We start from the raw sequence: 119,755 nt of genomic DNA on the forward strand, positions 1-119,755 counted from the left end.
TTTGACTCAATCTTATCCAATCTCAGGAGGTTAATCAAAAGGTAAAAGTCATGACAGCTGGCTGTTTGACCTAACCTTTGAAAACTACTCAAGTCTTTCAGGCCTACGCAAATCTAATACTAACATTAAAATCTAGAGGGATAATAGAAACAATAATTCTTTTCTCATTTTACTCATTTTGTCTGCAGATATCAAAGCAGTTGACGACTTTGCACAAACGTCAAGATGAAGCGGCTTGTAATGAAGAACTAATTCAGCAGGTACACATAGAGGAGCAGATACTGGACTCCATCCAGTTATGTACTGGGCCGTGCTGTCACGGTGCATATCAAAGTTCACTCTTTTAAACACCAGGTGTGGTTGAAGGAAGAAATCACTACCATGATTGATCAACACTGACTTCCCCACAGATCAAAATCAGACTAGACACCAGAAACAACTAAAGAGCGACTCCAACACAAATGGAAAATTGCTATGGTGTTACTGCACAACCCCCTGCTCACATAAGCCCCATAGAGGACTCTATAATTGGTAAAACAATCTCAACCTGGAGAATCTCCTCCTGTGAGGAAACAGGTGGTGTGAGACATTGGGGTCCTTCCCACCACGGCTTCCATCCAGGTACCAGTCTCTTCCTCTTCCCTGTCAGCAGGGCACCACACCACCAGCCCCCTGAGTGGCCACAGCACAGGCCCCTCATGCACCAGCTCCTGAGCCAGCTGGAACCAACTTTGGCCAGCCCAGGGCAGTTCCTGACCCCCTGGGCTGAGGCACGAGCCTACATGTGGGGGTCAGGATGAAGCCCCCTGAGGGGAACCCCATGAGGGGATGGCTGGGGCTATGGGGGCAGGCCAGGACACCAGCCTGCAGGGCCTGCAGTCAGGCAGGGCAGGGGCACTGGGCTGAAATGGGGCTGCTGGGCCCATGGGCAGGGCTTGTGGGTGGAGGCCTCAAGTGAAGCTGGTCGGGGCCGGTGAGATCTCTTTATGCACTCAGTACCCTCACATTATGCTCAGCACAGATTGTCTTGTTTTTTAGTTCAGGTTTTAAGTACCACAACTTAACTCCCTACTTACCACCAGCTTCTGTTACCCACATCTCTGGCACAGTCTCAGCTGGCTGACAGGCACAGGGGAGTGTCCTGAACAAGGCCAGGTGTCTCAGTGCTTTACCATGCAACTCCCAAAAGTGATTTACCATCATCTCACTAAAAGCACATTTGCATTTACAAAAGCCAGGGGAGGCTTGGCAGTGTCTCAGCTATTTGCCTTCCAGGGAGAAAGCCTCACCCTACAGTTTTTTCTTTCCTAGATGACTGACACAATGCCATTTAACCACCACAATGCCTTCAGGGTTGCTTATCTGACTGTGTAACCACAACCTCCATCACTGCTAGTGTTTTACTTTGGTGAAACTTTGGTGTTTTATAAATCAGGTGAGTGCTCTAGTCCCTGAAAAGGTAATTTCACTCACATTTTTCCTGCTCATTTCCTGTGAAAAATTCGATACCCCCTACGTCAGAAAGACAGGCTGGCTCACATTGAATGTGAGAGTCCAAGGTACAAGAGCTCACTCTGCAGAACAGGTGTCTGAGATAAAGGAAAGGATGGGTATATCCTTTTCACTCTGTGACCTCTGGCAAGTCCTGTCACCTCATGCTGTTCCACCCTGGGAAATGGGAAATGAAACCTGAGCCTGGGGAAAAATTTTCAGAAATAAGGGGCAAACCCATGTGGCTTCACTGAGTGAATGCAACTAGAGTAATTTATTGCACCTAGTACTTTGAGCACAGCAGTCTAGAAACCTGTTCCTAGCAGTCTGCATGCAAAGAGAGCCTAGAGCAATGCTTTACAGCCTGTGGTTGCTTAAAAGATTCTTCTAAGTATATTATTGTATTATTTTCTTCATTTTATTCCTCTTCTGGATTTACATGTTAACACAAGGCAATAGAAAAATTGTGGGATAAAATGAAAGCTATTTTCCGCAGTAAAATTTTAACTGACTAGTAAACTTAATTTTATTTAGGGTTTTTACATAAAGCTTTTCTCAGATTATCCTCTGCAGTACTCTTTGTATAGCAGGCCTAGAATAAAGAGAATTTGCCAGGACTTGAGGGTGTCACATGCTCCATCTCTAAAAGCTTATTCAAAACTACAGGGAAGGTTTCAGGTTTGCCTCTCTTGGAAGCCCTGTACTTACAGTATTAACAGTGTGAAGGGAAATGCCCCTGCTTCTGTTTCCCAGCTTTTCTCAGATGTTTCTCTATCACTGTTAATTCTCCCATTTTGACCCTAGTCTTAAGAAATTGTTTTCATAAACCTAAACTTGTGGAGTTAAGTGGACATTTTCGACTCAGATAGTGTTTTGCTTAAAAACAAAAAAGGGAGAGAAGCATACTACTTTGAAAACCTGGAAACATAACCTGATGGTGACCTGGAGGCTTGGAGCTCTTAGGGCAGTGGAGAAAAAGCAGAGACATGAGCTTTGTGATTATTAAGCCATCACAAGATTATTTCTGAAGCCTAACATGAGTTTTTGACATTTACAGTTTTAAGTCCTGCTCATGGCACAGATGCACTACGTACTATCCAGGTAAATCTTGTCTGGTTTGGCTGTCAAAGAAAGGTCTGTCTGCTCTGTATTGTGTTATTCCTGGTTAGAACACATTTACAGTCACTTCTGCATGCATTCCTGAATGCAGGTATGAAGAGTCGCTCAGTTCATGGTGGGTATATATTACTAATTATATTAAAAAGTCTTCATAATGAAGGTGGTCAAACGTGGGAATCAGAGAGGGCCCAGACAGGTCATGGTATTTCCATTGTGATTGGACAAGGCCCAGACCAATTTAATATAATTTTGAAGTTACTTAGCCTTTAAGTAGGGTAGGAACCAGGTGACTTTGAGTTCCCTTCCTCCTTTAATTATTGTATGATTCTGCAATTTGTATGTATGTCATGGGCCCATCAAGCTGGGAAATGTTGGCTGATATAATTCTAGATGAATCAAAACATTGCCATAGTTTTACTCGTACAATTACACACGTGGGCATACTACCCTGAAATGAGGTTAGAATATTCTGGTATTATTGATCTACTTTGGAAACTATAGTATTATTGTTCAATTTCCCTATGCACAAGAAAAGAAGGAAGAAGGAAGATGTGGCAGATATATCTGTTCTCAATGAGGCATCACTGCAGGGGTCTAATGAAAGTGTTTTCCTGTTCTGCATTGTTAAGTATGCAAAGGTTGCTTATTTCTGTAGAAGCTTCTATATTTCTGGGGTCATATACAATTTTAGTATAATGGCAATATATATTTTATCTTTCTGAATCATGTTAATAGCCACTCATCTCCTTACTCATCAGTGTAACACAAATCAGTGATGCTCAGCAAGAACTGGATGTCTAATAAATCACTGACTTGATTGGCAGTGGGTTTGGCATCCCTGTTTCCAAGAACTATTTGCTTCCTAGGTTTGGTGTTCATTTCCCAGGTCACATCCTCCACTCAGGCTCTTTAAGCAGTGAGAGGTTACATTGCCACCCCCTTCTACCTACTAAACTCTGAAATAACATATACAGAGGTTTTCCTCTTGGGTCCATATCCACTGCTGTGGGCACTCTTTCTCAATAGATTATATCATATTTAAAGGTTGAAAGATCATTTCTTAATTTATATCATAAAAGCAATTTATATACATGTGTTCCTTTTGATAACCAGTATTTCACTTTATAGCAGCATGGTAGTTAGTATTCTTCATCTTTTATCTATATGTGTTTGATTATCCATGATTTTAAGATTCAGTGGCAACCAGGGAAGTTTGGAGGTCTGAAATGTGTGGTTTGAATTTTGACCAGCAGAACCCAAACCAAAACATTTTTAGCTGGATCAGAATACAATTATGATTTTTAGAATGTCACACTTTGAGCAGAGTCAATCTGACAGAAAATGTTATCCAACTGTCTTTGTTTTTTGGAAAAGGAAATCAGAGTCATATACTAAAAAAAAAAAAAAAAAATCACCTCCTGTGGTCAGCTGTATTTCCTAAACTTTGTTCACACAAATTTTTATGTATATGCAAACACAACCAGATGTCATCTAGAATCCTAAATGCTTTGCCGATAAGGAACCTTGCTTAACTCCTGAGACATAAGCCTTGTTTTCCTGCCTAGCTCAAAACTCAAGCACACTTTTATAAATACAGTTCACTCCGAAGCAAACAGCAGAATGCTGATCACTCACTCTGAACCTGTCAATGACACAAGTGATCTCTATTTCAGTTTAGTTCATTTCACATGTAGAGCTTGTAGAACAAAGTACAAATAGCGATGCATTTCACAAGCTTCATACTTTGCTAGGGTCCAGAGTGGGTTTAGTTCATGATCTGGGGACAGAATGAGCAACAGGTTAACTTTCCTGTCTCTCTCCACTTGTAAAATCAGCAGGAGCCGCCAAACTGAGACTTCTTTTAGCTCAGCTCAGTCACCTCTCAGTGGGTTTTCCTGGAGCCTGGGCCGGGAGGTGTTTGTGATCTAGGTAATGGAGAGCACTACATAGCTCCAGTAGTCATGGGAAGTGTAGGATTTAGATCAGAAAAGGCCATATGAATAGATGTTGACAAGTTTCTTCATTTTTAAGTAATTTATAATTGTACATCTCTATTTATATAAAAAGGAAATTGTACTAGGAATTTTTGTGAAGAAACTGTTACTGATTTAATACCTTAATTGCAGAAACCATTGGATATCCAGAGGGTTCTCTTGCTGTAAGAAGTGACCATGCCTTAGGACTATACCTTGAGAGGAAGCAGCCTTATCCAGGAGGTAACAGATTGGAGAAGTCATCCTTCCTGAAATGTCCAGGAAGCGGTAAGAGGTTTGCAGGATTACTCAGGACAGCAGGAATTGGGTTGGAAGGCAAAGAACTGCACCAATGCATTTGGGATCTGTTGAAAAAATCAACCAAGCAAAACCAGCTATTTAAAATGGGGTTCAAGTAAGTGAAAGGCTTGCTAATGTTAGAAAGCTGAGGACAGGAGAGACAATGCAGGCTTCGTCAGCATCAAAGGAGTGCACAATGGTGAGCTGAAAATTCAAACAAACTTCAGTATTCATTAAACGAAGATTTCTGATTTTAGACACAGCTGCATCGTGATACCAATTATGTTATAGACAAGGAGCCAGGAGTCCCTTTTGTTTACACTAGAATGAACTAGTACCAGCATCACCAACTTTTACAGTAGAATATTGGATCTGTAACAGTGCAAGAGCAGAATCAGACCTTTGCAGTAGTCTAAATCCTTTATCTCAGTCAGTAGCTTGGTTTTACAAACCCATTGATGGAAATAAAAACCACCACTCTGTCTCTGAAAGAAACTACTTCACACACCACAGGTTTGTTCTGTATTGTAGATCCAAGCCAATAAATGTAAAATACATCAAGGTGCAGATATTAGATTGCTGAACTCTGGTGAGCCAGCAGCAGTTGATTAGATTATCACTGTATAAAAAAAACCCAACCCTGCATAAAGAAGGCAGTTAAAGAGATAAACATCAGCAGTTTCCTCCTGCCAGAGATCTGCTTCCAAAATAAATTTTCAAAAGTTGTCTTTTATATCTCATCTATTATTGTCAGACTTGGAAAAATTTCTGGGCTTTTATAAACTGATTTACTAATCTCATGATTGCAAGTGTAGCACCCCAAAATTAAGAAGAAAGTAGTTTTACCTATGATGGTCTTTTCTTTATTCAAATATCCATTGGGATGCCAGATTAGTCAGGAGGATTAGTTATGTTTACCTTGGTATGCTGGAAATGAAATACATTGTGATGTATTTCAACTCAAAGATAAGAAAGGAAGGATTTAATAGTTACAATTTCAGTAATACATTATCCATATAGAACACATTTGTAAGCATCTACTAAATTCATGAACATTACCTTGAAAATGCGCTTCTTTTAGGTCACAGTAGAAGAGTACTATCTGCATGCTGGAATTTTGTCCATAGGCAATGGACAACTGAAAATACTGACAGAAAAGCTGCTATCTTTCTCTTTCTGTTAGCTCTGCACTGTTCAAAACATAAGAAAGGGAATGAAATTTTAATCTGACACCTGCACTCTAATAAGAATGCTACATTTCATTTTCAAAATCATTACAGCTCTCAGGCCAGGAAAAAGACAGCTTGAATTTCAAATTAAAGCTTCAATTTGGAGAGCCAGCAGTTAGAAAAACAACCTCAGCTTGTGCTCAACAGAGCACAAGTACACTTTACTCATCAAAGAAACATCCATTTATTTTCTACCAACAGAGATTTTTTGTGTACTTCCTCCTCAGCCTATCAAAGCATGTTACTCAACAGAGCAAAGGTGGGATTAGCTGCACTCCTGTATAATCTAAATTTAGCTGGTTATGGATTTATGGGTGCTGATTGTTTGTTTCATAACTCCTTAGTGAAGGTTTACCAGAGCAGTGACTTGGGGGCAGCTCCAACAAGAGTCCAGCATAGATAGGTGTCTGAAGCAGTGCCTTCTCACACACAAAGTCAGTAAAGCAGAGTGGAGCCCAGAGGGCACTGGGAGTTCCAGAAACAGTGACGGAGGTATTGCATGCTGCAAAAGCTGACTCAGTCCTTTGTTGGGGCAGAGGAAGAACTTTATTATTATTTGAATAGAAAGAACAGAGGAATCCTTTTACTCACGCAAATTGTACCAATTTAACTGAAATTGATGTAAAAACCCAATGTGGTTAAATCTGTGCAAAGTCCAATGAGGTACATTTGTATTGTCTGAAAATCAGATAAAAATGTTTAGTTTTTATGTGCAAATTCACTGAACCTGATGTATTCCAAATTAAGAGAATCTGCACAGAATTCTGCCATTTAATCCAATTAAAATTTCTTCTAGATATAGCCTCAGACAGAATAGGCCCTGGGATATACATGTGCTGCAAGTGCATCTCAACAAGACATCAGCATTTCATATCAGCCAGTCACCTCTCTGCTTTGTACTAGGTAGCAGTGTAGTAGTCTCCTGTAGTGTCTCTATAAGGCTCAACTAGCCCCAAACCCATGGCTTAGGAGAAAGAGGTTTTGTATCATTTTCCCCATTCTTTAAGCTTGCCAACTCCATAGCTTTCTGCTGATTACACCACCACAGACTGAGCATTAGCCACACAGTGAAGTGCAATTGCTATTCATCAGAGAACACTTGGATTCAAGAAAATGGAATAACCAGATTTAGATACTTGAGGACAATTACATATGCTAGAATAACTGCACAGCAAAAGCTGCACTAGACAGCACTCACTAGAATGGATGAACCGCTGAGTTTGCTTCTTTTACTGTTTGATTTATCTTGCTTGGGATGATTTTTTTTGGTTGCGTCTTCATTGTGCTATCCCTTTGCAAGGATATCAGGCTGATTCTGTCTCCTGGAAAACATAACTTCATCCTGCAAAAATTAAGGGAGTCTCTTTAAGAGTTCTTTTCTGACCACTAGCCAGAAATGAAGTTGTATGCAGTATCATGTCTGTCCTTTCAAGGATGTTGCATGTCACACTGTTTAGCCCTACTACCAATAGCCCTACTATTGGTATCCTCTGCAGATTTTATGTGGAAAATCTGTTTGTGTCACCTAAAGGCAATTTGTTCCAATGAGTAGCCCCAGTGTGCCTTGTCAACAGGCAGCAGGTGAGGAGAATTTCTAATGCTGGCTGCAGATGGGGCGAAATCTGGTGTCTGGTTTCAAATAGAAACACAGGAGTACAGAGCACTAAGAAGCCAGTCATAGGGGTTAGCTCTCAGGGGTACATCACTTGCATCCTTGGTTTAAGGCAGAAGTAAAACATCACTTGTTTAGAAGATTGTCTGCTAATTCCCTTGGAAAGAATTTAACTTCACTGTATTAGAAATGAAGAACTCTTCTTCTTCTTCTTCCTCAGGTTGCAGTTCAGACCAGTATTTTATACAAATGCCAGCGTCATCCAGGCACCTTTCAGAGGTACAAAGCATGCAGATGGAGAAGAGAAGTAGTAGGCCTGCAAGGTGATCAGTTTGGCTGTCAGGAATGCAGGATACTGTCACATCCCACTGGAATCAAATGGTAAGTAATTTCCTTATCATCCTTTCCATATGTAAAAGAGGTTATGAATATTTGTCCCCCACTGAAAAGCCCTAATCAGTACTCCAGCTCACCTTTCACAGAGTACCTGAGCTGGCAGTAAACAGAGTGACAGTGACAGAAAAGGTCACACAGCATGGCTGGAGAGCATGCCTTGTTCTACTGACAGGAGTGTTCATGGTGCTGCAGTGCCTCATATTTGCTGTGGGTGAGGAGGGGTCAAAGACAGTGCATCATCTGGATGGATGGGTTTGCCAGAGGGTTGCTTTCTTTCCAAGATGGACTCAATCTCCTGTCTGAATCATACAGAGCAGCACCAGATTCATGAGGAATCCATAAACTGTCTGCAGAAGGAAAGCATGTGAGTACATGGGGGGCCCCTTGCTACCCATTGCAGTGCTAAGGACAGCTGTTGCCCAGATTACCACTTGCTGGACCAGCATCTCAGCAGACCTGCTGAAAATGCAGTGTGCTCAATGCCACTTTTATCTGCAGGTCACTTGTATTCTGCCCCTCACACTGAGCTCTCCTCAACTGAACTGGAAAAGTGTGGTCAATGGTTTTGTGAAGGGAATGAGTCTCTTTTGTATTTAAATCACAGAAATCCTCTTCCCTGTTTACTGATTAGCAAAAATACACACATTTTCATAGGAAAGGATTTTTGTTGGAGAGGGATGATTACCAGTCAAGTGAACATCCACCCTCTGGCTTTGGAGGTGCTTGTGTGGGGCATGAGCTTGTGGCAGAATGCAGCCCCAGGCCCATTGTCAACACATCAGTTAACATCTAACTTGAAATATGTTTGTGTTTCTGCTTAGCCTCCCTTGATCCTTCCTTATTTCTCTTGTTTCTGTAAGCAGCCTCCTCAGTTATTTGTTAATGGCAAGTGAAAATATTTTGTGCTGAGCAGGGGGAAAGGGAATTGAAGAAATTCCAGACCTAAATTATGAAGCCTGAATGACTTTAATCATTGGAATATAGTCAAAAAGGGAAAGTGGTTGTAAGAGGTCACTTTTCCAGAAAGCCTCAGTCCCAGAGACATCCTCCTTTTAGACAAAAAAAAGAGAGCCATGGTCTGGGTTTTCCAGGCAATGCAAGGAAACACTGTACACTTTCTGATACTTCTCTGATTCTCATCACTCATGAAATCCAGGTGAAGTAGGGAATTTGGCTTCCTTTGAACCATTTCTTTGTAGAACCCAGTGCAAGGAATGCTGCAAAAGAACAGAACAGCAAAGGCCCAAGTGGCAGTGGGTATGATCCACCTGCTTTTTCTGTGCCAGCAACCAACAGAGACTTCATTGCAGACCAGAAAATGATCCTTTTATTTTTAAGCAGGGCTAATATGGTAGCAATAATATTTCAGCAAGTTCCTGAATTGTGCCCATGACAACATGACTGTCATGAGTAAATTGAAATTTTGTTATCTAGTCTGCTGAATGCTAGTTTCAGAAAGGGAGAAAATTCAGTCAATATGAGAAATCTCACATACTAGCAGTGAAAGATGGGCAGGAGTTTTAAAATTAAGAAAGTTGTCTTGCTATCAGTGTCAGAAAAAATCCCTTTAAAATTGCAGACTTTTAAAATATACAACAGCAGTAACAAAAATTGCCAAAATCAAATAAATTTCTTCAGCAAACAACTAAGGGTGTTAAAGCAAGTGACACAGAATATGAGCTTGCGGTTCATACGTGCTTTTCTCGAGGTAGATAACCCAGGGAACATAACTGGTACATGGTTGGACAGATTTTCATAATCAGCTCCACCCTCTGGTCAATATATTCTTCTGTTTCACTGTAGGTTGTCCTCATTTCCTCCTTGCTGAGTACAGCTTGTGAATTACTATGCAAACTGTACCACACAGAAGACTTAACTCTGTCTTCTAGCATGGGGACCCTCTGGCACTTAAAATACACGTTAATTTTATTCTGTATTTCAGTGCTGAATACCACAGGGTAAGTAGCACAGTACTGGATGTAGCTTAATTTAGGAAGCTTGGTTGTTAATGATAAATATCCTTTCTTCACTTTTTAAATGTGGAATGTCATACAATTGAACCATGTCATTTTTTTAAAAGAAGAAATAATTGGATTTTGTTGTTGCCTAATTCTGCACTAGCTCCTGTCTGTGAGAGAAATCTGTAACACAGGGATTTCTAATGGCACATCTTTTAAATAACCTTTTCAAATAACCGCAGTAGTTATAAAACTCCTTTGACTCTGAATGTACCTACAGTAGCCTTTGCATTAGGACTTGCCTGATGTGTAACAGTTCAAAGATAGCACTGAATAGAGACCAAGTGGAAACTTGTCACAGCTTTCCCCTTCTCATGGAAGAAGAAATCCAGGAAGGAACAGTGAAGAAAACTTTCTTACTTTATCTGTCTTCACATTTCTCTTTCCTCGTTAGCCTTAGCTCAGTCTGTTTTCCAGTTGCTTGCTGTATTTCATTGATGAAATGATTGTGTGATATTTGCTTGTAATCTCCCAGGTTTCTCTGAAAGTCATTGCTTAGATTTTGAGGGGTAGTGGGGACATTCACTGTGATGCATTCGCTAAGGACAATATATATTCTCTATACTGTGTCAAGTACAACAAGGATAATTAAGGAGGGGGCACCACAGACACTGGAACTGAACCTGGCTCCTGAAACTGTGGACCACTGTCAGACTATGTCAAGAACTACTACTATAGACTTGCAGTCCTGGAAATCCGTTGCCTATGCAAAACACCCAAAGAGCGGAGCCATTTATGCTGTGATCTGTGGTGGGACTTTGGTCTTGTGTCAACTCATCTCTGCAGGACTTGGTAGCACCACAAGGACTATGCATTTATAACTGCTTTTGTTCTGCAGCATTTTCAGGGTAAATTAGAAGAGCTGGATGAGATAACAGCTTTGTGTCATGAGAGATTTTCAGGGGTTAAAGGAAATATATAGCTTTCCAAGAAATAAGAGTTACACATTACACTAGTTTACTGTCTTTTACACATTTTGTTTTGAAACAGTGGGGATGACAATGCCATGAGCAAGTTAATAGCAAGTCTTTGCTATTATTCTGGTATTGTCTGAGATGAGCTGCATCCATCCAGTCCTTCTGTAGCTCCCTGTACCTAGGAAAGCTGGTCTTCTTTCAGTTCAATGGGATACAGAGCAGAGGATCCTTCCACACTACATGAAGTGAACATATCCCACCTTTGACTCACTCTCAGAGCTTTATCATGAAGAAGTACAGATGGGAAGAGAAAGGGTCAGACATAGATGAAATCCTAGATCTATTCAGTTATTCAGTGAAAGACCCAAAGACATGTACTGAGGTCCCAACATTCTTTCTTACACAGTTTTTGAGTCAGTAATTCCCCAAGAGCTTCACTGTGTTGTTTTTCTTCACAGGATCAGGCAAAGGCCAACTGGTGGCTTGAGAACATGGGATCCTGAAACAGGTAACTGCATGTCATTAGTGCTGTTAACATCTAAGGCAGATTTTGAACATACTAGCTGCTCTTTCTTACTTTCATGTGTTGTATTTCAGCTTACCTCACCAGATGTGATTTTAACAACAACTCGAGACCATTTTGTGACTGGACACAACCTTGCAATGTCAACCAGGGAGTGTGGATACGAACCAAGCATGACACTCCGACTGATGGAACAGGTCCTGATGGAGACTATCCTGATGGAAGTAGGTGCTCTGTTGTGGCATTGTTGATTGCCTTTTGAAGACAGCTTGACGACCTTTATTTTTCTTTCTTTGAAAGAGAAAAGAGATTCATGAAGCCCTTTGAAATGTGTCAGTTTCATTTCATGATGGCACCTGTCTTTGATTTTTCACTATGTCAGTTACAAGTAAATTAAACTGGGTTGCCCCATCATGGGTTGGAAATCCTTATCAGTGCATGGAAGTAGAAGAAAGCTAATTATATCATGCAGTGATGTCCAACAGATCATTATTCAAGAGAGGTCTTGTGGCCAAATTACACTGATATCAGTTAAAGGCAATAAATGTAATGATCATTGTACTAGAACTAGATAATGTTCATGCTAGCAAAGTATTACAAAATCAAATTTGAAATTAATGAGTATCTTTAAAAACCTTGTTCTCAGCTACATGTGACTGAAAATCTGGGGTCTAACGTGGTCATATCATCAAACGAGTGCTTAGTATGGCTCCATCTCTGTTTGAACCGCTATCCTTGCATTAGCAGATCCATTTATGGGGGATCAGTCTGCAGTCATACTGCTTTCTGTAATTATCTCGAGACTGAAAGGTCAGCTACTGTCAGACTTAGTAAGCGGATTAGAATAGTATTAGTTAGGATTTTTGCTAAATAATTTTCTGCATTTTTAATATTTTGATAATAACATTTAAATTGGCCTCTTGAAAGAATAAATACTTTTAATTTGGATTCACACAAAAAGTAATGTTTTGCTTTTTGAATTGACACAGACCGTATAACTTTAAATGTGGCTTACATTTTCTTGCCAACTAAAACATATAATGAATGTTGTGTGGAGCTATACTTTACCATATAGAAATGGTCTTTCATTTCTTTTTGATGCCTTTCCATAGTCAGATGGGAGACACTTGACTTTAACTGCACTGAGAAAATGTAGCTTTGATCTTTGCCCATGGGAGGTGAAAACTTCAGCCCTAGTGAAGCAAAATATGATCTCATATTGAACCAATTCATACTAAAACATTTCAAATCCTAAAAGAAATACTGTGAGTTTCTGAATTTTGAAAAGTTTCCTTCCTTTTCATTATGTCAAACCTAAATATTTTGATGGAAATATCTACATTGCTTTCTATCCCTTCCATTTTGAGACAAAAACAAATGCTGACAAATCCCTTGTGCTAGCAATTTGCTCATCTTAAGACCAAAATCTTTAGGAAAAAATATATCCCTCAAGAGAAGGTGTATAGCAGATCACATTATTTTCCTTTGAGGAAAGAAGAAACTGAACATGGATCAGTGGGGTACTTTGTCTGGAGGTGCTGTCTCTTCAAAGAGGACTACCTCTTTATTTGTGATCCCAAAATAACTGTTTGTGTGTGATGGGATTTATTTGCTTTGCTCTCCAGCTCACATTCTAGTTTGGATAACTACATGGTGCTAACCATTGCAATGCAAACTCCAAATGCCCTCTACTTTGCTTCTTTGCACTGCTAATGATGCCCTTGATTTTTTCCAGAGTTGGGTTGTACTTCAGTTTTAAATGACACCTAACAGGTTACAAAGATTCAACCATATTTTAATTTTTTTCACTCTGCAGAAGGCTATTTCATCTATCAAGAAGCAAGTAATCTGATCCCATTCGACACTAACAGGCTTGAGAGCCCAGATACTGTAGTTTCTGAAAAAATATGCATAGACTTCTGGTACTATATGTTTGGATCAGAAGACATGAATGAGCTGAGAGTGCTTATCCAAGACAGCACAGGAGAGTCTGTGGTGTGGAGTCGGAAGGGAAATCAGAGTGCCTTGTGGAAATATGGTGCCATCACTCATACTTTTCCAGCACAGAGAAAGATAAAGGTAATATATTTTCAGAATAAATTTCTTTGTACAGTATCAGTATTTGTTCTCCCCTTGCAGGCTGCAAAAGCTTGTGCATGTAAGCTGGAAAAGATAACCAAGACGGGCTGACATAGCGCTTAGGGATATGGTGAAGTTCAGAACTGTCAATGTCAGGTTAATGGTTGGACTAGGTGATCTTCAAGGTATTTTCCAACCTAGATGATTCTGTGATTCTGTGATTTGCTTGGTTTATATTTTGTAAATATAATGGCCTCATGCTCTATGCCAATGAAGAGAAATAAAAAACAACACCCTTGAGTTTTACTGGTGCTGTTATTTAGGTGATAAAATATATTTAGTTTTCTCTTTTTTTCCTTCCTTCTCTCCTTCATTTTATCACAAAGTCAAGAACTATAAGTGCCTTAATTAAATGCAGGTTTGTTTGCTGTGAGCTAAGGTTTGAACTTTGGGATACTGCCTACATTGGACTCTTCTGTAGAATCCAGACAACTAATTTTCATAAATCATTTATCAGTCAACAAAATAGAGGCCAATGCTTCTTGAAGTCCTTACCTTATTACAGAAAATATATTTTAGACTTCTGAGGGAAACTAGGAAAACCGTTATAGACTCAGCTTACTCGATGCCTTTAGAGATAGACCAGAAAGAATATTTTGAACATATACTAAGGGAAATGGTCTCATATTTGCCTAAGCAACTCTGGTGCAGTCATTTGCTTTGTGTCCTGCCTAGGTAATTTTTGAGGCTGTCCGAGGACTGACAGAATATGGGGATACAGCATTGGACAATGTGAGAGTAAGGGATGGATCCTGTGGTAAGTCTGTATTTGCACCTTAATGTATGCTCCTTCCTCATCTCTGTTTAAGTTGTTGACCATTACTCAATTCCATATACAATATAGAAACTCTCATAAATTCAAACCACGAAAGAGAAATGGCAAAACTTTACAGCTCATTTTATTTGAATGTTGTCTCTTTTGTTGTAGTTTCTTCCTAAATCTTTCCTCATTACCTCAAATGTTCAGAATAAGTTATCCCCTTCTCTGCAAATGTGACCATTTTCACAAGGTCCAGCAAACTTTACCTTCACTTTAAGTCTCAAGTGCATCTTTAAACCTAGCCAAGGCTATGCACATTGGTCTTGGATTCCAGATTAAATGCATTTTACAGCGAATCTCAGTTCATATGAGCTCAGCAAATACACATCACTGCCATATGTCACAAAAAGAAATAACGGTGAGTCAATAAAGCTGAGTTGCACTACCAGCTCTGACTATGAATCAGCAATCTGAGCTTGATCCCTGACCCTGTAACAAATCAGTCAAGACTGGCATAAAGTGTGGATGACTAAGATCTGGAAGTGAATTACAGTTTAATCCCATCTTTACTGACAAGCATGCAATACTTACAAAGTGTGAATTGAACAAGAAACTTGCTCAAAACCCCATAGAAAGTGTCATTATGTCTTAACGGGCCTCATTCTCTGTGAAATGTTACTCGTATAACGACAATAAAATGTTTTCAATTTACACTAGCCAGGACAAAGATTTCCGTTTAGGTCCACACCCTCAGAACATATAATTTTCCTTAAAATTCTGTGAAAAAAACTTGGGGCCCATTTTTTGAAGGTTAGGGAAAGACAGTTCTTCATCTTCCCAGGCATATTAGCACATGATTCAGCCACTGGATGGTGCACTAATGTAACTCCCAAAAGATAAAAGAAAAGTGCTCCTCCCTCTGTTTAGCTGTATGGCTACTAATATGAGGAAAATTAAGTGAATTATTAGGTCTGGTAAAAGCCAAAGTCCTCCCAACCTTTTTGTTTCTACAAGAATGTTTGATTGAATAGATATTTTAATCAGTCACATGAAAACTAAATATATGTCCATTTGTCACAGGAAAAATTAGCTTCCATGGCAACCTTATCAAGCAGTTTTTAGGCTATGATGTTTGACATTTATACTGTCATTTGCAGAACTTCTTCACCTTAGATCTCAAAGGACAATAATCTTAGGAGGTTTTCTTCTATTTTGTGTCACATCTCTACAACAAAGTTAACTTAAAGCTCATTGGGAAGTATCCATTGTGGGAATACAGACATTTTCGCCAATGTTGAAAGAGCAAAAAGAACAATTCTCTGCTAGATATGCAAAATCTGCATTTACACTGGAGTAGGGAGCTGGATATGAAGAAATGGGCATATAAGAAACAGATGGACAAGAAACCAGTGCATCCAAAGGAGCTGATCCCATTTTGCAGATAGGTTATTACAAAATACCTTCAGTTTTGAAGTTAGTGCTTATTAAGTGAACAGGATCATTTTGTGCAGAGATTTATCAGTATACACTAGGCTTCAAGTTATGTGAAGTCTATTGGCTTTTTCTAAATTATAAGCATAAGTATCTTGCAAAACCCCCACATCCAGCTGATTTTGAATCACATGGTTAGCACAAAAGCAGTAGCACCATAGCATGTAGTTACTGCATCATTATTCAAAATTCTCTAACTTGTTCTTCTACAACTTGTTTTCTATATTACGACTTAATCCCTATAAATAAGGCTGCCAGCAGTGTCAGTAATACGGAAGACCAACTGCCTTACTTGTGGATTCGTTTGGATGATTATACACCTATAGTGCATCTATAAGTAGGTTGGAAAGCATTGTTCTCCATGAATCAATTCATCACTTAGTTACCTCCTTGTACACTGACTGCTGTTGCAACTCAGTGCACAACAGAGGGTTCACAACGGTGCAATACGAGAGTACCTGAATGAAGAGAATTGGTTTTTGTTCTGCAAAGGGTCAGGAGTGAATGTGTGAGTGCTCTGAAGGTTTTAGTCAGTCTGTTGGATCTGAATCTCTGGAAGTACATCATTCATTCACATGGCACCAGGTGAATGAACATGACATCAAGAGAATAGTCATCCTGGTGTTGCTAGATCACACGTACAAGTACACCAGGAGGACCACATCTTTTGGAAGATATCTTTATGATGGACAAAGAATATTTGTTAGCAAGCAGAAGCAGGCAGGAGGGAAGACTCCACAACATGACTGTTTGTTGTGTCTGTCAGTAGAAAGCTCTTACAGCTCTCACATTCCTAAGAAATAAATATCAAGAAGAAACAAAACTCTCTGATTAGAAACCACAAGTGCCCTGAGAATTATTTGTTTCTGCTATATGGCATCTGCTGGCAGGCTACTCACTCCCAGATCTGCCAACACTTGCAGACCGTATGCCCTTCATGCCTTAACATACACACCAGAGGGAGTCACATATCCAATTGTAAATACACTTCCAGCTCTAGAGAAGCATGTTGGCACAAACTCAGTCACTGTCACAAGCTAACAATCAGATGAGCTTTCCTAAGTACTAAAAAGACCCACACATCCTCATTTTTAAATATAGGCAGTTCCACTTGCTTCAGTGGAAAACTTCTAACCTTATGCTGGTGAAGAATAAGTGGAAAATCTGGTATGCTGGCGTGTAAGTAGCGTTCACCCTGTAATGTTATTGCATTGCCTTGTCTTTTCTACTAACAGAAGCTGTCTCTACCCCTGTACCACCAACACCTACACCAACAGAATCTACACCACCTCCAGTGACAGGTAATTTTAGCACATAACATATGCTAGTCAGTGGGTTGTAGAAGGGCACCTAAATTTTTTTACTACCAGTGCTATTTCCTCGCTTCAGTTAATTTCTTTGGGTATCTCTCTATGGCATTGCCTTATGCCATATAAATCTGCCTTTTCTGTTTCAGTTCTTCCATATGTAATCTATAAAATGGGGATGATTGTGTTTTCCCTCTGCACAATGAGGTGGCTTTTCTGGATGTATCCATATGGAAATGAGTACATATTCCCTTTTCCTGTCTCCAGAAGCAATTTGCAGTCTACATGGGGATCCTCACTATTACACGTTTGACAAGCAGCGTCATGACTTCATGGGCACCTGCACCTACACCCTCTCCAAGCTGTGCGAGAGCAACAGCTCGCTGCCCTACTTCAACGTGGAAGTGGCCAATGAGCACAGGGGAGGCAACACTCGTGTGTCTTATGTCCAATATGTGGACATTGATTTGTACGGCTACAGGATCAACCTGGGTAAAAACAGAGTTGTCAAGGTAAGATTGGAGCCCACTATCTATCCTCAGTAACCTATAGTGTGAATGAAGAAATTGGTGTACAATGACTACAAATTTCCAGCTTGCATACAGTATTATTCAGAGGGCAGTCAGATATTTAGGAGTAGGAGTAGTGTGGAGTTCTTAAACATTGGAATTACAGGATTGAAAACATAGGCTAAAATTTTGTGTTGTCTTGCTAAAAGGTGGGATTAGAGCTGACACTCCAGATGGGGATGGTGGGCTAGACTACCTTTCTAGCTTGCCCCCCATGCTCAAGCTTGATCTGCACCAGGGAATAAAAAGGCCTTGCATTAACTGAGTCCTGGTGGTTATTTCCCGATCCTTTATGGTAGTCTGTAAAGCTGCATGTTCATCCTTGATTTCTTGTTATTCCACATCACTGATAACTTCACTTAACACCTGGCATTTGCCATAAGGCAGAAACAGATGAGAAAGTCCTAGAGTGACATTCTGATGACTCTCCTCACACTGATTGTGTCAGTTGACCAGCTATTGTATTTTAAGGCTCCTTTATGACTTCTTTCAAATAAAGGACCAAGACAGCAGACATGTATGATTCAAACCCCCAATAAATGAATAGGTCACCTTAATTCATTACCACCCTTCTTATAAGAAAATAGTACAGCAATTTATGTGACAGGAGATAAAGGTTTAAATGTACACCAAGACCTTTCCCATCTGATCTTAGAAACATAGTGAACTCATATATCCACATTTGCCTAACAGCTTCTCTTTCATACCTTTCCCCTGTATTTACTGTTTTTATTATATATATGTTTCTAAGTAAAACAAACTTTCTTACATATGTAATAAGAACAAATGTTCAAAGTAGATACTAACTTAAGTAAATTTTAAATAAATTGAAAATTTTACTTGGACACTTACTTTCTATTGTCTGGCATTTCAAATGTGAAAATTAAAAGAGAAAGAAATAAAATGAAGATTTTTCAAGATTTGTCCTATCCTGAAAATTTTCTGAGAATTCATTCTAACTACATTTTTTTAATCTTATTTTATCCAAAATAAAAAATAGGTCTGTAAGCAGTTACTACTGAGAGACCATGCAAAGTCTTGGACTTTTGCCAGCTGGGTCTGATTCACTAAGCTCACTTTGACCACACTTGGAAGCTACGTAGCTATGTTACTGTGGCTTCAAGGCCCTGAATTACCTGCCCATATACAACATTCATATTAAGTAATACTTGACACAATGTGAGTTCTTACTGCTTACTGTGCAAGTCCTGTGCTCCATATAGGAATGTGATCTAAGAGGGTCACTATTAAAAATACTTCTTTTGAAGTGATTATAATGATTGTCTTTCTCTATGCCTGCAGGTTGATGGAGTCAGCCAAGTGCTCCCTCTGACCTTGGCACAGGGTGTCAATATTGCCTTCAGTGGGCAGTATGTTGTGGTTACTACTGACTTTGGGCTGAATGTTAAGTTTGATGGAAATCACAGAGCAGAAATCACTCTTCCCAGTACCTATATGTCTAAAGTCTGTGGAATATGTGGAAATTATAATGGGCACAAAGCAGATGACTTTCTTAACCCTGATGGAGAGATGGAAACAAACTCGGCCAGCCTTGGCAACAGTTGGCAGGTGTACAATGACTCCAGGTAGGACTCAACTGGGATGTTAGGCCTTAGCTGTTGGTTATGCAATGACCAGTATTTTAAGAAACTGCTGTATGTGGGCCAAAAATGTTAGGCACATGGGATAAAATATATTCATGTCAGTGTACTTACTTTATCTATCTATGTGGGTAAAGTTTCACAGCAAATTTAAGTGTGCTTAAAAAGAGAAAATTTGAATAAAACACTGCAGATACCCACTAAGATTGCAGTTATTGTTATAGTATATTAATGCTAATACTTGAAGACCTTGTTTGAACTCTTCTGAGATACTTTACTATTTCTCTTATAATTTCACAATATATTATTTAATTATTCTATAGGTTTAATTTCAAATGCTTTTACTTTTTGTTTGCCCTTCTTAAGTATCTTCCATGTAGAAAGCTTGACTTAAAAGAAAACCAATATATATTTGGGCTTGTTCCAGGCCTCCCAAAGTTTATAAGGCTGAAATCATATTAAAATCTGAAATTCTCTCCTAACTATTAGAAATGTAGAGCTTTAAAACATGTCATGCTTAATCTGGGGACAGTCTTGTAGTTTTGTTAGATGTAATTTGAAAACCATCTTAGGTGCATCCTAAGTTCATCGGCGAATTTTTCCACATCATATTTTTTTCCACACTAGGTGCTTGCCAGATGATGGCCATACTCCAAATTGCACTGCTGATGAAAAACATATGATCCAAAGCAATGAATACTGTGGTCTGATCACAGAACCCAATGGTCCATTCCAGAATTGCCACTCAGTAGTTGATCCACAAAGTTATTCTGAATCCTGCCAGTATGATCTCTGTGAACTTCATCTGAACAATGCAGCCCTCTGTCAAAACCTGCAGGCTTATGCGGACGTGTGCCAAGCTGCAGGAGTCCAGCTGACACCATGGAGAAATGCAACCTTCTGCCGTATGTATCAAAGATTACTGGAAATTACCACTTGTCAGGAAGATATAATTAGGACTCTCTGAAGACAGAGTATTGCAAGACACTGTTTTGAAATCATGTAACAATCTGAATCTTGACTATCAGACTAAAGATTTCAGCATTAAATACAGTCCCCAGTTTGATTCCTTTGGGAAGATTCTAGTGAAAATAGTTGAACTGCTTCAGATGAAAGGAGAAAATACTGTCTACTCCATCTTAAAATAGAATTGGAGGGTTCTCCTTTGAATTCTTCTAGTGTCCCTATATTTTTGTTCAGGTGTATTAAGTGTCTCAGGGACATGTGACTTAGAGGGGTTTTTACCTTCTGAAAAAGCTACACCTAAATTGAAGTGTCTTTTAGAAAAAGTATCTCATTTTGCACATGCTTAGTAGACATGTAAGAGTTTTACCCACCCTCCCTGCTGAGAGCCTGAGCTGCCTTCTCCTATGCGCCCAGCCTCTCTACCCTGCAGGGTGGCCAGGTACCCAGTTAACAGAAGGGAAGCTGTGTCTTCTCCTGCTGCAGCAACCTCAGCAAAAACACATTAACGTGATACCTTATGTGAACATAAAAGGGACATGAGCCAGAGCAGATGAAAGGCAGAACAGTAGATGGAGATAAGGAATCCAGGCAGTCTGGAACAGTGAGAAAGGAGCTTTGACTAGGAGCCGGACTAAGGAATAGGCTAAGTGGAAGACCCTGTATTTAGAGAAAGCAAGTAGGATCTAGAAAGGAAAATGAGAATTTGCTTAGAAGTCTATGGAAAAGAGGAAGGACAGGTTGAAACTGGCTAGGCAGAGAGCCAGGGACAAAGAAACACAGACTAGGTAGCTGGTCCAGGGGCTGGAGGTTATTGCTCTTGCAGGAATAATGAAATCAGAGCTGATGGGAGGAATAAACCTGAGATCGAACAGAGAAGAAACTCATAGTTTTGTAGCAGTGTAAAGGGAGTAGGATGAAGGAGGAGCACGTCTGACAAGCTGAGCAGAAGATCTGGGATAAAGGGAGAAGGAGAGTATTGGAAACATTATCAGTGGCACAAACTCCCATATGTATAAGAGAGGAGGGAGTGCCGGCCATTCATCCTTATGGATGTGGAGGAAAGCACAGTGTCCTGTACAGGCATAGTGAATCATGGTTTCAGATGGGGGAGAAGGCAGCACAGGTAGGCAGCCTGGAATAAAAAGCCAGGACTGAAGTAAGAAGCCTGTGTAATACAGATTGTAACCATGTTAATGGAAGTGGAGTAGGTAGTGAGGGTGGGGAAGAGACAGAAACACACAGAGGTACAAGACAAAAGGTGTCAAGTATTGAAGTAATAAACAGAAGTCTCTGCTGGAGATTACATGGGAATAATGACCTTTCTTCTGTGAATGTTAGTAAAGATTAAATAAAGAACATTTCTCAAGTATTCAGGCATATATTGTAGAAAAAAACCCCAAAACAGATTACCTTTAGAACAGGATTTAAACAGTTTGAAAGTCCTGAACAGATCTTTTCCCACCAGAAGCAATGCAAGGAACATGAAATAGTGATCCAGTGCCCTATGTGCCTTCTGTGCACGTAGGAGATGAGGAGACTAACGAAAGAGACTTGTCTGTAAACACTGGAATGACTGAAGCCTGATTTCTTTCTGACTTTTGTTTCACATTTGACTGCAGTCCCTAGCTGGAGCATTTTCTCTGCTGGGGACATTACTGAGGTTTTCTCTCATAGATCCTATGGTTTCTAAGCAGGAGTGAGCCCACTCTGTGGCTGTTCTTTCCACTGAAGGAGTTTGCAGGATCTCTCCTCTTTGCCTTGCACCTATTTAATTTAATGGACCTGACTATGTTTTTGTCCTCTACCAGTCTCACCAACATATTTCCAATAGGTTAGCTGGGTCAAATTTAGCAAGTAGGAGGATGAGCAGAGAAATGTACAATTTAATTGTGTGATCTCTGTCTCCTGTGGAAAGCAGGCTAAAAATACAGCGAGAAAATATGTAATTGAAAAGTGAACTGCATTATATAAACATAGAGAAGCTGAAAAAAGATTGTTCAGGAAACTTCAGTTCTGGCATCTTCTCACCTGAAAATGTCAGTGTTTAAAGCCCCTAATTAGCTTGGATATATACATGTAGTGTATGTAACAAGATATAAAAATAGAATAGAGCACTCCTACATCCTGATTATTTAACAAACATTAAAGACCTTGGTGAATTGAAAAAATATTAATTAAGAAGGTACAATATAATTAGAATTAAATATCAGGACTATGACCTAAATATGGCACATGTCTAGGACAACTAACTAACATGACACCATTATCCTCAGCCCAGTTCAAGAATTAAGCAATCATCTTCAGGAATAAGAGGTCTCCTAGGAAATTCTCTCCATGAGTGAAACCTTAAACAGCCCAAACCTCAAAAGGAATTAAAGGGTGGTAAGATAGCAAAGGCATTCAGCAAACTGCCTCAGAACTACAAGATGTCCCTAAATATTTCAAACCAAAACAGAATACAGTATTAAACAGAACCCAATACTTCAGTATTTAAAAAAGGTTAATAAATAGGTTTATCTTTTATTACACAGCACTAGCCTGCTCTGCCAACAGTCACTACGAGCCCTGTGCTGCAGCCTGCCCTGCCACCTGTGTTGATCCAATAGCACCCTACAACTGCAACCTGCCGTGCGTGGAGGGCTGTGTGTGCGACAGCGGGTACCTGCTCTACAACGACCGATGCGTGCCCAGCCAGCAGTGCGGGTGCTGGCACAACGGGCAGCACTACCCCGTGGGCTCAGAGTTCTGGACGGACAACACCTGCTCCTCAAAGTGCACGTGTCCCGCGCGGGGAAGCAAACTCCAGTGCTCCAATGCCTCATGCCCTGCAGGCCAGTACTGCGGGGTGCAGGATGGGAAACCTCAGTGCCTTGAACACTCCTACGGCACCTGCCACGTCCACGGCGACCCTCACTACAACACCTTTGACAAGGTGACGCACAACTTCATGGGCAACTGCACCTACACCCTGGCCAAAGTGTGCTCCAACAGCACCTCCCTGCCCTACTTCAATGTGGAGGCCAAGAACGAGCATCGTGGCAACACCAGAGTGTCCTATGTGCGCGAAGTCCTGGTTGAGGTGTACGGAAAGCGCATTGCCATTGTCAAGAAGGAGAAGAGCCAAGTGCTGGTAGGCACCGAGGGAGGCTGGCACGAGCGTGGTGCGGCTGCAGGGCAGGGCTGGGTTTTCCTGGCAGGGCCTGGCATGTACGGGACATGCCCGTTGTCCCAGGCCCACGTGGGTTCTCCTGAAGCCACGGGGTTGCTTTGTTTTCTTTTCTGGAGGGGTTGGGGAAGGAAGAGGCAAACGGTCAGTGTGGCCCATGTTGAACAGAGGCCTCTGCAGAGCTCAGAACAGAGACACGGCTCTGCAAGCCGCAGGGGCGTCTGGCTGTGAGGGCCTCATGGGCACCGGTTTGCTGTGCCTGGCCTGGCAGCTGCTTTCCCAGGGGCAGGGGAGGCCAGGGCCAAAGCCGGGGCCCATTGCGGTGTGTCTGCCCTAGGTGAACAATGTGCGCCAGACCTTGCCGGTGAGCGCAGCGGGAGGTGCCATCACGGTGAGCAGGAGCGGCCGCTACATCGTCCTGGAGACAGACTTCAACCTCCGCGTGTCCTACGACACTGACCACTCGGTGGAGGTGAAGGTGCCCACCACCTACTTCAACCTGACCTGTGGCATGTGCGGGAACTTCAACAACCGGAGAGAGGACGACTACATGATGCCCGACGGGCAGCAAGCCGCAGACTCCAATGCGCTGGGGGAGAGCTGGCAGGTCCCAGACAGTGACTCCTCTTGCGGTGTCCCCATCCCGTCCCCACCCTGCAGCGCGGAAGACGAGAAGCTCTACCGATCGGACCAGTTCTGTGGCATGCTGACTGCCAGGCCTGGCTCTTTTGAGCGGTGCCACGCCGTGATCAACCCCCAGAGCTACTTTGAGACCTGCTTCTATGACCTTTGCGCCCTGAATGGTGGCCAGGAGTTCCTGTGTGCCGCTCTGGAGGCCTACGCTGATGCATGCCAGGCAGCCGGCGTGACTCTTCTTCCCTGGAGGAATGCCACCTTCTGCCGTGAGTTTCTGTAGAGAACTGAATCTTTGAATAGCTCCCTTTTTATCTTAAGTGGCTGATTTCAGGCAATAAGTTACATAGCTTAGAGATCTGAAATTCTTCACGTAATTACTTCAAAATATTGAGAAATAAAATTCTGTAAATGTCACCTCATTATTGTTGTTTGCCAGGGAGCAGAGGAGAATTTTGTTCATTATCTCAAGAATCTGTGTCAAACCAGTAACAGTAGGTCCATGATAATGTGGAATTATCTCTGGGTTTTATATGATATTTTGCCGTTAATAGGTTTGTTCATTTCCAGACTACATCTAATGACTTTATCAATCGTTGTGCTTCTAGAAATGTATCGGTTAAGTACTAGATCTACTGTAGAGAGGTGTAGTTTTTACTTGGATTTGGAGATGCTTAACATTCAGGATATATGTGTTAAACATTCATGCTTTTTTCTTGTGGAATGTTTTCTCTTTTGCTTTCTGATATGAAAACAGGAAAGGAATTTCAGGCTTCAAAAAAACCCCTTACTGTCACTAGCTCAAAGTAATCACATTTTGGATCGTGCTTTCATGTGAGTTGTGATTGTCAATTCAGTGCTGTGTATTGTTTTTCAGCTGTTGCATGCCCTCCCAATAGTTATTACAATCCATGCACCAGTGCTTGTCCGGCAACCTGTCTCGACCCTCTTGCATCAAAGAACTGCAGCAGACCTTGTGTGGAAGGATGTGAATGCAACAATGGTTTTGTCATCAGCGGCGGACAATGTGTGTCCCTGAGCAACTGTGGCTGCCTTCAGAATGGCAAATATTATGAGGTTTGTTCTGGCATGTAGTCTGGGGCCTTATTTCACAGTTCATCATCACCATTAGCTCTTTTAATTTATTTTTATTTTATTGTCTCTAACAGAAAGGAGAATCTTTTTGGCAAACAGACTGTGCAGGCCAATGTATATGTGCTGAAAATGGAACTGTAGTTTGCAATTCAGACACATGTGAAGTAGGTGAAGTTTGCAAGGTGCAGAATGGACTCCTGGGATGTTATCCATTGAATCCCAGCACCTGCCACATTTTTGGGGATCCACATTACATAACCTTTGATGGAAGACTGTACCATTTCCAAGGAAACTGCAATTACACTGTCGTTGAGATATGCACAAATTCTTCTGAAAGGTTTTCAGTGACAACCAGAAATGAACATAGAGGAAATCCCAGCTGGACAGCCTTGAACTCAGTTGCTGTCACGCTGAAAAATCTTCATATTGTTTTGGAGAAAAATAAAGAGACCTATGTAAGTGTTCTACTTTAAGCATAAACAATCCATCGCATCTATTCACTTTACATTTCTGTCCAAAAGAACTGAATCAGGCTTTTCTGCTTCCAAGACTGCACATGCTAAGATTCACAGAAATGGTGGTGGGGTTTTTTTTCAAAAGAGTCAGAAATCAGCATAGCTTCCTTCTGTCCATTCAAATCTTTTCTAAATGAGGTTGTAGGAAAAAAACAGCTTCCTCCATAGCTTCATATATAATAGAAAGCTTTTGCTGAACTAAATCTCAGTTTAAATTTTATAGATCTGGTCTTTAAAATAGAAATAGCATTTTTGCTACACACTGTCAGACTCATACATACCAGAGCTCGCTTTAAACTAGCTATTCCAAGTATCGCTATGTGTGTAATTGTGACAGCACAGAGCTCAACTTGTGCTACAAAGCACTATTCAAAGTATGGGATAAGTATACAGCCCATTAGCATCTGCTAAACTCCAAAGTTCTCTGTCTACATTATTCATTAGAAGAAGGCTGACTTGGTGAAGAAAGCCTTGTTTCCCTATGAGATTTATTGCCTTACGTGGTTGTGTGGGTTTTGTTTTCTTTAGGTGAATGGTGTTCAGGTATACCATCCTGTGGATTTGAACCATGGAGCCAGAATAGCTACGAAAGGACATTATGTGGTCATTGATACCTCTCTAGGGTTCCAGGTTAAGTTTGATGGTGACCAGGAGCTTTTCATTCTGGTTGATGAAAGTCACAAAGGACAGCTGTGTGGTCTGTGTGGGACATTCAATGACAACCAACTGGATGATTTTCTAAAACCAGATAAAGTCCTAGAACAAGATCCAAATAAATTTGGTGACAGCTGGTTAGTGAAGGATGACAACAGGATGTAAGTATCTCATAATACTTTAGGAAACAGCAAAATGCCTGAAACATAAATCATCTAGTTATAGGATTAATGTACATTACTTACATTCCATAGTAGCCCTTCTTTGATATTACTTGTTTGCTAGCTTTTCCACCTTTGAATAACTCCATTTTTCAATAGAAAGAATTGAAATTTTAAAACCACCCCTCAGAGGTTTTCCACCTTAACTTTGTGGGTTTTATTTGAAATTTGTCCCCTTTTTTTCATATAACTTGATTTTTTTCCTTACTTCTCTATTCTAAAATATCTCCTTTATATTATCTTACTATAAGAAGTCTAAATATATCTCTCAGATTCTGCTCGTAAGATAATTCCACGATGATTAACATAGGCATGGAGCATTTATCTGAATATTAATGCTTTCACATACAAATTACTGCTCTTACTATATACAATAGTGAATTTAAATTATCTTGCTTGTGTTAAATAGCTTATTTGTTGTTTTCTTCTGAACTTCATTCTATGGATAGACAGTCTTAAATCAACAATTCACAATTGTATTCTTAATGGGGAATTATGAGTCAAATTGTAATATTTGTCTCCTTTGGGTTTGGCACACTAAAGATGTCTATACACAGTAAATCCACAGAATTTGGCATACGGTTCTATTACTGTTGAGGTATGCCTTGCAGAATAGAACAAAATATAAAGATGTCTTACATAACCACGCTGCTGTTTATTTTTGATGCAGGTGTAATCCAGTTACAGTTGTGTCACCCACTTGTGACACAGCAAAAGAAAAAGAATATGAAGAACTCTGCAAAATTATTTTGAAAAACAGTGGGCCTTTTCAGGTCTGCCATTGGCACATTCCACCACAGCCATACTTCGAGAGCTGTGTGTATGACCTGTGTGCCACAGAGGGGAATTCTGATCAGTTTTGCAAGATTTTAGAGGCATATGCTGCTGCCTGTGATCTTGCAGGTGTAAATCTGGGTGAATGGAGGAAAGACACCATCTGTGGTAAGTCATTAGTTCATTTAGCAAATACCCATCCAATTAAATCCTCATGCTACAAATACAAATTCAAATTACTAAGTTGAGCAGAATTTCAGAAAAGGGCGTTCAAGGAGACACAGGAATCTTTCAAGTGCTCTGCATCTCTGGAAACTGGGCTTCTAATGGGCTTCCAGTATTCACTTTAGAACATGGTGTCTGAACATTTTTGGCCTAAGACTGTTCAGAGTTGGGTCATGAAAGACAACATACACTGTCAGTTAAGGACTCAGCCAGGGACAATTGAGCACTTGTCTAACAAGTCACCACTTTGGCTTTAGTAAAATATTTTATCTTTTTGACAAATGTTAACATATCACTTACCAACCCATCTACATCTCCAGGTTTTCACCAAGCATGTGAAATAAATTCAGAAATATACAAAACAGGGCTTTAAAATTAATAAAGGACTATCCTGCAGCTTGAGGTCCACTTAGCCTTCCAGTCATAACACTATTAGGCCCTTATTATCTAGGTAGACTAGTTAACATAGAGGCAAGATGTTCTTTCTTCTAGAACTACCAGAAGTAATTACCAAAGGCAGAAGAAATGGCAGCCTAAGTATGAGGCTATGGCATGAAAAAACATTCCATAACCTCTTTCCAATTCTGAGACAATACTTCTCATCCAAGTTTAGAAACAGTAAAAAGAAATGTCAGAGCATTCTCATTACAATGTCTAGATTTCCATCTAAGCAGGACTTTGAGAACCAGCTGAATACTGCTATGCCAAATAGGACAGCTCTGAGCAATTTGCAATGACCAAGCATTATGATTGTGGCACAGTGTAAAAATATAGGATATTAGTGCATTATGCTGACAGCTGAGGAGGGGACTTGTAAATAACACACATTCTCAGGCACTTAACATTTCATATTTTATAGCCAGTTTTCCAGTACTGGTCACTTCTACTCATTCTATTATAACATCTTCAAATTTTCCATGAACATGTGTGCATGAGACCTAGAACAGCTCCGTCAGAATAGAGAGAAGATTCCAAACCTCATTGTGGAAACTGTTTTCCTTTCTGCACCATATACAGCCTCACCAACAGCCTGCAATATGTCCTGCACATTTGATGTCGACTTCTGTGAGTGGGAACAGGCAATCAGTGACAACTTTGACTGGATAAGGCACAAGGGACCAACACCCACACCAGATACTGGCCCTTCCCATGACCACACAACTGGAGGTAGGAACAGCAAAAAGTGTCTGTGCTTCTCTTGGAAGAGGGTAAGAAGACCTTTTTATCAGCAAATCCAGGCCACGTGTTTCCTAGGCTCAATCCAGAACCTTTGCAGCAGTCAAGAATCTGTTGTGGGGTGGATTAACAGTGCAGGACATTGATGAGCTGTGACCTATTAACATAAATGCCTGTAAAGAGGCTTCAGCAATCAGATATCCAGGATCACTGTGGTAGTCAGTCTTTCCTTTAGAAGGCTTTCCTTTCCCTAAGTAGGAGACGAGTATAATCTGCTGGAAATCTATTTGGGGACTAAAAGTTGAGCACAAGTGCTGGGTGAAGAAATGTTGTACTGTACACAATCTGTAAATTGATTTTGTCTTGTCCTGATGCATTAATGTGAAAAATTGACACTCTGCTGTTTCCAGGGGGCTATTATATCTACCTGCAAGGAAGTAAGCAAGAGCAAAGTGAGGTAGCCCACTTGGTCAGTCCAGTGTGCAGTTCAGAAGGACCACACTGCTTCCGCTTCTGGTATCACATGTATGGAGCTGCTGAAGCAATGGCCCTACGGGTGTATGTAGTTCACAAGGAAACATCAACACTGGAATGGAAAGATGCTGGAAACAAAGGGGACAGATGGAACTTGGGAGAGATCACGGTACACAGCACAGGAAACATGCAGGTAAGGGCAAAGGCTATCAATGCCAATGAGGTGAACCATGTTTTGCAAAGGCACTTCATATATGTAACCGGAGCTAATGGTGGCAACTGTCTCTTCCCTTAGATTGTCCTGGAGGGCATGATAGGTGAAGATTTCCGGAGCGACATAGCATTGGATGATCTGTCCATTGAAAAGGGATACTGCACAGGTATAAGGCTCAGCTTGGGGAAGAGCAGCTTGAGGAAAATTATGCTTCTTGTAGCAGTAAATGTAGTTTCTCTCTTGAAAAAGAGCGGGGCAAGGAGGATTGATTTACTTGTACCATTGACTCTTTTACAGGTGATGTGATTCCAACAACACCAGGCACGATCATCACCACACCTTCAAAAGAGGAAACTACATCAGCACCCATGGAAGGCTCCGGTGAGCAGAGTAGACCACACGTGGGGCCTCAGTTCTTTACGTAGGATAAACAGGGGAGCAGAGGCGGCAGGAGGTGCTTAACTGAATGTTTCCTCTGGTCTTTCCACTGTCAGGGACCTGTGTGGTGGAAGGAGACCCTCACTACCACACATTTGACAAGCAGCTACACCACTTCATGGGCACCTGCACCTACACCCTCTCCAAGCTGTGCGAGAGCAACAGCTCGCTGCCCTACTTCAACGTGGAAGCGGCCAATGAGCACAGGGGAGGCAACACTCGCGTGTCCTATGTCCGATACGTGGATGTCGATGTGGCTGGCCAGCGGATAAGGCTGGGAAAGGGTGGAGTGGTGACGGTAAGCGCAAGGGGGAGAGGCGGTGGGGCTGTGTGAGAGGAGAGAGCTGTGCCAAAGGGGTTGCTCCAACACATGTCTTGGCTTCTGTCCTTCCAGGTCAATGGAGTGGCAGAGATCCTGCCCTGCACCCCATCCGCGGGTGTGCAGGTCTCATCCAGCGGGTTCTACACGGTGGTGACGACAGACTTTGGCTTGAGAGTGAAGTTTGATGGGAACCATCGGGTGGAGGTGACGCTTCCCAGCACCTTTGGGCAGAAGGTTTGTGGCATGTGTGGGAACTACAATGGGATGGCAGCAGATGACTTCCTGAACCCGGAAGGGGTGCTGGAGCCAGACTCCACCAGCCTGGGCAACAGCTGGCAGGTGTCCAACGACAGCAGGTGTGTGTGGCCCCCCCAGCAGGACTGGGGACGTGGCGGGCAAGGGGAGGGGGAGGCACCAGGAGAAGCCCACAGGTGACCCAAGGGCCCTTCTCCCTGTCCTTCCACAGCTGCTCTGCCGGACCGCTCCCCACCCCAGCCTGCAATGAGACGGACAAGCAAGTCATTGCCAGCAGCCGCTTCTGCGGGCTCCTCACTGACACCAGCGGCCCGTTTCAGATGTGCCACGCTGTGCTGAGTCCCAGCGGTTACTTTGACACCTGCTTTTATGACCTGTGTGAGCTGGGACTGGACCGCGAGGCCCTGTGCAAGAGCTTGCAGTCCTACGCGGATGCCTGCCAGTCGCTTGGCGTCAAGATACCTGTGTGGAGGAACGCAACCTTCTGCCGTAAGTCCACACACGGTAGCACGAATCGTTACTCTCGGGAAAACACAGAATAGGAAAGAAAGAGCGAGGTGGGGAATAACAAATATTTTTGTTCTGTGCCGTGGAGATTTAGAGGGAGCTGTCAGCAGGAGAGGCACCAGTTTCTGTTTCATTGGGTCAGGTATGACTCAGAACACCCATGGAGCCAAGCAGACCACAGAGAAAATATAGACTCTTAATTTTCAAAGGGGAAAATACAGCACAGAGAAGTGTTATATTCTCCAGGTAATTAACGGCCATGTGTTCTGTCTCGGCAGCCATCACCTGTCCGGCCAACAGTCACTACGAGCCCTGTGCTGCAGCCTGCCCTGCCACCTGTGTTGACCCGATGGCTCCTGTTACCTGCAACCTGCCGTGCGTGGAGGGCTGTGTGTGCGACAGCGGGTACCTGCTCTACAACGACCGATGCGTGCCCAGCCAGCAGTGCGGGTGCTGGCACAACGGGCAGCACTACCCCGTGGGCTCAGAGTTCTGGACGGACAACACCTGCTCCTCAAAGTGCACGTGTCCCGCGCGGGGAAGCAAACTCCAGTGCTCCAATGCCTCATGCCCTGCAGGCCAGTACTGCGGGGTGCAGGATGGGAAACCTCAGTGCCTTGAACACTCCTACGGCATCTGCCACGTCCACGGCGACCCTCACTACAACACCTTTGACAAGGTGACGCACAACTTCATGGGCAACTGCACCTACACCCTGGCCAAAGTGTGCTCCAACAGCACCTCCCTGCTCTACTTCAATGTGGAGGCCAAGAATGAGCATCGTGGCAACACCAGAGTGTCCTATGTGCGCGAAGTCCTGGTTGAGGTGTACGGAGAGCGCATTGCCATTGTCAAGAAGGAGAAGAGCCAAGTGCTGGTAGGCACCGAGGGAGGCTGGCACGAGCGTGGTGCGGTTGCAGGGCAGGGCTGGGTTTTCCTGGCAGGGCCTGGCATGTACGGGACATGCCCGTTGTCCCAGGCCCACGTGAGTTCTCCTGAAGCCACGGGGTTGCTTTGTTTTCTTTTCTGGAGGGGTTGGGGGAGGAAGAGGCAAACGGTCAGTGTGGCCCATGTTGAACAGAGGTCCCTGCAGAGCTCAGAACAGAGACATGGCTCTGCAAGCCGCAGGGGCGTCTGGCTGTGAGGGCCTCATGGGCACCGGTTTGCTGTGCCTGGCCTGGCAGCTGCTTTCCCAGGGGCAGGGGAGCCCAGGGAGGCCAGGGCCAAGGCCGGGGCCCATTGCGGTGTGTCTGCCCTAGGTGAACAATGTGCGCCAGACCTTGCCGGTGAGCGCAGCGGGAGGTGCCATCACGGTGAGCAGGAGCGGCCGCTACATCGTCCTGGAGACAGACTTCAACCTCCGCGTGTCCTACGACACTGACCACTCGGTGGAGGTGAAGGTGCCCACCACCTACTTCAACCTGACCTGTGGCATGTGCGGGAACTTCAACAACCGGAGAGAGGACGACTACATGATGCCCGACGGGCAGCAAGCCGCAGACTCCAATGCGCTGGGGGAGAGCTGGCAGGTCCCAGACAGTGACTCCTCTTGCGGTGTCCCCATCCCGTCTCCACCCTGCAGCGCGGAAGACGAGAAGCTCTACCGATCGGACCAGTTCTGTGGCATGCTGACTGCCAGGCCTGGCTCTTTTGAGCGGTGCCACGCCGTGATCAACCCCCAGAGCTACTTTGAGACCTGCTTCTATGACCTTTGCGCCCTGAATGGTGGCCAGGAGTTCCTGTGTGCCGCTCTGGAGGCCTACGCTGATGCATGCCAGGCAGCCGGCGTGACTCTTCTTCCCTGGAGGAATGCCACCTTCTGCCGTGAGTACCTGCCTTGCAGTTGCCAGAAGGCAAAAGTGCCGCTCCCCGTGCGCAGAACCTCTGGCCAAAGCAAGTCTTTGGCCTCCCCTTCCCAGAAGGTTGTCCTGCCTTGAGGGCTTGCTAATTGTCCCCTTCCCATTGCAGCCCTTCAGTGCCCCGCCAACAGCTACTATGACCCTTGCATGACCGGCTGTCCTGCCACCTGTGTTGACCGACAAGCCCCGCAGAACTGCTCCAAGCCCTGCATGGAGGGTTGTGCGTGTACCTCTGGCTTCCTCCTCAGCGGAGACACCTGTGTGCCCGAGGCCCACTGTGGCTGCCTCTTCGAGGGCAACTACTACAGCGTGAGTGAAAACCCTGTGCTGGCTTGCGCCCCTCCCAGGGCACTCCCTTGCCTCTACTTTCCTGCCTGACACACTGGCGCTCCGTGTTTCTCTGCCTGCAGCAAGGCGAGTCCTCTGTGAACGAGAACTGCACTCGCCAGTGCCGGTGTGAAACCAATGGCCAGATGGTTTGCTCTGCGCTGTCCTGTGGTGAGGACGAGGTCTGCAAGATCCAGAACGGCCAGAGGGGCTGTTACCCAGCCGACACTGCTCTCTGCCACATCTACGGCGACCCGCATTACAGCACCTTCGATGGGAAGCTTCACCACTTCCAGGGCTCCTGCAACTACACGGTCGTGACGGGCTGTGACAACTCCTCCGTTGGGTTCAGTGTCACCACCCGCAACGAACATCGCGGCAGCCAGAGCTGGACGGCTCTGAACTCTGTGGCACTGTCAATGGAAGGCCTCCACATTGCACTGCGCAAGAACAAGGCGGTCTACGTAAGCCCCTCATTTTTACACCTGGGAACAGCAGATGCCCTCGGCACCATTACGGCCCCAAGAAGAGCTTGATATTCCCTGAGCCTGCTGGCGTGCTCACAGAAGAGCACAGCGAGGCTCTGAGCGGGGCAGATACGGCTGCTCGCGCAGCAACAGATTCTCAGCTTGTTTTCCTGAGCTTTCCGTGTGCCATATGCAGAGTCGCTGCTGTTCCCGTTGAGTTTCTCACAGGGCAGCGCTTCTCACGCCATCAGCGCCTCTGACTCACTGGGCCCTGGCACCATCACAGTGAAGAACAGTGAGCTCTCAGTGGAGGGCATCTCTTTATGCTTCTGTCTCCCTCTCTCGCCCTTATGCAGATCAACGGTGCTCTGGCCTCCCTGCCTGCTTCTCCTGCCCCCGGCGTGACCATTTCTCTGAGTGGCTCCTACGTGCGGGTTTCTACCAAGCTGGGCCTGCAGCTGCAGTTCAGTGGGGACCACGAGCTCCTAGTGAAGGTGTCTGAGAAGCACAAGGGCGAGCTGTGTGGGCTGTGTGGGACGTACACTGGGAGCCAGCAGGACGACTTCATGCGTCCCGATGGGGTTGTCGTGCCCAGCGTCAATGACTTTGGAGCCAGCTGGCTGGTGCTGGATGATGAGTGGCCGTGAGTTGTTGTTTCGTCACGTGGATGACGGACAAAAGAGAGCGCGGGAGAGGGGAGCTGTGAGGGGCACAGGGAGGGAGGGCTGGTAACGGCAGGCATGGGGCAAAGGACAGGAGGCAGGCAGTTGTGGGAATGCACGTGAGAGCACGCAGCGTCTCCACAGCAGCAGACGTATCGTCCTTGTGTCTCACCTCTCTGCTCCGCCCACCAGTGGGATGTCCTGTCTGCAACTTGGTGCCAGACATGTGGCCATTTCCCTTTCTCCTCAAGGCTGGCTTGCTTGTGGCAGTGTCCAAGCCCTTCCATGCGGTCAGGGTGCACGGTGCTCTCTCCCCATAGGCACTCTGCTCTGGGGTCCTCGGTGACCTCTTGTGCAGAGGCCCTGCCATACCACTCCACCCACTGCATCTCACTGTTCCTGGCCCCAGAGACAGTGGGCCGGATCCTTGGCACGATGCTTTTCCCAAGCTGTTGCGATCGCAGATGCTTCGGCCATTTGTTTGTGTCTGCCTGATGCCACAGAGGGGAGTGGTGATTGTGGGCCGTGTTGCCCACCCTTGCAAGTGACAGCCGTGGGTGCCTTGTCTTAGTGTGGGATCTGGACTCCAGTGACTGTGGAGTTGGTGGGGGAGAACGTCAGGAAACAGTGTGACTGGGCTCCACAGGCTGTTGTGAGCTCAGGACTGTCTGTCTGCTTTGTAGGTGTGACCCAGCTATCGGCCCACCTGTGTCCTGCTCCCCCTCCGAGGAGGAGGCAGCTAACAAGCAGTGTGCAATCCTCACGCAACTCGGTGGCCCGTTCCAGCCATGCCACGCAGTTCTGCCGCCCAAGACGTACTTTGAGAGCTGTGTCTATGACCAGTGTGCCACCGGTGGCAGCACGGAGCAGTTCTGCAATGACCTGGGGGCCTACGCCGCAGCCTGTGCTGAGGCAGGCGTTGCTCTGGGAGACTGGAGTGCTGGCACTGTCTGTGGTAAGTGTTCTGTTGATCTCCTTTGGGGCCCAGATTCAAGGAATGGGGCAGCAGTGGTGGAGGTTTCTCCATGTGTCGCCTACCAGTTCTGGTGGGCCAGCCCTTGGGGGAAGAGACTCTTTGTGGCAGGGATACCGTGGAATTCCTGTCCTGCGCTCCTTTTGCCGTGGTGTGGGGGTGTTTGGGAAGGGTGCAACTTCCCCATCCAGGAGCAAATCCCCGTTATGAAACACATCTTCTCCACCTCTGTTTCACTGTACATCCAGAAGGTCCTACAACCTCAGCCCCCTTGCCAGACACCTCAACACGGCCGCCGCATACAACAACATCAACCGCACCTGGGACAAGCACAGGTACTGTTGTCAGCCACCCATGTCTCTTCTTGGCTGTGCTAAGCACTCAGCTCATGCACTTGCACTCGGTTGGCCATCCTCACCTGGCCATGAGCATGCCAGGGATGTAGGCGTGCCCTGTGGGACACGCGGAAAAGGTGGCGCCACCCTCCCTCTAAAAACTCTGCTTTCCTTTCTGCACCCTAAACAGCTCCCCCGACCGACTGCAATTTCACCTGCACGTTCGACTATGACTTCTGTGAGTGGGTCCAGGCAGATTACAGCAGCATTGACTGGATAAGGAACAAGGGGCCAACACCCACGCAAAATACTGGCCCCTCCTCTGACCACACAACAGGAGGTAGGAACAGCAATCACTACAATCAGTACACAGTGGCTCTTCAGGCAGAGGGGTGTCCCTGGGGAGGTGGCGACCAACCTCCTCTAACAGCAAATGCAGGCCACATGTTTCCTGGCCTTGATCCAGAGCCGTTTGTGGCAGTCTCCTCCAGAGCCAGAGCCTTCCTTTGGGAAGCATTCCAGTCCTGGGAATCAGTCTGTGTTACCCGCAGGACAGGAAAGGACCTGCCATGCAAGGGGGAATGTAATGCACCGCTTGGTGACCCCGCTGTCTCAGGGGAACAGGAACGGGTCTCCCTTTTAGGAGATGCTGGCTTCTCCAGAAGCCAACGATGAGTGGGCCCCAAAGCCGAAGAGCCATGCGAAGACTGTGGCGATGCTTTGGAGGCGGTGCCCTTGCCCAGTCCAAGCCATACAGCTGCCACGGCTCAGAGAGCACGGTTCATAGGTGGACTGAGGGCTGGGGAGGGTTGTGGCTAGCAAAGGACCTGTGTTTGCTCTGCCCTCCTTTTGCCTGCCTTGAAGTGCAGCAGGGGGTGCTCCCAGGGCTGTACTTGGGTTGTCCCTGGCTGCTTTCTCTAGACTTGATATGCGTGTGACGGTGTGGCTCATGCTTTGTTTCAGATGGCTACTACATCTACCTGCAAGGGAGCAATGCCCTCCCCGGCTTTGTGGCTCATCTGGTCAGTCCGGTGTGCAGTTTGGAAGGACCGCACTGCTTCCGCTTCTGGTATCACATGTATGGAGCGGCTGAAACAATGGCCCTGCGGGTGTACGTGTCTAAGGACGAAGACCAAGTGCTGGTCTGGAGCAGCGTTGGGAACCACGGGGACAGATGGAACCTGGGAGAGATCACGTTGAACAGCACAGGAAACATGCAGGTAAGGGCACGGGCTCTCCCTGCCGTCTGAGATGAACCGTGCTTCCTAATGGCACCTCACACATGCGGCCGGAGCTAATGGTGGGCACCGTTCCTTCCCGTAGATTATCCTGGAGGGAGAATGGGGTGAAGATATCCAGAGCGACGTAGCATTGGATGACCTGTCCATTGAAATGGGATCCTGTGCAGGTACAAGGCTTGGCTTGGGGAAGGGCAGCTTGAGAGGTGTCACCGACTGAGGTGGCAGGCTGTGCTAGAGGCAGGAGCACAGGCTGCTTTTGCAGTGCCCTGTAGGTCACTGATGCAGCCTGTGCCCAAGCAGGCCTTCCTCAGGGAGACTGGGGCACTGGCACTGCCTGCAATCACTCTTTAGTTCTTGTATTACAAGGCCCACAGCCAAGACATCGAGCACAGGTAGTGAAGTGCCTAACTGGCTTTTGCCAGCCAGCTATGCTGGTGGCAGAGCCTTTGAGTGGCAGGGCTCATTCAGAGACGACACTGTGCAATCCCTGCCCGGGGCCTCTCTGGTCATGGTGTTGGGGTGTTTGGGAAGGGTGGGCCAGTGGCCTGCAGCAAAACTCCCATGTTGGTGCAGATCTCCTCTAGCTCTCTCTTGTGCTAGGTCCGTCGACACCAACACCCACAACCCCCTCGCCGGACACTACAACGCAGCCTCCACGCACGCCATCACCGCCAAGACCCACACCGAGCTCAGGTACTGCCATGTTCCATTCCCACCTTCTACTGCTTGTTGAAACTGCTCATTTCGCTTCCTTCAAGGCCCATGACCATGGGATGGAGTGTCTGTTGTGAAGGGGCTGCACGTCTCTTTGTATCTCCCAGCTATGCTGGTCGGAGAGCACTTGAGTGCTGGAGTTTTTGATGAAGAGTCACTGTGCAATCCCTGCCCGGGGCCTCTCTGGTCACAGTGTTGGGGTGTTTGGGAAGGGTGGGACAGTGGCCTGCAGCAAAACTGCCATGTTGGTGCAGATCTCCTCTAGCTCTCTCTTGTGCTAGGTCCATCGACACCAACACCCACAATCCCCTCGCCAGACACTACAACGCAGCCTCCACGCACGCCATCACCGCCAAGACCCACACCGAGCTCAGGTGTTGCCATGTTCCTTTCCCATCTTTACTGCTGTTGCAGGTGTTCAGTTAGATTTCTCTGGGGCTCATGGCCAAGGGATGGAGTGTCTGTAGGGAAGGAGCTGCATGTCTCTTCTTATCTCCCAGTAAGGCTGTTTGGAGAGCACTTGAGTGCTGGAGTTATTGTTGAGATGCGATCTCTGCCCGGGGCCTCTCTGGTCACAGTGTTTGGGTGTTTGGGAAGGGTGGGCCAGCGGCCTGCAAGAAAACTCCCATGTTGACACTGACCACTTCTACCTCTGTCTCTCTACAGGTCCACTTCCTTCTACACCCTTGACCCCATTGCCGGACACCACAACACAGCCACCACACACACCACCAACACAAACACCTGGGACAACCTCAGGTACTCCTATTGTTGGTAGCTTTTTGAGTCATCTTCAAAACCTGTAGTGGCTACATGGTGCATTTGCATTGGAGGTCTGTTACTTGCTTTGCATCTCTTTCCCGCTATGAGGAGGCTCACATTGAATAATAGTCCCTTTCTGAGGGTTTGGGTGGGGCACCTGTGCTTCTGGCATTTAGGAGTTTGAGGAGGTTTGCGCCGGAAACCTGGAAAAAATACTCCAGTCTGGACACAGATCTCCACTAACTCTGTCTCTTGGTAAAAGCAGCAGACCAGTCGTGGGGCTGATGTTCTTTGTGCAAGGTGGGCTGGGGAGCAGAGGCGGCAGGAGGTGCTTAACTGAATGTTTCCTCTGGTCTTTCCACTGTCAGGGACCTGTGTGGTGGAAGGAGACCCTCACTACCACACATTTGACAAGCAGCTACACCACTTCATGGGCACCTGCACCTACACCCTCTCCAAGCTGTGCGAGAGCAACAGCTCGCTGCCCTACTTCAGCGTGGAAGCGGCCAATGAGCACAGGGGAGGCAACACTCGCGTGTCCTATGTCCGATACGTGGATGTCGATGTGGCTGGCCAGCGGATAAGGCTGGGAAAGGGTGGAGTGGTGACGGTAAGCGCAAGGGGGAGAGGCGGTGGGGTTGTGTGAGAGGAGAGAGCTGTGCCAAAGGGGTTGCTCCAACACATGTCTTGGCTTCCGTCCTTCCAGGTCAATGGAGTGGCAGAGATCCTGCCCTGCACCCCATCTGCGGGTGTGCAGGTCTCATCCAGCGGGTTCTACACGGTGGTGACGACAGACTTTGGCTTGAGAGTGAAGTTTGATGGGAACCATCGGGTGGAGGTGACGCTTCCCAGCACCTTTGGGCAGAAGGTTTGTGGCATGTGTGGGAACTACAATGGGATGGCAGCAGATGACTTCCTGAACCCGGAAGGGGTGCTGGAGCCAGACTCCACCAGCCTGGGCAACAGCTGGCAGGTGTCCAACGACAGCAGGTGTGTGTGGCCCCCCCAGCAGGACTGGGGACGTGGCGGGCAAGGGGAGGGGGAGGCACCAGGAGAAGCCCACAGGTGACCCAAGGGCCCTTCTCCCTGTCCTTCCACAGCTGCTCTGCCGGACCGCTCCCCACCCCAGCCTGCAATGAGACGGACAAGCAAGTCATTGCCAGCAGCCGCTTCTGCGGGCTCCTCACTGACACCAGCGGCCCGTTTCAGATGTGCCACGCTGTGCTGAGTCCCAGCGGTTACTTTGACACCTGCTTTTATGACCTGTGTGAGCTGGGACTGGACCGCGAGGCCCTGTGCAAGAGCTTGCAGTCCTACGCGGATGCCTGCCAGTCGCTTGGCGTCAAGATACCTGTGTGGAGGAACGCAACCTTCTGCCGTAAGTCCACACACGGTACCACGAATCGTTACTCTCGGGAAAACACAGAATAGGAAAGAAAGAGCGAGGTGGGGAATAACAAATATTTTTGTTCTGTGCCGTGGAGATTTAGAGGGAGCTGTCAGCAGGAGAGGCACCAGTTTCTGTTTCATTGGGTCAGGTATGACTCAGAACACCCATGGAGCCAAGCAGACCACAGAGAAAATATAGACTCTTAATTTTCAAAGGGGAAAATACAGCACAGAGAAGTGTTATATTCTCCAGGTAATTAACGGCCATGTGTTCTGTCTCGGCAGCCATCACCTGTCCGGCCAACAGTCACTACGAGCCCTGTGCTGCAGCCTGCCCTGCCACCTGTGTTGACCCGATGGCTCCTGTTACCTGCAACCTGCCGTGCGTGGAGGGCTGTGTGTGCGACAGCGGGTACCTGCTCTACAACGACCGATGCGTGCCCAGCCAGCAGTGCGGGTGCTGGCACAACGGGCAGCACTACCCCGTGGGCTCAGAGTTCTGGACGGACAACACCTGCTCCTCAAAGTGCACGTGTCCCGCGCGGGGAAGCAAACTCCAGTGCTCCAATGCCTCATGCCCTGCAGGCCAGTACTGCGGGGTGCAGGATGGGAAACCTCAGTGCCTCGAACACTCCTACGGCATCTGCCACGTCCACGGCGACCCTCACTACAACACCTTTGACAAGGTGACGCACAACTTCATGGGCAACTGCACCTACACCCTGGCCAAAGTGTGCTCCAACAGCACCTCCCTGCCCTACTTCAATGTGGAGGCCAAGAACGAGCATCGTGGCAACACCAGAGTGTCCTATGTGCGCGAAGTCCTGGTTGAGGTGTACGGAGAGCGCATTGCCATTGTCAAGAAGGAGAAGAGCCAAGTGCTGGTAGGCACCGAGGGAGGCTGGCACGAGCGTGGTGCGGTTGCAGGGCAGGGCTGGGTTTTCCTGGCAGGGCCTGGCATGTACGGGACATGCCCGTTGTCCCAGGCCCACGTGGGTTCTCCTGAAGCCACGGGGTTGCTTTGTTTTCTTTTCTGGAGGGGTTGGGGGAGGAAGAGGCAAACGGTCAGTGTGGCCCATGTTGAACAGAGGCCCCTGCAGAGCTCAGAACAGAGACATGGCTCTGCAAGCCGCAGGGGCGTCTGGCTGTGAGGGCCTCATGGGCACCGGTTTGCTGTGCCTGGCCTGGCAGCTGCTTTCCCAGGGGCAGGGGAGCCCAGGGAGGCCAGGGCCAAGGCCGGGGCCCATTGCGGTGTGTCTGCCCTAGGTGAACAATGTGCGCCAGACCTTGCCGGTGAGCGCAGCGGGAGGTGCCATCACGGTGAGCAGGAGCGGCCGCTACATCGTCCTGGAGACAGACTTCAACCTCCGCGTGTCCTACGACACTGACCACTCGGTGGAGGTGAAGGTGCCCACCACCTACTTCAACCTGACCTGTGGCATGTGCGGGAACTTCAACAACCGGAGAGAGGACGACTACATGATGCCCGACGGGCAGCAAGCCGCAGACTCCAATGCGCTGGGGGAGAGCTGGCAGGTCCCAGACAGTGACTCCTCTTGCGGTGTCCCCATCCCGTCCCCACCCTGCAGCGCGGAAGACGAGAAGCTCTACCGATCGGACCAGTTCTGTGGCATGCTGACTGCCAGGCCTGGCTCTTTTGAGCGGTGCCACGCCGTGATCAACCCCCAGAGCTACTTTGAGACCTGCTTCTATGACCTTTGCGCCCTGAATGGTGGCCAGGAGTTCCTGTGTGCCGCTCTGGAGGCCTACGCTGATGCATGCCAGGCAGCTGGCGTGACTCTTCTTCCCTGGAGGAATGCCACCTTCTGCCGTGAGTACCTGCCTTGCAGTTGCCAGAAGGCAAAAGTGCCGCTCCCCGTGCGCAGAACCTCTGGCCAAAGCAAGTCTTTGGCCTTCCCCTTCCCAGAAGGTTGTCCTGCCTTGAGGGCTTGCTAATTGTCCCCTTCCCATTGCAGCCCTTCAGTGCCCCGCCAACAGCTACTATGACCCTTGCATGACCGGCTGTCCTGCCACCTGTGTTGACCGACAAGCCCCGCAGAACTGCTCCAAGCCCTGCATGGAGGGTTGTGCGTGTACCTCTGGCTTCCTTCTCAGCGGAGACACCTGTGTGCCCGAGGCCCACTGTGGCTGCCTCTTCGAGGGCAACTACTACAGCGTGAGTGAAAACCCTGTGCTGGCTTGCGCCCCTCCCAGGGCACTCCCTTGCCTCTACTTTCCTGCCTGACACACTGGCGCTCCGTGTTTCTCTGCCTGCAGCAAGGCGAGTCCTCTGTGAACGAGAACTGCACTCGCCAGTGCCGGTGTGAAACCAATGGCCAGATGGTTTGCTCTGCGCTGTCCTGTGGTGAGGACGAGGTCTGCAAGATCCAGAACGGCCAGAGGGGCTGTTACCCAGCCGACACTGCTCTCTGCCACATCTACGGCGACCCGCATTACAGCACCTTCGATGGGAAGCTTCACCACTTCCAGGGCTCCTGCAACTACACGGTCGTGACGGGCTGTGACAACTCCTCCGTTGGGTTCAGTGTCACCACCCGCAACGAACATCGCGGCAGCCAGAGCTGGACGGCTCTGAACTCTGTGGCACTGTCAATGGAAGGCCTCCACATTGCACTGCGCAAGAACAAGGCGGTCTACGTAAGCCCCTCATTTTTACACCTGGGAACAGCAGATGCCCTCGGCACCATTACGGCCCCAAGAAGAGCTTGATATTCCCTGAGCCTGCTGGCGTGCTCACAGAAGAGCACAGCGAGGCTCTGAGCGGGGCAGATACGGCTGCTCGCGCAGCAACAGATTCTCAGCTTGTTTTCCTGAGCTTTCCGTGTGCCATATGCAGAGTCGCTGCTGTTCCCGTTGAGTTTCTCACAGGGCAGCGCTTCTCACGCCATCAGCGCCTCTGACTCACTGGGCCCTGGCACCATCACAGTGAAGAACAGTGAGCTCTCAGTGGAGGGCATCTCTTTATGCTTCTGTCTCCCTCTCTCGCCCTTATGCAGATCAACGGTGCTCTGGCCTCCCTGCCTGCTTCTCCTGCCCCCGGCGTGACCATTTCTCTGAGTGGCTCCTACGTGCGGGTTTCTACCAAGCTGGGCCTGCAGCTGCAGTTCAGTGGGGACCACGAGCTCCTAGTGAAGGTGTCTGAGAAGCACAAGGGCGAGCTGTGTGGGCTGTGTGGGACGTACACTGGGAGCCAGCAGGACGACTTCATGCGTCCCGATGGGGTTGTCGTGCCCAGCGTCAATGACTTTGGAGCCAGCTGGCTGGTGCTGGATGATGAGTGGCCGTGAGTTGTTGTTTCGTCACGTGGATGACGGACAAAAGAGAGCGCGGGAGAGGGGAGCTGTGAGGGGCACAGGGAGGGAGGGCTGGTAACGGCAGGCATGGGGCAAAGGACAGGAGGCAGGCAGTTGTGGGAATGCACGTGAGAGCACGCAGCGTCTCCACAGCAGCAGACGTATCGTCCTTGTGTCTCACCTCTCTGCTCCGCCCACCAGTGGGATGTCCTGTCTGCAACTTGGTGCCAGACATGTGGCCATTTCCCTTTCTCCTCAAGGCTGGCTTGCTTGTGGCAGTGTCCAAGCCCTTCCATGCGGTCAGGGTGCACGGTGCTCTCTCCCCATAGGCACTCTGCTCTGGGGTCCTCGGTGACCTCTTGTGCAGAGGCCCTGCCATACCACTCCACCCACTGCATCTCACTGTTCCTGGCCCCAGAGACAGTGGGCCGGATCCTTGGCACGATGCTTTTCCCAAGCTGTTGCGATCGCAGATGCTTCGGCCATTTGTTTGTGTCTGCCTGATGCCACAGAGGGGAGTGGTGATTGTGGGCCGTGTTGCCCACCCTTGCAAGTGACAGCCGTGGGTGCCTTGTCTTAGTGTGGGATCTGGACTCCAGTGACTGTGGAGTTGGTGGGGGAGAACGTCAGGAAACAGTGTGACTGGGCTCCACAGGCTGTTGTGAGCTCAGGACTGTCTGTCTGCTTTGTAGGTGTGACCCAGCTATCGGCCCACCTGTGTCCTGCTCCCCCTCCGAGGAGGAGGCAGCTAACAAGCAGTGTGCAATCCTCACGCAACTCGGTGGCCCGTTCCAGCCATGCCACGCAGTTCTGCCGCCCAAGACGTACTTTGAGAGCTGTGTCTATGACCAGTGTGCCACCGGTGGCAGCACGGAGCAGTTCTGCAATGACCTGGGGGCCTACGCCGCAGCCTGTGCTGAGGCAGGCGTTGCTCTGGGAGACTGGAGTGCTGGCACTGTCTGTGGTAAGTGTTCTGTTGATCTCCTTTGGGGCCCAGATTCAAGGAATGGGGCAGCAGTGGTGGAGGTTTCTCCATGTGTCGCCTACCAGTTCTGGTGGGCCAGCCCTTGGGGGAAGAGACTCTTTGTGGCAGGGATACCGTGGAATTCCTGTCCTGCGCTCCTTTTGCCGTGGTGTGGGGGTGTTTGGGAAGGGTGCAACTTCCCCATCCAGGAGCAAATCCCCGTTATGAAACACATCTTCTCCACCTCTGTTTCACTGTACATCCAGAAGGTCCTACAACCTCAGCCCCCTTGCCAGACACCTCAACACGGCCGCCGCATACAACAACATCAACCGCACCTGGGACAAGCACAGGTACTGTTGTCAGCCACCCATGTCTTTTCTTGGCTGTGCTAAGCACTCAGCTCATGCACTTGCACTCGGTTGGCCATCCTCACCTGGCCATGAGCATGCCAGGGATGTAGGCGTGCCCTGTGGGACACGCGGAAAAGGTGGCGCCACCCTCCCTCTAAAAACTCTGCTTTCCTTTCTGCACCCTAAACAGCTCCCCCGACCGACTGCAATTTCACCTGCACGTTCGACTATGACTTCTGTGAGTGGGTCCAGGCAGATTACAGCAGCATTGACTGGATAAGGAACAAGGGGCCAACACCCACGCAAAATACTGGCCCCTCCTCTGACCACACAACAGGAGGTAGGAACAGCAATCACTACAATCAGTACACAGTGGCTCTTCAGGCAGAGGGGTGTCCCTGGGGAGGTGGCGACCAACCTCCTCTAACAGCAAATGCAGGCCACATGTTTCCTGGCCTTGATCCAGAGCCGTTTGTGGCAGTCTCCTCCAGAGCCAGAGCCTTCCTTTGGGAAGCATTCCAGTCCTGGGAATCAGTCTGTGTTACCCGCAGGACAGGAAAGGACCTGCCATGCAAGGGGGAATGTAATGCACCGCTTGGTGACCCCGCTGTCTCAGGGGAACAGGAACGGGTCTCCCTTTTAGGAGATGCTGGCTTCTCCAGAAGCCAACGATGAGTGGGCCCCAAAGCCGAAGAGCCATGCGAAGACTGTGGCGATGCTTTGGAGGCGGTGCCCTTGCCCAGTCCAAGCCATACAGCTGCCACGGCTCAGAGAGCACGGTTCATAGGTGGACTGAGGGCTGGGGAGGGTTGTGGCTAGCAAAGGACCTGTGTTTGCTCTGCCCTCCTTTTGCCTGCCTTGAAGTGCAGCAGGGGGTGCTCCCAGGGCTGTACTTGGGTTGTCCCTGGCTGCTTTCTCTAGACTTGATATGCGTGTGACGGTGTGGCTCATGCTTTGTTTCAGATGGCTACTACATCTACCTGCAAGGGAGCAATGCCCTCCCCGGCTTTGTGGCTCATCTGGTCAGTCCGGTGTGCAGTTTGGAAGGACCGCACTGCTTCCGCTTCTGGTATCACATGTATGGAGCGGCTGAAACAATGGCCCTGCGGGTGTACGTGTCTAAGGACGAAGACCAAGTGCTGGTCTGGAGCAGCGTTGGGAACCACGGGGACAGATGGAACCTGGGAGAGATCACGTTGAACAGCACAGGAAACGTGCAGGTAAGGGCACGGGCTCTCCCTGCCGTCTGAGATGAACCGTGCTTCCTAATGGCACCTCACACATGCGGCTGGAGCTAATGGTGGGCACCGTTCCTTCCCGTAGATTATCCTGGAGGGAGAATGGGGTGAAGATATCCAGAGCGACGTAGCATTGGATGACCTGTCCATTGAAATGGGATCCTGTGCAGGTACAAGGCTTGGCTTGGGGAAGGGCAGCTTGAGAGGTGTCACCGACTGAGGTGGCAGGCTGTGCTAGAGGCAGGAGCACAGGCTGCTTTTGCAGTGCCCTGTAGGTCACTGATGCAGCCTGTGCCCAAGCAGGCCTTCCTCAGGGAGACTGGGGCACTGGCACTGCCTGCAATCACTCTTTAGTTCTTGTATTACAAGGCCCACAGCCAAGACATCGAGCACAGGTAGTGAAGTGCCTAACTGGCTTTTGCCAGCCAGCTATGCTGGTGGCAGAGCCTTTGAGTGGCAGGGCTCATTCAGAGACGACACTGTGCAATCCCTGCCCGGGGCCTCTCTGGTCATGGTGTTGGGGTGTTTGGGAAGGGTGGGCCAGTGGCCTGCAGCAAAACTCCCATGTTGGTGCAGATCTCCTCTAGCTCTCTCTTGTGCTAGGTCCATCGACACCAACACCCACAATCCCCTCGCCGGACACTACAACGCAGCCTCCACGTACGCCATCACCGCCAAGACCCACACCGAGCTCAGGTACTGCCATGTTCCATTCCCACCTTCTACTGCTTGTTGAAACTGCTCATTTCGCTTCCTTCAAGGCCCATGACCATGGGATGGAGTGTCTGTTGTGAAGGGGCTGCACGTCTCTTTGTATCTCCCAGCTATGCTGGTCGGAGAGCACTTGAGTGCTGGAGTTTTTGATGAAGAGTCACTGTGCAATCCCTGCCCGGGGCCTCTCTGGTCACAGTGTTGGGGTGTTTGGGAAGGGTGGGACAGTGGCCTGCAGCAAAACTGCCATGTTGGTGCAGATCTCCTTTAGCTCTCTCTTGTGCTAGGTCCATCGACGCCAACACCCACAATCCCCTCGCCAGACACTACAACGCAGCCTCCACGCACGCCATCACCGCCAAGACCCACACCGAGCTCAGGTACTCTCATTTCTCATAGCCATCTTTTACTGCCTGTCATAACTGCTCAGTTGTCTTAATCTAGGTTCCACCACAAAGTGACAGAGTTCTTAAACTGCGGGGGGGTCGGAGTTTTTCCTTGCTCACCCAAACACAGTGGTGGGACAGCCCTTCAGTGCTGGGATTCTTTTTAAGTAGTGACTGTGTAAGTCCTGCCTTGGGTCTCTTTTGCCACAGTGTTGGGTTTTTTGTTAATAGTAGACCAGCTGCGTGATTGTTATCTGACATACCTATTATTGCCATATCCATAAATATTTAAATTACCTATTTCTATGGCAAGTTTTCACCTGTTACAGAGATATTATTATTTGCAGCATTTAGAAATTTAATTTAGCTTCCAAATTCTGTTTTTATTTTGTATATAGTCCAAGTATATTTTCCTGGAAAAGACTCAGTCATTGTGGGTACTGTTATTTTAATACTTACGAAATACACTAAAATGTCAGTTTAGGTAAGTTTTATCTGCTTCTTTCCTCCAATTTTAGCATTAAGATATTCTACATGTGTCAGCTTCTTAAGTACAAAAGAGGCTAACTCACCTAGTTTGAATGTCTTTTGCATTTTTTTAATCATTGTTATGTATGTAATTCCTGGAGTTTTAATCGTTTGTGTGTAAGCAGTAAAGGTTGACATGTAGACACACCATAAGGGTAGCTATTTTTGTAACATGCCATTGAAAAGCAGAGAAGAGGTAATGATCTCTTTTCATTATTTTTTGTTGTTGTTGATAAACACCATAAAGCACCTGCAGGCTCAACTCTGCTAAGATTTGATGGGAAGATTTTTTTGTTGAATATGGGAATTTCTTATTAACAGTCAAAATCTTCGCCAGCTCACACACACAAATGCACACACTGCGTACCTCCATTTGTACGTATTATCACTGGCTGATTAACTTTGATACTTTTTAAAAGCATATAAAGGACCTCTTGTGTTCACAGTGTTCAATAGGAGTTCCATAACTGATGTGAGTACAGAACCCCAGACAGCTGGTAGTTCATGAGTCTCTGACTAACCAACCCTGTACAGTTTTGGAGTAAATTCTTCCTACTTAGTCAGAAACAGCCTTTCAGACATGGACACTAAAAACTTACTGCTCCACTTTATATAATGATGTCTTAATAACAAAGCTTTTTAAAATAGATTTCTGATACACAGAAGTACAGATTCTTTATGGGTCTAAAGACAGGAAACTGAGTTGGGCTTTGGAACATTATTGACTTATATCTGAGCAGCAATTACAAAGTAAAACAAACAAAAAAGGTGAAAACAAGGCAACTGCAGAAGTCTGGTAGAGATTCAGAGGGAGTTATTCTATCTTTCTTTCCTCCCAGGCCGTGCTTCCTGCAGTGCCTCTGGGGACCCACATTATAACACTTTTGACCACAGAGTTCATCATTTCATGGGAAATTGCACTTACACCCTCTCCAAAGTGTGCAATGTCACTGAGAGGCTTCCATACTTTGATGTGTCCACAACAAATGAGCACAGAGGAGCCAACACCAAAGTCTCTTATGTGAAGTCAGTGCAAGTGGAAGTCTATGGCAACCAGATTTCTTTGCTGAAAAACAAGAAAGTGAATGTAAGAAAACACTTGTTTAAAAGACATATCTTTTTAAACTGACATGCAGATAATGAAATATTTTCTCTGTAGAGTTTATAGCAAGCATTCTTTTTTTATTAGATAAATGTACCTCTGTTAATGAGATGTCCAACAAATTTGCTCAGATGAAGTGGTTTTTAATTACTTCCAGTTCCCTTGTGCACAAGATCGTATCTTTCACTAATCTATTCTAGCTGCTGGTAGTTGTAGGAGTCCCAGCAGCCATACACTGACTTTTACAACTTGCTGTACAGGTGAATGGCAGCAGAATGAACCTACCTGTATTTATTGAAAAGAAGATCAGTATTCAAAGCAGTGGTGGATATGTTCTCTTGGAAACTGACTTTGGACTGTGGGTGAGATATGATGGAAATCACTATGCAGAAGTCTCTGTGCCCTCTAGTTACCGTGGTCTGCTCTGTGGTCTCTGTGGTAAGTCATAGCCTTAGTCACTTTTTAGTGAGTTGTGGAGGCTGGTGATTACTTAAACTTTTTTCCTTAGCATGTCAGACTTATTCTACACACAATTAGTCCTTGTCAAATGAACTAGAATTTACAGTAGTGAAGAAAACTTGCTGGAGTTTTTCAGTTTCTAAGAACTATTACTTACAAAATTCATGGTAACATACTATCCATTTGGAATGTTGTGAGGTGTATCTACAAATAACATTTTTAGACAAAAAAAACCCCTCACTTCAGTTCTATAGTTTAAATTTACAAAGAGTAAAGATTTGCACGCATCTACTCAAGAATTCTATAAATATATTTTTCTGTTACTTATATTCTGATGTATTTGTCTTTTGTTGAGTGTGAGGAATGACATACCATCTCATTTTGTGAATCACAAAATCTTGAGGCTGTTTCCACAGCACAGAGCAATCTTCAGAATAGCTTACTGTCAACATCCTCAGGCTTTCCTGCTGCTGTTTTCCTGTGTTGTTTTAGGAGGTATTTATAAAACCTGAATGATCATGTTTATATGATCAAAGGAAAAACAAAAAAAGGAATAGAAGGAAAAGAAAGAAAAGAGAAATTAAACTACTAAGGCTTATTTTTACCTACTTCTTATTCCAGCTAAGATAGGCAGTGTCTACATTAAAATAAAACAATGACAAGGATCCAATACGGATAATCCTGAGCTGACAGACTCGATGAATAAGAAAACTCATACTTTATTTTCAAAATTCAAATACCACAAAATATTAAGTGCTATATATGATACAAAACATAGAGGCCTTTTAGAGTCCTGTGAGAAAGATCAGACACCAAGGGCACATTCTACTGTGTTTTGTAAGAAATTCTATTCAAATAGGATAGCAAAATAAATGAGTCACAGGTGGCTTATGTAACTAATGAGAGTAGGAACTCTCTGGAATTAGTAGAAACCAGTAATTTTTCAACAGCAATGTTGCTAATGCCAGAACCTGAGCAAGTTCAGTTGGAACAACATTCTGAAATCCAGGTGATTATATGAAATGTACTTCAGGATGGAAATGGGACTGTAGAAATTACAAGAGTGGCTTGTCTTGTGAATTTCTAATTATTCTTTGATTTAGATCATCTGAAATTTCCTAGTTCAATTATCTCTCCATGGGTTTTTCACACTTTCAATTCAGGAAATCTGCCTAAGAATATAATGATGCCAATAACACCATTTGATTTTTAGTCCAACATCCTGCAGGTAGGATCCAAGGAAATAACCTGAGTTTTTTAGCTAAGCAATTCTTTCTTGTATGCAATATGACCTAGTTATATAAGAACTTACAGACTTCTTGCTTCAAGTCCGCAAGTCTCCAAACAGCAGGCCTTGTCAGTGGTCAAAGTCTAAAACAGAATTAAGATCTTCTTATTTCTTACTTACTTACAACACACTGATGTTGCATATATACTCTCTCTAGTTCATTGTAGTTTATTTTACAGCCTGAAACCTAGGTTTGTTCTACAGGTGTGAACTTCCTGTGTTCCATAAATCTCTTTTCACCCTCACAGGTAATTATAATGGTGATCCAAATGATGACAACATAAAGCCCAATGGTGACATTGCAAGTGGTTCCACTGATTTTGGACAAAGCTGGCTTGTGCCTGAGAATAATACCATGTATGTATATTATTTAATCACATGGAATTTGCTAATCAAACTCTATAAAATCAAACATCCATCCACTCCCTAGCTTCATCATCCAGTACCACTTTACATCTTCCAACCGCCCATTAGAAGTAGGGACCTGACCCTTTACATTAAACAGGGAATGAAAAGAGTACTGGTGTTCTTTAAGTCTTGTTTTCCAAAGCAGGAATTGTCTGCTGAGCATGAGGGGGGATGGAACTTCAGTCCAGTTCCCTGATTGGAAACAATAACTGGATTCCATAGCTCTTTTTTTCGGCTAAGAATAAGCCTTTGAATAGCCCAGAAGGCATCAAAAAGGGAGTCTATTCAGTGATAGGACTGACATCAGCTTTTCAAAGAAGCTGGATAAAGTCTTGTGATTGTAATAAAATGCACCCTGTTGTGCAGGGTTGTCATGTGTCAATCTTCCACTGAAAATTTGAGAGTAAGAGATGTGAAACACACATTTGATTTTGCTTGCTTTCCCCAGATGCTCCAGTGGGACAGAAGAGCAATGTGATCCTGTGCTGGAGAGTGAAGCAAAGAAGAACACAGCGTGTGGCATGATCACAGACCCAACAGGTAGTATGCTGGTGATTCTCTGTGAGCCTTGTGATAGAGCACATTATAATATGTGTTGCCTCCTCTATGTAGTCCATTGTTCTGAGCTCACCTCCAGTGTGAATGGCCAACATAAAACTCACAGATGCTTGGTCAAGATATGTCAACCATTAAGACAGTGCCAATGTTCCATGAAGCTTAGCTGAGAATGTGCACAGGGAGCCATAGTTGCTGTTTGCTTTATAGTGACTTGCACTTGTTAGAAGAAATAGTTTGGGGGTACTGTCATTGCATGTGCTACAGATACTTTATCTGAAATTCTGTACATGTTCTCTGCATTGGACAGCCCCTGCAGTTGTCTAGAATTAGTGGCTTGCCTAGCCAGCAACTCTTAATTTATGCAAGCTGTGTTGTATCTGTCACGCAAAAACAAGGAAGCCTGATCCAGAAGGCCAAGTCATATTGTGCATGCTCTTCTTCAAGTGTTGGTTTAACTTACTAAACAAAGTTAGCTTGGAGCACTCACAATACATTTGCTGTGACAGAAAATAGATGGTGGTGGTGATCTTATCATTCCCAATTTTTTTCTATCCTTCTATATAACTTACTTAATTTACACAGGAATCTTCAAGGATTGTCATACCAAAGTGCCTCCAGAGAATTTCTTTGAAAACTGTGTTTATGATGTGTGTTTCACCGGTGGACAGGCAACATCCTTATGCTATGGACTGCAGGCCTATGCTGAGTCATGTATCAATGCTGGGATATGCATAGAGTGGAGGAATGCTACTCTTTGCCGTAAGTGTTGTGACTTATAAATATCTATTCTGCATTTAAACTTCAAAAGTATGCACGTTCACCTCTACCATTTTCATGCATGTTACTTCATTTTATGCAATGTTTTGAGTATAGTCTATCTTCTGTCATGTCTTGAGCCTGCTTCAGTGTCAGTACCATTCCAGTATTTGTATAAAATACTAATTTTCAAGAACATTTGGATAGATGCAGGTCTAATCCTTCAAGTTTTAATAATTTACTATTAATTTCTTGGAAAAGTTCGATTACATTCAACTGTACCTTATGTGAGCTTCTTCATGGGGAAATAACTGTTTCTTTGCTCCACTGAAAATCTACCATGCTCAATGTTAGCAGAGCTGGTAGTCTTTCACACACAAATGTTTATTGATGGCTTTTGGTTAAAAAAATAGTTTAAGAAACCTTGAGAAACAGCTGTTTCTACAAAGTTTAAAAGTATTTGTACAGCAAAGAAATCAAGTATTCTCACTTAATTCTCTTCAAAATGACCTTATGGGAAATTTCATATAATGAACTCATATTTCTTAGAGTAAAGCTTTCCAGGGGTTCCACTGGTGCCAATTTTATGCAGCACTGGGCATTTTTCTGCTTGCCAGACATCTTCTAAAGGACTTTTTGCTGCAGATGGAGTGATGCACCTCACTCGTAAGGGAGAAGTAGCAATATGTTTATTGATAATAAAACAGTGATTTAAAAAAGTTTGATAGCAAATGTGACAGTGGTTTAACAAGATTCAATGACAACGGACCCTCCCAATGAGTCACGAGGTTCAGAATGGACCCCCTTGCTTTCTAAACTCCTCTCAGAGAGGACTCTAGCTGTGGCTGGATCCAGTCCTAGTTCCAGACTTGGTCAACGGTTTATGTCTAAAGGATTATTATGTGCACAATCAATCCTTTATACCACTCCATTAGGATTTCAAAGTTTAGCATGCTATTAATCACTTACCAAGAATCTGTTGCAGCAAGGACTCTCTCAACCTTGAGGAGTAACCTTGATAGGTGTCCCTATTCAGTGTGAGATCCTGGCGTGCAGCCTGCTGCCATGCAGGAGAGCTCAACAAACCCTGGGCTGTCCACTATTTATGGAGTAAAATAATTGACTTATAGTCATATTTACATACTGACTACAGAAGTCAGTTTCTTTCAAATTTGGCTTGAGTTGGACATTGACCAGCACCATGGTTAGGTGGGCGCATTGTTCAAATTAACACTTGGCTATTGTATTGTTATCTATCTGTCTCCTACATATGCACTTTGAGTCAGATGCAGCCATCACAACCAGAGATATCCATTACGACCGACCACCACTGGTGGTTATCACTTGAATATGGCTATGGGAAATACAGGTCAGCTTGTGGAGGGGACAGGCAGAGCACACTGCTACACCTTTATATCCACAAAGTACACACCCAGAGAGAAAAAAAGAAGCCCTCTAAAGGTCAACCATAACAAAATAAACCGTAATTCTTCTCTATGTTTTTTTTGTCTTTTATGCTAATTTTCATTATACCAGTTACCACTGTATTACCTTCTGCAGATTTGCACCTTTTTTTCTTTTTCTTTTGTTTCTTTGATCAACAATTAACTCTGCATTGAAACTAAACCATAAAAAAACCATTGAGAGATTCTGGGAGCTGCTCAGTTTGGAAAAACAATTACTATGACTTTAGAACGGCTTTAAAGCACCCAGTAAGTTAGCCCTGGGAAGACAGAGCACAGAGAATTCATATATAAAAAGAAGAAAGAGCAAGAAACAAGCTTCTAACCCTCCAAATCAGATTAAAGCTAGGGACATCCATCCTCCATAATCTGAGACCATAGCCCAGGACCTAAATATCTATGGCTTGATTATAGTGATAGGGAAGATTTAGAGACATTAAGCGGATTGACTCTCAGCTGCTCCCTCCATCAGTAATTCAAATAAAACCTCAGTTAGGAACCTGACAAAGGGCAGGTGTCCTGGCTAGATGACTGGAGATGTTGCCTGTAATTGCCTGACAGGACTAAGAGATCCTGTTTTAGGAACAGAAGTAAATAAGTCATATGTAGTGATTTATCAGAGAATCTAGCCAGAAAAAAATTTTAGGGTTTTTTTAGGTGACAGAAATGGACAAATGCTTCAGGATTTCTGTAAAATGTGATATCTTCCCTGGGGAGCATGCTTTGAGTGATAGAAGCCCAATTCTACCATGATCAGGAAGAGAGTGACAGTATAATATATTTTCCTCAAGGGGTTTCAGTGAAAGACAGAGTCTGATTTTTTAGTTCTATTTTTAAATATATGGCAGGTGTTCAAATAGTAACTACAGTAATGGGGCCATATCAGCTGGTATGTAAAGAGATTCTTCTATTCCCTTAATGGAGCAACTTTATGTCTTTAAACCTGCAGAAAAAGGTTTACTGAACCAAGTACAATTAGTCCTGTATGATTACATCAGACCTACTCTCAAAGTGAGCCTGAAATGTTTGACTTCCTTTGTGAGGTGAAGTTCAGGGTGGTCCACCTGTCTTAGCCATCTCTACCAAAAGTCTCCTATTTCACACAGCAAGAAAATCCTTTGTATGCAGGACTCTCCAGTGTCAGACTTCCTAATAACAAGTTTGAATATTGTCAGGAGCAAACAGTGAAAGCATCAGGAAAACTTTTGTCATGATTTTGCCCTTTTGAGTGATCTTAGTGGGTTTTTTTTTTTTCCTCCTAGCAATGTCCTGTCCAGGAGGCAGTATCTACAAGAGCTGTGGTACTAGGTGTCCATCTACCTGTTTGAACATCTCAGCAGTTGATTCCTGCAGTTCCTTACCAGTGGAAGGTTGCTTCTGTAAGGAAGGCTATGTTTTGAGTGGAGACAAATGTGTTCTAGAAAGCAGCTGTGGATGTGTTGATCAAAAAAAACAGTATCACCAGGCAAGTTACCTCAGACATTGAAAGAAAAAAAAAAGAAAGAACAGGAGATCTCATTCTTTATCACCATGAGAGAAAAAAAAATAATAACACTAACACAATTATTATTTACACCATTAATAATAACAAAATAGATTCACTTTGCCAGCCTTTTTGATCTGTGAGCTGTGTGGCTAGAATAGCCCAAATGATCATATATCATGCACGTTCAAATACTAAAAATTTGATTGTCCCTTACAGTATAACCTTCCAATTTATCTTACAGTATATACTTCTACACTCTTTTTTCTGCTCAGCTGAATGAAAGTTGGTTCACCAGTTATCCCTGCACTGAACGCTGCATCTGTAAGGCTAATAACACCATTGTATGCACATCCTGGGAGTGTGGAGTCCGGGAAGAATGCAGTATTCAGGATGGTGTGCTGGGCTGTCATTCCAATGGTAAGTCCTGCCTGAAAATGGTTCTCAATGCCAATCCCATAATTAGATCGTTCTTCTCCTTCTAGCTTTATTATAAATATCTTTTCATATGTGATGGCAAAGAAATTCCAACTGACTGCTGCCAGTGCTAAGAGGTTAAAATACACAATGATCTGTCTTGCAAGCACAGATCCCCTTCTGTTTTAGTGGATATCAGCAAAAACTGATGTTGCCCAAAAGGTCACTTCGGTTCTCTTTGTCTTGATAATACAAATTCAAGTCCCACATCACCAGTGCTGCAAGCTCTAAATTTGGGAATAATTGAGAACTGCATTTCTGAGAGTCTGGGTGATGGCAAGTGCAATAAGTATCTATGTATATAGATGCAAATTTATTTACTTTTATATTTACACCTATATTTATACATATACTCATTTATTTTTATATAGCTAAGTAGAGAAGCTCCATATTACTCTCAACTACCATAAATCATAGCTACAGCAGCATATAGAAATGTATAAAGATGTGCATTTGCTGCCAAGTTGCCAGTTTGTAAATAATTTGCAAATTAAATTTAGGAGACACTTTCTGCAAATTTATCATTTCCAAATAAAATGTCATTGGCATGAGGTGTCACAGAGATACCTCTGTGAAAGTTTGCCCACATAATAATGATCAGGATTAGGTTGCTGCACTATTGCAAACATGTTTGTTCGGCTAAGTCCATGATGAAACCCAGTCCAGAGTTCTCAGATAATTTTTTCACCTTCAGGCCAAGCAACATGTCAAGTGGCAGGAGATCCCCATTATTTCACTTTTGATGGAATGATGTACACCTTTGTGGGTACTTGCACCTACACATTGGTTGAGGTTGTCAACACCAACAGTGTCATTCCTATAACCATCCTTGGAAAGAATGAAGACAGAGGACTAAGAGGGGCCACATACCTGAAAGAAGTCTACATAGACGTGTATGGTGTACGAATCACCCTTCAGAAAAGCCAAAGAATCCTGGTAGGTGGTGGTGCTCTTTATTCTGGAAAGAAGTATCTTAAAATTAGCTCACTACAGTAGCTGTAGGGAAAAGGATCTTCATGTTTCCTAAGGAATATGTACACGTATGCTTAATACTTGTGGGCACCTCCATTAGCTGGATATCATGGGGAAATACCATTTCTCACTAGTTCTCAGGGCTTCTGGTTTGGGTTTACTGTTCCATTGGCCATATCTTGGAGGTGGAGCCCAGACCGCCCAGACTGGAGAACTGTTGCCTGACCTAAAGAATGGGTCTCCCCACTTCAATAGCTGTTGTCAACCCAATCACCTATAGCTACCTAAAAAGAGCAGAGGAAAAACCAAATCATACTGTATTGGTCCAGAATAGCAGAGGCATCCATGGCAGTACTGGAGGCAGGAAATCCACCCTACGGGTGGATAAGAGCTTGCTCGCTGTCAGGGACCTTTCCAGCTCCCTGTTAAAGGCACAGGCGATGAGTCCTGCCCAGCTGTCCTCAGCTAAAAGGCTGATTCCTGCAACCTATAGTTGGAATATGCAATGGTGGAAGTGTAAAGGAGCTAAAATTGTCATAAAGAAATCTTCAGCATTGCAAGGAATATAGGTTGTGAGCAGAAAAGCTTTCATGGAAGTATGTCCATACTGACAAATAACATGTCTCTCCAGTTGAACAATGAGAGAGTCTACACTCCAGTGGAGAACCGGTTGCAAGGCGTGTCCATTGGAAAAGTTGGCAGATTTATAGTAGTGGAAACTGACTTTGGTGTGATAGTGAAATATGATGGCAATCACCATCTGGAAATCACCCTCCCACAGTCTTATTTCTCAAAGGTAAGATTTAGTATGTAAACACCTGGCACTGTTTCAAAACCACTGCTTTGTGCATTTACTTTTAATTTCTTTTATTCCTGTGTTTTGCTGTTGCATCTTTCTTTGCAGCTGTATTGTAACACATGTAATTTTTTTCCTTTCTATTTTTTTTCTCTTCACAACAATTTCCTTGTGTTCCAAGGGGGTAGTTAAGGAAGATTACCTGGCTAGGGGAATACATCTAACTTATAGAATAAAACACCTTGAAGCCTTAGGAAGCCACAAATTTACTGTAGTTTCTATTTTATTTCTCCATGGGTGCAGTCAGACACTAGTGAGTATGTCTTAAATGTCTGGTACAAGATAGGTTGTTGGTGATTTGGTGATGATTTGGTTACATCATTTCATGGGCAATGAATAAGAAGTTATTGGGGAAGCTGATGTAGAACAGACTGCCCTTAGAATATGGTGCTTGTTCATTTGCAGGTACATGGCATGTGTGGTAATTTCAATGATAATCGTGAAGATGATCTGTCCTTGCGCAATGGTACACTCGTCAGTGTCACACAGTTTGGAAATAGCTGGAAAGTGGAGAAAGACAGTGATGAAGGGTAAATGTAACTTCTCTTCATACCTTCCATCTTCCTTCAGGAAACAGTCGTCTTCCAATTGTTTTGACTGTTTACTACTTTGTAGCATAAAAGTAGTGTATATGAGACTTTTCTTGAATTTGAAGCTCAAAAAGAAGCCATCACACAGGAAGTGACTGCACAGGCCAGAGGGAAACCATAGCCTTTCTATTGATCTACATACACACTTGAGGAATTAGGCTTTGGGGCAGTCCACGTGTGGACATAGCCTCTGTTTATTTTGCATTGAAAACACCTAAAGCAAGATGATGGTGCTGGGGAAGAGTGAGGGCCAGCTACTCCCTAAGGGACAGGGAGCCAGGGGTAATAACACAGCCAAGAGAACAGTGACCTCACCACCTAGGGCCCATCCCACACTACCTGAGTGAGACAAGCAGGGCAGGCCCAAGTGTGGAAGCCAGGGTCAGCCAGGAGTCCAGATCACCACACAAGCTTGCAGTGACGAGACAGGTCTGAGGTCAAGATGAGAAGTCAATCCTCTAGTCAGGGTCAAGTTCAGTGAGAGTAACGAGGGTCAGACACAGCATGGTGATTGCCAGGCAGGTCTACTTCTGCCTAATCTTTCACTCATAGACAAAATGAAGACTGTAGTCTTTAGCGTTATTTAATCTTTCACTCATAGACAAAACGAAGACTGTAGTGTTTAGCGTTATTTAATACCTTTCAGTAGAAACAAACTTTTCAGTTTCAGTCTCTATCATATATGCCTTTGGAACCAAAATGCAGCTGTGTTTCTGCTTTCATGCAGTTGTTTATCAGACTTAAGAGAAGATGATGTTCCTCCTTGCACTGCTGAGAATAAACCAGTCATTGAAAGCCAGTGCAATGTCTTAAAATCAGACAAATTCAAAGCATGTCATAATCTAGTCAAGCCTGAAGACTTCATACAGATCTGCATCTATGACATGTGCCAATATGACGGCATGAAGTCCGCTCTCTGCGACATAGTTCAAGTCTATGTGGACACCTGCAGGAATCATGGAGTCACCATTAAATGGAGGAATAGCACATTCTGTCGTAAGTGCATAAATAAGTGAAAAAAAATGAAAGTTGGATGGCTGAAAGCATGAAAACAAACTAGCAGTATTAGGTGAACAAGTTTTGTCAAAGAAAATTAAACTCAAATTCTCACAAAATGCAATTCTATTATGATGATTTTATGACTCCATTGTTGCACTGAACTGTGTTCAGGTTGAGCTAAACGCAGTGATAACATGGGACTATACAAGTTATGGATAGTAATGTAGAGTTAGAATGGCTTTAGTAGCCAAATGAGTGCCATGAGTTATTGCAATGAGACTAAAATGGAGAAATTATATAACCAGAAGACTAAAACAAAGTGAGATACTGTGTTAGGACACAGGGCTCAATGCCACTCACTGTGTTTTGAATGAAAACTGCAATTTGGCCAATTGCTTATTAAGGGCCACGTTCTCAAATTAATTTCCAGTGTATGTGCCTCACTCCACCCATTCAACAAAGCTACAAAAAAACTATATAAAAATGAGTAAAGATTACACAGTGGATTTCCTTTTGTTGTTTTTTTCACAATTTAGTATTACATTGTGGAATTAATTATCACATAATGTTGTGGAGGACAAAACAATTAACTGGTTAAAAAACAAGCCAAATAAACGTTGAATAGGCCCATCAGAAATTCCTAGTTGCCTCCTTGCCAGGAGTGAGGGAAAATACTGGACAAATGAACCCTTTGTCCTGCTACCCTGTTTCTTGAACTGTTCCATTATGAATCTCTAGTCATTGGCAGAAATAGGGTGTAGAGCTAGATAAATCTTCAATCTGACAATGTGTATCTGTTGTTCTTGCAGGTGTTTGTCTGTGGTTAAACTAGATATACATCTATTTTGCATCATTGGAGGGTTGAACATTCTAAGGAATTTGCCCTGAAGATTCTCATGGCTAGCAGTGCCCAAATAGGCATTTGCAGCTGAGTTGGAATACTGAATCTGAATGATCTAGCACCAGGTGCCACCAGTTCAGACATACCTGTAATAGAACTGAATCAGCAGCTCCAGAGAGGGCCCTCTGTTTTGGTTTTGTTCTTTATTTAAATAAAATATAAAAAATCAAAACTGATGATCAAAATCAGCTACTAAAAGGCAATTCTATACTACCATTTTATAGGCCAAGTGGTAGCTTTCAGACAGGCACGTGTGTTTGCAGTGCACTTTCTAAATGTATTTAATAACACTGCTTCTATTCTCTTCACCCACACAGCATTGCCCTGTACACCTCACAGCCATTACACGGACTGTGTCTCCATCTGCCCATCAACGTGCAATGACATTTTTGCATCTTCCCTTTGTGAGAAGACAGAAGAGTGCACAGAGGGCTGTGAGTGTGATGATAATTATGTGCTCAGTAATGGCAACTGTGTACCTCTGAGCAATTGTGGCTGCAGGGATGATGACAACAATTACTACAGTGTAAGTAGTTCGTCTGTGGAACAAATCCCCGGCTGCAAAACTTGTAGAAAGCTGGTTTCCTGCCCATCTGAATGAGAGAGAGAGAGAAACCTTCAGAGTCTACCTCTTAAATACCTTTCATCTGATTGATAAAAGCTACAGGCTCAGGTATTAGGAGATGCAGGAGCTTGGTGCTTTGCATCCGAGGTCAAAATTGAGGCATATTTGAAACCTGAACTTGACTCTTGATCAGAGTTATTCAGGCAATCCGTTCTAGTCCTGTTTTATGTTCAAATTCTCATGTCAAAGACAATAAGATAAATGGACTGGGATCCCCCCTCCCAGGCTCTTGGTGAGACTACACCTGTATTGAGTAGTTGTGGAATAGCCAGCTGGCGAGGTTGCACCTAGACAGCCCCCACACCCTCTGCTGGTGAACTGGTATTGCATTGCAAAGCTGAGCACCTTGATAACATATTATTAACACAACTTGTGTCCAGGCTGGAGAGACTTGGATAACTCCACACTGCACCAAAAGATGCCAGTGTCAGAAGAACGGTGTCATCAAATGTAAGAGCTATAGCTGTGATTCTAAAGAAACCTGTGTGATCAACAATGGAAAACACAAGTGCAATCCAACAGGTATGTGCAGGCAGGTCTTCATTTGGTGTTCCATGAGGGCTGGAGAAGGAGAAAGGATGTGGGTGTTCATTCTTTCTTCCATGGCACTTCCAGTGTTTTCCACAGGGAAAGAAAGCATCTCTGACAGTGCTATTGACAACATATTATTGAACACTAAAAGTTCTTAGAAGAGAAAGTTCCAGTGTAGAGGGAAGTGGAACATGAGTTTGAAAATTAACTTACATCCAGAAATTTGACAGTTCAGTCTGACTAGTTTAAAAGAAAAAGAAGAAAAAAATTTGCACTGTATCTACCAAAACCAAAACTCAGACATGTCTGTGAATCCTTTGGCAATGATCCTGTTTTTCCCATTGCATGTTGATTTAAGAACACAAAAAAAAAAAAAAAAAAGGTAAAACAAGACAGAGCAGCTCTGAACAGATATGTAATAGGCCAGTCAGAGAACTTTGGTGCTTTTGGTTCAGTAGTTGCTTTGGCTAAGAAAAATTAATCCCATATTCTCTAGGTAAATTGAATTGTTTAGGAGATATCTCATTGCCTAGTGACTCTACAATTTTGAAGAATAGTATGACATAGGTCCTACAAGAGTATAATGCAAATCCAGCCTCTCCCTACTCCATTTTGGCAAAATACCACAGCAGAGGCACCCGAGCAGTCTTAAGGAGAGCCTTGCTCCTGGAATAATGGTTTGCTCTGCATTCAATGGTCAAGGAGAATATCTAGATGATAGTGGCTGCATCTGTAGCTCTGGTGAACCCAATGGTCAGTTTAGGAACCTCAGAAGATGTCAGTGTGACAGTAGTGAGCCAGTCAAAATTAGACATTGCTTTTCATGTTCCAGTACTTTTGTAGCAACATATTGCTGAGGATTGTGAAACCAACATTTCAAAGACCCCCACTGCAAGCCATGCTGTGTGGCAGAGTCATTCCTTTGCAGAGGACCAGTGTGCACAACTTAGTCTCTCTAAAGCCTATAAACTGTAATGTTCTGCTTCAGATCAGTTGGCTCACACTGGTTCTCAGCAGAGGAATGAGTTTCTCTGGCCATCTCTCCATTTGAGTGCCCATTCACCAGGGTGATGCCTGAGCACCCATCTTTACTTTAAGAGACCTGCATGCTAGCAGCAACCATTTTTATTTTATTTTAAACTGATCCATGCATGGGATCTGGCACATGCACGTTCAGACTGGAGAATAATAAAGCTTTTTCCCTTTAGGTTTTGGGAAATGCCGGGTCATGGGCGACCCACACTACATCACCTTCGATGGTCTGGTGCACCACTTTCAAGGGAAATACACGTATATTCTGGCTCAGACCATCCCTGACCTACCTGATACTCTGACGCAGTTCAGCATTGAAGGCATGAACTATCCTCTCCGTCAAAGTCGACGCATTACTTACCTGAAAGAGATTCTCATCAATGTTTACAATCACACAGTGCGATTCAGGCAGAACAAGCAGCTTGTGGTAAGTCTCTCACTGACTGCAGAGCACAGAGAAAGGCCCTCCCTTGGAGCAAAACACCTTTGAGTAATAAATGTCTGTTTTGAAGAATTTAAGCATTAAAGCTAACTGTATTATTAAGGCAGTGCTATGGGGCAACCACAAATGTGATTTTCAGTTGTGTCGAGTCTTTCTTCTCTATCGCTATGAAGGATATAATTCTACTTCAGACAAATAAATAAATAAATAGAGATTTAGAAATAAAACACCAAATATCCCAAGACTTACAATAAAACCTTTGTGTGAGCCAACACAGGCAGAATGCAGGAACAATCACAAAACCACGGATGAAATACAAAGAGTAAATTTATTCCCGTTACCTCGTGACCTGGGGGATCACCACAGCAGCACCCAGGCAAAGGCACGCAAGCGGGGATGCAGGCACCGCAGAGCTTGGTCCTTGCTAGCTGGAGGGAGGAGAAGAAAGGAAAGATCTTGAACCTGTTACTTTCACCTATATATATCAGGGATTTTCACAGGCGTAGTTTTCCACTGTGCTTTGATCTTTGCCACAGCAGGGCAGAAATCTCAAGGATGTTCAACAGGATGACTCCGAGTCTCTCACAGGCCTGTGTTATCTAAATGCAGACATTCTATCCGTAAAGCACGCAAAGCTAAACAACAATTAGTGAGATATATGTGGTTTTTGACACCCCAACTGCAAGTCACTTGAGCGTGTTTACAATCGTCTTTGCCAATCTTCCATTGTATTCCCAAATCATACAAATTTTTATCAGTGGTAGGGAAAAGTGTGAATTATGCTAGGAAAACTTCATTTCCTTCCTATTGCATAAGAGTATACATAGCTCATATATACATTTTTAGCTCAATAGTAGAAATCTCTTAGAATTATACGAAAATACTGTGTCCAGATCACTTTCCTCAATAGATGATTTTGTTAACTTTAAAAAATTGAATACTGAGTTTTTTACCTGGTTAAATTATTTGATTTATTTATCATAAGACCAGAGAAGAGGAGTGTTCATTTGTAGCGTTGACCTGTACTGAAGCCAGATTTGAATTTGGCCTATGTATTATGAATTGTAACTTTTTCTTTCCTTGTTAGTTGGATGGTGTAAGGGTGAGACCCCCTGCTCATCCTCATGAAGGTATTCGTATATATCAGAGGACAACAAGAATTTACCTGGAGACAGATTTTGGCTTATATCTGAGCTTTGATGGCAATCAAAATGCAGGTAAGTGATACTAAGACAATGTGCGGGAATATTTATGCACTGTCTCAAAAAATGTTGTCATTCCAAAGGAGGTCTAAACCCAAGGCAAAATTAGAAACCTACACCCTTTGAGGCTATGGCCCTTTGTAACATGAACTTCCAGAAAATTACTCCTGATTTACAACAGAATATAGCCATGTTATTTCTGAGTGTATGGTGGAAGCACCAGGCCATTTATGCACATGACCATCATTCCAGACCCTAAAATTCCAACTGCAGAATGAAAAGATCTGTTTTATAGGAATTCTGTTTCTCAATAAGCAAGTGGATTGTAAAGTGAAGGGCAAAAAGTGGATGGTGCAGTCAATTAGTTGCAAAGCAGTAAGCAGTATGCACTAAGAGCACTCAGGTGGTGATGTCATGTTACATAATACTTTATTGGCTGCAAGAAATTACTTTTTACATGATCCATGTTGCAGAGCACAGAAACAGTCCCGTGAATACATGTATGAATATGTATGTTCAGGGCTGTGTTCATATCCTACGTATGAAGCCCATGTCACATTACCAGCTCTGATCTGAATCATGAAATGTGGTACACGGCACTGCTTTCAACCTCTTCCATACACTCAGAAGAAAAGATTTCTGTGTAATGGCTTTTCTCCCTCTGAACTTCCCTAGATATAAAGCTGGCCAACACTTACAGAAACAGAGTAGAAGGCTTGTGTGGTGACTTTGATGGGAGATACAGAAATGACTTCACAAATCCAGATGGTGTTTGGGTGAAGAATGTGAATGTATTTGGTGAAAGCTGGAAAGTTCCTCTGAAAAGAACAACCTCTCGTCTCAGGTACTTAATTTTCTACTTAATATCCACAGCAAGCACAGTCACTGGAAGTGAGTGAATTAAGCCATAGTTAATATCCAGGAATAACTACGCTGTCTTATTTCTGGTCTTTTTTCTTCCCTTCGTCTGTGTGTAGGGACTTTTCCTGCTCATCACTAAGGTGAACTATCAGTGCCCTTCTATCTAGCCAAAAGAGGCCTGAACTCTCACTGTATTACTCCAGTTCAGTATCCCTCTTTGGAGTCACAGCCATTACAACTGCTAGGGCACAGAGGTGAATAAGATCTTTGCCATGGTTCCTGGCAAAGATAAATACATCATGTTTTGCTGGATGGGCCTGAGGAAGGGCAAATCCTGGTTCAGTGTCATCCCTCCCTCTGGAACATGAAGGTAGCTTTGAAATCCATCAAGATAAACTCACAGTTCCTCCCAGAAGATGTTCTTGAAGATTCTAATTTCCTTACTTTCATGGCTATCTAGTGTTTTCTGCTATTACACAAAAAGTAAGGACATTCTTTTGAGTATGAATGAGCATCATATTCGTGGTCAGGCAAATTCTGTGCTAATTAGTCCATACAGAACATTGAAAGAGGTAGGGAAAGAAGTTTGTTTCTTTCTCAATTTGCTTTGAAAGACCTTTGGAGGTTGCTTAGCCACTAACACAGAATTTTTTCAGCAAGTAAATGAAATTGTATTAGCTGTCAGGATATAATCTGGCTAGAAAAACTTCTCTGCCAGAATAGTGGAAAGCAGTATGTAGGCTAGTGTTGAGCATAGAAGGGGCTCTGGAGACTATGCCTACAGGAGAGTTCTGGCACTTCAGACATGCAGCCAGTTGTTCAGTGAAAGTGAGCATATGTCCAAGAAATAGTGGTCTATTCCAGCTGCATCATTCTGACCAATGTTTAAGTTTTATTGAATAGATTGGATGAAGGAAGCATTGGACAAAGTCTGTGTCATGCAAAATTTTCGAAGAGATAATTACAGATATCCCTTTTAATTTAAATACCCATAAATCTGAGATGGTAGGAAGTGTTCTAGTACATCTTTGATTTGCTTTATCTATCTCCTTCTCATTCAGGATGAATTGTGAGAGAGAAATAAGCTTACACTTACACCACAAGGCAGAAGTACTCTTGGGGTGTTACTTAGAGAGTAGTACCATGAATGTTGGATATACAGAGAACTGATGGTTTCATAATGACTTCGTTTACAGACGAGATGTCAGCTCAAAAGATGAGTCTGAGGAGGAACCAGATCCAGGGCTCTTCCAGGGCTGCAATGAAAATGAGCTGGGGCAAGTAAGCAAAACTTCAAGATGTCAAATCCTGACTGACTCAAATGGTCCTTTCTTAAAGTGTCATTCTACAGTTTCACCAGATTTCTATTTCACGTAAGTGCCTACTGCAGACAGTTGTTGTTCCCATTTGCAAAATTATTTTGGTGATAGTTTCTGACAAGAACTTTGCATCTTCAGTCTCCAGGGTGTTAACAGGAATTGAGGACAGTAAATGTTTTGGAGAACTGGGCCCAGTGATTCCATTATTGATATATTTAAATTCCCTTATTTATTTTTAAATAATAGTGATGATCTGTCTTTCCATCTATTTAGAGTTTCACTTTTCTATTAGCTCTAGAAAGTAGCTTTCCTCTTTTCCTACACAGATGAAGCAGCAGTGTTAAGCATTATACCTGTATGCTGGGATTTCCAGCGTGCTTGCAGTTCTCATATATTCAGTGAGAATTTAGTACCTAGCTCTACTAGCTTCATAAAATCTAGCCTTCATGCTATAGCCACAGAGGCTGAAGCTGTCAGTGACACTTCTTGAATCTTTCATAGAGAAGTGCAAAAAACCAGATTAGTGAAGAGTAACTAACCCAGTATCTTCAAGAAAGTTGCCTCTGCTGTGTTTCAAGGCTTCTCTTGTCTCCTACATATACAATTCCTACACACCTAATTTTGAGCTGTACAAAACCTGTTGATTCATCCCCACATCATCATTCATCCATCATTCAGTCACAAAACTGCCAAGTAGCTCCCAGTTTTTTTAGTCATATAGTTGTACCTAATGTTTAAAGATACACAATGTCCACCTCAAAGTCCATCTTAGCTATGAGAAGTATGTGAAGGTATCTTAAGCCAAATAAACTGGACCACTGGCTTCGATGTATATAACCTGATTCTTAACATAAGCCTAATTTTCTCCTCACTCAAGAATTTGGTTGGGCAGCCTGTTCTACCTTCTTAGTGGTTGCCTGATTTTTCTGAGGTGCTGCATACCTGCAGAACCCACTCGTCTCAGATCTCAATGCCTCTGAAAATCAGGCCCTGAATATTCAGATGATGAGCAAACCTGAGAAGGTAGCAGTGGCAAACAAACACTGGGTAAAACAGAATTCTGTGTCAATATTCAAGGCATATGGACATGGGGAGGGCACCCATGTATTGAAAGAAGTCTGTAGTCCAGCTATAAGAATTAGCAACACTAAAAAGTACTCCATAAGCTAGATGCAGCCATGCTAGCCTAAAACAGAAGCAGATAGCAAAGAATAACTTACTGTGACAAACAGTCAGGTACCTGTTTATTGCTTGTTCATATATGAATACCTTGCATGGCAGCAGCAGCTGTACAACAAATGACCTGATCTTTCCAGTCATGTGGCTGTGGTTTTTTTATTCTGTTTTCCTGTCAGCCAGGCACAGGAAAATGGAACTAACTCAGAGTCAGACAGAAAAGCAGCTGAAAATAAACAATAACAAAGGTATGGGGAATGAATGCTTTCTCATGTTGCACGTAGGAGCTGCCTGTTTGATATGTGTGTGGAAGGAGATGAGGATGCTACCTTATGTCACAGTCTGGAGGAATACGTGCTGGCTTGTCAGCAGCAAGGAGTCAGTATGGAAGGCTGGAGGCAACAGACAGTTTGTGGTAAGCACAGGAAGAACCAGAAAGTATGGTTTCTGCCTGAAGGACTCTCAAAATCTGAGATTTGAGGCTTTTCCTGGATGCACCATGTATCAGAGCTTCTCAGAGAGTAAAAGCATGTTGATTCACGCTTCAATCACTGTTCACAGTTTAGCATGCACACTTGCTCTTCTGGCCTCTCTTCTGTGTCCTATGCTGACATTCGCATTGAGACCCCAGCTTAGAAAGCTACTTAGGAAAGTGGAGCTGTCAGCTCCCCTGTCATCAGAAGTTTTGTGAGAGAAGAAAATGTCCCCATTCCCAACTGGGCAAAAAAGTTAAAATTTTGGAGAATGTCACAAGCCACAGATCTGAAGCAAAATATTACATTTAAATTTCTTTTTAAATCTACAAAATATACTAATTCTCCTTTTTGCCTGTGAAATTTCAAGATAAAAAAGATTCAACTGAAAACTCCAAATCTTTCAGACTAAAATATGCTGAAATAGAACTTATAATAATCTTAAACCTTTTTCCTAATTTTTTTTTCCAAGTTGGGAGATTCATCGAATCATATGTCCCCTGCGACACCCACGATTGATGACTTTGCATTCCTGGTGAAACACCATTCCCAGAGTAGTGAAACAGTTCTGGTACTTGCAGGGATGGCTGCCCTGAATGTGTAAGACGTTATCTGAGATCAGTGAACACCAGGAATGAGAGCGCATCATACAAATAGCTTTGACAAGGGATTTCCTGACTTTGGAGCGCTTTACTTATAATTTCAGTATTATTATATATGTATGCACATCTCTGTGTATGTGTGTCCATCATATTGCCTCCTACAAAATGGTAACACCTTCTGGATCTCAAAGGGCATTTGTAAGTAAGGCACAGCAGGCCTGCTATAACTGGACTCTCCTTATTTTTACAGGTATATCGTGTCCTGCCAACAGCAACTACAGCTCATGCATGTCTGCATGCCCAGCGTCTTGCAATGACTTGACCAGCCCCTCTGAGTGTGAATCACCTTGTGTTGAAGGCTGTGAATGTCTCCCTGGCTATGTTCTTAGTGATTTTGACTGTGTGCCTTACAAACAATGTGGCTGCACATACCTCAACAAATATTATGAGGTACAGTCTCTCTGTGGGTCAGACAGCTCCCACAGCACCAAATATTTTCTTCTGCTAATTATTTTGACAATCTCCTCTTTCTCCTTAACATGTAATTTTGCATTAGAAACAAAAAGCAAATGTTTAATAAAATTCTCGTCTCTGGAGGAATGGAAGAGAGACCAGATCACCTGATCTGCCTCTGAAACTCTGCCTGCCAGAGTCCTCAAGGCAGGCACTTGGAGAAAGTATATGATTACACTCTGACCTCCATGTTAATTCTTCACCTTTATTACACTAAATAATAGCCTCATAGGCTGTAAGATTTACAACACAGTGGTTACAGAGAAATCCTCTCAGCCACTCTGGTCCCTCTCCTCTCAGTGAAGAGTGGTATAGGCAGGGTTGAGAGTCTATAGAGCTGGATATGATGACATGAAGAGAGTCCCAAGCAAGGCTGGATTCTGAGGAATACGGAGAATCCTCCATTGTCATTGCAGGATAGAAAAGCTTCATAATCTCATAGATTTCTGTTTTAACACTAGAGAATTGGTACAGAAAAGGCCTAAGCCAGTAAAGATTATTTTATAGGAGGAGGAAGACACTTACTATGAACAGGTGGCACTTGCCAGAAAAATGGCACGTAGCATTTCCACACTGCCTTGGAGGCATGATGTGATGCATCTGTCACTCTCTTATCTCCAGCAACATTTCGACACTGTTGGTTGCACATGTACCCCACCTGAGACTAGGATCTCATATCCCAAACTCTTCTTTGTCTTCTTTTTTAGGCCATCCTTGAGTTTCAAAGAGCTGGAATAGTGAGCTGTTTGCTTTCGTTTTTGTACAAACTACTAAAAAAACCCCAAAACTGCCCTGTTGCCATTCATCATGAAGGCATCAGAGAGAGTAGCATGGGCTACCAGTGCTCCATTCATGGGTTTTCTGGCTGATTTTATTTGATATTTTTTAACATTTAACTGCTGTCTTCCAGATTGGAGAAATATTCACCACTGATGACTGCTCTCAGAGATGCCAGTGCACAGAAAGCTCCACTGTCTCCTGCTCTAACATAGTGTGTGGATCTGATGAAATCTGTGGCATTTCAAACTACAGTCGTGGATGCTACAGAAGTGAGTCAACCATTATCACATTACCTTTGATGCTAAGAAGTCTTGATTTACTGCTTATAGGACATCGCTGGGTTGGGGGTAGTTGAAACAGAATGTGTACAGAAGGAAAGCATACCGATGTTTCTGATGTTTCATTGTAGAAACAGTGTTTCTTTCCTTTATTCCTGTTTCAAGTACAGGTAATGTGCCTTAAAACACAGGGCATGTCCAGCATTAGGAGTCGGTGTAATCTAAGCAAGAGCAGTTCTCTCAAGGTTGGATTATCTGAGAGTCTGAATTGTTTCTCCTTCCTTCTTGCTAGGTGGACCATGTATGCCGAATCCTTGTAAAAATGATGGAGTTTGCTCTGAAATTACCAACAGCACCTCTCTCCGCTTCTACTGTGAATGTTCAGAACTGTACACAGGACCAAGCTGCGAGGCTGAAAAGATAGGTAATAAAACTATTTTGGATTTCATTGTCTACAGTACACACACCACTTTCAAAAATGGGTGTCATTATGTAGAAGACTGAGCTCGCTCTTCATTTCCATGCTGTAAGTTAGTAACCCAGGGGTGAGAGGCTGTGATCATCCAAGCAGAAGGGTCAGATCCCGCAGTGGATGAGGTGCAGGACAGCAGGGCTCTGTAGACCATACAGGACCTGGGTCTGACACTACTCCAGAAAGCCACATTCATCAGAGAATGCAGTATAAACCAAGCAGACAGACAAGGGTTGAGAAAAAATTTCTGTTCACAGTATGGTTAGCTTTCACTGACACGGCTCTTATTTCTTCTTCAGCTGAAGACCCTCCCACACAGGATTCTGAGGACCATACAGTTGTCATTGTTGTTGGAGTTGTGGCAGGTGTAGTTGTTATCATCATTCTCATCTCCTCTACAGTATACCTGTACAGGTAAGGCTTTTCCCAGCTTTGCCACATTCAGCAGAGTTGAGACCACATACACTCCTTTTAGCACCTGTAAACCTCAAAACTCCCGTTAGTCACATACCTGCAGGACCAGAAAAGAACCACAGTGTTCAGAATCTCCTTTGAGGAATGTGAGGGAAAACTTAGCTTTTTCTACAGAAATGAACATACGCCATTTCCTTTACACAGGATATATGCTTCACTATCACAAAACTTGGGTTTCTCCAAAATTTGACTTCCATTCGTGCTCACACCATTATTTGACCTCTCACTACAGCTAAGAATAGAAATTAAAAATGGTTGTTCTTTTTTTTTTTTTTTTTTTCCATTGTACAGAAGGAAGAGAAAGAGGGATACGGCTGCAAAATCAAGGGATTCTTCTTTGAAACAGTCCAGGCATGTATCGAATGCCAGAGTATATGAGCAAGATTATGGCTGCATTGTGAACACTGCATTTGATCAAAATGAATCCCGAAATACATACCTATAGTTAGCAATATTTTTCCAATTCATTTGTATTACTTTCTGCTCTTGTATTTTAATAGTATTTCTAACACTTTGAGAAGAAATAATAGTAAATAAATAATTGCATTTGCTGAAAACCTTTGAAATTGTTCATCTAAAATATCTCTCAGATCTCATGTTGTAGACCTCAATTGAAATATGTCCTGACTCACACAAGAGACTGTGTTGTCTTCAGAGGCTCTTTGAAAAACACAAAGTCCAGACAGAATCTGCCTGCACGAGTGTGCTGCACACCATCACATAGAGACCTCTGACAGATGTACAAACCATAGACTGATGCAGTCAGAATTAATTATAGCATCCCAGGCAGGTCTTCATGAGATCATCCTATCCAAATCCTTCCACAGGGAGGGGATTAGCTGAGCTGGACACAGGTCTTACTCCTCTTCTGGCAAGCGTGTCCAACTGAGGAGAGAAATACATAAGACACTGAGCTCATCTGGTGACAGGTGTAGTAAAAAGGATGATGCCTATTGTCCCCCTTGGGAGTGCCGGACTGGAAGAAGTGATTGTCTGAAGGAGAGCTGCCTCCTTGCTGTCGGGGGAGTGGACAAGAAGTAGGGCTGTAATCAGCTCTCTGCGCCGGGGGCTAAGCAAGAGCATAACTTACCAAAAACTTTCTGAAGAATAAGATCCTGTCATAAACTCTCCTTGGGAGTCTTCACATACTCTGAAGCTGCCACACTCTTATTAATGTGGGTAGAGATCTGCATCGGCTCACTCCCAGACCATGCTAAGGACCCCCTACTGCAGATGACCAGAGGTGTTTGTGGCAAGGGCTGGCAAGGTTCAGTGTGTGAGACACTCACCCCATGACAAACCACTCACAAGGCTCGGGGACCAGGGCACTGCCTGGGCCTTGTCCAAGCCCTGAACGAATTTCCAGTGCCATAAGTGAAGCTTTGAGATGTAAGGAATACAACATTAAGGTTTCTCTGATGCTTTTCCAGTTCTTTGCAGGTTCATTTCTGATTATGGTGAGGAACAGTGTTGGGTGCCCGTTGTTTCTGCCATAATGCTGGTTATTATTTACTTACCCTTTCTCCTTTCACTTGCATCCGTGAACTCATGTGTGCTGTTACCCAGAAAAGTATTTGTAACCTCCATGAACAGTTAGGTAGATAAAAGGCATTTTATTCTGGTCCATTCAAGAACATGCCAGCTGTCCATACGTGCACAGCACAGCTATTTTGGAGAGGATGTGAATGGAAAGGGGCTTTCAGCCTTGTTACATAATGAAAATGAACCAGCGCGAGAGACCTACTCGTGCGCAAATGAACTGTCAACCTTATGCTGGAATTTCACTGTGATTATAAAAGCATCTTTCCTGCCTGTTCAGCGGCAGCTTCCTCTTTCGCTCTCGCACTTACTAACTGTGATACTGTGACCACTGAGCGGGGCTGACCGCGCTCGCCTCCCCTTGCAGTCAGTGGGAACACAAGCCAGTCCCTACCCTGCAGGATCCCAATCCCGGGCTCTCCCGAGCAACAGGGCCCAGCTGTGCCCAGGTGAAGCAGATTTCTGGGTTTCTAGGGATACGCTTTTTTTTTTTTTTCCCCCAATATGACAAGAATTGCCTTGGCTTTCCACTGCAAAGCTTTGCAAATACTTCAGACTTGAAACAGGGTGATACAGAAAGCAGGAGCAATTCAGTGCTCCACTGAATTAACTGTTTTATGTCAGTAGAAGCCAGAAGGATGACAAATCTTCCACTGCTCTGATATTTTAAATCAACCGGCTTGCTCGCCTGACTTCTGAAACACTGCACTTTAAATACACTGCTTAGTTCAACTCACCCAGAGGACGGATTTAGTGAACCCCTCTTTTTAGCATACTGTGCCGGCAACAGCCAAGGGGACAGCTCTACCTCACCCCTCGGCTCAGGGGACTTGCTGGGCATAATCATGAGACTCCTCTGTTGTCCCGAAGGGAATTCCTGGGCCACAACATGAAAAGCCATCCTAGAAATCTCTTTGCCCTAAAATGGCCAATAGGATTTACTCTGAGCTCTACCTCCTTTGCTCCTCTTCACCAGCAAAGAAATCAAACAGCAGCATCATCCCCTTCCCTTTCTCTCTCGGAAGGCTTCCCGGCGAGGGATGCTCACGGACCCCTCGGCCCGCAGGGCAGCTGCCCCCGCTCCGCACACCGGAGCCCACCCCGCGGCTGCCGGCGCCCCGGGAGGAGGCAGCCCCAACTTTTCCACCCGACGGGCGGCTCCGCCGCCGGAGCAGAGCGGCTGCTGGGGACCGAGCAAGTGCCGTTTGTCCCGAGTCCCCCCGGCTCCTCCCTATTTTCAGCCCCGGGAGGAGCCAAGAGCCGGCCCAGTTTCTGCCCCCCGCCCCTCCCCCGGGGCGGCAAAGCGGCGGCAGCAGAACGGGCGCTGGGGTGAGCGGGGCGCTGGGGGGTATGGGGAAGCTCTGGGGGTGCGAGCAGGCGTCTGCCAGCAGGATGTGGCCCCTCCGGAGTGCCGGGGGCTGTGCTGCAGGCGTGCCAGCGGCGGGCGTGGGTCTGCCGAGCTCCCGGGGGTGCCCCAGAGCCTGGGGATGGGCTCGGCATCCCGGGTGCCCCCCCGGGTTGCTGCGACCCTCCGCCAGAGCTGGCCGGGGATCGGCACAGGCAGAGCCCCGCAAGGAGCACGGCCGGGAGGGACCGGCGGGGCGTGGCGGTGGGGGGAGCCGCTCGGGCCTGCCCCGGGGAGGGGGCTCTGAGCGGCGGGGTGAGCCGGGGACGGGGACTGCGAGCTGGGTGCCAGCCCGTAACGGGTTCACCCTCCGCCGGCAGCGCCTGGCGGGAGGAGCGGCGATTGTGTCCTACCCTGTGCCAGCGCGGGGACCGGCTGCCGCTAGCCAGGGCCCTGCGGAGGGGGGGCCACCACAGCAGCAGCTGGGTGCCACTCGGCGGTACTCCACATGCCGTATGAGCGTGCCCGTGCCAAGCCCTGACGATCTCCCTGCCTGCAGCCCCCCAGCAGATACCTTGAGCACGTCCCGGACCTCCTGTCTCCACCGTGCCTTGCGCTGAGTCTGCCCAGCAAGAGGGGCATGTCCTGACCTCACGCTCTTGAGATGGCAGCTATCCAGAGCTTCAGTGCCACCCACCCCGGTGACCCCGAGCCCGGGGACCTGATCGAGATCTTCCGACCAGCTTACCAGCACTGGGCCCTCTACCTGGGGGACGGGTACATCATCAACGTGACACCCGTGGGTAAGGCTGGCACAGCCCAGCAGGGCACAGAGGGGGCTTTGGGGTGACCCGGGAGCCCTGTCTCCCTCCCTGGGCTGGTGGTGGACCCTGTGTGCGTAGATGGCCTTTCCGGGAGCCAGTCGGAGACCCCTCTGAGGTCTTGGAGCGGCCAGACAGGGCCTGCCTGGCTCACCGTTCCTGCCTTCCGCAGATGAAGGGCCTCCAGCCACCCTTGCCAGCGCCAAGTCAGTGTTCAGCAGAAAGGCCCGGGTGAGGATGCAGCTCCTGAAGGATGTAGTAGGCAATGATACCTACCACATCAACAATAAGTACGACAGCACCTACCCTCCCCTTCCGGTGGAGGAGATCATCCGGCGTGCCGAGTACCTCATTGACCAGGAGGTATCCTATGACCTGCTCGGCAACAACTGCGAGCACTTCGTGACGCTGCTCCGCTATGGCGAGGGGGTCTCCGACCAGGTAAGTAACACGGGCTAAGCCCCTGCATGCCTCGCAGCACACCTCCTTGCTGTTCTGTGTGAGCCCCCAGACCAGGGCACAGCCTGCAAACTGCATGGGCACAGCAAAGCCCCAGGTGTGGAGTCCGAACCATCACTGCCTCTGTCCTCACCAGAGACCCTGAGCTGGGAGGCTCTCTATGGTCTGTCTGTACTCTGATGGTGCCCTCATACCAAATGCCACAACCTAAGGCTAAAAGCCTGGGTGTTACCCCTTCTGCTTATGGGGCAGATGTCATTCATTTAATTGCCTTGATTATCCCTGCCTGTACTTCATTAGCATGCCTGGGGGTAAAAAAGAAAAGCTCATCATGTTTCCAGCCTGTGTTTTACTTCCCCTTTGCAGGCCAAGAGAGCAATAGGTGCCATTGGGTTTGTAACAGCAGCTGCTGGTGCCTTCTCCTTGCTGGGCTTGCTCCACAGCAGATCCAGGGAGAGACAGTACTGATGGGCCAGCGGGACGAGCTCGGAGCAGGGCAGGGAGCCCCCAGCCGGGAGGGACCCAGGGCCGTTTGTGGCCACAGCTGCCACTGAGACTTACTAACAACAGTGTTGCCCTTGCTGAGAGCAGCACTAGCCTGTTTGCCGCACCTGCTTTTATTTCATTACTTGTGATGATTTTTGTGGTAGTCTGGGAGCGCTTGCAAGCAAATTCTCCATCATCACCTCCCCAGTGCTCTGCTGAGGACTGGTGCTTTCTACACACATCCTGTTTTTATCAGCTTTTATCAGTTTTGCCCCCTGGAGCTGGGGCCATTGGCTCTTAAGTGACCAGAAGTTGAATTTAAGCAGTTTGTAGCCCCAGCACAAGATTGATCTTCCTCCAGCCAGCAGGAAGGCAAAGCTGGGGTCCCTGCAGTGCTGTGGGTGACGTACCTGAAGAATGAGCGGCGCTGCACCTATGCTCAGTCTCCAGATCCACAGAGCCCCACTATTTCCTTGTTACAAATCTGACGTGTGGTTTGTCTTGGAAGAAAACTGTTTCAGAAAAGTGTGGTTTATTACTCTTTACCAGGAGTATCTGGCTTATGTGTTTGGAACAATGTTATTTGCAGACCACATGTAAGAAATTAAATCCTGTGGTGCTTTTGCCACGGGCAACTGGCTGAGTTGTAAGAAGAGATGAGAGAAAAGAGCTGTCTGTAAGAGACTTGCTATTTTTGTCTGCTCTTAACATGTACATAACGGGATCAGAAGCTTTTTTTAAACATCAGTTGTTTCAATGTTTGAAATAACAAAGCCAAGACTTCTGGTCATATTTTGTAGTGCCCTCTGTTATTACATTTAAATAAAATTCTTCTTTTCTAATATTGGAAAACCTATTACAATAAAACTGAAACAAAGTCCTTTTTTGCTTCCTGTAAATGTAATCAAACGTTCTTTCGTGGCTAAAGTCATTAGGTTGTTGAACAACTTGAAGACAAAAGAGCAAGTACAGAGGGGCTCAGCTTCTTGTACCTGTCCAGCAGTGACATGCCAGAGCACGTTAAAACCCCTGCTTCTTGGCATGACCTAGTTCAAGGAAGAAGTCAAGGCTTAGCCCTGCTTTCTGCCACGTGACAAATGTGAGCCAGAGCCTGGCAATGGCAGAGCACGAACTCGGGGGGTCATGTGCGTGTGTGCAGCAGCTGTTCTGTCCTCTGCCTTTGCAAGCTTAAGTGGGGCATATCCTCACGAGCCTTCCCAGCCTGCTCGTACAGCAATCTGTAAGCTTTAACCTTTCCTGTACACAGAGCATTACATCTGCAAGAACTGGCAAGGGAGAGCTGGGTGAGGGCAGCATATGCACCCTCTCATATCTAATTCTTTGGGATGCAAGAAAACTGGAATTACTTAATCTGGGGAACTTTCTTGTAGTTCTTGGAAGCTGCAGCGTTTCACTGAACACAGTATTTTGCAATTGCACACGTGCTCCTCTGTGCAGTCAAGATCAAGTAAATGTCCCTTATTTTGGATTGTCTTCCCATCAAACCTGGTGGGTGAATTAACAGGATTTGGTGGAGCAGTGACAAAAACATGGAGTGAGAGTGTGATGTGGAGCAGCAAAAGCCACTGCTTTGCTGTATTCAGTATTTTTGAGCCTTTGTAGAAAATGTTGGCAAGGCCCAAGACCTGCTGTTGCCATGGGGTAGTCAAGGCTGTTATTTTACCAGAATGGACGGGTTTGTGCAGGGATTTCAAACATCTGAATCTGGTGCACATCAAAGAATGAAAACACGGGCTGTTCACTGCAGGCCAGGGAAGCTGCCAGCACTGCGCAACCCCACACCCAGGTGCAGGGTCTCACCTACTCGTTGCTGTGTTCATAGGTGGGGGTTAATATAAATCTCATCCGTGCTTTTTGCTTCAAAGTCTTTTGCATTTACGGGAGGCCAGCTGGGATCACTCTGCAGCATCCTCTGCCATTTTCGGTACTGGCTGTTTGACTGGTACCCAAACCAGGCTTTAATCAGCAGCCAGAGGTGTTTGTTCTGCAAGATAACATCCTGCGGAGTAACATGACACAGGGTCAGTGCTGTTGCCCCTCACTGGAAGGGAGGGCTGCTCAGGGACAAAAGCAATCCCTTGCTAGATGTGCAGCCCCCCTGAGCCCCGTGGTGCTGGGTGGCTGCGTGCACTCCCCTTCAGTAACATTGCTGCCAATGCCACCTTCCTCATCCATGGGCGGGCTCTGCTCAGTAATGTCAGGACAACACTGATCTCAGTCTGTTTAGCTGAAGGGGATAATCCAGGTGCAAGATTTTCTTCCTGGGGCTGTGGGACAACCAGGCACTGCTGCTCCTTGCAGGGGACAATACCCAGTGCTGGATAGAGCTAGCCTTGACCCACAAAACACTTCAGGGCTTAGTCATTACTGCAATACCCAACGGCGCAAGCCAGCGCGGTCTCTGGCCTGGTCAACTGTAGGACAAGAGGGAAGTGATCGTTTCAAAATCACAGGCAAGCGCCTGACCCGTGCTGCGGTCTGCTCCCCTGTGAGCCAGGCCAGAGGGGTCCTCCCAAGCAGTTGCACTGCAGCTCACTCTTGAGATGTGGTCTAAATCATCTCTGGGGCTGCATAAAATGGATTTGACTGACACACATTGAGTCTTAAGGAAAAAAAAAAAAAGGTCTGAAGGCTTATGCTTCTGCAGGAGGAGAGCCTAGCAAATGGGGGTAGAAAGACCCGACCAGACGCTGCTCCTGTTCACCCCAACGAACAGGTGGTAAATGAATGCACTCACCTCTGTAAAAAAAGATACACAAAAGGTGACCAAGAGCATCAGTAAGACGTAAACTCTCCAGATCACAGGAGTGCAAAGAAACTGTTGGAAAATACATGAACCGCAGTTAAGTTTAAATGCCTTGCTAAGATTTGCATCTGTCCCTAATGATTTGAGAAGCTGACTAACATTCCCCCAGTGGCAAGCATGGGGGAGGCAGTAGGAAGTGACAGTAATTCCTTGTCACAGATCTTGAAAGGTTTGAGGCCAGATTCCCCATGGCATGGAGCTGCCTAACTCATCTTGGCTACTTAAGCTACTGCTGAAACCTGCAGATCAGGTGCCTGGGGCAGGATCTGGTACCCAAATACTTCTGGGGAGCTGCAGCTAATGCACAATGTGCAGCTCCTCTCCCTCTGTGTGCCTGCCCTAACACCAGGCTTCCACCTGAATCCATCCTGTGCAGGGCAGCTGGGGACGAGCTGCAGGGCTTCGCCACTCCTGATGTGCAGCAGAGCCGGAGGCAGCTGCCTGCACTGTGCCCTGGCTGAGCGCCCGGCAGGGCTGAGGCAGCCTGGCCCCACGTGAGCTCATGGTGCTGCAGGCAGGGGCAGCGGCAATCCTGCCCACTCGCTTCTCTGGCCAACAAGCCTCCCCCAACATGCAAAACCACAATCCACCCTATTGTGCTTCTCTGTTAGGAAGAAAATCTCAGCAAGCTATAAACACTTTTTCTTCTCCTGGTTGCCACCCAGTCTTTAGAGAAGGACTACCTCATTAATCAAGCCCTTGTCAGAAGGATAGAGAAATTTGAAAGGACTGCCCAGTCAGCATCAGATCAGCAAATTCATTTCCAAGATGACTGTAGCTGTAGCTTCTGCTCTGTATGCTTAAGTAAAGGGCCAGCAAAATATGTGGCATGAAAAGGAAATGCACGTTTTGTTTGGGCTTACCTGCATGCCACTGTACACAGCATCAATGTCGGCGAAGAAGAGGAAGAGGCAGATCGCAAGCTGGAGGGCCAGGAGAACTGAAAATACATCTAGGGAAAGAAAGAGCATTTGTGGCCCTGGGAAGGAGGGGGATTGGTGACCAAGCTCTACAAATATGCTGAGAGGAGTCCCAAATGCTAATGCCATAAAACTGTCATCATGTAAAAAGCCTTTCTTTTTTTTTCCCACTAAAAGAAGAGCTGTGGAATTGAAACTAGAGGAGCTACTCCCTAGCAGCCCGTTGCAAAGCTCACCACCTACACTGCCTTTTTTTGCACAAGTGATTTGGCACATTCTGATTCTTATACAACCATGGAAAACTGCCTTGAAGGAGCACTGCTGTAAGCCACACCATCATCCCTTCCCCTGCGCTCGCTTCTCCACATGCTTCACTGTACACCTGGACCACAGGCAGCATAGGAGGCTGCTGGTTCTCATGGGCTGCCCTCCCAGCAAGGGCCAGATGCTTCTGCAACCAACAGGTTGCAAAGATGGGCTATACCTGTGCCTTCACAGGAAGAGTTTGTCTGGCTTTGCATCCACTTCCAAAGGAGCAAGAGGCCACACAGAGATCGCAAATGGCTCAGATGTCCGGAGGTGCCAGACTCCTGGCAGTTCCCAGGAGCTGAGCATCTTAAAACTACCTGGCAAGCTGGTTCAGCAGTTCCCAATGGCCTCCTGGCAACCTTCTCACTGCCAGGGAGGAGAAGAGACAGGGCTGAGTGGATGGCAAAAATAAGGGGATTGCCCTTTCCTTCCTTCTAGAGATTGTCCCAAACAGGGATAAAATAGAGAAGTGTATACAGATTTCTCAGCTGACAGAGTCCTATGTCCCCTCTCAGCCTGGCTGCTTCGTAGGGCATCTTCTTTCTGGTCTCACCTGTCTTCTGCAGGTGATCAATGTTCTGTGAAATGAGTTTGGGACCTGCTTTTTAACAAAATACCTAACAAAATCAACTCTCATCCATGAGCTGCAATTGTAAAGGAGGTATCAGTCAACTGATGGCTAGAAGGGCTAAATTATCTCTGCAAAACTCAGAAAAAGAAAGGTTATTGTGAGAGGATTTTAACAGTAATATAATCACAGGCTTTTCTCTCGCATCTGTAGGAATGGAAGTCAGGCAAGGTAAGACTGAATCGCAGAGGAACTCTTTTTGATGTGTGCGTTTTGAAATAAACACATCTGATTCTCATATGCTCTCTGTGGTCACAATAATACACGATTCTGCACTAAATCCAGCTCATCATCTTCTGCAAAGCACACATTTTCCAAAACAAGATGCAGTCTCCTTTCTCAGCTCTGCTCTCAAGGAAGGAGCTAACATAAGTAGTGCCCACTGAGTTTTTTTGTAGTGGAGAAGTAGGAGGTCACATACACCACCTATTATTTCACATGACAGTCACTGGTGTGGATACAGAAATATCCACAGCATCCCTCCCCTAGCAGCCTCTCCTGCCAGGTTTTATTTTGGGTCAGAAACAGGAGTCTGCAGAGTACATGTTACTCCAGTTTTACTCACAGTTAGTGTAGATGGGCTTCCGAAAGGGCTTGCCCTTGGAAAAGACAAAGGCCACAATGATGCAGTTGATAGAAGACAGTGGCCACAGTGTTGTGTCTTCATAACTGAGGACAGTGCTCTGGGCACCACTGCTGGTACCATTTTCCCCTGGGCTGGTGGGGGACACAGTCTGATTCCCCAGAGAGCAGTGTCTGTAAGATAACACCCAGCATTTTGTTCCTGCTCTGTCCAGCAACAGTGAGCTGTAAACAGCAATTCCCTCTTTTTCCAATCCAGCCTACTATAATAACCAGGTATCACCCACCAGAGTGAAAACCATACATTAAAAAAACCAGCCAAACCAAACCAAAAATATCAGCTTAATTTTCTGGAGTGTGCCAAAATGTCAGCTCTCAGGTGAGCAATGACATCGGTGTGTGAGGGACACGGCTATGAAGATGTGTGCCCCAGCTGCCTGCACAACGGCATGCTCGCCCTGTGATGCATCCGTGCAGCAGCAGGGAAGTGGCTGTGGCTGAGCTCTGGCACCTGGGAGCATCCCCACTGGAACACCACGCTGGGCCTCCTGCACTGCCAGTTCATTTCTGCATGATGGTATGCTGGTCATTAATAGATATTATATAATATACTTATACAATCCATGATATAATTCAGCTCTGGAATACTAAGAGAGATCTTTTACCTTTCATAAACACAGAAACGAGCCAGCCTCCCACCTTACAACCATTTTTTAAGCCAAGTTGGATTCCAAAAAACCCCACCCCAGGGCTGTTTTTTTCCTGGAGGAGATGTGTGGCTGAACCCTGGGAGACAGCAGCACAGTGGGGTGGAGGGAGGCCGGCGGGCCCCAACCCGCTGCCCCCAGCTGCCACCCGGCTGTGCCAGGGATGGGCACCTGCCGCAGCTCCGGGGCACGGGCACAGGCACTGACACTTCTCCCGTGTTTCCACCCTGCGCCCTTCAGAGAAGGCATTTCAAAAACATGCATGTGTTAGTCCTTGGGCTAGCCCTTTAGATTTCAGTGTGGCATCTGCAGCAACTTAATCTGTCTTGGCAACACTCTGCTGAGTACACACATGGTTGGGGGCGGAGGGCAGGGAATTGTCCCACTCAGGTCCTGCAGTGTGCCTGGCTGCAGGCCCTGGTAAGGGTGGAGTGTCCCCTGCACACAGCAGCAATGTGATGTGCAAGCTGGAGATCAGAGACAAAAAGAGGGACTTACCTCTGGCTGGCCAGCGCTACGTACCAGGGCTGCTGCTTCACCAGAAGAAAGCCACAGGTTTGCATGGCTATGGTAAAACACACGTTGAGGATGATGGAGAGCAGCAAGGGAGGAGAGATGAGCTGCCCAGGAGGGCGATAAGGTGCCAGCTTTGGATAGGCTTCAGTCAAACTCACTGGAGAGAAACCGGAGGAATTTCAGTCCATGGCAGCCCAGCCCATCAACATCCCTCTGCATTTGCTGGGCAAGCAGAGCCACACACAGACCCCTCCATCCGCTCATCATAGGTGAAAGCTGCAAAGCCTAGCCCTAATAAGCAGGCAAGAAATGGCTTTGATCTCCACTATTTTCCACTTGAACTTTCTCTGAATCCCCCCCTCAGGAAAACACACAGAGACGATGGGAAATATCATCCCATCCATGGGGACCTCCCCGGGAGTTTAAGAGCCGTACTGGGTCTCACGCTGGGAATACACGGGAGAGCCAGGAGCTGAAGTTACTCTGTCTGAACCCCACCAGCAGTCACCAGAGCAACTACTCCTCTTCCAGTCAAGTCTCACATCCAAGCCCTATCAGTGCAGAGTTTGGCAACTGTATTTGCAAAGGACTATGAGCCCAATCCCACGCTCTGGGCCCTAGAAATTGGTCTAGCATCAATGGTTATGTGATGTTCCTGACAGCAGAACTTGGTTCCTCATTTTAATTTTTACTGGGAAATTAAGTCAACTATTTACACTTAGGCTCTCAAACAGGCATAGCTGGCTTCCCCAAGCTGCTTACTTGTTAGGCAAACCAGAAGGGTAATGATGACATCTTGTATCAAATACTGGTAATTCCCAAAGATCTGCAGTTGCTGGAACAAAAACAAAGGCAGTGCCACCTGAGAACTGATGACAAATTTGATCATACAAACTGTAGCATCCATTTCATAGCTATTCAGAGCAACGTCATGCCAGCAACAGCAGCTTCATGGCCCTGATGCATGAGGACTAGCAAGCCCAGCTTGACAGCTGTCAGCCACGTCCCACTGAACCCCTTGTTAATTCATAGCACTTGTGGGTGACCAACATTTGAATGTGGCATCAAATGTTTTTCCACCCTGCTTCCAGCAGATAGCGATGCCCCTCGGACCACTTAGATCAGGTCACACACTGCCAGCACACAGTGATAGCACTGACAGCCACAGTTTTACTTTGTGCCAGGTTTGAAATGTCTTTGGGTAGTGGGGACATGGGCAAAGTCGGTGTGCCCCAACTAGTGGCTGGGGAAGCTGTCCCCTTATGGTGACCCACCAGCGGCCCCTGATTGCCACCAAGCCTCGGCTATGCCTTGCAGATTCACAGCAGCTCACTTTGCTTTCTGCCCTTCACCCTCCATGGGACTGAGCACAGAAATGGACATGAACTGAGGCAAGAGAGGTGGCCCAGAGTAAATCCATACATGAATTTCCTTCACTTTTTTTCTTTTCATGTATTAGAATTTTAGAGGATTCAACACATATTGGTGATACACAATGGTAATTCTTCCTTAACTACCTTCCTTCACCTGACTGAGACACTCACTTCTTTTTCAAGCCTTTTTTTCCAGCAGAGAGAGGCAGCTGCTCTCCCAAAGCCCCCATTTTACAGCAAGTCCTGCTCCTGGGCCTCCACCACTCAACTAGGCAGGACTCACCCCCTTCTAGTTCCCTTTCTTCTTTTGGAAGTGATGAAGTTTTATCACTGGGCTTTTTCCCCAATTCTGGGGTCCCTACAACCAATCTATCCCCTGCCAGTAATTACCCAGTTTTTCACATCTTTGTTATTCCTTGAAGCCTTGTCTGCTTTTTCTTCCCTGCCAAGTAATACCACTAAAGATAAAAACCGACAGTGAGCACAGTGTACTGCTAAATGATGGGCATGAAGCACTTACCCAAAACAGCAGAGCAGTACCAACAAACTGAATCAGGCCGTAAAGGGTCAGGTATTTAACCACAGCAAATGAAGCAACCAAAGCAGCTCGACCTTCCCTGCTCAAAACACAAAACAAAGCTAAAAACCCCACTTAGAGCTACAGTACTGTGGTTTTAGTGCTATAGATGTTTTCTGCTTTTAGGGTCTGTGTTTAGATCTCTAAGACTAGAAAACAGCTCAAATTCCATAGACAAATATTTTGGCCTTAACATACTGCAGAGCCACTTAACTACCTTTCATCTGCAGTGTTTTGTTTTATTCTGCAGCTATGGTTTTAATACCTGGACTAAGCTGCTGTTTCTTTTTCATTATTAATTTGCTCAGCAGTTCTGGGAATCAAGAACATTTCTACATGAACAGGTAACTGTCTTTGTATACATTTGGTTAAATGGCAATATTACTGGCTGCTCCATGACTGTGTGAAGTATGTGGATATATATTTTTTAAAGTAATGGCAAACAAATCTATTCTGTGATCACTGTTATACTTGCCCTTTCATATGACTCTACTGCTGTACCTGTTCCAAAAATATCAGCCACCACAGGCAGTGCTCTCCTAAAACCACAAAAAACCTCTCAGCACTGGAATTTGAGGATCTAAACCAATTCAAAACCCTTTCTGCTGTAATTTATATAGTTACCAAGGAATTAAGTTTAGTTCATCAGCATCTTTGGGAGTAGTGCACTCCCACGCACGACCCCTCAGAACACGCAGCAGCACCCCCAACTCCACCAAGGCAGCACCCAGGAAACTTACCTGATCAACTCCGGCACACACTGGATGTTAGGGATTTGGGAGGTGAAAGGCGAGGCCACGGATGCCTCCTGCTCTGACAGTGATATCCCTGCATGGGCCATTTTCAAAGCCTGAAATCCATGGGAGTCAGAAGATGGAGAGAGATCCATCCACCCACCCACCCCTCCCACCCTGCACAGTATGTTTACTGGTGCTTTACAAGTTTTGCTTCAAGTGTCCTTTGTAATTGATCTTCCTCTATTCTGTGGCCTAGCTGATCTCATTTTCCAGATATCTTCCCTTCCCTGGAGCTTAAATATTTCTTTTGTTCATTTAATCCCATTATACCTATTTATAATCCTTTGAACTACCTCGTATGCTGTTTCCCACACTGGAGTCTGTGCGTACCTCTCCTGTTAAACAGTCTCCTAAACTATTTAAATTACCATTTTATCCTCTTTCTATTCCTTTCAGTCTCCTGTTCATATTTCTTGTATTGTTCCCTTATGAGCTCTCTGGACTCGCCACCTCTGGTTTAGTGCTCAGGTGTAGGCTATGGACAACTTTGACAAAGCATGTTAAAGCATTATTATAAAATTATATTATTATAACATATTTATTATAATAACATTATATTGTTATGATATTGTATATAATGTATCTGATATATTATAATATATAATATATTATAATAATATAATAGGTAATATAATAATTATTTTCATGGCTAAGACCCTCAAATCTTCAATTGTATAAGAAACATATAAGAAAAAGTCTCTTGCCCCTACTTCTGGCGGGGGGGAAAAACCAAACACAATACAGTAATCCTCTGTTACTGTGTATGTTAATATAAAAAAATGCATGTAGATAGTATTTTACAGTGACACGCTGATGGAGTGGACCCACTGGCTAACTTGGGAAATGCTGGTGACAAGTGGTGTTGGACAGACTCTCGTCACAGCACAAGAATGGGAGATGAGCTCCTACGTACCCCGCAGTCGTTGGCGCCATCACCACACATACCCACATAGTAACTGATGGAGAAAAAAGAAGGAAAACCCATAAGCCTTTCACGTAGCTCCTGTGCAGCAGCTCCTGTGGCTGTAGCTTGGCTTTTACCGGCATTTTCTCCTTCACTGTCTTTGTAGACCCAAAGACACAGGAATTGCTGAAATAATACAGCAGCTCCCAAACCACCACACATGAGGTCCCTCTGAGAGGGCAGGGAACTTCATCCGCAGAAGAAGCACCTCATAATCAATAATTAACTTCTTTTTCAGAAAGGTGTCATGTTTTGTTTATGCTTAGCAAGCAATATCCATAGTTAGTGTGAGTCCTGCTTGGGGGAGGAAACATTCCTTTGGGGGACCTGAAGGAGAATCTTTGGGGACAAATTCCCATCTGCATCAGGTTGTTTTTGGCTTTGCTAAAGCTGCAGCCAGGACAGCGCCAGCAGCCACGGCGGAGATGCTGAGGGTGGGCACTATTAGGATACATGGGGGTCTGCCTCTTTATTTTTATCTCAGCCTCATTTAATGCTGCCTTCTGTACTGCACTGGTGAGGAGCAGTGGGTAAGTCTGGGCGAGAGGTGCAAAGGGATCCCTGTAGGGAAACTGGGAGGAAGGTGTCCACAGAGGATGCGAACAGGGGTCGCATGTGGAAGAAGGGAGGGTTGGGAAGATGGGCCTGGAGCAGTGCTAGCTGGGACAATTACACTTTAAAGAAAACTTGTTATTGGTCTGGTTCAAGAAGAAAACAAAAGAGAACCTTACTCAAGTTTCTGTAACTCTTCAACGAGGCTGGACTTCTGGCCAGGAGACATCCTAGCAAAGACAGTTGCGTTCACCAGTATCTGCAAGAAAGAGCAACAGACTGCCTTGGGCAGGCATTTGTGCCTCCATCGTTCCACCAAGGCAGGATCAGGCCTCCCTGATGGGTGCCTGACACATTCATAAAACCCTCTAATCCCATCTCCCAAACCCTACCATGGTTTTGCTACCCTTAGGGTTCAGGTTTCCTCTAACACCTGTATTCTGCCTTGCCTGTTCTGTAGGAGATGCTGGGACACCAGCAATGACCGCATGCTCTGCAGCATCCTTTAGAGCAGCGAGGCGTTATAAGTGTTTCCCAAGTGCAGAACAGATGGTTGATGACAGCAGCAATAACACTGCTCAGCCTGAGGTTTCTCCTACCTGAAAATCTGGCCAGAGAGTATAAAATCTGAAAATCTGTCCCAGCACCAATTATTTTATGGACTGGGTAACAGCAGTTGAAGATTTCTGCTTCTAGATGTGGGTATTTCATGTTCCTGATGCCCCTGCTGAGCAGAGGCCTTTGCCAGCTACGGTAGTAGCACATGGGAATGGGGTTGACGTTTTTAATTAAACTGAAATTGAGAAGGTGACCATGGAGTAACTCCACTGCACAGGTGCTCGTAGCACCACAGCCACCCTTGTCATGTGAGGTCTTAGAAAATGCTGAAAGCAAGTTGTTAGAGTTAAACCTGAGGCATGGTGGGAGGCTGCCCGGAGCTGTCAAAATGTGAAGTGACAACATTACAGCTACTGACAAAAAAACCACCTTTCTCCAGCTGGAACACTACTGCCACTTAATAAAACAGGGAGGGCAAGTAAGTGCTTTGTTTCCTCTGAACTTACTTTTGGCAGCAAGTTGTAGAAGTACTTTGTAATAACCTGGTAGGACTTTCCATTCATTGCAAAATGGTAGTTGCAGGTTTCTCCTTCCAAGGTGATCTTTTCCTCGGTGTTAGCACATACCTCCAAGAAATAAGACAGCATTTATTCTCAGACTGAAGTCATAACATGCCATTTCACTTCCATCTCATCAGCCTCCCACCAAGCAACCAGTGACACAGCCTTCTGCAGCATCGTTTTGTGAAACTTTGCACCTGGCACTACTTGATTTTCTAGCTGTGTTTCCACACATAACTAAACCCTGTTAGCCACTGGCTGCTAGTTTAGATACTGAAGTTTGGCCCAGAAAATAGTCACAGAGACAAGTATGTATAATTACATTAATTCTGCACACTTCAAGCGTGATTGGAGTGGCTACTGCATCTACAAAGCCTTGCCAGTTATTTGTGTAGTTATTTCACATGTTGTCCTGAGAAAAGAACCACTGGATTAATTATTTCTCCCTAACAGGTGCATGGTCCATACCACACCTCCATATACCCTGGGGTAGATACAAACTAGGCCACGGGTTTCCTCTGTTCCTCAGAGCTACTTCCAAATCCCCAGCAAGGAGCCAGTTATTAGACATTAAATGCTTTGTTAATTCCCACTAACACGCGAAAGCAACCATCCCTGGCTGTGCTTACACAGGGAGCAGCTGTGTTTGCTTTGCAGTCTTCTGCCAATCGCCAGGCAATGGAAGCTGGAGCGGAGCCCTCCGGTTCCTTTGCTTCAATGAGGATGACTTTGCTGCCTGTGTGAATCATACCTGCATTCCTGGCCACCGTTACAGCTGTCTGCAAGTTGTCCCCTGCAAGGACAGTGGAGAGACAGGCACCTCACATCTGCCATAGGACGGTGGCAGCCCAGGTAGACCATGAATGTGCAATGGAGGATGCTGGAGGAGTGAATCTTTCTTCTGTGTGCCCCATGACAGACAGCACGGCTACAGATGAGGAGCCCGGGGGATGTACCTGTGACCATGACGCTCCTGATGCGGGCGGCAGCCAGCTCTCGTAGCACAGGCTTCGTCTCCTGCTTCAGGCGGTTCTCCATCACCAGGAGGCCCAGGAACACCAGCCCAGACTCTGCCTCCTCTCTTGGAGCAAGGACAGAAACAAACACTCTGTTTTCCCAGGGATGGCACAGAGACCCTCCCTGTGGTTAATATTCAACAGGAAAGCCATGCTCGGTGGGAAACATGCGTGCTCCGCAGGGAAACACAACTCCTACGCGTTCAAGACAAGCAGTGCTCACCAAGTGCCAACATTTCTGCGGGTTCAGCCAAGCTGCTGATCCGCTACACTGCTGTCCCTAGGAAGGAGCAATGCAGAAGGGATGTGCAAGCAGAAAGAGGGACAGGGATTTGCAGGAGCTGGCTGGCTGAAACCCACAGATTATGACACACACAATTTCTGTTGCAGTTCCAATCCATTGCCATATAGAAGCACAATAACAAGCCTTCATTACCCTTTGATAACGGATTCTGAAATTCGGCTCAGTAAGCCTTGCAAGAGCAGTAGTAAAGCAGGCAATTAACAGCGTAATCAGCACCTGCTGAGAGGAAGGTGTTAGATGGTACAGCTTCCCAATAGGCTTCCTTTTGTTGGAGAGGAGGGGAAAGTTTGGGTCAAGGCAGGTCGGTTTGGGGCAGGTTGTAACAAGCAGATAGGAAAGTAACCCCACAGCGATACCAGCAGCTCACCAGCACACGTTACCTCTCTAGGTTGCTCACATCTACATCCTTTCCGAGGTTTAGCACTTTATGGGCCAGGGCAATGACTCTGAAGCCTTGGCTTGTGTATGTCTTAAGCTCCTTTAAGAAATTAACTGGGACTGTTTACAAGAAAAAAGTTTCATGGTTAGAATATTCCATCCTTGCTGATTGCTTTTCTAGGGTTACATGCCTGTCCTTTAAACCACTTTATAGCCTTAGTTACAGCACTGTGGCCTCCCCTAGAAGTCAGTTGGTTTGTACCAAGGCTGTGTAACTGACTGTTCAAATAAGTGATCTATGTGTCTGTTTTATACTTTCTAAATGCATGTTAAGGTGCAGGCAGAGAAGGTGAATTACTGGGCAGAGGTCAAATGACTGACTTCATAATTCTGTCCTAAGCTCTACTGCGTACAAGCTGAGTGACTGAGGAAATTGTTTTTATGTTTATACCTTAATGTCAGAATTCTCCCAAATTCTAAGTTTTCAATTCTCTGATCGCTACCATGACTCTAAAAGCAGAATTCCTTTTAAATTTGCAGTATTTTGTACTCACTTTGTTCTGTAATCACAGCTTTACGGGGTGCTACCTCATTATTCATTAAGCTGTAATCAATATAGAAACAATCAAGACAGGATAAGAGGAACTATTTAGAAACCTGAGAAATTGGAACATAATTTTAAAGACATTTTTCTTAATGATGTTGACTTGTTTGGAGGTTTGTGTTGTTAGATCTTAGGTGGTTCTAAACTAAATCTTTCCATTGTCCCTCAAAACCACTTTCACCTTTTTTCAGGTCTGTTCCATCTGAAATAACAAACCACAGACCATTGGTACTGTGTTTGCTTGTCATCCTTTTAAAGTATTCAAGTGAATGTGACCTGAGTTTCAAGTTTGCAGACAAATCTGAGTACAAGCCTATAATATTGTTCACATACAAAGAAGAAAAGCCTATGTGTCCTCGCAGAGAGGTGACAGAAGTCTTGGCTCAAGTGTTATTACCAATTATCCTTAATAACAGTAATTTGCATGTCCACAGCAAATTCTCCATTGCTGAGATTTAAGGCCTTTGCAAGCTGGGTCAGTAACTCAACACCGAATTTACAGGGTAATAAATTAGGAGGAAATTTAAGAACTTGTACAGCACAACACACTTGCTGTGACAAATGCAATTACCATGATCCTACATCTGCTCTGAGTATTTTGTTGTATCAACATTATTTATGCACTATACCTTCAGCTGATGCACATCAGCTAAGGGGTGTAGAGAGGCTGAACCTCAGGCTGTGCATCTCACTAGCTGTTGGGCTGTTTAACTTATAAACAATGAAAACTTGTTTCTCTATTAACTAATGACATTTAACAAGCCCAAGGCTTGTTTGTGGGAAGAGTTATACACATGCAGTTGCAGTGTGGCCAGTGGAAATCCTTTTAGGATTAAGTCCAAATAAACACCGTAAAGTTGCCCTTTCCCAATTCTATACCAGTATCTTGTCTGCAAAAGCTAGACACTATTTCTGGTGCTCCTTTCATGTACAGGTCATATTGTTCCTCTCCGATCTTCTGTGAAACAACGGACATCCTTTGCAGCCCAGATGAAAATGGGAACTGATGTAGGATTGCTATTCCTTCCACAGGAGCCTGGAAGAGGTCAGGAAAGTGAGATATTATCCAAGTCATTGATTACACAAAGCAAATCCATTCTGAACTTTAGCTCATTTGAGTATTGTTGCTAAGGTGATTTATTATTAATAGGAGACTGTTTCACTTTTGCTGCCCTCTGGCTATGGGATCAGATCACTGATTACAAGTTTAGGAACCATGGTCTCAACAACTCTGTCTTCTAAGCGTACTTTCCAGGAACCTCAGTGCTTTATATTTAACTCGTTTTCCAGATTTTGTCCCAGCCTTTCTCCTAATAAGCACATATTAAGGTCATATTCCTGCATCTACAGTCCTGGTAACTGAAATTTGATGAGTTACAGTGACATTACCATGGGAACAGAGCAATCCTAGAAACAAGACTGATTTCCTTGTTGCCACAGCACTGTCTTCCTGGTATTGCTAGCAGAAATCATACTCCTTCCACTGGGAAGAAGCTGGCTGTGTTGACATTTGGACTGGAAACATACAAATTTTCAACTGTCAAAACTTGGAGCTTCCCAAGAGTACTTTTAAGAGGAAGAGTGAAGTAAACAAGACCGTGCTTTGGGGTGAGGCTGACAAATCTGCTAGTGGGGTTGCACGACCATTGGCAGCAGGACTAATGGACCCACCTCCGTGCTTCTCGATGTAATGCCTTGTCCTTACTCACATTGCCTCCTCCTGCAGGTGAACTCATGCTTTAGATGTTTATTCTGTTTACATGGTTTCTCTGCATTAGTTTTCACTTAAACTGATTGTGTGGTTTCATTTTGCCAGCAGCTTTAGGGGGCGAGGACTCAAGAGAAGTCTGTACCTTTTATTAATGCAAAGAGTAGAGTTGGAAATGAGGGGCTTTTAGGCCCATGAAGTGTTTTAGATGCCACTTCAAGAGCAGCATCTCCACTTTAATAAGAACTTGCTTTTCTGGTCCTATGTTTCCAGGGGATCTGTTTTGAGGGAAGATGCAACAGAGTACCAAGAGCAGTTGAAAGGCATTTTGCAATCGCTAGCCCAGGTAAATGAATAGTGCTTGTGCTAGGAGTTTGCCCTCGCTGTAAGTTGAAAACACAAAATATTCATTCTCAGAAAGAACTGGACTTACACTGCTGGCCTTCAGCCCTGGTCTAACGACGCAGATGTTGAGAGCACCAGCCCCATCCTGAGCTGTGCTGGAGTCTTCTATCTCCTGTACAAGGAAAAGCATTATTTCTGATACTTCTTTTTTTTTTTTGGCTTCACACTTGTCTGTTAAAGCAGGGGCAGCAGCACATGGGAACATGTTTCCCCCTTACTGTTGGCACCCAGTTCCAGAAGTGTTTTTTAATGGTCTTCCTATCCATTGTCAGTGACAGCCTCCCTGCAGCCTTGTCCTTCGCAAAAGCCTACATGGCCCTGTGTCTTTTGACTTGATGAGAGTAAAAACCTGTGTCATATTTTGTGGTTTCTCTAAACTCAAGTTCCACATAAATTTAATGCCATATCAATGATAAAGGGAAAGAGAAATAATTATCCTTATCTAGCTGGTTTTATCTTCCAGTCTCTTGATTTTAAAAGACTCACTGATATTCTGTGCAGAAACAGGGTGGTAATTTTCAGTGTAGGATGCTTTTAGCCCTTCAGGTCTGTTACTTTATGTGCTGCCAAGGCTCATTCACCCTCATATTCCCCTTCTGCTGTCATGTGGCTCTGCTGCTGCCTGTGCTTCCACAGGAGTGAGCACCAGCCTGATGCCTTCCTGCAGTGCTGCTGAAAGAGCTGCCATCTGTTTTACTTCTTGATTAATCTCTCTTGAGCAAAAGGTTGAAGAAGAAAAGATGACGAGGCAATTAACTGCAGAGACCCAGAACCCCCCCAGGCTAGGACATGGCAGGAAGAAGAGCAGCCCCTTTCCTTCTCATGCCTCCTCCCATCCTGCTCCCACCCAAGCAACTCTCCATCCCCACAGATAAGCCCTGACGTTCAACCTCTCGCCTCCTTCCCAGGTCCCTCTGATACTTGCTGTTCACTCAGCTGGAGGCTCCAGCCTTGGTTTCTCCATAAGGATGTTCCTTTGCTAATCAGAGATAACAGCCTTTAGCATAAGGGCATAAAAACCTGCCTGTGCATTTCCTTGGCTGCCTTGTGGTCTGTGCACCACGTGGCCAATGGTGTGGTCTGATCCCCTGTTTCCAGCAAGCAGCAACCAGGTTCCCCCCTGCTTCCTTACACTCCAGTGTTTCCAAACCAAATTAAGAGAGCAAATGCAGGCAGCCCCAAGGAAAATTATTCCCAGACTATCAAAAAGCAGCCACAGTGCTGCAAATCTGTCATGCAGTTAGAAACAACAGAGGAAATTCCAGTTGTTATGACCAGGATTGAAAAGGAGTTTCCCCTACAGGCATGTATTTGAGTTTGACTTGTGAGTAAACCCCCATGGACTGGGTTGGGGGTGTCCTGCTTTGGATGTGTGTAGAGGACGTGAGTCACATTACCCAGTGTGTGCCCTCAAACATTTTCAAGTCCAGTGGATCTCCTTGAATCTTCTTGTCCAAAACAACCAGTGAATGACAGCTTGCCATGGCTCCACACACCGGTCCCCAGGGCAGAGGAGTGCTGGATGGGAACTTATGGATTTTCTGAAACCTGATTAAAAGCAGAGGATTAGTGGGACTGCTTACAAGAGGGATGCAGAGACACAAGTCCTCAGCTGGTGCATACAGGTGCTGCTCTGCCACACTGAGTGGAGCTGAGCCCAATAACATCAAACAACACGCCATCCTACCCATCCTTCTGATAACAGGTCAGATGTGTTCAAGAGGCCAAAAAGTACCCAGTAATTAATTGACACAAGTTCAATTTGATGCAAAGTGACTGAGATGGTAAAACACTCAGAGACCCTGGCACAGGCATCAGGAGTCCTGCTTAACAATTGCTGTTTGGTATTAGACAAAGCAGAGGAGACACTATCGGAGAGGAAACAACTTGCAGCAGGGATCTCAAAGAAGTTTGGCAAAGTACCCTAGGAGAAGATCTGTGAAGCTGCAGTATGGAAAAGGAGTGCATCTGCTTGGGCTGGTGCTCTGCACCCACCAGGGTGGACAAGCACAGGCAGTCTGCACTCCACACCCCTGGGAGAGCCACAAGGAGCTCTACCTTCACTTCCGGCTGTAGATTTTATATCTGCATAGCCAGACACCAGATACTTGTCCCTCACACCTTGGTTTTAAAAATGGGTATGCTGGTTCACTCCTATTGAGTTATAGCAAGGCATGCTGTCAAAGAGTCATGTCCCAACCTCTTTCTGTGGGAAGCCTTGAGGTTTATTCCCTCCTTGGCCCCGCAGTACAGACCGAACATGTGCAAAGCTGGTCTGGGTGAAGGCTCTATAATTTAATCATGGAAGATGTTTCTCAGAGTCCTCTCTTCTTGCACACACATTTTTCCCCCAGAAACTGTCTGGCTGACAAGCTGTGTTTGCCCGACCAGAACACAGCCCATTACCATTTAGGCTGGCATGTTAAGGAGAAATTTAAATAGATTTTATTTACCTTTGATCACAATTAGCATCCCCTGTTACTAACACAGGCACAGTGAAATGCATCTGGAAATGAGCAGCGTGACAGCTCGCAGCTCTATTAAAAGGAACAATGAATCCGGGACCTGTTGTCCCTCTGGGCCATCCAAGTCTGTTCTGTTTCCAGCAAATTATACCTTGTTCTCAGCCTGGTCATAATTGGCTTATTAATTAATTAATACTTGAGAGACACCGTGAAACTGCTAAACACTACATAAACCCAACTAACATTTATCTTATTAAATGTACAATAGGATATTTTGCAAGTTGAATGAAATTCCTTTACTGTCATTGCCTCACAGTATTCAGCTTAGCTGACAGCTAGTCTTGTAACACGTTTTAAAATGTGTACATTTAAGAAAGAGTAATTATGTAAATAGGCTAATGAGATCAATGCAGACAGCAATAGCTCCTCCTTGTGTTTTGGCAAGCCACCAGCACTGGTTCCCAGCTGGGTGCAGATTGGACATGTCTGCAAAGCCAGCCTTATGTTTTGATACTTTGCAGAGGGGTTTTTTTATGACATGCATTTATTCTGATCTATGGATCCAGTTTTGTTCTGCTGCTCGTGTGAGCAGACACTACCCGCAAGGCTACCTTGATGGAAATCATTCGGGCACTACCATGAGCTGTCTGCCTTTGGTGGGCTCCAAGCCTGTCCAACATGCACCTATTCAGTGTGGCCTGCCCAGTGCATTGAAGCAGGGCCAAGAAGAGACTGTCCTGTGTACCTGTGGTTTGGTCCCACTGGAAGAGCATTTTATTGTTTGACACTTATTAATCTCTTCTCATTAATTTGGATCCTTTGAGGAAGTATTGAGAATGTGATTTTTCTGCTCTCATAATGAATTCATCCTTTCATTCATTATGGCATGATTATCTCCATGGTGTTGAAGTATCTGATATATTAACAACTACTAATGAAACCTGGGAGTTGATATGGGGTGTGTGATTTGTCCTAGCCACTGCAAAAGATTAATATTTTTAGTTTGGCATAACACGCACTGCAGAGCTGAAGTCTGTTATTGTGGTACAGTAATATGAATTAAGTAGTATAATTCTGAATATATTCAAGTTTAATGTTTACATAGTGGTTATTTCTTCAGGATTTCAATGGTGTTTGGGCTCGGAATTGAGATGGAGCCTGACATGCGTTTGAGAGAATCCTTAAGGACACTTGAGCTTTGCAGGTTTGATCTGTGGTCTCATGGATTTTTTTCACAGCATTTACATAAGGTAGGTGAGATTTGACAGTCACCAAAGTCAGCAACACTTAATTTCAACAGAAGGAGCATTATCCTAACATTTAAATGATGAAAGGTTTATTGACTAGATTAAGAATATTTATTGAACTGTGCTGAGAATGACATAATTGAAAAGCTCCGTGCATATTCTCCAAATCCCCTCAGGGTAATTAAAAGCACTCATGCTGCTGCTGACTTCTGTTTGCCTTGAATTAGCAGCAACCTTTACAGGTATGCCTGCCAGTGCAGTGCCCAGATGCCCTTCTCAGAGGGAAGGAGATGAGCAGGGACATCCATTGCACTCTACCTCCCCAGATGTACCTGAACATCTCTTGCTGCATGCTATTTGCTGTCTCTCCGTACCCTATGCAACTGCCTCCCTCCTAACTAGACTTTTGGGCAGTACCTTCACACTGGAGATTAGTTCTTGCTAAATTAAATCCTTCCTTACCGGCTTCCCTCAGAAGGGATGATGCCCCACAGGTCCAGTCCATCTTCTGTCAGCGTGCCTGTCTAAATGTAAATAAATATCTAGTTAGCCTGCTATTGCCCATCCCTTCCTCCTGCACATCCCCAGAAGCCCTTCCCTGGCTCCTGGGCAGGGTAAGGAAAACCTCCTGCCCGAAGTGTGACCCTGCTGCACGGCCACCTGTAGAGAATGTTTCCCTCGGGTTAGATCAGGGTAGATGAGGTCAAAAAACCATATCCCATGCTCCTAGCAGCCCCCAGCATATTTCAGTGCCCCAGGAAGTGCCTTACTTTGTCAAAGCAAACAAGGTTGATCTGCCCGCAGATATTAATCCTCTGTGGGCTGATGCAGAAAATCTTCTTTTTCTTCAGCCTCCTTTGGGCATAAACAGTGCCTGTTGTCAAGGCAGCGGGGATAGCAGGAGGCACAGCCGCGGTGAGGAGGAGGAGGGCCATAGTCACCACGTCGGCCACTGGCTTCTGCAAACAGCAAGAGCAACAGGGGCAATGGGGTGGAACAGCCTCCCTGCCCTGCTACCGCTGCTTTTGGGGGGTCTGGCCCTCCTTCCCAGGAGCAATTCACTCCAAGTTCTGCCCATGGGGATGATAGACTTATTCTGCTTCATTCTGTCCATCTCCTCCTTATCCTCCCCCATTTCTGGCATCTGAAAACCTAATTACAGAAGTGAACAATATTCCAAGGATCTTGAGTGACCGAGGGCTCAGAGCTGTCACCTCCAGCATGGAGGCATCCCTTGTACTTACCCCATGGGACACAAACACACACACAGTGTAGATGAGTCCGAACACACCGATGGCAGAGAGGCCTACGATGAACTTGAAGGCATCTCTGTAGAGTTTGAAGTTCACTGGCTTTGGGTAGAGGATGGATCTCACCAGGTCACCTTTAGCTGTGTTGAACCCTGCGTGAAGACAAGTGCCATACATTGTGTACGTGACATACCGCAGCGGTGCTGTTTGAAAACAGGTAACATTGCACAAGCCTTAGCCATGAGGTGGCAACAAGCACTTCTCAGGGACAGCAGACCTGTGCTGGACTCGAACTGCAAAGAGAAACCAGCTCTCCTGCCAGGCTCTGAGGCTGCCACTTTCACTCTGCTGGTTAGCAAACGATAAAAGAAATACCAGTTTGCAGCACGATGGCTCTTGCTGGCCCTCTGCCTGTCGCCTTCGTCTGTATGACTTCTGTCCCACAGAACAGGACATGTCTCCGATAATCTTCCATGCTGTGGGTTTTCCAGGGCATCAGACTCTCCACGAGGGGCAAGGCGGTTTTAGTAACTGGAACACTTTCACCTAAGAACAACAGTGTGCAGCTTCACTTAAAGGGGATTTAAAAGTCTGTCAGATTCTGCATATTAGAAAGCAACAGTGCCCTTTAAGTGCTCAAACTTGCCTGAGTAATTAGCTTGCTTATGTACTTACATATGTGGATTTATGGTGACAGCCCTTATAGTTTTAGTATCAGAGTACATCAGATGGTTTCTCTGAGCATATTTTATCAAGCAGCTTGGGTCATATTTTGCCCCTGAACTAAGTTCATGCCTTATAGTTGCTTGATGTTTAGTTATAACACTTACCCTTGTGCTCATACGTTCTCTGCTTGAACAGAACTGCTGCAAGATCAGAATCCAAAAACTCAAAAATATATATTCAGTGTATTTGAGTATTTTCACTTTGTACTCCTGACAGTATATTAGTCCTACTTGTTTTTAATGTGGATAAGAAATGCATATTACACAATGTCAGTATTCAAAAGCCCAGGACAACTGTGAATTATTCAAGCCACAGTTTTTCCACCTCCTGCTGCAAACTGTTATGATAAACAATTTGCTGTCAGAACAGCTAGACATCTCCTTGACAGAGAACCTGCACAAGGCCTTAGCATCTCAACTCCAAGGCTGCACCTGTGAGCATCCCTTCATTCACAATGCAACTTCCATCAATCAGGACAGCATCACATGGGAGGGAGAGCTTCTTTCCATCTAAAAGAAACATGTCTCCAGGGACTAAGTAACAAGACTCCAGCTCTTTGCAACCTGTAGAACAATACAAAAATTAAGTTTACTTCTGCACAAGTTCTGGGCAATTAAAAAAAGTCACACACAACATCACTAAACTTCTACACTGCATGATTTAAGGCCAGTGCCTCAGAAATAACACTGGCTGAAAGGCAACAGCACAAAGATCAGCCCTTGTCTAAACATCTCTCTCCAAGTGGGTGTCTTCAGTCTCATTTGCTTAGCGTCCATAAAATACTCTGACCAAGAAAACCTATCCAAGGCCTCTACATCTCTCATCAGCCCAGCAACTGCCAATCTCAACATCTTTGGGAGGCAAAAATAGCTATAACCCCTATTTTATAGGCAAGGAACTGAGATGCAGGAAAGAAAGTGCATACTTCAGTGGGAGCCATGTATCTACACTCCTTGAAAATCGCTTACAAGCTACTTGACAAGATTGTGAAAGTAGCCTATAGCAGAGCAGGGAAGCAGGTCTCGGAAGGCCAAAGTTGTTATCTAGTTGCTTGTTTGTGAAATTAAATTTTCCAAGCTGTTCTCAACTCTTAACACAAATTACTAGGTTCACCTGTATCATTACAGATGCCACAGATACAGATGATAATGATACATATGCATCATTACCGCACTGCATAGGCTGCCCTGCCCACCTCACCTCCCTCTGCCCCATCTTCCCTGCAGCTCGCCCTTCACGTTTCAGCAGTAGAAATCAACAGGAGCTGTGCAATTCCAGCTATATTTCAACACACTGGTTAATTATACAAGCTGGTGAGGAAAATGAGACGCAGATGACTCACCTTCGCTCTTCGTACAGACTGTAACCTGGACTTTGTTGTGCTCCTCAACGAGGTCGTGCAGCTTGGTAGACTGCTGTTGATGGGAAAGCAATTGCAGTGTTGAAACCCCAATACTCAAGTGAAGCAGTAGGTTACAATGCAGTGATCATGCTAACATCACAGAAACTGAACTCTGCTGAGTTATCCGGGGGAGGTTTCACATCCCTTGCTAGAAGTCAGGATGAGAGTTCATTGAGTTAACCTAGAACAAGCTGCCGTGGGAACATGGACCTAATTTTCTGTTTGCTTCCCATTCATGCTGCTGTATGTCCCTCAACCTTCAAGGGGCTATTCCTGCTTCATGCCAGATAGCTGCAACATTGCTATCTGCAATCCCTTAGTAGGGGGTTTCTTTGTGCTCAACAGTTTTATCCTTGCTAGGAGGCTATCAACAGGACAACCAAGTTGTAAAAGGTATCATTACAAAACTACCATTGCAAGAAGAAAAACAGAAATTCTAATTTAGCTGGGTGTCTGTGCTTTGCCAGTTTTTGCAATCTAATTCAGACAATTATATATCCTGAGATAATGATGAAGTCAACTGTCATTGCAAGGCCATTAGAGAGAATGCCTTATCTTGATTTAAAAGTTGCAATTGCAAAAAAAAATAATCCCTGAGTGTGGATTTCTTCATTAGCATTGTTCATGTGAAGATGTCAAGCCAGTTTGAAGAATATCCAGAGGCCCCAAACATTGTAATTCTTCCTGCCAAAATTGTCAGTCACACAATAAAACCAGCTTTGCCAAAGAAAGCTGAATGGACCATACCTGTTCTTTGTGCTCTGCAATACCAGACGGACACCAACAGTTTAGGTATAAAGGTGTGCTCAAAGAGATGCGAGCACTTGTTCAACATGGGAGTGCTAGTCATCCTACAGATATTAGTCAGAGATACAAAACAGTGATGTGCAGCCAACACACCTGTGCTGGCAAAAGCCCCAGCTATTCACAAAGCCCTCGCTGAGATCAGTGTGAGGCAGCAATAAAGGCATACCCTTGGCAGGGCAGAGGGTGCGCAGGACTGCCTCATCAGCACAGCACACCGGTGAGCACATACCGCACAAAGTCCCGTGAGTCCAGGGGCTTGGGACCTATGTCTGGAACATGCTGTGTGCCTCTACCAGCCCAAGGAAAAGCAGAGTTGATTCAAACAAAAGCCAGCTCCTGGAAGGGCAAATTATTGCCTCCTCCTGGGCAGCACTTCACAGAGAAGTCTGTATACCGCCTTATCAAGGAACATGTCAAAGGGCTGAATCTTGCCCTTCCCCAGTAATTCCATGCAGGAGGAATTATTTTAGCAGTGAATTTGGAGGCAATGTGTGAGCCGTGCCTGGCTCTGAAGCAGCACATGAGCCTAACAGACAGGTCAGTGCACCCCAGAGCTGCTGTCCCTTCAGCCCTGCCACCACCTTTAATCACATCACGCTGTCTGCAGGAACTGTAATTCTCAATGCTGTCCTCTAACCCTTATATTTTTCCTGAAGACTAACAAAAAGTTCACCACTATTCTGGAAACCCCAGTTAATTTTGGTTTTAAATCTTAACAATACAGAGAAATGTGATACCTAATATCCAGACCTGAGAGACTAGAATGTTGCCTGCCAGACTCCTGTTCCTATCTCTCTTTCCTGTCTGTACTTTCATTCACATAGTTTCTCTTTTTTCCCCCTATTATATCCTTTCTCCATGTGATTTTTGACTTCCATGCATATTCCATGAACCTCCTGAAGTGGGTTCAGAAATCAAGGAAATGTTTTCCAATTTCCCAGAAAAGCATTCTGCAATTCCAGCAGGAAGCACCAGGAACCTCTTCTGGCTGCAGGAGGATATTCAATGGCAGGCAAACACTGAGTAAGGCGCAGCTCAATCTATTTGCCTTTGCCATAGAGACTGAAGGTTTCAGGTTTATCACAGGTGAGTGCGTTAGGTCAAAAAGTGAACGAGCTGAGACTATCACAAAATTCTTCCAAGCATCTGTATCCATGACAGAAGTGTTGAACAAATTTGAGAAATAAAGAGTCATGTTTCTTTTTGCTTTTAAGACCCATTATTTAGCAAACCCTAAGAGGAGTAAATCCTCCTGAAATTACAGTAAGAACCAGACTCACAGATATAGTCCACCTTCATAAAGTCTTACAAACCCCAGGTATCAGACTTCAATCTTCTTTAATTCTTGGGAAGATCAAGACCCTCAGGTATGACCTTTTTAACTCTTCTATAGCAATAAATCTATAGTAATACAGCAGAATACACAGCAATAAAAAAATAACCACAAAGAGCATATAAATAGCCACTTGTGCCTGTGATAGATGAAATTGCTAGCAGAGTGTAGGATGGGGAGCTGGCAGGCAGACTCACCTGTCTGAGGTCGTACACGGTTAAGCCAACAGAAATGATCGACAGGATTATGATGGCCACTGAATATTCAATGTAGCCTTGGCTCAGCCACAGAGTGAGGGTGAAGGCTTGGAACACATAGAAGGGGTTTAAAATCTGCAAATGTAAATGTAACGCATGTCAGGGGACAGACATAACACATGTCAGGAGAGATCAAGTGTGGAAAGAGGTGAGCACATTTCATTACAGTGTCCAGGAGTCTTAAACACTGATTTAAAGGGCTGTTTTTCCATCCCAAGGCAGCATTCTTTCATGGCTTTTTAGAGTGTTAATATCATCCAGATCTGAACTTACCAGCTTACACATGGTTTGTGATGTTTGTAATTAAAAGCTGTTGCTAACCAGTTACTGTGCAGCAGTGACTATGCTGACAACTTAAAGTCAGACTTAAGGGACTTTAAGTTGGTTGGTTTCCCACCATAGCCATCTAACAAAGGTGACCTTAACATTTCTGATTCTAAGTAACTGCTACATAGGACACACTACCCAAGTGTGGGGAAAAAAAAAAGACTGAATTACCCTAAAAATCTTTAAGACTTAAGAAAGTCACTATGAACATGATATTTATTTGGAAAAAAAAAATGGTAAACTAATGGTCTGTGGGGCCATCAGTAATCAGTCTTATACTACAGCTGAAATGAAGACTTGATTTCCTTGTACTTCCACACTTCTAGCTACTCTTCATTGTGTCAGCCTTCCAATACCAGTCATCACTTTAATGTGTTGTCCTAAAACAGGCCACAAGCCCCACTGAAGTCTGAGAATATACTTTTGGTTATTGTGGTATCTAACTAACAACAGAATTAATGACATTTTTCAGAGATTTGCCCACCACTTGGCTTGTCTGAAGGACTCTGTCGACTTTTCTGTAGAACTGGTATAACCAAAATAGCCACTGAAAGAGCTTTCTCTATAAAGACTGGAACTGAAATGAATTATTCATCTGACAAATTGGGTCCCTCGATGAAAATTTAATCCTTTCTTCGACATTCACTAGGACAAAGAGACAGACACTAAATCAGGGTGCCAGCCTTTGGACATTGAAGCTGTATCTGGACTGAAATGCCACAAGCTGATGAGGACCAGTCTGCCTTCAGGCATCACCATTAATATTTCAAACATGAAGCTTCAGCCTTGGATGGAAGTGCAAAGTTCAAATTAAATAAACTTTTTAGAGTGCTACACTGGAGTTTTCTTCAAAACCATCTCCAGAGGGCACTGAAAGGTTGGTAACATCAAATCCAACCAATTTCAGGAGCCCCGGAGCTTTTCATGTATTTTCTAGGGTTTCAAACAAACTCCACTTAAAGTTCAGACACAGGCTAGCTTCGAGACCCAGCATTCATAGCTCTTTTCCATTTTAAAGATGTTCATGTAGCATCCTTAATTCACTAAAGTGAACACAGATGACATGACAGTATCCTGTATGAGAAGCCTCTGCTTGCAAGTTGGCAAAAATATATGTCCAGTATTTCTATATGCAATCTCAGCAAGTAACCGTCCATACATGTCTCTCCTCTTATTTACAAGATGTGTTTGTTTTGTTCCCTGTAGAGGAAGAACAGTCTTGCAGTGTGTCCTTATTTATGCAGGAAAAAAATTGTCTTGTGCCTGTGTCGTAGGAGAAAAGCAAGCTACTAGGTGAACAAGGCAATTATAAAATAGGAATTTTGCAAATATTTTCCTCCATTCTAAAGCACACTCCCAATTTACACTGCTGTTGAGGCCACAAGCAAGCTTGTACAATGTTTTGTATTACTTCTGAACTACTAACATAAGGCTATTGAAGAGGAACAAATGTGACTTAGTTGCACCAATAAAATTTTCACTGCAGATCATTATCAAGAGCCTACATGAAAAGACAGAGTTACTGATGTGGCTGTGGTCAGTCCTAGCAGTTGCAGAAAGCATGAGCACTCCAGGTGCATGTCAGTGCTCAGTCATGAGGCAAGATGTCCCAGAGCATGGGAGATGTTCAGTCAGGCATAGGGGACTACAGCAGAGGAGGAGGACATCAGTCCTCCACATTCCTGCTCCCCAAGAAGGGATACAGTCATCATAAGGGAAATATTTAACTGTTATAAGTATTCAGCACCAAGCATCCTCTTGGCTTCATATTCTTCCCTGTAACCTTCTGCCAGGAATGTGTGCTAATAGCCATAAAGCAGGTTCACCAACTTTCCTCCATGGCTTATGCCTATGAAGCATCAATCACCCCATCCCTGTGTGCCCAGGTAAAGTCTTCAAAACACTTCAAACCGGTCCCACCAAGTACTAGTCTGACTTACTGACCTCTTTAAAAAGTAACTTCCAGATAGGACGAATTTCAACTTCGATGGCATTAGGCCCACACACCAGCTGCCTGTAGGAAGGTAGAGAAGATTTCCCCATGTTACAGCTTAATCACATAGGGTAAGACTTCATGTAGAAAACTGTGCACCCAAATAACATTAGCACTTATCTAAAAATGTTCTGGGGGCACCATGTGGCTGAACTGGACAAATAAACCTGTCAGGAAGATATTGTATCTGAGAGGACTTTACACAGAGGGAGAATTTTACTGTTTCCTGGCTGAAAACTTGTCAATTTGCTGCTAAAATCTGTGATGAGCTTTCCAGAGGACTTTTAAGGACAAAAGAGCAAAGGAAGCCAGTCATGGATTGCTGTGCCCTGAACCCCAAGTGGAACTGGTGGCATTTTCCCCAGACTTAGCCTGGCAAGATAATGAGCTCAATAGAGTGTAAGGGATAATGATTTTGCACCTTTCCAAATGTCACCCATGCAGTTTGCACTGCCTTACTACTAAGATGAGTAGCAGGAAGCTCACATGAATTCGAAAGGAAGGACTAATAGGTCACACTGTCACAATTAGCTCATACGTCTACTTATACGTAGACCATACCTGATCTTCTGTTCTTCCCTTGTCAGGCCAGCTCCAAACTTGTGGTGTATGCTGTGACATGTGTTGCTGTCTTCTAATGATCTAGGATAACAGGAGAAAGTTCACACAAGGGAGTCCTCTACCACCCTACCAAAGGGGTCTGTAACAGGCTGTTGACACTCACCCAACTTTCTTGAATTCTTTTACAGAAAAGTCCCAAATATAACGGATTTTCTGCACCTGGATACATCTTATCTGCAAGACCAAACAGGAGAAACTCCTTTTGCCATTCAAGGGAAAAATCATCTCACTGTTACAGAAATGCTTCCCCATGTTTTAGGAGAAAACTTGAGCTTATGTAAACAGGATTTGCAGGAAGATGCTGACAAAGCATCCTTGGGAGCCTCTGGATGCCTTGATTCCTATGTTCACCCACCTCCTTCCTGCCATCTTTCATTTTATAGATGACTTACCTTTAACTGTGGCTTCATTACGGCTCTGTTTATGACAGAGTCTTTATCAGCTACTAGAGGACCATCTGAATTACTACCAAAAGGTAGTGCCAATGTAGACAAATCAATCCAGGTCACCTTCTTCCGGGTGTATCTCTGAAATTCATCCTAGAGAAATAGAGCACAGTTCAGTGGCAAGCCCGAAATGTTGCCTGTGATATAATGTTTCCTGATTCTGGGAAGTATATATGAGATTCCCAGAGAACTACAGTACTATGGCATTATTGCAATCACAGCAAATGTAAGACCATAGTAACATGGATGCTGGTATTAGTGTTTTAGTACCAATCAGTAATGCATTTCAAAGTCAGTCTCATAGTCATCTCCCTTTGCTTTGGTTCATGATGCAGAGCAACTTGAGAAAAGATGAAACTAAACCAGAAGATGTGCTTCAATAGCTACTGGATAGATATTCAGTCTGTGGAATCAGACTAGAGCTACTTGGAAGTAAAAGCTTTCTGAAATACTCCTGGTGTGGACATTGAGTCCTCAACACAAGCTACTTTGCTCTACAAAACTCCTATAGTGCTGTGTTACTTGCTATACATCCATTGCCAAAAGCAACTCAGCTTTATTGCTATAATGCATTTGTCAGACTGAATTGTCCTTTAATCAGTCTAATGTAACTAGTTACAATGAGCAATAGATTATTCATGTATTGGTTTGAGTGAATTTATTTTAGGAATATCATTGCAACGTTGAGCATTAAGTGTCTTAAGCACTTGCTCTGCTAGAATTGCATTGAGTTTTAATTTACAGTCATGGAATCTTAGAATATAACTAGTGCCTGAAATTGAGCTCTCTAAAACCCATCTCCTCAGCACTCTCCAATAACTTTAAAGCAGAAAGGCTACTAACAGCCACAACTTCTGAAGATGATCCCTCTGCTGAAGCCAGCTGGCTGCCCATGCACATAAAGGGAGGGAAGAGGCAGAGCTGTTTCATGGAACATGTTGGCAGAGAGCAGCTGCTGGGACCTGTGGATGGGCAGCAGCAATGCCTGAAGTCTGCTTGGTGCCCAGCCTTCAGGCAGAGTAGCTGTGCTCTCGTTAGTGTAAAAACAGTCTTTTCTGCAGTATTTCAAACTCTGCAAATAAAAACTCTTGCTCTTCTGAAGCTTGACTCATCCCACTTGCTCCACTTCCAAACATGGAAAGTGTTATTACCCCGCTACCACATCATGCAGACAAAGACAGACAGGCTGCCCTATCTCTGAAAACAATGCGTTCTGCAAATAACAAAGAGCTAAGAGGGTTCACCTACTGTCGTTCTGAGCAGAACAATGTCTGCTTCTTCCAAGCTGCAGCGGATGCAGTTTGCCCACACATCCCACTCTGGCCTCCAGTAAAACAGCAGCAGCAGAGCCCCACAGGACAAGATGTATCCAGCAGTGCAAAAGACCCTCCGCCAGCCTTGGGTTTTGTAACCAAATATCTCCTGTAGAGCAAAGAGAAAGCATTCTTTGTTAACAAGTTTGACCTTGGCATTTGTTCATCAGGAAGCCCAAGCTTATTGAAAAGAAAGGCTGGTGACTGAAGCCCTCCCTCATAGGTGCTCAAGGTCATTTTTAGAAATGAGAGTTTGCTGATTGATACAACATAGTTAAGAATACAGCAGAGCTGCTGTAAGGAGGATGCTGCTGGGCTGCTGCTGGCAGAGGAACGTTCTCACATCAGCTCTCCCAGGATTAATGAAGAATTAACTCCAGTCTGGAGCTTCTTCCATCAAGACTGCAGCTGACCCATCATGGTAACACTTCTCTACCTGCAGTGCTAGCACCAAACAGCCCTGCCTGCCACCGAGGAGGATGTCTCCATGCAAACTTAGTGCTGACCGCTGAAATATACCTTGCAGCAGGGGCACAGAATCTGTCTCAGGGAAAGAAAACTGCCAAGCCTTGAGCAACTCCTCTGGGGTACCAGGTACCGTACCTACTGGTGTGTTATCTTCCACCATGCACACCTTATCTTGAAAACAAACATGGAAGGGCTTTTTTGCTCTGTACACTCTCTTCCTCCAACTTATTCCTCAGGTCATCTGTCATCTTCCCCACTTGCCCTTTCATTTTGATAGCCCAATAGTCATCTATTCAGTGATGCTCCATTGTCTGTGAAGGAGATTGCTAAATCCATAGCTTTCGTTTTTCCCCTTAAGAAGAACTTTGGATTTTTGTACCCTTTGGTTTGCTTTAAACCTGCCCATGAGGCTAAAAATAACTTTAATGACTGTGGCATAACTAGATCCTTCTCTTCACAGCAGCTGCTTTCCCAGCCCTCTCAGCACCCTGCAGGGCATGAGGGAAGGGGGGAGATGCTCCATCCACAGCTGGTAGCTCACAGCACCCAGAGACGCCAGTCCTTTGGACACATCACCCACATCCAGCCTGGCCACAGCTCTCACGACAGTAGGTGGTAGGTGCTACCCTGGCCCTACAGCCCACATCCACCCCCTCAGCAGCTGTGTGTCTGTCCCTTTCTGCTTCCCCACAGGCACCAAGACAGGAACCCAGGCAGCCCCCACAACGGGGCTCACTTTGTGCCACCCATGCTGTGGTAGAAGGACGGCTGGTGATTTGCAGGATAGAGCTTGCAACAAAGCAGAGCTCCTTCAAGAGGGCTTGTACAAACAATTGTACTGGTCCAACTTCAAATATAATTTTCAAGTGATTTAGAGGCAGTGGAATAAGCACCTATTGAGGTTTAAGAGAGGAGTTAACTTGATTTATCTGAACTCTGATCATAATCAACATAAACTAAGCTGAAACCAATGCAGCTCAACTGAAATAAAGATAATCATGCAGCCCTTATACCAGGTTAACAAAATCCATTCCAAACCAGCTCTCTAGCCTTTAGATGTGTAGCCCTGCTGTATACAAAATATTATTCCTTCAGAGGCCACATAAGTTTAAATCAATAACTACAATGGTGTTTTCAGGGTGGGAGGACAAACCACAGTGTCCACAACTAAGGAAATTCAAGGCAATTTTCATCTGCTTTCCTCTTCATAGCAGGATTTTTATAAATACACTCTAAATGCCAGCCTGCAAAACAAGGAGCCTTTACAGGGGCGGCAGGAATGACAAATGTGTGTGGGACCACAACTCATCCATCGCCCACAAGGGACTGGAGAGGATCAGTCTGCAGCCAAAGGTGGGGGGAAGGCTGATGAAGAGCTGTGGTGTTAGGGCTGGACAAGTGCAAGGCTGGGAGTCACCCAGTGAGAGCATTTGGGGATTTCTAGCATGAGTCGAACATGGGCTGCTGCCAGCAAGTGGGGCTCTACCGCACAGCTATATGCTAAGCACTGCAACTGAGGAACCCAAAAATGCATTAGACATGTGCTGTGGTTTAAACCCAGCTGGCAGCCAAACACCACACAGGCACTTGCTCACCCTCCACTGCACAGGGAATAGGGAGAGAATTGGAGGGGTAAGTTAAGGAGACTCATAGGTTGATATAAAAACAATTTAATATTTGAAATAAAACACAAATAACAGTAATAACAGAATATACAAACTAGTGATGCACAATGTGATTGCTCACCACCCACCAACTGATGCCCAGCCCGTTCCTGGCTAGCAATGCCACAGGACAGAAAATCCCAAAACCGCAGTCCCGGAAGCAAGAGCATGAGCTTCCTGGCCCACCCACATCCATATACTGAGCACGATGTTGTATGATATGGAATATTCCATTGGCCAATTCGGGTCCATCGCTCTGGCTGTGCTCCCTCCCAGATTCTTGTGTACCTGCACACTAGCAGGACATTGGAAGTTGAAAAGTCCTTGATTTCTTAGCAACAACTAAAAACATCAGTATATTATCAACATTCTTCTCATACCAAATCCCATGCTGAATCAAAAAGACTAGTGCACAGCCTGTTCTCGGAGGATACACACTGGGCATTCACACAGGACTTAGGAGGAAGTACTGAAGGCCAGAGCTGAGGGAACCAATGTTCATGGCTGATGTACCCCACTGAGCCTGCCTGCAATAAGAAGAGTTATCCAAGAAGTTCAGTACCTGGAAGCAAGGCTGCTCCAGCAAACAGGGCCACAGGAATATAAGTTATGAAAAACATCTCTCAGCCTGACGCAGACAGCCTTGCACAAGGCAGTCTGTGTCAACAGCATCCGGGGCAGAGCCAGGGCCCTTCTCTGCCAGCAAGGTTACAGCCTCAGGCTGGATGGAGCAAGGGAGATGTCTCCTGGAAGTGGGTGTAGCTCATCTGAGGTGCACAGACTCCCAGCTAAAAGGCTGCTTGCGGCAACAGCATCACTCCACCCATCCACCCAGGCCCTCCATCCTCAACAGGGACTTGGCATCCCCACTGCTTCTTACGCAAGCAGAGGCAGGCATTGAGGGCCACATCCACACACCACCTAGTGATCCACTGAACACTGTCTGTAGCAATCAGCAGGACATAGGTGATCCCTAGCTGACTCCTTACCTGCCTCCCACAGCAAATTGTTCATTTTGTGCTGGACCCAGGCTGCTACAACTGGTCTGAGCTCCCTGGTCTGAAACAAGCTCAGATGAGTCAAATCACAGCAGGAATTTAGTGAAGGCAACCAGGAAAGCTGAAGCCCAACTGCTATTAGTAGCCCTGCAAGCAATCCTGATACAGAGGTGCAAGGTGTGCTCTGCAGGGCAGGATCTCTCCCACCTGTGCATGCCCTGAGCACCTGCATTCCCATGACAGAGGCACTTTCTCTGTCCCCAGGGCTGGGCAGAGTGACACTGGAGATGCTGGGAAGCACCTGCCAGCAGCCTCTGCTTGCAGAGGACAGAAAGTCCTGTCCTGGGGGAGTGTGCTGCTGTGCTTCCAGTGCATGCAGCACATATATATCTCTAGCAAATGCAGGAGTGACAGGACTGTATTTTACACCTGTGCAGAGGCATCTACTTCTGTGCCCACTCTGTGCATGGGAAATATCTGGATCCCAGTTGTTCCCTGCACAGCAAGCTAGTGGAGAAAGTCTTACTCCCACCCTCACCAGATTCTGTGTAATCACTCCATGTTAACAGATAAAGAAAGAGTTTCCAACTCACTGTGTTTGCAAAGCACTCACTTAGTGCAGCCCTTCCAGGCTGCTGTGCATAATCAATAATCAATCACAATCAAAGACAGAAGGATGCAATTAACATTAATAAAAACCCCTTGTAAGGACAGAGCAGCTCCATAAAAGCTGCCATAAAAGACTGAGAAACAAGGGATTCCTACCATGAGAGCTGCAGTAGATTTTGGTCATCTGCCCAATCTTCCTAGATCTGGTGAGCAGCAAAGACCCTTACTTTTCAGGAGAAGTGATTTAATTGCTACTTCAAGCAATTGTCCAAGATAAAACTCATTTGTAAGCCCCTTTTCTATGTCTTGCTTTCTGATACATGATGACCCAGTAAGGGAAAGTGTACCCACTATTAGAGATCCTCACAATTAGGATGGAAAAGACAATGAAACAGACAGTGGGGAAAGGGACACTGCTCCCTGGCCAGATGACTTCTGGAGGTCTCTTCCATGTTTTGTGCTTCTGGACTGAAGTCATATGTTTCTCACTTAGCCCTTACTTTGCAAAACTCAATCTCAAAGTCACCAAGGGCTGTTGAAGAGACAGCACCTGGATGGGGAGTGAAGGTGAAGAAGCAGCGGAGGCATATCCAAAATGGGCATGCGGGAAAAGAGGTGCACAAGGAAACCAAAACCCAGCGCTGTCCCCCACTCCTTACCAGCTCATTTTCTTCATCCTTGTTGAGGAGCACACAATGATCCTTCCAAAGCTTTTTTTCCATCTGACCACGTTGTTTTCTGTCCTGGATGTCCTTGGTGGTGGGGTCAAGCAATGTTGAACGCAGTTACTGACTTGAACTCAGGCCAGTGTTAAAGTCACTCTCACCATGGTCCTGTCTGCTGCCTTTGAAAGTCTCACAGTGCACACGCTTCTTATTAGGCTCCCAGGAGAGGGAGGAAAATCCACCCTCACGTGTAAAGCCCTTAAATGCCTGGCTTATGTAAGACGCGTGTTTTTCCGCCTCCTGGCTTTGCTGCATTCGCCGGGGTGGGACTGGCTGGGGCAGAGCTCTGGTGGCCAAGGGAGGGAGGGAACCTGCGACCCTGTGCCGGGGAGATGGCTCGGCGCAGCGCTCAGAGGGACATCGAGGCACATGGCAAGGAGAAGGGTTGGAAGCCCCACACAGAGTTGACTCCCGAACAGCCACCCTAGCACTGGGAACCACCTCCAGCATGTCAGAGAGAAGCATCTGCTCTGGTGAGATCACAGTGTCTGGGCCTGAGCTTGGTTTCAGCTCAGTGGAGGTGCATGCTGGAGCAGTGGTTTTCAGGTGTGGATTCAGTCTGAACTTCCCCACTAGCTCTGGGCATTGCCTCAAACAGGAGCTTTGGTTCAAATTCTGCCTGAGTTACAAGGAAAGAGCAACGGGGCTGGATGACTCCTCTGGAGAAGCCCAGCTGGGCGGCACAGGACCCTTGAACAGCTTGCAGCGTGAACCCCTGTGAGGCAGGGAGAGAAGGGGGGCTCCAACCAGTCCCCCTGGCAGGGACAGCAGCAGCAGACAGGCTTGGGACCCCCACTGTGCATCTTCCAGTCTCTCGTGTCCCAGCTCTCAGAGCTGTCAGAGACATTTTTCAGGCATTAACCTGAAATTGCTCTGTCTCACCCCATTCTCCTTCTGTCACAAAGTCTGAAAACAACCATTTATCCAGGCAGGGAAAATGTGCTGCATTATTTTCCTGGAATAAAGTACATGTTTGTGTGAATAGAGACAATGGCTCAGAGTTTGCTCAGACCCTTTTTGGTTTAGCCACAAGGAAGTAATTCTCTATTGCTGAGACCAGGGTATTTAAACTCCATAAAGAGACACTGTCTTTGCATACAGTGTATTTCCCCAGTGATGGCAAATCGGGAATTCTTCTAAATTCTCCTTCCCCTGGGTGGGAGAGAGAATGATGCACAGGGACTGCAGTGCAGCATATCTGAAGTCCTCTAAGTCTTCCTCAATCTGAAGCTCCACCCTGGAAAGAGCTCTAACAGCTGAGAGAAGCACCTTTCACTAGGCAGACTGCTAAGGAAATAAAAGCATTTATCCATGTTTCTTCTCTTTGAAACAGAGCAAGGAGAGGCCAGGCTGTCTGGCCCTAGGATGACCAAAGAGCATTTTCCACTTTGCTGTGCCCTGAATCTACCTGGGGCTGGCTCTGCATAGTCCAACCAGATCCATCTTTGAGGGGTTCTGCCAGCTGCAGTTGTGTCCATGAAACAGCAAAGATGGACCAAACATTGAAGAATCCTGAAAAATCAAGGTACTGGTGGAAAAATACGTATTTTTCTTTTTTCATAGGCATTATCATTTTGAACTAAAGCATGAATTGAATCAGATTTCAGAATAAGTAAACAGTCGCCCTTTGTCCTTCCTTATCCTCTGAGAGGGCATTGGTAAGCTTGTCCACCACACTGTTCTGCACATCAGCCACTGTCATGTAAGTACCTGGACATGATACACTTGCAATCCACAACCTGGTTTTCAGAAGCAGTGCCCATTTCTACAGGTCTTGTACCTGGCCCTTACACAAAGTCCAGCTGTGTCCTTTATGGACATTCCTGTGGCAAAAGGTTTGTACGCAGAGATAAAGTGCAACTCGCTGTAAGGAGGTGATTGCCTACTACCAACGCCTCCTGTAACTCTCCAGAAGGAAACTCAAGAGAGGTATCATTAGCTGGGTGGTGTTACTAGTTCTCTCTATTTTGATCATCCAGGCTGCGTTTCATTTACAACAATATGACCTCCAGTCTCTGGAGTGGAGTCTCAGCAGTTTGCCTGTGTGGGGCAGCAGGATGCCCACCACTGCCGCCGCAGCCCACGCGTGCAGACAGCTCCCCAAGCCGTGTGGGACACCTCCAACTCCAGCCCACCAAGCTGTGGAGCCAGCACCTGAAAAGGCAAAAAAGAACTCAGGGAATTACAGGCCAGTCAACCCAACTTGAATACACAGACAGATGTGAGAGAAAATTCTTAAGCAGTCAGTTTGTAAGTACCTAGGGGATAATAAAGCGATAAGGAGCAACTAACATGGATCTGTCACAGAAAGATCCTATCAAACCAATCTCATTTCCTCCCTGACAGGGAGATGCTCCAGGGAACAAGAGAGAAGCAGGTAATGTGGCACATTCAGCCTTTTGACAGAGCTCCCTGTGAGATATGAAGATACTGAGAAATAGGATTCTTTTATGATGGGCTGAAGGTGTCAATGGTTCACTGTCCATCCCAGGGGACCCAAAATATTCATGTTTTTGTTAGCAGCTTGGATAGCAGGATGGGGCGAACAACTGAAAGGTGTTTATAACACTGAGCTCATGGAAGTGCCTGCTTTAGAAGAAAAAAACAATGTAACATAGTTTTGGGATGCTGGCCAAATAGTCTGAAATGACCATATGAAGTTCAGTAAAATGCTGCACTTAGTAGCTAGAGGAAACAAGTACAAAATGGGGAAGTAGAGGGCAAGCAGGTGTATGACAGAGAAGGAGACATAGCTAACTGCAGGTTGGGTTTCCTCTTGCCAAAAATGTGACTGTCATTCTAAGCCACAGTAGCAGGAGGCTGGTGAGATCTGTAAGATGGGAGAAAATTATTCCACTCGACTCACTGTTAGCAAGTCCTCAGCTGGAGTTCAGCCTCTAGGAAGGTGTGACCTAAATAGCAAGAGATGAGAAGTTTGGAAAACATGACCCTTGAGGAAAAGTTGAGTAACTGAGTTTGTTTAAACTAGAAAAGAGAAGGCTAAAGGGAAACATAATAACTCTTGTAATACATAAAAGAAGATGGTCAACTATTTTTTATCTCCTATTCTTATTAGAGACAAGGAGAAATCAGACTAATTTCTTGTTAGAATAAGCACTTAGATTTTCAGAGTTAGTTTAGATATTCAGGAAGATTTTCTATCTTAAAGGATAGTAAAATACTCAAACAGGCTACCTAGGGCAGGGGGAAATCTTGTACAATTGAAGATTTTAAGGAAAAGCAGGACATAATTTGCCAAAATGATATAAGGATTGGTAGATCTTGCCTCAGAGCAGGGAGATAGATAAAATAACCATGTCATGTCCCCACCAGCCTCACACTCCTGTGATTTCTGCAGGAATCCCTGTTCAAGCTCAATAAAGCACAGCCCAGACCTTAATTGCAGTGGGGCAATGGTTGTCTGTGAATTCAGATTCAGGTAACCTTATTTAGTAGGACCATGACATTTATTTCTGGGACCAACCAGTCTGCAATGAGACACCCACACAGCAGCGTTCATCAGGACTTACATTTCTCCAGTCTCACCTGTATTTTTTCTTGTGTACTTTCTTCTGGTTTTGTATTTCTCCTGATGTTCCCATCATTCTGCCCTGCTCTTTCTCCTTCCCTGTGCTCTGATCAGGTTTATTCCCAGCACTAGTAAACATCTGATACCAAGTTATTAAAAAACCTTACCTGTATTGAACAGCTGAGCAAAGCTATTGAAAAGCAAAGCCATGCTTGATTTCAAACCCTTTGTCCCAGTGTCCAACTGCTATCAGTTACTACCTGGATCTCTCATCCTGAGTGCCCTTGCTCTACCTTCTGTGCCCCAGCCATCTCACAGGTTGGGTTACCTGAGTGCAGTCCTACCAGATACCTGAGACTGAAGTTTTTTAGAGCTTGTAAACAGATCAGAGACTTAATGACTGCATTCTTCAGCTCATCGGCAGGCAGGGGAGCCAAGAAGGTAAGTTTACTTAGAAGTCATCCGGGTTTGCCCAGATCCCTTGAGAAGCGTGGATGAGACCTGTTGTTGGTAAGCACAGTGAACTTTCCAGTAGCAGCCAGAATGACTCAGACACTTGCTGGGTCCTGTGCATGGCTCCGATATCAGAGGTGGTGTAGCTGTACCACCACAACACCCCCTCTGCACTAATCCAGCATCCTGGAGAGGACAGTGGGTCAGTCCACACAGGACACTGCTCTTACAGGGCCAGATGCCTCCAGCAGTGGGCTAACTCATCCCCAGCAAACTCAGGGGAAGTGTGCTGCTCTGTGCAGTGGAGAAGCGGGCTGCTCTGTGCAGCTTCAGCTGTGCACACACAGGGAAGAGAGAGCTGGGGAATTGCTCTAAAACATGCCACCCACCAGCAAAGCAAACAAAACATTAGGACCTTCACGCAGATGGGTTGAAAGTTGACAGGGGTGATGGCATGGTGCTTTGTCTTGAGGAAAATGGATGGATAAAGGCATCTCGGAATCACTGTTGGCTCCTGGTCCCTTCCCTCAAGTCTGTTCACCCAGCACAAGCACCTGCTGCTCTGAGCGTCCTGGCTTACCAGGACAGACTGTTTTGGCACTCTCCACAAGAGAACAATCAAGAGAAACTTGAATCACAGCCTGCCTGAAATCCTTCCTCTTCTCCTTTCCATAGCACTGCCAAGGGCAGTGATGGGGGGACTTGCTTCCCAGGAAGATCCTGCTGTCCCCATTGTCGGGCCGGCAGGTAGTGCTGCAGAGCTCAGCCCAGGTGAAGCCCTCAGCATCAGCATGCACCTGCAGGGCTCTGTATTATCGAGGGGAACACAGAAGGACACATCCAAGACAGCTTCACTGAGGAGTTCTTGAAGAAGATCTGGGAATTTTGTGTGTGATTACTGCAGCTGGAGCCAAAACACATGCTGTCTTGGCTGTGTATTTCTATCAGTTATCTTATCTATGTACCTTACCTGGCTGCCTCACTGACTTAGGCGGAGAAGAGGCTGCAGTGTAGTGTGGGGAAGGCAACTTGGGCCTATTGGATCTCTGCCTTGGCTTTTGCAGGCACTGAAGATGCATTGCAGAGGCAGGTATTTCAGAGAGCAAGAGAAGGGCAGCGAGGGTGAGAGCCCTGGGGAGCTTGTTCAGAGCTCTGCCTTTGCCACCGTTTCCCTGAGACGCCAAGCAAGGCCCCTGATTTTGCACAGGGGGTTATGCCAAGAGGCATTTGCAGCCTTCCCAACTGACGAGTCAAACCAGAAGGCTGTGTCCGGAGCTTTGCTGGAAACCCTTCCGTAGGGCAATCCAAACCTCTTCAGTTCAACTCCAGCTTTTCATAGCTGCTGGAGACACATGGCTCCAGTCCCTCTTCAACTGCTTAGTCAGGAACGGGGGATCTTGGCAGATTCTGAGCAGGACAAATCTGGAGGGCAAAGAGCTCTCTGCCCAGAGCCACAGCAGGAAGAGGCACGGAGACAGGAGAGGGACACGCTGGGGCTGCCTGTCTTTTTCATCCTCTCCCTTTTCACAATCTGAACTCCCCTCCTTTATTGCTGCACCACAAGTCCCACCTTACTGCTCTTCAGGTCCTTTTACTTCTTTGTGCACTTAATAAAGCTCTGTGTTTGCCCAAGTATCAGGTGTCTATTCAGCAGTGAGGAAATGTGAAGCTGTAGCTATGCCAAGATGTTCTTTTGAAGTATAAGGAAGCTAGCAGGTAATCTACAGAGAGCAGTAAAATAGCACCCTCTGTCCCCAAAGAAGCAAAAAGAGATTTATAATTAAATTTATACTTATTTCAGCAAGTAAGTCAGGCTGTATTCAGTGTAATGTATACAGTTAATCAGACACAACATGGTCCATACAAATGAGAAATCTCCTCTCCCTAGAAGTTTAAAAGGCAGCTACAACAAGCATTTAATATCACTGGTATGTAACAACACAACATGTTCTCCAGTGTTCACAGCCCACACCACAGACCACGTGCTGGTAATCTGTCACTTGTTCCAGCTGCCCTCCAGGGCATATGGGTGCATATGTGTTCCACTGATCGAGGATGCCAATTAAACTCGGACACCAGAGTGAAAAGAGTAGGCTGATTTTACTGTTAATAATCAAAGGATATAACTAAGTACTACAGAAAATAAGCACTAGGAAAAATACAGAGTAGTACACTTACTTATTACTACATACAGTTAAGCAAAGCAATGCACCTAATCATTACTACACGATGGGGAGAATAGTGATTAAGATACATCACCACTTGCATACGTTACCAACATCCAGATCCACAGTCCCTGGGGAGCCCTGGTTGCAGCGGGGATTTGGAGAGCCTTTCCCTGCAAGTGGGAAGTCCTACGCGGTGCCTCCATCCGTAGGTGAGGCATCCAAAGCTGCAGCAAGCAGGTCCAGCCTTATATACCAAAAATCAGCAAGCCAGAACAATTTGCACCTTTGTTTTGAGTGGAAACATCTGGTTTCATCCTCCTGTTGGATTCCACCCAATGCCTGGTCAGGGCTCGGAGGGGGGAGAACCACGGGAGTTTCTAACAAGGCCAAACACTTGGGTTCTCAGGCTTGAACAAGGCTGAGCAAGGGAAGTTGGATACATGTTCTCACAGCATTTCATCCTCACTACTGACTACATTTTGTCTAAGCTACATCTTTCACTAGTGAGCATACATATTTCATTAATGATCAGATACTAATAATTAACGCTAATGGTAATAGAGATTTTACTAATTAACAGATACTAATAATAGATAACGTTTAGTTGTGAGGTTCATCTAGAGGTCAATGTTGTTTCGGGCCTATTATTCAGGTCCTAGCACTACAATATGTGACATCCCTCATTTCTGTTCTGTTCCTGTAGGTGTTCTCCATTTCTCCTGAGGAACCTGCCAGTGTCCAGGGCTCTTTCCCTGTGGCACAACTTCCAGGCAGAGGAAGACAACCACCAGTCCACGGCATGTGCTATAGCAATACCCCCAAACTTTGGAGACAGTACCGTGGTGCCTTCAGCCCTCCAGAGGTACACTCTGTCACCAGGACATGGCCACCAAGCCTTGCATGGGTAGTTCCACATGTCCTCATGTTCTTCCCTGAATTGTGTGCTTGCCTGACCTCAAAACAACCCAGTCACTGGGGCAGAAAGACTGGTCCAGTTGATGAATGCCTGTCTTGCTTAGAGCCTTGGACTCAAGCCATAGACAGGCACGTCCACATTCCTGTTCTACAATCTATATTGAAAGGATGGGACATGCCTTCATGACTTGTGCTCTTAAAGGCTGTAAAGATTTAACAGGAGCAGTAACAGAGCATCATGAGAAGCAGTGTGAGGCTTTCATGTCAGCAGTGAGCCGACAGGTAAGGGTGATCACAAGGAGGAACAGAGTGGGAGGCTGGAGGTTCAGTGTAAGCCACAGAAGGCAGCTGGCAGTGCCCAGGGTGCAGTTCCTGTGACCTCTGCAGAGCTCTGCTGCTTTACAGCAACAGGCAGTTCTGCTCAGAGTAGCTACTAGACACTGGCTGGCATGTGTGCGGTGATTGCATGCAACAGTAAAACTTTGTTCATTGGAGAATGGCTGAGGGAGCATTGCTGGTTTTCATGGCTTAGAGCTATCAAATTGAGATTTACCTGGCCTTGGTGGGGTGCAAGAGGAGAGTAAGTCATAAATGAAACGTGTCTCCTGTTCTCTGAATCTCTTCCCAGGTCCAAAAGCACTTCTTACAGCACCTCACAAGTAATCTGTAGGTTCAGGAGAAAGAGCCTGTTATGATGTCCTGATGTCCTCTTTCTCTGTCCAGCCTCACTCTCTTCTTGAAATAGGATGCTCCTTTACCTGGAGCAATTTATCATGTGGCCTAGGATATGGGCTGGGACAATTACACAATAAAGTGGGAGGCTTGTATTCTAACCCTGTCTGCTAATCATCTAGAAAGTACTGAAGAGATTTATTAATTAGATTAATTAGATTTAAACATATAGATTGATGTTTCTTGACACCCTTTTACCTACAGTGACCTATACCAAGTAATCAAAGCTATGTCAGTGACAAGCACATCCTGTGGTCATCAGCCACAAGGGACACTGTCAAAACAGGACACTCCTATGTAGGGACAAATATGCTTAGTATTTCAGACACACAGGACATCTAGTTACTTTCTTAGAAGAGGAAGTAGGTCCCCATTGCCAACAGCCAACCAGGAAGCAAATTTGCACAGCCTGGCTTGGCTGACGGTGTGTTTGAGTGCTGCCATTCCTTGTATGCATTTGGCAATTAGCCCATGGTGCACTGAACGATCATGCAGCACAACATAACCCTCCTAGCTCGGGGGCTGCATGCTGTCTGCCCACAAACTAGACAAAGGCTGTAGAGGAGTTAAGCACTGTCTGGTGGAGGATGTCAGTGCAGACTGCTCCAGGACTATTTTTCCAACATGAAGACTTTAGAAGATGTAAGAACGATTAATGAGTCCTCCAAATTCAGTTGTTGGCACCAGACACCTGCAATATAAGATAACTGAATTCTCTGTTTCCTTTCCTTGAACTGGGTGGTCTAGGTACCAGCTGTTTGTGCTTTCCTTTCCTGGTTGATCATTGGCAGGTACTTTGTCTCCGCAGCCTCCTCTGTAATTCTCCCGAAGAGCTGTTTTGTGCATCAAGATCCTTAGACAAGAGGTGTTATGTGAGTGGAAAGCTGATATGTCTTGTAAAAGGTTCTGGCTTATTAATATTATGTACACCTACAGCTATTATTGGTGAGGGTCTGCATTTTTTAAATGGAGTTTTTTTCCTCCGTTTGTTGTGTGTGCTGCCGAGCGGGCTGAGCTCTACAGTGCTGATGAATAGACAAAAACTGGGATGACTGTATCAAGAGAAACAAGTCATTAAAAAATGGGAAGACAAAAATAAAAGTGATTTTCTTCTTTTATTAACTAGCACAAGTGTATTTCAAAAGGAAAATCAAATTTTTAAATTAGCTGTTCAGAGTGGCTGCATGGCTCAGTGGATTGGCAGTGCTCCAGGGAGTCTGCCCCTTTAATTTAGTTGTAAAAGCTAACCAGGATGGACAGTGTCTGCTGGCAAAGATCACTGGGGGTCTTTCCAACCGGTAGCCACTGCCAGTCACAAAAGGAGAAAGTAGGCCTGGAGCGTCAGTCCTCTAGAGGGTTCTTCAGCTGTGTTCAGTTAGCTGGGACTGCAGACAGGGACTGTGGAAGCCACACCCAGGGCTGTCAATCTGTCTCTGCCCTTATGCAGCCTCAGAATTTGCAAAGCACCCCTATAATACCACTACAGAACAACTCCTTTCATTACGTGGCTAAGTTTTATTTCTGTTTCTCTACTGTTCTGTCAGTGTTACAAGCTGGGAGTGCCAAGCAGCAAGTTTGACTGCTCAGACAGAACTGAGCGCCTACATTGTACCTGTGTCTCTTGCACGCACCAGTGAGGGTGGGCAGAAGGAGCATGGCAGGTGCCTGGTAGAGAGACTCGCAGGCAGGAAGCTGCTGCTTGCCATCCTGGTTTCCAGAAGTATAAGGTTCTTTCAAATTAGAGAGACCCTCAAAATGCAAAATGCAGACATGAATCCTAAACACACTTGAAGCTTTTTTTGCTTATTCCTCATCCTGACCCCAAATACATTCCCAGCCCAAGTTTGAGGGGACCAGCCCAGCACTGGGATGTGGACTGGGACCTCTGATGTTTCACCAGAGGTGAGGGAGCAAAACACAGGGGCTTTCATGTGTGCATGAGCTGGTCTCTGCAGCAAGGATGTGCCTAACACGTCA

General features: G+C 45.4%; 3 protein-coding genes across 3 annotated transcripts; 2 read left to right on the plus strand and 1 right to left on the minus strand.

Annotated features, from left to right (window-relative positions):
• The first annotated feature begins 10,010 nt into the window (after positions 1 to 10,010).
• LOC141946946 (IgGFc-binding protein-like) lies at positions 10,011 to 70,883 on the plus strand. The gene is made up of 80 exons (XM_074877416.1): positions 10,011 to 10,078; positions 11,514 to 11,563; positions 11,653 to 11,802; positions 13,395 to 13,657; positions 14,393 to 14,474; positions 17,204 to 17,269; positions 17,543 to 17,787; positions 19,147 to 19,430; positions 20,073 to 20,350; positions 22,943 to 23,541; positions 23,915 to 24,479; positions 25,088 to 25,287; positions 25,380 to 25,760; positions 26,349 to 26,635; positions 27,366 to 27,381; positions 27,496 to 27,637; positions 28,712 to 28,861; positions 29,281 to 29,537; positions 29,640 to 29,724; positions 29,856 to 29,939; positions 30,053 to 30,294; positions 30,391 to 30,674; positions 30,785 to 31,062; positions 31,359 to 32,065; positions 32,340 to 32,904; positions 33,049 to 33,311; positions 33,350 to 33,730; positions 33,962 to 34,039; positions 34,090 to 34,376; positions 35,079 to 35,350; positions 35,894 to 36,043; positions 36,134 to 36,237; positions 36,347 to 36,482; positions 36,667 to 36,923; positions 37,027 to 37,111; positions 37,529 to 37,637; positions 37,940 to 38,032; positions 38,325 to 38,428; positions 38,789 to 39,030; positions 39,127 to 39,410; positions 39,521 to 39,798; positions 40,095 to 40,693; positions 41,076 to 41,640; positions 41,786 to 41,985; positions 42,087 to 42,467; positions 42,699 to 42,776; positions 42,827 to 43,113; positions 43,816 to 44,087; positions 44,631 to 44,780; positions 44,871 to 44,974; positions 45,084 to 45,219; positions 45,404 to 45,660; positions 45,764 to 45,848; positions 46,266 to 46,374; positions 46,677 to 46,769; positions 46,834 to 46,907; positions 48,143 to 48,390; positions 48,666 to 48,843; positions 49,357 to 49,359; positions 50,401 to 50,509; positions 51,009 to 51,100; positions 51,701 to 51,877; positions 54,600 to 54,802; positions 55,096 to 55,240; positions 55,992 to 56,233; positions 56,901 to 57,065; positions 57,531 to 57,655; positions 58,443 to 58,711; positions 59,933 to 60,141; positions 60,621 to 60,762; positions 61,980 to 62,230; positions 63,333 to 63,462; positions 64,123 to 64,291; positions 65,505 to 65,681; positions 67,088 to 67,218; positions 68,129 to 68,328; positions 69,302 to 69,440; positions 69,742 to 69,873; positions 70,221 to 70,335; positions 70,687 to 70,883. Exons 1-80 carry the CDS (start codon positions 10,011 to 10,013, stop codon positions 70,838 to 70,840), a joined length of 16,746 nt encoding a protein of 5,581 aa, XP_074733517.1. The 3' UTR covers positions 70,841 to 70,883.
• Positions 70,884 to 73,143: 2,260 nt separating this feature from the next.
• Positions 73,144 to 75,925, plus strand: PLAAT1 (phospholipase A and acyltransferase 1). Its single transcript, XM_074877450.1, has 4 exons — positions 73,144 to 73,263; positions 73,839 to 74,082; positions 74,273 to 74,541; positions 74,926 to 75,925. The coding sequence occupies exons 2-4, from the start codon at positions 73,944 to 73,946 to the stop codon at positions 75,025 to 75,027; spliced, it is 510 nt and encodes a 169-aa protein (XP_074733551.1). The 5' UTR covers positions 73,144 to 73,263; positions 73,839 to 73,943; the 3' UTR covers positions 75,028 to 75,925.
• Positions 75,926 to 76,882: 957 nt separating this feature from the next.
• ATP13A5 (ATPase 13A5) lies at positions 76,883 to 110,045 on the minus strand. The gene is made up of 30 exons (XM_074877417.1): positions 109,916 to 110,045; positions 105,453 to 105,626; positions 104,151 to 104,297; positions 103,862 to 103,932; positions 103,699 to 103,779; positions 103,089 to 103,158; positions 100,758 to 100,892; positions 98,361 to 98,433; positions 97,450 to 97,581; positions 96,668 to 96,838; positions 96,287 to 96,444; positions 95,813 to 96,001; positions 95,505 to 95,566; positions 92,728 to 92,878; positions 91,359 to 91,442; positions 90,097 to 90,253; positions 88,616 to 88,733; positions 87,872 to 87,996; positions 87,545 to 87,708; positions 86,862 to 86,981; positions 85,977 to 86,056; positions 85,195 to 85,237; positions 84,225 to 84,334; positions 83,428 to 83,524; positions 82,297 to 82,369; positions 81,517 to 81,691; positions 80,295 to 80,485; positions 78,736 to 78,824; positions 77,804 to 77,884; positions 76,883 to 77,065 (listed from the first exon to the last, which is right to left on the minus strand). The coding sequence occupies exons 1-30, from the start codon at positions 109,976 to 109,978 to the stop codon at positions 76,883 to 76,885; spliced, it is 3,567 nt and encodes a 1,188-aa protein (XP_074733518.1). The 5' UTR covers positions 109,979 to 110,045.
• Positions 110,046 to 119,755: the final 9,710 nt, after the last annotated feature.

The sequence above is a fragment of the Strix uralensis genome, chromosome 9 (assembly GCF_047716275.1).
Source record: "Strix uralensis isolate ZFMK-TIS-50842 chromosome 9, bStrUra1, whole genome shotgun sequence".
Lineage (NCBI taxonomy): Eukaryota > Metazoa > Chordata > Aves > Strigiformes > Strigidae > Strix > Strix uralensis.

What these genes read in the sequence shown, in the direction of transcription:
- PLAAT1 (XM_074877450.1), top strand. Translation starts at nt 73,944, where the DNA reads ATGGCAGCTATCCAGAGCTTCAGTGCCACCCACCCCGGTGACCCCGAG. An exon ending in CATCAACGTGACACCCGTGG is followed by an intron (nt 74,083 to 74,272) that starts GTAAGGCTGGCA and finishes TGCCTTCCGCAG; the next exon opens with ATGAAGGGCCTCCAGCCACC. An exon ending in GCGAGGGGGTCTCCGACCAG is followed by an intron (nt 74,542 to 74,925) that starts GTAAGTAACACG and finishes TCCCCTTTGCAG; the next exon opens with GCCAAGAGAGCAATAGGTGC.
- ATP13A5 (XM_074877417.1), bottom strand. Translation starts at nt 109,978, where the DNA reads ATGGAAAAAAAGCTTTGGAAGGATCATTGTGTGCTCCTCAACAAGGAT. An exon ending in AGGGAAGAACAGAAGATCAG is followed by an intron (nt 103,159 to 103,698) that starts GTATGGTCTACG and finishes ACCTTCCTACAG; the next exon opens with GCAGCTGGTGTGTGGGCCTA. An exon ending in ACCTTGTTTGCTTTGACAAA is followed by an intron (nt 95,567 to 95,812) that starts GTAAGGCACTTC and finishes ATTTACATTTAG; the next exon opens with ACAGGCACGCTGACAGAAGA.
- LOC141946946 (XM_074877416.1), top strand. Translation starts at nt 10,011, where the DNA reads ATGGGGACCCTCTGGCACTTAAAATACACGTTAATTTTATTCTGTATT. An exon ending in AGAATGGCAAATATTATGAG is followed by an intron (nt 25,288 to 25,379) that starts GTTTGTTCTGGC and finishes TGTCTCTAACAG; the next exon opens with AAAGGAGAATCTTTTTGGCA. An exon ending in CAACCTCAGGTACTCCTATT is followed by an intron (nt 38,429 to 38,788) that starts GTTGGTAGCTTT and finishes TTCCACTGTCAG; the next exon opens with GGACCTGTGTGGTGGAAGGA.